This window comes from Setaria viridis, chromosome 5 (assembly GCF_005286985.2).
Source record: "Setaria viridis chromosome 5, Setaria_viridis_v4.0, whole genome shotgun sequence".
In the NCBI taxonomy this organism is placed as follows: Eukaryota; Viridiplantae; Streptophyta; class Magnoliopsida; order Poales; family Poaceae; genus Setaria; species Setaria viridis.
Window position 1 is genome coordinate 27,352,602 of NC_048267.2, and position 140,497 is coordinate 27,493,098.

Consider the following 140,497-nt stretch of genomic DNA (forward strand, 5'->3'; position numbering starts at 1 on the left):
CTAAGGAAAAATATGGCCCGGTACGAAAAGAAACGGAAAATATTTATTTGTTCATCGGAAGAACATGTGCAGTGGCTCCAGTGCAGCACGTGTCTGCAAAAATGGCCCAAAAAACGTCTGCAAAAATGTTGGTACCAAGTCATAGATGACATACTGAGCTTCTCCATATCAGTAACAGATTCCAGTTTAGAGCACGAGATTTAACCATCTGTTACGCACTGAATCTCACCGAGGAAAAATGTGTCGCTGTAGTAGTTATCACGCAGGATCTTATACAGATAGCAGCTTCCCACAACCTGTGTTAATAAATATAAAATGAAGGCAAAGTAAAAATATTTAGGTGGCTTAATGCGACGAAAATGAGCACCGCACCGAGGTAGGCTGCATTCCAAGATGAACCTGAGATAAAATTATGTACAAAGGTGATCACTGTAGTACTGCAGAGGATCTGTATCCGGCAACAAGAGGAAAAAAATGCTCATTTGCTAAAGAACGTAATAACTAAATAAGAGTAGAGCCATTTCCACCGATTTCAAAATGTACATACAACAAATTGACAGAAATAGTATATGATCTATTCTAGAGTTCCGCTTAAACACAACGACGATCCTGGCATTCGAGAGGAAAATAAGGAGCCCCAGATAAGGAGAAAAAAATGGTCAAACTGTAAGATAAAATTATCGAAAGCCTCAACCCCCACCCTGAAGTTACAGACCCATGCTCCAACATGAACATAAAGGTTGACCATCCCCTTATCACCGTCTACTACAGATGCCCAAATGTTGCTGAACTAGAATTTATCTTTAAATCTAAATGAACCTATGGGGGAAAGACAAGCCTTTCCCCACAAAAAAATTAATCAGAATCAAAGCTGCTTCCCGGGAATGATCGAGTCACTTCCTCTTGGACTCTGGACAGCTCTATATGGCACTGAAAAGAACTGCATCTGACTGGCACAAAATACACCACCTCCAACTCCTCCCTGCTTCAATCCACCAGGGACTAAACGCATCTTTCTCGCCGGGAGCAACCACCAAAAAACTGTCGCTCTGTTCACCTCGCTTGTTTATGCATAGTACATGTACAAGCTGTTGGCTGCAGCACATGCAATTAGATTTTCAGATGGGTGCCAAGCCAAATGGAGCAACTTTGTGCTCAGGTCATAGGAATTTCCATTGGCATCTATTCCGGTGCTTTCTCCACCTGCATAAGGTTTACACAATATTAGCAGCAGCAATGAAAATTCTTCTTATACAACCTGAAATGCTAAAGCATGAAGCAAACCTCGTCTAACAGCCCTTGTCAGAGTACTTAGGGATCTGGCAGCCCTTGTGGGATTCTGGAGCTGCCTCCTGTTCACAAGAAAAGGGAAATAACAACAGAGATATGATTAACATTTGAGTGAAAAGCTCATGTATATTACTCAAACGATTTTGGAGTATGAAAATCAATTTACATGCAGGAACAAAATAGTTTAGTTTCCAACATATTTGTTTAAAAGTACATTACCTTGTAGGGTTTCGAGTTGCTTCAAGTGTTGATGCCTCATTGCTACCAGTACCAACACCAAACACACGGAAAATGTTGCTGACAGATGACAAGTTAGCTAATAATTAGTTCCCATTAACAAGGCCAGGCTGCATTACAACTGAGACAAGCATGTGAGACTACCTGTAGGAACCAGTTGCTACTTGTAATCCATCACCACTTTGACAACATTCAAATTTGTCAAAAATTGAGTCATTTTCATACAAATCACATAACTGCAGTTTCAAGAAGCACACATGGATCAGGTTTGCTCCAGCGAAAATATGTTCATTGTCCTCAAAGAACCATCGATTATTTATCTTAACGTGCAAGAAATTACCTTAGGCCTTAGATACTCATGAACCTGGAATGTTGCAACTGGACCAGAATTCATCTTAACATCCCAAAGCTGTAATGATAGACAAAGATATAATATTGGAAAAGGCATACCAACAAATTTTTACAGTGATAATTTGTTTATATTTCTGGAGAAAGATAATAATAGTATAAGCGGCTTATGAAAACCATATCAAGTACAAGCAAGAACTTAAGAAGCAAGCAGAATGATAGTCATGAAGAAAAATAGTGATGCGTTAGTGATCTTGAGTATGATTCTGAGGTACACATGTCAGTATTTCTTGTTAAGTAGTCTATGCAATGCAAATATGTATAAATGTTCATCTCAAGCAGAACTAGAAGCTAAGTCTTAAAGTCAACGCTCAAGGAGTGAAAAGGTCTCCGCACTAAATATGTTAATCTGGTTATGTTGTCCACTGTCTAGTGGTACATAATTGAAATAACAGAAACCATGGGTAAAAACAAAAGGTCTCAGCATTTCACCAGGTTAGCTGCCAATCAAATATCTTTAAAGCATAAGAAGTTACAGGTACAGACCTTCAGAGTCATGTAGTCACGACTCAGAATATGCCTCCCATCCTTGGAAAACTTTATGTCTGAAATTGAGGCTATAATCTCAGTGAAAAATGATCTTGAACCTGGGGCCTCATGCTGCTCAAAGCTACAAGACAGGAACAATCATAAAAATATTAAAAAGAGACAACTAGGATAATTGATACACATCAGTATCCACCTGATGTTCTTCAAATACGGTATATTGGATAATAGGAAATAAAGAAGTATCAAGTGAAAGCTCACATTTGCGAATGAGTGTCACAAAGTGCTGACTGCCGCAGATCAACAAGTCGAATGGAGCCCTTTGAGCTACTATAAGCTAATGTATTGCAATGAGTAGGATGGAATTCAGCAGATGTTATCACCTCTGCATATCATAGAACCAAAGCATAACTATCAGCAGCTAACAACAAAAATACTACCAGTAGATACCCAACGAATGTGATGAAGAATAAAGAACAGTTAACTAGACCTGAAAGGTTGAAATCCCATATTCAAACTAAGTTGACTCATAATACAAACATTTCAACAAACAAACAATTATTTTAGTTCAACATGTGCAAGAAAATGGGGAATCTTTAGGGTAGGTAGATTGCACCAAGTCAGCTGGGTTCGTTTCCTAGCCTTCTCTAGGATGGAACCATGTGGACATCTCTCCCCGTGAACTTTTAGGTCTCTCTTTTTATATTTAAACAAGGAAATAATGTTGCCGTCATATGAAAGGAATGTATACACATGTACTTGTAAAATGTGGGCCAGATTATTGGCGAAGAACAAGTCTCATTGCTCATAAGATTGAAATACAGAAACTAATTTTCTTACTTGATGATCAAGGGTATCATTTCCCCACTATATGAGTTGAGGTTATATGCATGTTCTTATTTTCACACATATCACACATATAATCAGCACAAGTAGGAAAAGTTTGGAGATTTGGAATATACCAGTGAGATCCTCCATGTTTGTAGGCTTAACATCAATAATATTGAAACTCTGATTGCTGATTTCCAAATTCCAAAGATTTATCCGCAAATCATCAGCTGATATAAATGTTTCGCCGTCACTGTGGAAATAAAGATTACAGAGCAATATATTACTACCAAATGCATAAAAATGGCAGGGTACAGTTAAGATACACATATAAGATATGCAAATCAGCAACATAAAACTAGCTTAATATAATAATGTGGGAGATTACGCAATCAGTTACCTAATGTATACAAATATAGCCGCTTACATCCAGTTCAAACAAAAAAAAATCTAGATATAGGAATTTCAGAACACAAAAAGATATGTTGCACCTTATTGAAATATCATGAGGAGACCGACCTGACTTTCTTTGCCTAAAATGAATTTCAGGCAACTACACAATATGTTACCATACCATATTAGGCAGTAATTTAGGTTTTTCACTACCCAATTTCGACTATGATCTATGAGTAGCAGTTATGGGATTTAAGAACATCTACATGCCACTTTGCTAAAATGATCACCCTAAACCCAAAGAGTCCCTAAGGGAAGCTCAAAAAGTTTTTGGAATTGTGGACAAAAAAAAATCTACGGATACTGTGGGGTGGAGATTCAGCATATGTCATTATATGAAGTAGCTAAAAATTTAAGTGGCTTGATTTACAAAAGTACTGAATGCATCGTTGGCATGTGTGAAGAGAGCAAATAGGTTTCATCTCCAGGAAGCAATGATTTTAGAACTAAAATTGCCATGCCCAAATTCAATAGCTGAAAAGCTAAAACATAAGCTATGAAACATTCAAGTGCATATAAGTGACTGATGTGCAGGACCTGTTATTTGATATGGAGTTTATATGGTAGTCATGTGCATGAGCATATACTCTTCGGCAACTTGCAGCAAGACTTGTTTCTTGGCTTGTAACCTGTTTTGCAGTATAGATTGGGCAAATGTAACAAACCATGAAAAGGAAGGTGGTTAATATAAAGATCAGGAAGACTAAACGGACAGTTCAGAGAAAGGGTGCATAAATGAAACTGAGTTATGTACAACTACCACAGGCATGCGAAGCAAAGCAAATGGACCAGGTTTTAAAGCATTTCCATTTGAGAGAGATGGGCTCAGAGAGCCCACACCACCAGGACTACCATTTGAAGGAGCAGTTGAACGGTCCAAATTCATCTCAGATACCTTTTTTATCTTCTTTTCTTGGACCTACAGATCAAAGAATAATAATCAAACCAACAAAAGATTGATTTAAGTACAACAATATTGCACTTGCTGGTGCATCTTACATTCTGACTTATGTGAGGAACATATGTGTACAGAGCATAACTCGGTATTCCTTGGGAAGAAATGAGTACAATTTGAACATAAAATACTTAAAGAAACATCAATGAGTTGCAAATGCATATGCACTGAGCAGTCTCTGAAGAATACCAAAATATTCAAAGCTGATTGCAGTGGTCCTTAAGCTTAGTACATTGAATACAATCAAGAAATTTAAGGCATGATTCCGTAACATCATGATATATGGAACTTCTGTAACCATTTAGTGCTGACGCTTACCTTCCAAAACTTTATTGTTTTGTCATTTGTGGACAGCAGAAACAATGCGCCATTTGCTGCTTGGCACCACTTTATTTGGTTGATCTTCTCTTCTATTTCCAAGCTCTTAAGGTAATCAAACTAATTCCATAACAACATCACTTGGTCAAATTTCAAGTAATTCAGAAGACAAACAACGCTACTTAACAATGCTTGCAAGAATATACCTCTGGTTCATGGCTTTGAAACTCAGTTTTGTAGCGAAATTCAGGGTGCCTGCTGATAGAATAATCAGCTTTCTCAGCATCTTTTCTACAAGCGTGCTAAAGAAAAAAAAAACAAAATATCTTTAGCCATCAGAGTACAAATAAGAAATCCTTAAGTTTGTATCTTTCAGTGTACAGTTCAATATACATACATCTTTGACATCTGTCCTTTCAAACAATACAACTCGCCCACCTCTATCCCCAGTGGCAAGATGATGTCCTGATTTGTTGAACTCTATTGCTGAGATGATGTCAACTATAGAGCACAAGAGCAAGATAAGTTCAAGTTAGTATGTAGCAATAATAAATGGTAGCAGTCTATGATTGAACATACAAGAAACAGTGGGAAAAACAGGTACAATAGCAGGTAATCATCCATATATAATGCTTTACTGATATACACAAAACAAACCAGCACTAAGAGCCCAGAACAAAAATGGGTAAAAATGCTAGCACGATGTGCACTGTTTTAATCTGATAGTTCACAGTTGATGACCAGCTTAACCTGAAGAAGGGGGGAAATATAATGAAGATAATGTTCAACATAACTGACATTAAGTGAAGGTATTGGACTAAGTGGTTTAGATGTGTCTCTGAATACCGCCATAACTTAAAACTGGAGTTTCAAAAGTATGCAGAGCAAGAATTAGATTATTTGCATAGTTCAAAACTATGAGTAGTAAATGCAGATTATGGAGAACAAAGCACCAAATATAAGAACTGTGTATACATAGAATTGAAGGGGCTATGCTTCAGGTCCTATCAAAAGGAGATTTTAGAACAGGACTTTGGTAGGCTTGCCACCAACCATGCTTAGATAATATTTGGCATCATTAATAACAATGGATAAAGGTGATTTAACATCCATGCAGGTGACAATGCGCAGGATGCACTAATAGCTAGTATAGCTAGCAACCAACTGAAGCAAGGAGTATCCATTAGATGTGACTCATACCGACAGAAGTACTAATTATATGGTGTTGAGCACAGGAATCAATTAAATAAGTCAGATCAAACCATTGTAGAGATGTCAGTAATATTAATTTGTTATCCACAGTGGCTTCTTTAGTGCACTAATAGCTGGTATAGCTAGGGACCGACTCAAGCAAACAGCACGCAAGAAAACAGAGTATCCATTAGATGCGTGACACGTGCCAATAAACCTAACAATAACACAGTAACAAGCACAGGAATAAATGAAGTAAATCGAATTGGATAGAGTTATCGGCAGTTTGGCTTCTTGGGCACACAGCTTGTAATTCGAGTGCAGTAAGCCCAGTAGCCCACTAAATAAGGTAGCAGAACAGTAACCAGCTACTGAAATATATTAAAAGGATCCTTTTTCCAAATATATGTCCAAATCTGAACATTCCATAAGCTAAGACAGATGCACACTGGGTGTGTGCTCGACACATCATTAATGAAGTAGCAATATGCATCCAAAATCATATTGATGGTTGATGCATACAATTACAAGCGTGTGCATCACGGAATTTCCTTTTTCAGCAAAATTAACTAGTCAGTTCACATTGACAAGAAAAGTTGTCTGCTAGTGGCCACATCCCATGCAGCATTCGACAACCCTACACGTTACGCAAGCACTAGCACGTCTATTGTTGCCCAGTATCACCAAGTCAGAACTAGAAGAACACAGATCCTAGCATGAGCTTATTTAATACAGCAGATATTGTGTTGCTAGCCAACCTACTATGTAATTATAATAGCATGACAAAAAAATCCCATCTACAGCATTAAGCAAGACAAGAATCCTAGGAGTATGCATTCTACCCTTTTGTCAACTACGAAAGGGCCTCAGCTGCACCACCGAACGGCACAGAGCTATGCATCTGCCAGTCAAGACTACATCGCACTGATCTGGAAGAGGAAGCAATAAATTCCATATCCCAGCACCAAAGCATCAAGCTTTAGCGCATCCCGTCCGCAGCCACCCCTAATTCCCCGGTCGATCTGAGCAGGGCACCGCTAGCCAGCACACCACCAGCACCCATTCACGGCCCCTGGCCTCCTACCGAGCTCCGGAGCACAGAACCACTAAGATCCAGCAACTAGCAGCAGCGAGCGACCCAAAGAGCACGGCATAAGAGTAGGAGAAGGGATCGATCGGTACCATCCTGGACCTCCTCCCCGGCGCTGCGCTCGCCGAACACCTGGGAGAACCTCCAGTCGAGCGGTTGCGTCGGCGAGGGCGAGGGCGGCGCCTGCGCCTGGGCCGGGGGCGGGGGCGAGGCCGAGGGCGAGCGCTCCGGTGCCGCGGCGCCGTTCATCATCGTCGGTCGAGCTCCCGGCGGGATCGGCTGCGGGGCGGGCGGGATCGGGGGAGCCGCGAGGCGCTCGCGAGGTCGGGGGGTGGGGGCCGAGGCGGAGGGGGTCGGGCTACGCGTGCGCTGCTGCGGCGACGGCGATGCCGGCGAGGGTTTGGGGTTTCATGGGGAGAAATGGCCAATGAGGGAGAGATGAAGAGGAGGGAGGCCGCGAGATGGGGGAGGCCGCGAGGGGGGAGGAGGGGGACGTGGTGGGGGCGCCCGCGCTGATACGACAACGAAGACGGAAGAAAACAAAAGGATTTGTTTTCTCTTTTTCTTTTCCTTGTGCTCTTATGATGGTTTTCTAATCGTGCTCCGGTGTCATTTCCGAGGAGGTGTCTTCTGCAACGCAAAACCAAATCAGAAGTTGATGGTTCCATTTGTGTAGGAATGGAAGTCCTTATATTCTATTCTATGGGACAAGAAATTGACACATTCTTTGGCTGGTGTGCTTATGGCCGTTCCATGAAAACGCAACGGGAACCTTTGCATAAAATTATACACAGAACACGGCTGCTACACATCGCCACAAGTGTAGGATGCGTTAGCACGCATGACAAAGTCCATAGGCTTCTATCTAGCAACATAATTTGTGGAAAAACATTTTGGGCATTGATTTTCAATTCATACATATACCGTTAAAATCTAGTGGAATTTGGTAAACAGTACAGATTAGGTGATCCTAGATGAATAATTTTTTTCCCCATCGGTGATCCGGACACCAGAACGGACAACGATACCCATGACGTTGAGCTTCTTGTTGTTTTCCCGCGGGAAAAGGCATTTCGTCATGGCCTTTTTGATAAAGTATCTGGCCGTGTTAAAGCTAAGCATGGTTTACAAGCCCATTCCAGCTGTTTCCCAATCAAGGGTTACCGCATCGATGTCTGACTAAAGCGGATAGCAATGTGTAGCCTGGCAAGAAATTACTGACAGGATATGACATCAACCCCTTCTGTTAATTACTAGTTTACTGCACCCACTCCACTTTGAACGCCTCCTCTCTCATCTCCAGCTTCCATACTTATCCCACAAAGTCATTCAAGATTAATCCTAATCACGCAAGTGTACCTGGCAGTTTGGACTATACGCGGGCCATTTGAGCATGCATCGCCTTTCTTCCATTATGCACCGCCAGTGCAGGCTACACATAATTTGTTATCTGCTTCCGTCAGCGGCTCAGCGCAATGTGTAGTTCTGGGACGCTAGACCCGCGTGCCTTCGTATGCGCTGACGCTCAAGATCGTTCTGCCTCGACGATGGATCTCTTGATGATCTCGTTTTGTTTCCCACAAGATCGTCTTCGGAAGTTACATCTGAAATTTGAGATGGCATGATTAAGAAATTTCTGTTTCCGTTCCATTTTTCTGCCCATCCTCTGAACACTTCAGGGCCATGTTTGCAACGGAACTTTTCTTTTCCAATTTCTGATGTGCCAAGTGAATTGTTTTGGTAAAAATTCTCTTAAAAAGGATCACTCCAAATTAGTGGCGTCCCTTTTATTATTACGCTTTATAATTTGTACACTCCACAAACAAATCACTACCGAAAAACTCGCCATTCCTCCCGAGGCTTAGTACCGGTTGGTCTTTGAGCCAATACTAATATGAGCATTAGTACCGGATTTAACGGCTAGCTCGCCAGAACCCCCTTGTGACCCCTTTAGTACCGGTTGGAGACTCCAACCGGTGGTATTAACTTCCCTCCTATAAATCAGGCGTCTTCTTTTTCCTGCTCGAGCCATTTCCTCCAGCTCGGGCTTCATCCATTCATGGCGAAACAGGGGAGGTGCTGCCGAATTTTTGACCATTTCATGGGGATTTCACTCATTCAAGTGTTCTAAAGGTTAGAAACTTCATCCTCCCTTGATACATAGTTAGTATACTAAGTTTTATACTTTAGAACTAGAGTAATTTGTGATTCTTTAGAATAAGGTACAATGGAGAAATTTTTCATTTATATGCATGTGTTATTTAGAGCTTATATTTGTGATTTTTAGAATAAGCTACAATTTTTTGGATGCTATGTTTCGTATTAGTCAAAGAATTAGAGAAATAATTTCATAGTTTAGTCCTTTACAAATATAAGCTAAATAAATTATTGAGAAAAATATAATTTGTTCATATTTTAGTCATTTGCAAATATGAGTGAGATAAATTGTGGTACATAGAGATAATAAGATGAAATAGAGGTATGTAATTAGTCATTTTTAAAATAAACTATAATGGAGAAATTTTTTATTTATATGTTATGTTTGAGCTAAACAAATTGTGGGGAAAAAATATAATTTGTTCATAGTTTAGTCATTTGCAAATATGAGTTAAATAAATTATGGTACATAGAGATGGCTACTGCTGCTGGAGGTAGTGGTGATGGTGGGGCGATCGTCGTTCCGCTCGCGGCAAGGGGAAAACCATAATTGGTCCTTATGATAAGCCGAAGAAAATGAGTACGTGGGAGAGAGCAATGCTTCGTTATTTGGAAAGATGTCATGAAGATGCTGTTGCAGCGGGTCAGGAGCCTCCTTTTGGTGGTCGTTATGCTCAACTGCCAGTCCCGGTGGTTTCAGGTCCACTGAGTACTACCGTCGCAGGAGGCACAAATAAACTACGGAATGAGTCTGGGTCAGGAAACATTCGTCTTCGCCGCCCAAAGATGCTTAAAGTCCTCCTAAATAGTACTCAATGGATGGTTTGTCGTAGTGTATCATGTTATTTGGGTCTGAAATTTAAATTTGTGTATTTCTATCTAAACTTTCAGTAACATTTGAGTTTGTCGTAGTGTATCATATTATTTGGGTCTGAAATTTAAATTTGTGTATTTCTATCTAAACTTCAACAATATTTGAGTTTAATGAAATTTGTATCATATTTGTTATGTTTCATCTATAATTCTATGGATGATTAGAATATCTTTGATTCGGTAATACTATGTGGATGGATCGGCAGTGGATGTACAGCACAGACAAATGCTCCATGGAGTACATTAATGGCTTTCATGGTTTTCTCGATCTGGCAGAGTCCAACAAGCCACCGTGTGGTTTCATTTGTTCTCCATACCGAATTTGCAAAAATGAGAAGGATTAGTCATCCAGAAAGACTATTCACGCCCACACATACAGTTCGGGATTCATGCCTAACTATTTCGTTTGGACCAAGCATGAGAAAAGAGGAGTTATGATGGAAGATGATGATGATGATGAAGAAGAAGATGATAACTACATTCCTGACTGGGCTCAAGGAGGTGCCTTTGCAGATGCTGCAATGGGCAGGCAGAAGAAGAGATGGTTGCAGAAGAAGGTCCTACCGATGATCTAGGTCAGGTGTTCCAAGGTGCAAAGAAAAACTGCGAGAATGTGAAGGAGTCAAAAAAAAAGTTCGAGCGTATGTTAGATGATCATAAGAAATTGTTGTACCTAGATTACAAACAAGGGGCACATAAAGTTGGGTACCACACTGGAAATGCTGCAATAGAAGGCAAAAAATGGAGTTTCTGATAAGTGTTTTGACGAGTTAATGAAAAATTATAAACAACATGCTTCCCGAGGGGAACGCATCGCCGTCCTTAACGTACGAAGCGAAAAAGGTTATTTGCCCTCTGGGTTTGGAGATACAAAAGATACATGCATATCCTAATGACTGTATCCTCTATCATGGTGAGGAATACGAGAAATTGGAGGTTTGGCCTGTGTGCAACGCATTATAAACAAGTTAGAGGATCATATTATCATCACGGAACTTAATGAAGAGGGTGAACCAACTGCTCTAGACAATACTAAGACCAAATTGGTGGATCAAATTGGGTTTCTTGTTAGGGATAACATCCCAATAATCTTTCAGAATTGGAAAAGCCCTTAAATCAATGAGAGTGTGATCCCCACAAACACGGTCCCCATAAGCACGGTCCGCAAGCAAGAGAAGGAAATGATATGGGAGCAGATAAAATAAAACTTCACGATCAAAAGTGTAGATGAAGAAAAAGTGAAAGATTGGGGCTTTCAGACGGGTGCAATTGCTTTCCATACGTACAAGAAGAATCTGAACAGAGACTACCTAAAGAAGGGCTTTACACCAGATTTCACAAAGCACCCGAAGTTAAGAGATCACTGGAATTCATTTGTGCAGTTCAAGCAGTCGCAAAAGAGCACTAAGGCAACTAAAACCAACACTGACAATGCTCGTCAGAAGAAATACTTTCATCGTCTTGAGCCAGGAGGTTACAAGAAGGGGATCATCAAATGGCAAAGGATGGAAGATGACATGATTGCTAAGGAAATAGTACCGGCGACTCTCGAATGGCCGGAGCGAGCAAAGTATTGGTATTATGCTCATGATGGCACACTCAATCTTGAAGATGGATCATCTTTGTTCGGCCAAGAATTAAGAGAAACGACTACGAGGCTTGTTGAGTTAATAAAGGCTATGGCCAAAAGATCTTTCATGCATGATCGAGATAAGGACGAGTTGACTATGGCACTAGGTAATCCAAAACACCTTGGACGTTGTCGAGGCAAAGGAGTAATTCCATGGTAGTTTGTCTTTTGTGAGCATATTGACTACTACAAAAGTCGCTAAAGAAGTAAGGGCGAACACGCACGACAACTGCGAGAGTTGCAATAACACGTAGCTTTGACAGAGGCAAGAATGAAGGAAGCAATTGACCGGCATGTGGCTCTAGCTCTTAGCAAACAAGCCAGTGACAAGCAGCTGCATCATTAGAGGCTAAGGTCGACGTAAGCCCCTCTCAGCGTCAAAGCAGCGTCGCTTCCACGGAAGCCCCAGCTGCAGGATCTTCTGACATGGTTGAGTACAACCAACGCCACCCCGTGGACGACATCACTGGAGGGCCCCTTGTGAGCTTGTTAATCCTGTGAAAAACAAGCTCATCGTGGTGGCTTATGGTGTGGCTGAACAATCGACACAAGGCCAAACAATTCATGGCGTGGAGATTCCAGCTCGCGGTTACGCCAAAGTTGGATTGTCTTCCAACGAAGATGTACAAATTGCACCAATGGTACATGAAGGCTTCAGCCACCGACTTACTCATGCTATAAGTTTGGATTGGAGATCAGCATTATTTTCGTGGTGATGCTATTATAAATGTGCCGCTCGAGGAACTTTATTTTCTTTTACAATCAAGACGCACTTGGCAAATTACTCAACAGTTCCGGGGTTTTGTAAGTGTTGAATTTCCTCTAACTTCAAAATCCCCGCTCTAGTCATTGTGTGATCTCTTATCTCCTATTCTATTTTGTATCATGCAAGATGGATATTCAACCTTGCCGGAGGATAGGATTGTATGACGTCGGCTTCATGGACCCGGATGTTATAAACGAGATAAATGTAAAAGATAAACCAAATCGGACCTTGAAGAATATATTGTTGCAGCCAAAATTGGCAGCAAGTCGATCAAATTGGGACGCCCGATCAGACTGGTTTCTCTAGGCGGTCTGATCAGTGTGGCGCCTTGTAGCCGATCTGGCAACGTCAACCGATCTGTCGGTTTAGCTAGGCGGTCTGACCAGTCCAACCCTAGTTCAAGTATATTTGAGGAGTCCTTGTGGATTAAGAATTGTTAAAGGATTTCCTTGCGGGGCAAGACCTCCCCACCCTATAAATATAAAGGGTCGCGACCGATTGAGGCTAACACCCAATTGAACAAAATATTTATCTTTACTTTTATCTCCAAACCCTAATCTTTTCCAACCCCTTTGCTTTCCTCCTTCGTCTCGACGGCGGTTGAGAACATTCTGAGTGGCCTGTCAATCTTAGAGCAACCCTAGGCGCATCATCACTGACGGGGTGGTGAACGTAGGTTTTCACGTTGCCCCTGTGCAAACCAGTCTGACCAGCTTCCCTGACCGATCTGACCAGCCAGAGGCAAGAGCCTCGTGAGGTGAAGTTCCACCGCGTGCGATCTAGCGCAATTCGGTGTGTTGGTCAGAAAAAGCGTCAACATATATATAATTTTTTTGACAAGCAACATTACAAGAAGTACATACTTCTGTCGTACAACTTCAAGTGAGCGTGTTTCCCATCTCTTTTATTTTTTGAACTAGCATTTAAAAATAAGACTAAATAGCTTTTTGACTATGCATATATGTACAGCTTCCACTGGATACTCCTTGTTATCGTGGTTGATCGAAGCATGGTCTATATCTTGGACTCTCTTATGAGACCAAGAAATTAATACACCAACCTCATAGACATGCTTAACGGAGCATGGGTTCGCTTCCGTCAACATCACTTAGGTGAATTCAAGGAGCAACTCCATATTCACTCTGAATTCCTAGTATGTATTGAATTTGCACATCTTGTGTCACTTCCTTGAACACAACAAATATTTCCTAACTTCTTTTGCCATATATATAGTATTTGAGACAGAATCCGAGGAATAATTTATGTGGATACTATGTATGTGAGTTCATCCATGGCTTTGTAGGTCCCAAGCGTATAACTGACCATGAATTCAGAGTACGTATACAAATTTCTTAACAATAAATCAGTTCTAATTGTGCAGATCCATTGATCTAATATAATAACCTTTGCTAATGACATAGATTATGCACATGAAGCAAGGACTCCTCGAGACGGAAAAAAATCAGAGCAATTCAAGAACAACTCAGTGGATTTCTTCTGGATGAGGTAGTAAATCCAACAGGAGAGTTCCATAATGATGGATCAAATCTGCATTACCGTTAGGACTTGGGTTCAAAATACTTGATCCAAAATGTTCAACTTAGAGAGTTGATGCAATGTAATATTATTTATATATGTGTATGCACAATATGTCTATGCATAATATTATCTCAAATGTAATATTATAGATCAAATATAACTTTATATATATTACGTATTAGAACTAGTATACGTAAAGGAAACAAATACGAAATACTAGTATAGAATAAAGAAACAGAAAAGAAAATGATATGGGAGAAAGAAAAGAAAAAAGAATTTAGTACTGGTCTCCTCAACCGGTACTAAAGGACCCCCCTCAGTACCAACTTAGCAATACTGGTTGCACAACTGTACTAAAGGAGGGTTTGGACGCTTTTCCCAGTAGTGAATACATTCCATCACGCATATCGATGCTTTTGTGTGAGTGATGGTGAGTTTTTAGATTGGGTGCCCGTTGGAAAGAGATACTTGCATTACATGGTTAGGTTCTTAAATAGATGACCCATCACCAAGGTCGCGTGATTCGTTCCATATTCTATTTTGCAAATTAAATGTGCGAAGAAAACATATCAAGAGTAATTGCAATGACCATATGTAATAGATTTGGGCATTCTTTTGCTTTGAATTGGGTGACATGATACTAAGATGATACCGACATGGAGAAGTAGTGGCGATGAGCGCGAAGACCCTTTTTCTTCTTACTTATAATGAGTCAATGGTGAGGAGGGAATTGAAGTGATTTAAAACTTTGATCTCCATAAGCCTCAAAAGGTTTTCTATGAGTAGGCACTCCAATTTTGCCAGAGTTTTGCATATGCTTCACCACTTTGTCGAAGTAATTTGACACTTCGACCTCCATGAGTTTCTAAGAGCAAGCACTCCAAAGGAAAATTTCATGTCTCACTACCCTATCAAAAATCTTTTCAATCAAAACCATCACGTTACTTAGCAAATATCGATTTAAAAGATATTTATTTCCATACTCTATAATGGTACTCATACTCAAGGGTGGATGCAAGGGGGCTCAAACCCCCCCCCCCCCCCCACACACACACTTTTTGGACATAGATTGAGAAGCCATTTTTTGTCATAGATTGAGGAGATAAAGAAGACAAAGAGGAAGGAGAGCAAGAGGAAAAAGAAGGACGGGATAGATGAGCCTCCTAGTAGCTCACTAGCTCACCTGGGCCCGCCACCACTCATACTCACTCCGGCCACACTAGAGTGTTGTTTTTGGATTAGGTCAACCATCCCAGTCTTTGGTAGCATATTACTCCCTTTGTTTCTTTATAAAGGTGCATTTCATTTTGTGATGGCAAAGCTTTAATCAATAATTACTCTACTGATATCCATCTATGTGATACAAAGTTATAAGCATAAGTATTTTTTCAATACAAATACAACAATATCAATTTGTGGAAAAAAATGTATTAATAGAGTCATTGTTGGTTAAAGTCTTTGTCATAACGAAATAAAATAAACCTTGTAATTTCTAATGGGTCTGTACTTTTTATGTGTTGAGTTTGAAAATAATATGAGTTGTTTTTATCTTGAAATGTTGTTTCATAAAGTTTAATTCTGCTATGTTTATAAATATTTTGTCAAAAAGCTAAAAAACTGATTGTATTAGGGGCTCCTAGCAAATATGATCACTGACACTGAGGCTACAGATGTTTGGCATTATGTCTGGGGTAATGCAAATTTCACATGCAAAAAAGTTTACAATAGCCAGCAAGATACTCTACCAGCTTCTCCATTATTTAAATGAATGTGGAAATCAAAGGTGCAAAATAAACACAAGTTTTTCTTTCAGTTGCTCCTCAGAGACAGATTGAACACTAGAAATATATTAAGAAGGAAACATATGGCCATGGATTGTTATAATTGTGTGCAATGTGTTGAAAATTGTGAGGAAACGTTGTGGCACTTTTTCTTTGACTGCCACTTCAGTCTGTTGGATTTTCTTGGAATCACTTGGGACACTTCTCTGCAGCCACCAGAGATGATTCTCAGAGCTAGGGAGGATTTTCGTTCATGCATTTTCAGGGAAGTGTTGATCATAGCATGCTGATCCATTTGGTGTCACGGAAATAGCATCATTTTTTATAATGGCACTCTATCTTTTATGCGCCGGAGGAACTTCTTTGAGAGGGAGATGAATCCAGTAGCTCTTAGAGTGAAACCAGTGTTTAGTAATAAGATCACTAATTGACTAAGTAGCCTGCAATTCTTTTTCTACAATTTTTCCTTTTGGGCTTGAGGTCTTGTACATGTACATATCCCTTTTACCATGTATATATATATAAAAGATGGGCTCCCCTACTGATTTCCCTCAAAAATATTTTGTAAAAAATTGTACTAGTTAAAAACGTATTTCTAACTATGTTGATGTCCGCAATATCACTTACGCGCTGATGTAATGTCCTTAGAGTTCAAAATGGCTCCAACCTAGGAGTAACCTACACACTAGATAAACCATACACTCACACTAATATGTCTATGCTTTGGCCGTCATGTTGGAAAAAATGATTAACTAGCAGAACGGCTGAGCTTTTAATGTGTTAGCATGTACAGATGATGATCGTTTGCCTTGTCCAACTAGCGATATGCTTAATTTCCCCTCCCAAGTTTATGTCTGAACCGTCATTAAACTCTTGGATTGGTGAGATATATTTTGGTGACATTATTACAAGTTAATGTATGCTTAAGCACTGAGGAGCAGTAGGACATCCAAATTGGACTGTGATGACTAAAGAGCAGTAGAATAGCTTCAAGGTACTAGAATGTTACTAGCATCTCATGAATCATGATATGATGGTTTTAGGAAAATCAAGATGATATAAAAAATAGAAACCGAACGCACAACCATTCCCTTATCTCAATCGACAGCTGTGCTTTAACATTTGATCCTTCTGTGCGAATGTGGTACCTGTCATCACGGTGCTCGAACTCATATCTAATTTATATTATATCATGCAATTGCACTAATGCAACTAGAAAATTTCAAGAAAAAAGCTTGCAACAAGAATTTTGGACATTATAATCGTAGTTAGGTTAGATATATTTATACCTAGCTATAAAGAAGTCAACAACCAATATTATTTAATAAGGTTATGATTGTAATTCATCATACTGCGCCTTATATATCGGTGCTACTACTAAGGGCTAAAATTATCGAGTGCGAAATTAAAGATATCGAGCGCAAAATTAAAGAGCTAAAACATATAAAAAGGTTAAATTGGGTTAATTAATCAATACGTTCAAGTAATGTCGACTTGGCTTGTTTGGTCTGGCTCAAATGTTCAGCACTGCAGCCTGCTTGGAACCTCTACATCTGCAACACTGGAGAAACGAATCCCTAATCTCTGAACCCAAAACTACAATATGGAATGACCATATTACCCTCGACCTCTCGAGGCGTCGACCCACCCCGAGTCCCCCACCCACCCTCCGCCACCGTTTTCCCCTCCCCATCTCGCCCGCCGTCCTCCTCCTCCTCGATCTCCTCGCGCCCGCACCTCTCCCCGGCGCTTCACCAAGGTGAGCTTCCGGTTCCCCATCCTAAACCCTAACCTCCTCCCACCAGATCCGCAGCCTCTCCACCCCGCGCGCCCAGATCTGCTTCCTTTCGATCTGACTCGGTTTTCTCTCCTCGTGCGCGGTGCCGTAGGGTTTAGGACCGGCGGCGATGGCGGCGAGGCTGGCGCAGCTGCGCGCGCAGGCGGCGCGTGCGGCGGAGCTCGCCTCGAAGCACGGCGGCTCCTACTACAAGGAGCTCATGGAGAAGAACAAGCAGTACGTCGTGCAGCCCCCCACCGTCGAGAAGTGCCAGGAGCTCTCCAAGCAGCTCTTCTACACCCGCCTCGCAAGGTGAATTACGACTGCCTCCCCGTTGTGGTGTACCGTTCTGATTGGCCAATTGGGTTGTGTTGTTCGTAGTGTCACGTGATCTGTTCGTGCGCGTAGTAAATAGTAACGGGCTTTTTCAGACCGATTGTTCGATGCCTGTGATGCAGTGTGGTCAATATTCCCCCCTGTAATTAGCTATTGTCGCAATCACCTATCTGATGAAACCTGGTTGTGGCTCGTAGCAGCAATGGTGGTACCAAGTCTGTGTGTGGATTAAGATTGTTAGCGGAATAATGTGGCTATTCTGCATGGTCGAACTGAGCTTTTGTAGGTAGCATGTAGCATTTGTGTCCTTCAGTTTTCAGGCCATTGCTTGGCTTGTCCTCTTGGTTTCTTTGTGGCTTCACTGTTTAAGACTTCACACTTAATATGTCTTAATCATGCGACTTGTAGCATCTTGGGAATGTGATAATGCTCTCATTTCTATGCAATGTCTGTATTGTAGCATATATGCATGGTTGTAGACATTTATGCAATGGTTTTCCATGCTGTCCTTCAAGATTATTCCTGCCAATTCCGCTAATTCAAGTTTGTTCTAGTGAATTAACTACAACTTTGAAGCTTTATAGCAGAAGGGACCTACACTGTTACACAATAACACAACGATGCTTTTATGCTTGATTATCCATGTCTATAAGACTGTCACTACATTCCTTTTAATTTTTCTGCATTTCTCTTGGATCCATCTTGTACGGATATGTATGGATAGAGCATAACGAATGATTGCAAGGTGAAACCATGAAAGCTTTGATTATTCAGTGTCCTGGTAAAAAGTTTCATGTGGCGTTTATGTGTCATGGTGCAGTATGAAGAATTATTGTGTAATTCAAGGAATGGGTCTTTATAAATACTGCTGTGACCCAATGCATGTTTGAAGAGGTTTTTGGTTTAACTTTATAAAATGTTGCAGCAAAAACAAGTAGCAACTTGTTTGGTTTGGATGTGGGTTTTTACATGCAGAGGAAATCATGTATGCATGGGTATTTGTGTTTAAGTTTTTTGTTTGTTTGGTTTTGGCTGTTCACACAAGCTGCTTTGAGCAGAGTGTGTAAAGTTTGCTGGCTGAATCATGCAGGTGTATCCTTTTCCTGAATCTGCTATTTTGTTTACTCTGATATCTTGCTAATGTGCATCTTGATTGCAAGTCATGTATCAATTGATTGGCCATTCTGGGAATTACTATATCCTCGCATCTATTTGGTTTTGATATATTTGATAGCTAGTCAGCTGAGCACAAGCATTACACAAGCGAAGAGCATTTTAACAATATATTTTAGTTGCAAGAGTAGTGTTTGGAAACCTATCTTTATCTACAGCTTTTCAAGTCATGGTAGGATAGTCCTAGTATCATAAGAGTGGTAGTGTTTATTAACATAATGGTAATAATTTTTCTTTCCTGGCACTAAGAAACACCCTTGAAATGTTCTGAATTTTGAGATCAATGACCATAATAAATACAAATGGTTTGTTTAAACTTGAAAGCATAAGGAGCAGCAGTTAATTCACCGTTGTTTGCCCCTAGTTAGATGCAAATGTGTCTTTATTATGACTTGTACAAGTTAGGAGTTTGACTTCCATGGATCCTAACCATTGCTGTGTTTGTTCAGTCTACCAGGCCGCTATGAAGCATTCTGGAAGGAGCTTGATGGTGTCAAGCAGGTATGGAAGAACAGGAAGGATCTCAAGGTCGAGGACCTCGGGATTGCGACTTTATTTGGAGTTGAGCTTTATGCATGGTTCTGCGTAGGCGAGATTGTTGGCAGAGGGTTCACCATAACCGGCTATAAGGTCTAATGATTTCCCTGGTTAAGACCTGCTTTATGATCTATACTTCTAGCTGATGCTTGTCGAAACGACGATGATACCTGCCTTCTTTCACAATTTTGTTTCTTAAAAAGAGTTTCTCTAGTGCTGAATGTCAGCAAGGACGGGCACATCGTTGCAACATTGCCTCAATAATTTGCTCGCTCGATTGTCCATTTTGGTGCTCTTGTAATTCTTTGTCAATTGCATCTGCTGCAGTACCTTGCAAGCTGAGCCATTTGTGTCTTTCTTTCTGCCCTCAAATGAATTCCTTTTTCCTTGCACATGAATGTTAACTCGATTATTCATTGATTGCTGCGTGTCTTTTGGAAAGAAATAATAGTTGTGATTGATCGTCCACCAAGTTGCGATTTGTTTGTCTTCGTCATCATGCTCAATTGCATAAGAAATCATTGAAGCAAATATTGTTTCGTTTGTTTTGGGACCGGATTATTATTAAGGAACACGTATATTAGAGGTGGTTTTACAATGAACAAGGAACCTGTGTTCTGAGTTCCCGTTTTATTCCGAATAGTGAGTACATACACTACCCAGTGACCCATCTACTTGAGAGAATTAGCGGACTTAATGAGCTACTAGGACAAGATCAAGGCTGAAGGACGTAGCGCCCCGTGCTAGCAAGCAGAACTCCTAGGATGTTTTCAGTTGTAGAGCAGGACGATGAGGGTGGTGAAGCTGCAGCTGGCGAGCACGAGCATCCACGCCTTGCTGCTCCTCCCGCACACCCTCTCTGCCTCCGGCGCCTCCTCCTTGCCCTTGCCGGCGAAGAGGCAGAGCACGCGGTCGCACGCCAGCTTGAAGAGCGCCAGGCACGCGAAGAAGAGGCTGATGGACAGCACCGCCAGTTCCTTGTTCTGCAGCGTCTCCTGCACGCCCCGCATCTCCTCCAAGCTCCACCTGCACCCGCAGCAGATTCCAATCAGAATACCACACCGTGAAGACCAAATTTTGGAGACAGAAATGGCACTCGCCTCATGGCCTCGTTCTCCCTGATCAGATCGTCCAGCTTGCTGGAGACGCTGGATTTCCAGCTCTTGAGCTCGTCCAGGTCCTTGGCCTGAACAAATTTGCAAGCACAATTGCCCTGTCAGTCACGAGCAGTCATAGTATGAACGTGATTCAGGGCTTGTTCTTCTGCCGCAGGCATACCACGCCGTCCTTCCACTCGACGATGTCGTGCACGTCGGCCTTCATCTTCTCGAGCGTCGCCGCCGTCTGCGAGAGCCCGTTCTGCAGGTCCGGCAGCTTGGCGCCGTACCGCTGGTTCAGCTCCCTCGTATACTCCTCCAGCGTCGACAGGCCCAGCTCCAGCGACCGCATCTTCTGCATCAGGATCTTCAGCACGCCGTCGCCATGGGCCCTCCCCGCCGCCGCCGCCGCCGCCATCGCCACCTGCGGCGGTTTCGCCTCCTTGCCCTGCGGCGGCAGCTTCGCGTCACCGGCGGCGCCGGCCCTGGAGCCGTTGTTCTTGCCGTCGCCCGCGGCGCTGTCGTTCCGCCCGCCGCCGTCGCCGTCCAGCCTGGCGTGGGCCTGCTGGCGCGCCTGCTGGGCGGTGGAGTCGTTGTTGTGGCCGGCGTCCCGGCTGGCGGCGTCGATGGAGGAGACGCGGTGGTCCTTGGCGGCGTCGGCGTCGGGCCCGGCGCTGGCGATCAGGTCCTGGAGCATCCGCTCGACGGCGTCGACGCCGTAGACCTCGAGGTAGCTGAGGATGCAGTAGAACCCCGAGCCGTAGTGGCTGACGAGGCGGAGGCGGAGGTAGCGCGTCCACCGGGGCTCCGGCAGCACGAAGCGCTGCGCGTGCTTGGCGTTCTCGGCGGTGAACCGCCCCAGCAGCTCCCACGCCTCCCCCGGGTAGGTCATGCTGCCGTACACCTCGAAGTCCCTGAAGGTGGAGGAGTAGTGCTCCAGGTTCGCCAGCGCGACGGTGTCCACGAGCGTCTCCTCCGAGAGCTCGACGTCGACGAACTTGTCGTCGGCGGAGCAGGGGTTGCGCAGGTACTTGTCCTTGTCGCCGCCCAGGATGTTGGCGGCGCCCTTGGCCTCCTTGTTGTGCGCGAGCACCTTGGCGCCCTTGGACGCCGCGGCATAGTTATACTCGGCGCCGCTGGGCTCCAGGCGGTGCGCGCAACCGCCGCCGCCCGCGGGCCGGGGCCGACCTCCGGTGTCGTTGTGCTCGGCCTTGCCCTGCATGATCCGGCTCCGGAACTCGTTGAGGCCCACGAAGGGCGCCTCGGGCGGCGACGGCGGCGGCGGCGCGTTGCTGGCGTTGGACGGTGGCGGTGGCGACGGGGCCCCGGGAGGCGAGGCCTCTTGCGGCGGCGAGTAGGGGGTCTGGCACGTCGGGGGGGACGCGTCATGGTGCGGCAGGACGTAGGCCTCCAGCGGCCTCACCTTGCAGTAGCTGTCGCGCATGCCGTGCTCCTCGTAGAAATCTGCGTCCATCGTCAATTGGATCGAGCCGTGAGAAACGGATCGATCAGGAACAAGGATGTCGACGCTAGCAGCTGGAGATCGACGATGATGAAATAAGAACGAACCTGACGGGTCGTCGGTCTGGCTGTGGAGGAACTGTGACCGGAGGAGGAAGAGGAGGCACCAGATGGAGAAGACGACGGAGACCGACACCTCGCGGAGGCCGCCGTCCATGGACACGGCATGGGCCCTGGACCCCTTGCCGCCGCCGTGATGGTCCCCCGGGCCCGGGCCAGCAGCGCCGCCTCTTCCTCCGCCGCCTCCTTCTCTCCTCTTCCTGCTCATGCATGCACCGCCTGCCTATCTCCGGCGCGGTCGTGCCGAGCCAATCGCGTCGCGTCGGGAGAAGGACGCAGACCGCGCGCCCCAGACGCGCACGCCGGCGAGGTGTGTGATCGGTGGTCCTAGCAAATGCGCAAGCGCAAGGGGACGCCCCCCTGTGGTTGATCGAAGCGCAGCAGAGTCGCGCGCGCGAGCGCCGCGGTGGGGGACGTGAGGAAAAGTGGGGTCGGGCCGCGGCGAGGGAGGGGGGATCAAGTGACGGAGCGGCAAGTTCGGCGGGGGGCACGCCGGGATGCGCATGGGCGCCGAGCCGCGCGCGCGCCGCGCCATGCCACGCAACGGCCGCGCTGATGGTTCGGTGGAGTGGAGTGGAGCGAGTGGGAGGAGAGAGGAGGCGGGGCGACTCGAGAGCCGAGAGCGAGAGGCGCGCACGGGTGGGCCGCGCCTTGCGCACCGACCAGGACGTGTAGCAAGCTGATGCAGCAAGAAAGTGAGCTTTAACCCGGCCCCCTACCACTTGGGCCTAGAAACGAGCAGGTTGTTCCTTCCTTTCCCGGCGCGGGCGGGGGGCTGGCATATTGGGCTGATTAGGCCTAACACGCCGGTTCTTGGCCTGCTTTCGTTCTGCACGATTGCACGAAGGAAGAATTGTTGTCCCAAAAAAATAAAATAAAATACACGAGCGGTTGCTTAAACTTGTCATAGGGTGTCATGTAGATAACTAAACTCCCAAAATGCATTTTCAAATCCATATATGCAATCCAGGTCCCAGGTCCCCAACTTGTTTTAGGGTGTTATCCGAGACAAACTCTCAAAGTGTATTTTAACTCAAAGTGTATTTTAAGGTCCTAAATCAAGCGCCAAGCCACACATGCATGACCACTACCATAAGGTGGTTGTGAAGGCAACGAGCGAAGAGGAAGCATTGCCATCAGCGACAGGTGACAAGTTTTAAGATTTGAAAATGTATTTGAGAGTTTAGAGAGTGAGATGAAACCCGAGAACAAGTTTGGGTGACTAAATATGCATTTTGAGAGTTTAAGAGCAACTCCAAAAGGCTGCTAATCTTACCCCCAATATCCTTTTTAGGGAGAAAAAGAGAAAAAACGAACTCCAACAGTCCACCCAAACCTTCCCCAATTTTTTAGCGACGCTAAAAAACAGCCTTCCACCGCGTATATTTTAGCGTTGGCGTTCCTCCCCCAATCCTGATTCCCGCACGCCCGCGCGTCCCTTCTGATGGGCCCAATACGATGACGTGGCCTGTTTTGAAATATTGGGGGTAATTTATTAGCGATCTGCTGTGGATTGATATGTTTTTGGAGGAAATTTTTTTAGGAGAACCCCCAATACATAGTTTTGGGGAAGAATTTTTTGGCGTACTCTTGGAGTTGCTCTAAGGACCCAGATGACACGAAGATAAATTTGAGAACCTGAAAATGTATTTTAAGATTTAGGGACTCGGATGATACTTTAGGGACTGCATGTGTATTTTATAAAAAAGGACGAAGTGTGGCATGCTTTGACCTCGGAGTTTAATGGTGCGCGCACTACGCTGTTCATTTCTTCAATCTGAATGGAAGACCAGAGATTTAAACACTTGATGTACCAGAAATTAGGAAAAGGAAGCTTGGAAAGCAAAGGGCTCCAGCCGAAAGAAGAAAAGTGAAAAGAGAGTAGAGTGAAGATGCCTGCCTCGCAAATGAAGGGAAAGACGACGAACAAAGCCGGGGATTTGTGGACATGTTTGAATGGCCTTTGGCCGTTAAAGCTCGGTGGCGGTGAGCACGGACGTTCCTCAACTTTGTAGTGCACCTCTTCTCGTCCTACTGTATGACTCGTGGAGATGACTGAAGCTCCCTGCGTACGGCTCAATCTCGCGCTTAATAAGAGAAAAGGAAGCTAGTGCCACGGCTCATCTCAAAGGCCGAACGCAACTGGCCTCACCCTCACTGGGTAGTGGTCAGGCAGGTTAAGCGATGCAAGGTGGGACACACGGCCACATGGGCACATCTGCAAACTATCGGATTTGGCACGCAGTCTGAGTGGCCGCTGTTACACGGTTGGGGTAACATCCGAGAGACCGAGAGGGCCGAGAGCCCGAGACGACGGCACTGGCACCGAGCTTGTGCTTGTCAGCTTGTCCGCATAGGGTGGGATTACGTGACAAATCCCATCGCGCCGTCAATTCCTCATGCATGCCTACAAAGCGATGCCGCCCTGTCTTGTGAAACCTTTTTTTGTTTTCTATCCATTCCAGCAGCATTTTGGATGTCTCGCACCGGTGCGGTGCGCTCGAACCCCCGGCTATTTTTTTAAAACGAACGAGAGCTGCTGATGGTATTGAAAAGACGATAGCATGAGCAATACAATAAAATGGAAAAAACAACAACACAATATCAAGCATCTTAATAAACACATCACACCACTCAACACATCCTAAATATCAAGCTAATATTTTAAATATTGAGCACCACTCAGTCCTTGAAAACTCCACAACTCAATATCATTGTTGGCTGTCGCTGGACTGTCACATCCGTCACCAGATAGAGACTCACCTCAAACAGATTCATATACTATCGCATCTAGTACCATGCTGATTAGAGCATTGTCCATCGCCTTGATCTCGTCGTCGTTGAGGTTGAACATCTCATTCAAAGCAACATCCGCATCCATTAGTAGGAGCCTATTGAACATGGCAACAAACTCTTGCAGCGCAATCTGAATTGGGACAACCTCATCATTTAAAATACCAATGTGACAAAGGTTACGGGCGTGTGCGTGTTTGGCTTGTTTGCTAGCTGGCCTCGCCTGGTCTTGCCAGCGGCGGAGAGGTGATACGGCTCGCCCGAGTAAGCAAGGGAAAATCTTGCTTTCACGGACACCGATGCAGCTGGCAAGCGATCCAAACTCAGAGCTCAGTTGGCTCTCCTTGACCAGCCAGGCGAGGCAAGCCTCGTCAAGAAATCCAAACGCGCCCTACGTTGCGCTCGCTTGCGACGAGTAATGTTGCCTCGTGTTGTGTCTTCTTCGTAAATAGGATCGGGATGGGAAACAGCTAGTGCGGCGGAGGCATCCGGCACGTACGTCCGCGCGCGCGGGGCATGTGCGCCTTGCGTTGAGCAGCCAGTCACGGGCGAGCGGACAATTCGTGGCCCCGGGACAGGGCGATCGATCGATCCGTCCGGTACCAAGCGCGGCGCGGCCAAGCCTAGATTTCCAATAAGAACTGAGAGTCGCGGACGGCGTGCGCACCGGCGGATGCATTTGGTCGGCGAGGCGTTCCACGCAGCGGATGGCCGTACGCGTTGGACACCACATATGCAGAGCGCCAGGGACATCTGCTGTGCTGAGAGCCTGAGACTGCTGTGAATAATCCCCGTCGTGACACTGGCAGGAATAGCTGAGCTTCTCCAGTTCCCTGGCACGCGAGATATACAAGTACCCAACCCCCACATGCTCACGTTGGACGCGATGTCCTTGCCCTCCGTGCCGTCGCGGCGTTCACACGCGGCGTCGCCGCGAGATCACTCATGTCATGTGGCCTCTACGCCACCATGATTTGTTTAATCAACCGTCCATCATTTGGCCCCGTTCGATCGTTGACCCACCGCGCGACATCCGTCAATGCCGCCTGCCACGTGTACTACGGATGCTCTACCTGCACGGTGTGGATAATGATGGAACGGGAGAGATGTATAATCTGAGCGGCGGAGCACTCCATCGCCGCGCTAGTGCCTGCTCCGCGCCTACGCCGCGTCTATCTCTGTCATGTGGCTCATCATGTGCGTTCGCATGCGAGGAGATGCCATCGCGCGGCGCAGGGGCCTCTGCTCTTACTTTTATCACCGGCACCGTGCATTCACCACCCCAATCAATGCCGGCCGGTGCGGTGCCGCAGCCGATCGGTGCAGCGCCCAGCAGCGCAGACGTGCAGTGGCATGTGGTGGAGGAGCCAGCCCGCGGGCCTGTGCAGTGCGCAGGCGGTTGCGCTTGCGCCGGAGGAGGGAGGGGGCACCGCGTGACGTCCCGGGCGTTATGAATGGCGTGGCGGGTCACGCAGCGGGGCAGCCGGGCAGGCGCAAGCGCAACGCCGCGGGCAGACACGGACAGGGCGCGCGAAAGCGGGCGGGGTTCGCTGCCGGAACCGGGGAGCACGCCACCGTCACCCGGCACACCTCGCTGTCTGCTTTCGTAGCCACAGCCCACAGCGATGATCAGGCTAATCCTAATAGTTGTGATGTTTCCAAGACAGCCATATAAGTGTGATTTTATAGGATCAAAATAGTATTTAATTTCATGACTTATGAACAATTGGTATAGTTGGTATTCATGTGCAATTGATTTCATCCAGATAAAACTGGTTCCCTCTTTCTTCTTTAGGTCTGTTTGGTTTCAATTGCTTATTATAAGCAACTTAAAGTTGCTTATTGTAGTTGCTTATTTTTAGCTCTAGGTGTTTGGTTTGGGTTGCTTATCTGATTGCTATTGACATATTTGCCCCTGTCATCCCGTTTCTCTTTACCCCTAATAATTACCAAGCTCCTAGTCCTTGGCGCCAGAAGAAGCGGGCAGCGGCCGGCGGCGGCGGCGGGGCGCGAGCGGCGGGCGGGAGCAGCGGTGGGCGGCGCGGAGGCGGACGGCGAGCGGGCGGCGCGGAGGCGGACGGCGAGCGGGCGGCGGGCGGGCGGGAGCGGCGGTGGCCGGCGCAGCAGCGGCGGCGGCCGGCGCAGCAGCGGCGGCGGCCGGCGCAGCAGCGGCGGCAGGCGGAAGCGGCGCCAGAGTGGTGACGGGAGAGAGGAGAGAGAAAGGGGAGAGAGGAGAGAGAATGAGGGTAGGAGGTGTAAAGTGCCCCATAAGCAACCATAAGCAACCCAAGAGTTGCTTATTTGCTTATGCATAAGCAACTTATAAGCAAAGAGTGATTGGTTCATAAGCAACTTATTTACTTATTTTTAAGTTGCTTATGCATAAGCAACTCAAACCAAACAGGCCCTTAATTTCATGTCATGTCACAAAAAATCCTATATAGCATAATAATTAATGAGAATGAAACCTCATGAAACTCACCATTAGGAATAGCCTTAGGCTAGTCCAGTGGGAGTTTCATAGAGATTTCATATACATTAAATACGGGACACATCAGCATATATGATGACATGGTAAGATAATTATGAAGTGAGAGAGTGAAGTAGTTTTATCAAGATGAAACTACGTATGCACTGTTTCCAAAACTATGAACCTGTTAAAACTTGTATTGTTTCATTCATCAACTCAAATAACTTTCGATGACACGTTATTTTTTTAAACCGCGAGAGTAAAATTTCCAATAGGAATAGCCCTGCTCAACTGATGACGCCGGCCGTTCACAGCTGCTAGGATAGGGAAGCCTGGCGTCTCGTCGCTGCTCTTCAAATTGGCCGCTGCTCTTCAAATTGGGCTTACGGCCAGTGCCCAGTTTTGTGCGAGCACACCTGCGAATTACGCGTCGTGGTTACGCAGATGCCGGGCCTAGATGCGGCAAATCAAATGTACCAGGACAGGGAGAGCCTGCACGGTCGCGTGGCACCAGTTGATCTTTTACGGCAGTAGTACAAACTGCGTAAAGTGAAGGAATTGTGGGTAGGTGGCAGGCGGCGGGCTCTGCAGTCTGCACTACTACCGCCGGACAACGACAAGCGGAGCCTGAGCGGCACGGCCTCCGAGGATGCCGGGCCGTACGGTAAAGCGATGGCCAAAGCAGGGCACCGCGCCAACGTTCTTCCACTCCCTCCGGCGCCCACCAACGTCCCGCTCCTCCCTCGGGCCTCGCCGGGGTAAGCAAGCCGTCCGGTTTTCGAGCCGGAGACTCCCCGTCTCTCACGCAAGCCGGCCGTGACCACGACAAAGAACGGGAGACGGGTGTGGCCTGTGGGGGCAAGACAGGCGGCTGGGCCCCACATCCAGGGCTGCTGCGTGACCCCTCCCTCCACTGACAAAAGTATCATCTTCACCTCACTGGACCGTTAGAAAACTTCCAAGTGACGATACGAGACGAGCTGTGCCTGTTTATGCACTGCACTTGTTGTGCATCTGCACCCTCGCTCCTCGCTCCTGCACCCGCGTTGGTTTCTTTGCTCGACTTTTAACAGCAAACGCCAGCGCAAAGCCAACATTTTTAGGTTACTACTCAAAACACTTTTACAGCCGTTGCAACGACAAAGTACTCGCAAAGCAGTCTAGAGGGCCAGTCTCATAAGCACACTTTTCTTATCTTAACCCAAGCACTTTTACAGGGCCTTTTACAGCCTTCGTCGACCAACCCAACCGCCTTATCCTGATATCCTCTCGCGCACCAAAGCTACTACTCCAACACTGTCAAGAGAGACAAACCCCGCGCACTGCCCAGCGCTTGCTTTTTCTTTTCTTTTAACAGCATCCAAAGCTCACACTCACTGACATCCTCCGTTAATTATGACTAACAAGGCGGCTCGCTTCTTTTTACCCGCTAATCACCCACTAATTAACTAACCGCGCCGCTCCTGCTGCTCCTACGGCGCGGCGCGTTGCTCCTCGCCCTCAGCAAGCTCAGCAGCCCTTGGGCGCGAACCCGACGCGCTGGCCGTCGCCGTCGAACACCACGCGGAACCCCTGCTGCTGGATGTTGCCGATGATGGACACGCCGCCGTCGGTGCCCGCGAACGCGAAGCAGAAGGTGCCCTTGGAATCCACGGGGATCAGGTAGTTCTCGGGGGGCAGGGCCGCCTCTGCGCCGCCCGCGAAGTGCATCGACACCGTGGGGACCTTCACCACCTTGCGCCCGCCCAGGTCGTAGCACGTGTCGAAGAGCGAGAACCCGCTGGGGGAGAGGCGGAGCCCCGCCGCCGCGCCGCGGAACGCGTCGCGGAGCGCGGAGTAGGCGGGCCGGGCGAGGCGGGTCACGGAGGTGCCCGAGTCCACGATGACGCCGCCGCGGCCCGTGGAGGGGTCGAGGCGGAGGTCGGACTCGGCGACGCCCGGGACGCGCGCGCCGCCCACGCTGATGCCCACGAGCTGCACGTAGTAGAAGGTCTCCATGCGCGGGTTGCGGACCATCGGGGTGAAGGACGCCGACGCGGAGGGGCCAACGGCGCCCGGGCCGAAGGTGACGGTGGAGGAGCGGGAGCCTGCCTGGTTGCCGGACGACGCCGACGACGCCGAGGAGGTGCGGTCGACGAGGCAGTAGGAGAAGCTCCGGCCGTAGCGGCGGGAGATCTGGGTCGGGAACGACAGGCTGCCGCGGCCGAGGCCCAGGAGCCCTGCGGCGGCGACGAACAGGCCCTCGTTGTCGTGGCCGCACCCGAGCGCCACGCGCGCCACGCGGGCGCCCCCCGCGAAGGTGAGCGTCTCGGTGGCGAAGTCGCCCGCCGTCACGGACCCGTCGCCGTAGGCCACCTGGTACATGCACGCGCGGCGGCGCAGGTCGCAGCCGCCCGAGTCCAGCCTGCGGCACAGCGGCGCGGCGCAGTCGACGGCGCCGTACGAGCTGGAGCGCCGCGGGTCGAACACCGGGCCCGACTGGTCGTAGCACCGGCGGCACGGGGCGCACTGCAGCCACACCACGTCGCTGCCGGTGTCCAGTACCATCAGCGCCGGCGTGGCGGGGGTGCCCACGCCGATCTTGGTGAAGTACTCGCCGCTCCCCTCCGCGAGCCCGGACACCACCGGCGCCGCGACCCCGCCGCCGCGGCTTGTCCCGTTGGCTGCCGCGCCACCGGCGGCCTCCTTCGAGATCCGCGCCGCCCTCCGCTTGTCCCGCCGCAGCCGGTGCTTGAGCAGCTCGGCCGCGGTGGCGTTCACCGCGAACGCGTCGCGGTGGACCACGCGGAAGCGCACCGCGGCGGCATCCTCCGCTGCGGCGAGACTGCCGCCGAAGACGTCCTCGTCGTCTGCGCCGGTCACAGCCGGGGCGGTGTACGGGTGGGGCGAGAGCGGGGTGGCCACGAAGCTGTGGTACTCCACGGTCTTGGCGAGCGCGGCGGCATTGGAAGCGGCGAGCAGGAGGAGGAGCAGCGCCGCGTGAGGCGCCATGGCTTGCTTTAGTGGAGTCTGGAGTGTGGCCACAGGCCGCTGGCGGTGTATAAGAAGGGAGCGGGGGGAACACACAGGGTGGAGATTAGAAGATTAGCAGCAGGAGACGGCCCAGGGCTGTTGATTAATGGAGCACTAGTGATTAATGAGGCGCATCTCCTGGGGATGTCTCGGCGGGCAGGCCGTGACACGCTGCGCGCCTCGAGGCGGTACGGAATACGGAATAAATGTTTCGGCGCCGCGCAGGCGCAGCGGAGGGGGGCCAGGCGGGCGGATGCTGCTGGCTTTGGCCGTTTGGCGACGACGACCCGCTGGTGTGGACACGTTTGTCCAGCCATGTGTACTCGGGTGACTCGTGTCGGCGCACCGCCGCTTCAAACTCAGCACCGTCACCGTGCGATTCCGTTGGGATCAATCAGCTGCTGGAACCAATCTGGTGCTGGACGAGCGAATTCTACTGCTAGGGGTGTCCAGTGTCCTGAAATATAAACCATCGAAGTGGGGAAAAAAAGAGGCAAAAGTTGTATCTCATCCACGTGAAATATGACCATCTCTCACTAGATTTTTTTCTCACCGGAATTTGAGCTCCGGCGAGATTAGGAGGTTCGGGGGTTAGGGTTTTGAAGTTTTCGGGATTAGAGTTTCGGGGTTGGGAACTCACCGGTGGCCTTAGAGGGAGGGTCGGCCGCGGAGGTCGGCTCGGCGAAGGTGGCGGTCGCGGGGGCGGTGAGGTACAGCGGCGGGGGCACCGCTAGCCAGGCGGTGGTGGAAGGCGGTTGGGCGGTGTCGGGGCGGGGGTGATGTAGCCTACGGCGGCGGTGGCGGTGTCTCCGACGGCGCTAGTTGCCGGAGAGGGTAGCGGCGGACGGTGGGGGCGGAGGAGGGAGGGGTGCGGTGGGAGGGGGGCCGCTCCGGCGTTGGTGAGGCAGCGGGAAGGAGGCAGCAGGTGGTGTCGGGTGGAAGCGAGCGGATAAGGTGGGGTGACCGGTGGAGAAGATAAAGGAGGAGGCCGGTTCGATCTCGAATCGTACGGTAAAAGATCAAGTGAGGAAGAGTTATTTTCACTTGGGTAAAGGGATAGATTAATGGAAAAAAAAGGAAAATATAAAGAAAATTCTTACGACGTAGGTGGTCGGGTCACGAAACCCTCTAAGTATTTTCCCCGACAAGTAGGTCGCCACAAAATTGGCTGTCAATATATTTCGTGCCGTTGCTTTATGATGTCTTTTTTTCAGCTCTTCGTCGTACTACGAGCCTAGCAATGGAATTTAGAAATTCCCACTCCAGTTGGGATTTTCTACTAGTGCGTTTCCGCCTAGTACACTATTAGATTGGCTTCTCCCGAGTAGCAGTAAAACCACCTTTTGTTCCGTCCCTTCTTGGATGAATGGTCATGATGGCAAGGTACTCGTATTTCTTCTACCCAATCCGGAGATGAAATGCGCATACCCTGTCTACCTGATTTCTGTTTCATGCTCTCTTTTCCTCTTAGAGTTGCTTGTTAAGCTCATCAGGGCTGGCAGGTAAGATGAACTTGGTCATGCAGTAGAAATGTAGAATGATGTTTAGTTTGCAAAATGGAATGCACCAAGATTTCGAACTAGAACTAATAGCACTATTTTTATTAGGAGGAATAAAGCACATGAATGACTCCTTGGACCAGCTATTAGTTATGTTGAAGAAGCATATTTACTACCCCGAACAATCCGCTTTGTTTGCTTAGCCCGTTAATAAAACTTTTGCTTGATTTACTCCCCCAAAGTATTTCAATTAATCCAACCTATTCTTTAATGAGATTTACCTTTCTTATTTCCCCATGTACAAGCTGATGTTTTATCACTTAATAATATTTGCCTTTTTTTGTTTTTCTCCATGTACAGGTTGGATTTCAAGCTCAATTTTTGTAGGGTGGCATACGAAATCATGATTATGTTAGAAAAATGCATTTTAGTGTTTCATGATTATTTTAACGTTTATTTAATAAACTATATTTTATAATATAAGAGTCACATACTTTATCACTTCACAAATTTTGAAGTTGAAAAACAACTTGCATGCAAAGAAATAAAAACACAAATCTTATTAGGGGAGAAGATTGGACCAATTGGAATAGTATAGAGAAACGGGTGTTCCTAACTATCACTATAAAATTCGTTTTCTCCTATCAATCGATTTTTTGTTTTGGCTCCGCTGGACCACAGCGTTGGTGTTGTTTCGCGGTCCATTAGCAATGCTGACTTGCTGTTTTTTGCGTGTGGATCGGGCCGGGACTTGCAGGTTGGCCTGGTTCGCACAAAAGCGAGCTGGCAGGCCTGCTGGTGAAGTAGTTGTACTGAATCAAGATGGAGTTGGATCGGCTGCAAGTTGGGCCTCGTCCAGATGATAGTAAAAAGAGCCAGCTGGGCTTACTTCATGGCTTGGACCAAGGAAGTGGTCAAGATGTAATATATTTGTCTGTTCCATTTTTTGTATTTTGAAATATTGGTCTGAGTATTCTTTGTCAATATTCTATGTTAAGTGTAATATCTTTTTTTAATTTTTTGCATTTTTATGTAGGGTGTATTCTCTTTGGCTCAGATCAAATAAAATTGAAGAATTTGTATTATTTTGTAAGTCCAAGATATTTGTGAGGTGAAATGCAATGGGAACATCTTATTGTTCTTGTTTTGTTTGAATCATCCGTGGACTTTCCTAAAGTCGCTTTTTGTAGAGGTGAAATGTATGTTTCTTTTATTTTTCTTTTTTCCTATATGGTTGGTTTATAGGCTGATTGTTGTTATGTTTTGTCCTTTATTTTTTTTTGTTTCCGTCCATTTATGCACATATATGATTTTTTAGTTTTGCATCCGCCACGGACCGCCAAGTTTCCCATGGAGGCATGGCGCTTCTCTTGGTCAGCCAGGTTGCATCATCCTGAAACTCATCAAAACTCAGATGCACGGCTACCGCCAGAATTTGGGTTAGAATATTGTATCCTTATTTGGAACATCTTCCCTATTGCCTATATTCCTAGAACAATTTTTCTATTTGATCAAAAAATATTTAGGTGTCTTATTAGGATGCAGTTTGTAACCATGCCAAATTCATATCTCTTGTAGTTGTAAAAATAATACATTTCATATTTCTATTTTTTTACCTTGTTGTATTTTCTTTTTATGTTTGGGGTAATATCTTTGGCTCTAATGGAAGATTATGTATTGTTTTGTAAGCCCAAATGTGTGTATGTGAGTCAAATACATTATTGCTAATGATGAATTTTTGTATTGTGTTTTGATAGTAAAAAAGATCAAATTAAAGGGTATAATCTCTTTTTTACCTCAGATGAAATTAACATTATGTTCTTGTGATATTAATTTGTCTTTGTGGACCAAGCGTAGCTTAATTGATTAGATTCTTTATGTTAGAACATATCCACCTTGGTTTAGCATGGGTGGTCATATTTTTTCTGGATTTAATTTAGGAATAACGAAACTACACTTTCGGTGTGAGCAACAAGCATGTCGACATTGATGTGCCATGCTCATAGGGTAGGGCTTACGTGCATGTATCTATAAGGTGAGTACGCGTGCGGGGATTGAAAAATATAGATTTTTCTTTCTTGAACAAGAGATAATATTATTTTAACCTTTTCTGTTATAATGGCTCTATTTACTTTTTCTAGTTTGGTTGACGCGCTGGTCGACGAATGGCACTGGGACCTGCCCACCGGTCAGCCCAATGTTGAACTGGCTGCGGGAGATAAACAGGGAGATCATAGGGCAACTCTAAGAATCTCCTAAAAAATTCTTCCCTAAAACTATATATTTGGAGCTCTACTAAATTTTTTCCCCCAAATCATGTCATCCCGCAGTAGATCCCTAATAATAAACTCTCCAATATTTTAAAACTTATCGCATCAGCACACGTGGACTCAAAGTCAGCCAAATTTTATCTTCTTTCATTTTGTTCTCTCTCTTTTTTTATTCACAACCATTCTTTCTTTCTTATCCGCTCCCTTCCTTTATCTTTTTCGTATGCCACCGTTGCTATCCACGCGATATGGCATCTCTGCCACCGCTGGTGCCGTTGCTCCACCACCGCCACAGTGCGCCGCAATTGCTGCTCATCTGCCATTGCTCAGTTGCGCTGTGGCTTCTCCGCACAGGAGATGTTTCGACCTCACCTCCGCACACTCATCTCCGCTACTACGACTCCGCCACCGCACCGTCTATCTCCACACAGCTCCGATCCCACCGCCGTGCCGAATCGATCTCGCGGCTCCTTCGCTTTGGCTTGGGGTTGCTCAACCGCACGCCTCGCCGCTGATTGCCTCGCCGCCCGTCCTGCGCAGGCTCACATCCGACCCTGAACTCGCTCCGATAAGGTACGTGCCTAGACTGAGGGTAGCACCGGCCTTTAGCTTCTCCCCTCGCTAACAAAGGACAACACCTGGGGCATCTTCCCGCCGCCGTGTTGTACTTGCCTCCGCCGGACGGGATCAGTTGACCGTGGCAGCTGCATTTGCATCCCTCTCACCACCGCTACCACAGACCTTGCCGCCTCCCATGAACTGGCGCGAGCAGGCAAAATGAGACGAGTTCCTCCGTGGAAAAGGATGAATCGCGCGGGAAGGATTGCCTACGGGTGATTGGAGGAGAGACGCTGCCCGTAAAAATGCGTCACAAGGAAGTCAGAATTAGAGTCTTCGTATTTTTTCGACGAGGAAGGGGCTGTTGGAGCGGCAATTTTCCATTTTTCTCCCTAAACATATTTTCAGGACGTTTTGAGGGGTTTTTTGGAGTTGCTCTTAGTTCAGCAGTAGACCGGACGGTAGGTAAATCGGGCAACGGCTCTTTTCATTTCCCTATGATGCATGTAAATGAGGGGATCTGCTATTTTATTCGGGTGATTCTGTTACCTGTTTTCAGTCAATTTTTCCACGTCTGGTGATGTGTCGAATCCGATTGATTTTTTTGTTTCTTGTCACTCGATCTTTCTCTACTGCCCATTGCTACGTGGCTTCACCCTGTTGGTGTAAAAATGTACTGACAGCATCCTAGATTTTACTCGATTGTTACATAGTCATTCCATAGAGAAATAAGGAGTATGAGTCAATACTTCTTTACCAAACAACCTTTTCTTTCTATTCTGCAAATATCTAATTCTTAGTTTCTTGGTGCAAGAAGCTGGCCCAGGTTTTCTCCAGGGCCCGTCATGCCGCCACTCGTCGTCCTCTCCGCAACCGCAAGCGAGATCTGATCTGCTACCGTCTCAAAACCCCACCATTTCTCCAGGGCCAAAAACCCTCCACCCCGACCGCCGCTATGGAGGCCGCCGGCGACGAAGAAGGTCCGACGACGTACGGCCAGATCGAGCACTTCTTGAACTCGTTGGAGGGCCTGACTGCGCAGCAGCGCATCGATTGCATCGTCGCGTTCCTCATCTCCTTCCTCCCTCCGCCCTTAGTCCCCGCCCCCGAGGTCGTGGGCGACGACTCCGACGATGAGAGCTTCTCCCTCACCTCCTCCGACTCCGAGGCCTCCGATGCCGGCGCGGACCCGGCCGCGTTCCACCCGGTGGCGCTCGGCGACGGTGAGGACCACATCAGCCGCCTCCCGGACGCGCTCCTCTCCAACATCATCTCCCGCCTCGCCACCCAGGAGGCCGAGCGCACCGTCGTCCTCTCCCCGCGCTGGCGCGGCGTGTGGGCCACGACCCCGCTCCTCATCGACGACGCCCACCTCGTCGGTGCATACGGGCCCCACGACATCCCCATCGTGCGCGCCGTGTCGCGCTGCGTGGCCGCGCACCCCGGCCCCGTCCGCGGCGTGCGCCTCACCGGCCTCTCCTTCTCCCACGAGTACTCTCTCCGGCGCCTGGTTGCGGACCTCGCCAACAAGGACGTCCGGGACCTCATCCTCTTCAACCGCCCGTGGCCGCTCAACATGCCGCTCCCCGAAGACATCCTCCGCTGCGCCTCCCTTGAGCGCCTCTACCTTGGCGTGTGGCAATTCCCGAAGATCAACAGTGCACACCCGCCTGTTCGACAAACTCCGCGAGCTCGGCCTCTTCCACTGCATGGTCCGCGATGAAGAAGTTGATGCCATGCTCGCGCTCTGCCCGAAGCTGGAGATCCTCTCCATCGTCATGTCGTTCGGTTCGCCGTCACGCCTCCGCATTGTGTCCCGCAGCCTCCAAGTTGTGGCGGATTGGGAATCCACCTTGGACGAGGTCGTCGTCCACGACGCTCCCTGCCTCGAGCGGCTGATCTTCCAGACCATTGACACAAGGAGGTCCATCAAGATTGTTGGCGCGCCCAGGCTGCAGGTGCTGGGGTTCCTCGACCTCAACCTACATGAGCTTGAGATTGGAGGCATTGCAATCAAGGTAACTGTGTTGTGACTCCTGTATCCTGCACATGGCATTCATTCCATGATCTCTGACTGATTGTATATGCTGTGTTTACCTAAATGGCAGGCCGGAATGATTGTGAGGGCCAGGGCCATGGTTCCAAGCCTGAAGGTACTGGCAGTCATAGTTCGTTTCGCATGCAACCAGGAGGCCAAGATGCTGCCCACCCTACTCAAATGCTTCCCTTGCCTGGAGACGCTGCATATCCTGGTAATGGTTGAAGTCAAGTCACACCATAGCAGTTTGGGATTGATTAATAGATACGACTATACGAGCTTATTCTAGGATTAGCAGTACTTGCTTTGCAAGATTGAAATGCTGCTAACGTATCTTCTGTTCCATTTCAGCCTGTTCCATCTGACTCCGTTAACAGCACCCATAACCTTGAGTTCTGGGAATCCCTGGGTTCTTGTGAGTGCCTTGAGTTGCATCTGAAGACGCTCATGGTTCATGGGTGCCTGGTGCAGAACAACGAGATTGGGTTCCTGCAGTATGTTATCAGAGAGGGAAAGCCGCTCAAGGCCGTGTGCCTTGCTCCGTCACCTAATAACAAGGTGGCGATTGACATGGTCTCAGCTAAATTTGGTAAGAACAATGCAGCATCAGGTGGTGGAAGCAGTACTGACATTTCCCTTGCCAAGATCAATGGCTGGATCTTTCAAAATGCAATCGATATGTCAGTGGATACCCCTTCTCTGTGGACGACGTGGTACTTTCGTGTTTCTGATGCTCCTTGTTCGGATTTATCATCCCATATTCATAGATCTGCGGTGCTAATTGCTAAGGAATTTATAATTTTATTCTACCTATTAGGAGGTTGTGGTGGATTCAATGTTCATTAAAGAAAAGAATTGATCATGGAGAACACTTAGACATGGATGTCTGAATCTGAAAGCCAGTTTAATGCATATGATTCTGAGTTGTGGTCTTGGGGTTCTATTGAGAGACAAATTATTATTACCTTTTCTGTATGTTGGTTTGGGCATGTTTGCCTGCTAAGTAATTATATGCGCATAATCTGTTTGAAACTGTTATTTGCATGGATGCCATTTCCAGGTAGCTCTTTTGCTACTGATTTGACCAATTAGCTAGTTCCTGAAATGCATTATTACATTTTTTTTACATATTTCACAAATCTTCCATCATGAGGTTGAATGAAAGAATCCACTGAGAACATTTGTAGACAGTCACATAGAGAGTCATTATGTTTGAAGGGAAGAGGGTGCTTGGTGGGATATTTCTTAGTAATTTGTTTTATCTAATGTTTCTATTTGATATACTGCATTGCTCTGGTGCACTACTTTAATGCAGGGGAAAATATCACTTATACGTCTGGTCTTTAATCAAATTCTATTTCCATGTTACCCTGTCTGCTCTCGTATAATTAGGCACGCTCAAGTTTATTAGGGTGAGACCTGACATAGGATTGCTGGCACGGTGTAGCAGGGGCTGATATGGTCATGCCGTACAAATAGTAGCTTTGTTCCTAAGTTCTCTTTTAATTACTTCCTGATTAATTCGGTGGCGTGTGTTACTTTCTTTTATGCTTTGCCAATTAAATTGGCGTTTTTCTCTCTGACAGTGCCAAGGTCAGGTAACAATGAAAAATATAGGCTTCCAGCAATGAAGCGGTGGGTTCTGTAATGGAGTGTGGAGGGAGAAGAGCGGAACATGCTCACAGTATTCCCAAGTACAAGAATGTCTCCGTTCGTTCAAAGTACAAAAATGTCTGCACACATGATTGTTGCCATCTATGTTTCTTCAAAGTTTGAACAGTTATTCCTTCTGTTCTCAAATATATGGTTGAATTAATTTGATTGTCCTAGACATCATATATCTAAGGACGGAGGTAGTATTTGATATAGAAAGAACATAGATCTTAGTTTATCATGTTGCTTTGTCTTTAAAATTTCAGTGTTTGAGATCAACTGTTTATACTCAAAACACAATTGATGGTTGCGAGAATTTCAACTCCAAAGCTCCAGGTATAAATATATAATGCAAAACGTTTCTTTAGTTCCATGTACTGTTATTTCTATAATTCTTTTGTTTACTGTTCTGAAGTTGGAGTTTGTCAGGACTATGAATGGTGGTGCGACTGTAATAATTAATAGAATGATGAATCTAGCTATAAACATAATAGCCAATATAATTGTTACTTTGATGTTCAGTTCTGGACATCCTATGGAAGTTGAATTCTATTCCTTGCCTTTGCAAAGACATCCAATTCTATGCATTATATATGAATGATGGGCCCGAACCTAATGTCTCCGCCTTTCTTCCAAAATATTCTGTCGTGATATCAAGCGCACAAGCGGAAGCGATTCTGTTTTGAATCGATAGGACGGGGGGCCAGAGAGAGCACGGCCACACGAGAGACACGAGATTTGGTAACGGAGTTCGGCCGAGGCCTACATCTCCGAGGCATGCATACCCCCCCCCCCCCACCGTAGCGACACCGGCCAAGCCGGACGGCGCCCCCGCAAGCCTGTCTCTCTGTGCTTCTCTTTCTTGTGGTTGTGTTGGTTACAAGGGTGGCCCTGGCCCTCTCCTTTTATAGAGAGGCCAGGTACAAGTCTACCACCAACTCTACTCTCTACTACCAATTACAACATGAAGTCTATGTAACCCCTTTAGTATAAAATAAATATTCGACACATTTACAACATGTTCCCTTCCTGTGCTTTGCGTGTTGGATGGATGTTGACATGCTGTACTATGAAATGTGATGGGAAGTGACCTTGTTCTTGTTGAATTTGTCCTAGGCTAATTTTGAAACAAGTTTATTTTTCTCACACCACATTACATACTTGTCACCCTTTCTAAGTCAAACGTGGATCCGTCATTATCTTGTTGCATGATTGATGTAGAGATCAAAGTTAATTCAATCCATAAAATCTGGCAATATGTTGTGACATATATTAACATTTATAAAACAGAAGCTCAGTCTACATTTTGCAATGATTATGATGATTGATGTCGAATTGAATTTCTTCGGAAGATTAGTCTGATAGTACCGTATAAGTTTGTGCCTGAATGTCTAGGAGCTGTTGTATTTGCGCAGCATTTTCATTCTGGTCATTTGTTTATCTTCTGAACGTTATTTTACTTTTCCCCATTCAATTTTGTGGTCCGATGTGGATCCTACGCTGTGTTATGAGGGCATGTTTAGTCTGGTACCAATGTTGCCACCAAGTAGTCAGGACAAATTTTTGCCAACTTTGGCATAATTCAAGTTTTGGTATCCAACCAAAGTTTGGTCAAAAGTGCCAAATTTTGGCTAGGCTACCTTTGGCACATTGGGGTGACACACCAAAACACCCAAGCGCACCCTGAGTGAGTACTCACGCCTGCAAAAATACCGCATAACAATACCTCAATTTCCACTTTAAATCAGCTTATTCAAACGCAGACTCCCTGCTTTGTATGTTGTACAGAGAGTGCTTTGTTCAGATTGGTAAGAGAAGAAGTGTATGGACGCTTTGTTCAGGATTGCAGGCCTCAGGTACACGTGAGATGTTATTATGTTGTAATAATAATAATTCATCAAAGTTCCACGAGCCCTAAGCCGCTCTGTATTTAGCAGGACGATCAATCATCGCAATGCCCACCACTTCTCCTTGCGGACCTCCTCCTCCTCCTCCTTGGCTCACGGAGCTCCTCGATCGTGTCGCCCTGATCTGCTTCTGCTCCAAAGCCGCCGTCTTGCATTGCATCAGGTGTGCCCAGGTACCAGGCGGCCTGTCCATCCATGATCTCTAGCATTCCAGCAGCATTGTTACTGGCGGGCATAATTGCAGAAGCTGAAGTCGAGGGCGTCGGCATAAGTGCTTGCGGGAAAACGTCGGCATCCATGATCTTCTGCATCCATCTTGTTCGTCGGCTCCGGCGGGGCCATCGTGTCGTGGAGGTGGCTGAGCCTGGCTATCATTACGTGGAACCTATGAAGAATATAGTAGGCATGAGCTTAGTCGAGGTACAGCTGGAACTGTAATCCGAACTGCTGTTTGACTCGATAAGCTCGCATCGTCATTCTTCAAGCTGCTAGTTTTCCGTCAAGGAACGCTGCTGTCTCGCACTCTCGCTGCATTGGCAGCTTGGCATACATAATGGCGTGTCACGGCAGCAGAACTGGAACGGCAATGCTCGTGAATCTGCCACGCTGCTCCTTTCGGCCATTACGTCGTGGCCTCTGCAAGCGCGATCGGCCGGCTGCTGGCCTGAGGAAATTTGGAATGGTGAATTAGCTTTCGTTAAACGTAGCGTCTACTGCATGGGAAACTCAACGAGAAAAACATAGTATCATCTCACGCGCAGCAGCTGAGCACTGCAATCTGCTCAAAGTGTTTATATCTTTCTTATCTTTCAGGTTTGTACATTTTGTGGTTACTCTGTGTAAAAACATTCAGAGTGGCATGTGAATTAAGTATCAACGAAAATAACATGATACCTGATGCTGCTTCACAGATGTGTCATTCCAAGCTGCCGCAGCATGTCGTATAGGCGTGAGTACTCATAACAGAGTTGCAAGATCGACATACTCTGCGCTTACATAGAGGGGAAATTGAGAGGGGTAAAAGGTTAAAAGAATGATGCTGTGAAGATAAGCAAATCACCAAGTATTACTGTGCATTTCTCTAGCGTTCAAAACACTCTTTGCAGTGCTATGTTAGATCATCATGAGAATGTTAGCCGCAAAGACAATAGCTCCTTAGGCGGCATTCAGGTGCAAAAGGCAGATCTCACCCCATCAAACACATACATGCCTAACTGTACGAGAACAGGCAGGGTAACATATGGAAAATAGAAGTTGATGAAAGGGCAGATGCACAATTTATATCAATCTTTTCCCTGCATAAAAGTAGTGCAGCTGAGCAGTTCAGAATGTCTCAAATAAAAAAAAACCATGTAAAACAAATGCTAAGACATCCCACCGCACATCGTCTTTTTCTAACAAACACATACATGATACATGGTTTAGTCTCTTTGTACTGTCTACAAATGTTTATCAAGCAAACTTGCTGAATAAAGTGTACCGTGCGGTCCAACAGTCACTATTTTCCTTCTAAAGCATTGCTCAAGCTTAGAACCAACTGAAATTTGAAGATGAAATACAAAGAAACAAGTAAAATAATAACTTGATGCTCTGATCCTACTGCTTCTGGTTGTCAATAGTTCCACCAAAGTCTCCGAGCAATCTCAACAGGTGAGCTAATACAATAGTATAGAAATCGATCAAATGTAAAAATAAACATAAACTGCTACGGTACACCATGTCCACAAACACCAACAAGGCTGCAGTTAAAACTAGGGTGAGGGGACCATCCATTCTAGAAATGGTCATGTTATCATGACCTTCTAAAAACTAAATTTTTGTTGGACAGGTAAGAAATAAATGAATCAGTTTTCTACCCCAGTTCTTACCGAGTTATCAAGCAATAGAGCATCCAGTGAGCATCGAATCGACTACAATCAGTACACCGCATGCTCAATAATCATTACACCATATACCAAAAAAAAACTTGAGATGGAATCCTATAACATAAGCACGAAAATGTTCAAAATTTATACACAAAGTTGTAAAATGATGTTAATAGAGAAGATAACATTAGATGTCTAATTCCTTCAAAATTGCAAATCATGAACAAGGGGTATCATAGAATGGTTTGGTTGCAAAGAAAAGAAGATTCGAACCATATGATACGATTTTATCATTTCCCTGGCATGTGGCAACTACCCAACAGATCAACAGAATCCAGCAGAACCTGACTGGTGAAAACTTAACACATCAGAACAAAAAAGATTCTCCAATTTGGGCTAGTAAATGTACATTTCTCACACATAGCAGAATAACAGCACCTTCCATAGATTAAGGTTCAGAACGGATGTTTCAATTGATTCTTTCATGATTTCATCCAAACTGATGATAGAAGACTAGTAAAGTATATAAACAGATGTATCAATGACTTTCAGGAACTAGCTAATTGGTCAAACCAGTAGCAAAAGAACTTGCTGGAAATGGCATCCATACAAATAGGAGTTTCAGATAGATTACGCACATATAAGCCAAAACCAACATGCAGAAAAGGCACTTGCCTAACTCAGAATATTAATTTGTCTTTCAATAAAACCACCACATAATAGTATGCATTAAACTGGCTTTCAGACATGACATCCATGTCCAAGTTTCTCTCTGTGCTGAATTCACCACGACCTCCTGAATAACTCGAATAAAATTACAAAATACTTAGCAATTAGCACCACAGATCTCTTAAAGTGTGACATTAAAGCACCAGCAGCAGCATCAGAAACACGAAACTAGCACGTCATCCACACAGAAAGGGTTGTCCAATGTCATATCAATGGCATTTTGGAAGATGAAGCGCCCATCAACTCTGGCATGGAAAATGTCATCACTGCTTGCACCCTCACCAAAGGAAGCTAAGACCAAATCAATCGCAACCATGTTCTTAGGTGATGGATCAACACCAACAGCCTTGAGTGCCTTTCCCTCTCTGATAATGTACTGCAGGAACCCAATCTCGTTGTTATGCACCAGGCACCCATGAACCATGACTGTCTTCAGATGTGACTCAAGGCGCTCGCAAGAACCCAGGGATTCCCAGAACTCAAGGTCATGGTCACTGCTAACGGACTCAGATGGAATAGCCTGAAATGGAGCAGAACAGTGTCAGCAGTATTTCAATCCGAAAATTACAAATCAAGTACTGCTAAGATACAATACAAGATGCTTGTATTAGACGCGAATATTCAAAGAGAGAGAATGTTTTTACATCATTTAACACTCGTATGAAAGTTAATCCCTACAATCTAAACTGAGTGTTTAAATAGGCTCAACCACCTTATTAGCATACATTAACAAAACCGGCCCAAACTTAAGCATCTTATCCACCGTTTAAGCACAAGTGCAAATGACGTGGCAAAAAACGCGTTTTTTAGCTAAGCACCTCCTCTAAGCACCATGTACATGCTCTAACCCTAGAACGAGATGGTATATGTATATATATTAATTAATCCTGAATTGAGATGAGTTACTGTAATCAACAACTATAGGTGTAACTTGACTTCAGCCATTACCAGGACATGCAGCGCCTTTAAGCGAGGAAAGCATTTAAGCAAGGTGGGCAGCATCTTGGCCTCCTGGTTGCGTACGAAGTGAACTGTGACAGCCAGTATCTTCAAGCTTGGAACTGTGGCCCTGTCCTTCATGTTCATCCTGGCCTGCCATTTTTTGGTAACACAGTATTATACAATCTGGTTAGTGGTCACAAATCAGGTGATGAATGCCATGTGCAGAACACTGAGTCAAAAACTCACAATTGACACAGTTACCTTGATTGGAATGCCACCAATCTCAAGCTCATGTACGTTGAGGTCGAGGAACCCGAGAACCTCCAGCCTGGGCGCGCCAACTATCTTGATGGGCATCCTTGTCTCCATGGTCTGTAAGATCAGCCGCTCAAGGCAGGGAGCATCTTGGAGGACGACCTCGTGCAAAGTGGATTTCCAATCCACCGCGACCTGGAGGCTGCGGGACACGATGCAGAGGCGTGACGGCGAGCCGTACGACATCACGATGGAGAGTATCTCTAGCTTCGGGCAGTGTGCGAGCAGGGCGTTAATTCTTCATCGCGGACAATGCAGTGGAAGAGGCCGAGCTCGCGGAGCTTGTCGAACAAGGGTGGGTGTGCACTGGTTATCTTCGGGAACTGCCACACGCCAAGGTAGAGGCGCTCAAGGGAGGCGCAGCGGAGGATGTCTTTGGGGAGCGGCATGTTGAGCGGCCACGGGCGGTTGAAGAGGATGAGGTCCTGGATGTCCTTGTCGGCGAGGTCCGCAACCAGGCGCCGGAGCGAGTACTCGTGGGAGTAGAAGGAGACGCGGGTGACGCGGACGCCGCTGACGGGGCAGGGGTGCGCGGCCACGCAGCGCGACACGGCGCGCATGATGGGGATGTCGTTGAGTCCGTCGGCGCCGACGAGGTGGGCGTCGTCGATGAGGAGCGGGGTCGCGGCCCACACGCCGCGCCAGCGCGTGGAGAGGACGACGGTGCGCGCGGCCTCCTGGGTGGCGAGGCGGGAGATGATGTTGGAGAGGAGCGCGTCCGGGAGGCGGCTGATGTGGTCCTCACCGTCGCTGAGCGCCGCCGGGTGGAACGAGGCCAGGTCCGCGCCGGCATCGGAGGTCTCGGAGTCGGAGGAGGTGAGGGAGAAGCTCTCATCGTCGGAGTCGTCGCCGGCGACCTCGGGGGCGGGGACTAAGGGCGGAGGGAGGAAGGAGATGAGGAACGCGACGATGCAATCGATGCGCTGCTGCGCGGTCGGTCCCTCCATGGAATTGAAGTACTGCTCGATCTGGCCGTACGTCATGGGTCCTCCGCCTTCGCCGCCGGCGTCGATGGCGGCGCTCGGAGTAGGGTTTTGGCCTGGGACCCGGGGGAATGGGGACGGGGGTTTGGAAGACGGTAGCGACGCTTGCGAGATGGGGGGCGGCCGCTGTACTGGCCAGTGTGGTGGGCAGTGGCTTGATGGTCTGTTTGGTTATGGGCCCAGAAGGAAGTTGCCTGGGCCTTGAACTGATCTGGGCCCCTTATACCTCTAGCCAGCTCCATGCACCACTCAATTTAAATCCTAACAACCAAAAAGAAATTAAGCATTGAATATTTGAAAAATTGTAAAAGATGTACCCTCCAGTTTCAAATTATAGATTATTTTAAATTTTCTAGATGCATAACTTTTACTCTATCCGTTTTAAATTATAGATCATTTTGTTTTATTAGGTACATGATTTTTTTATGTACCTAAGTTATGTCAAGATGCATAGTAAAATTTATGTATATAGAAAGATCAAAACGACTTATAATTTTTGTAACTGGAGGGAGTACTAAGCATCTATATCTAGGTGCATAGTAAGATCTATGAACATCAAAAAGTTAAAATGATTTAAAATTTGGGACAGATGAAGTAGTTTGGTAAAAAATAGTAACCGGTGAAAGGAGATGCATATATGTGTTTTAGTTCACTCAAAGTTAGAAAGTTGCTAGTTGAAGTTGGGGTATCACCGAAGTATTTTAACCGTACTTATCCAGCGTATCAAGCTTTTGGTACACAAGAACCTTGTTGGTGGTCCTAATAATGCAATCGAAAATTCTAGTCAGCATCACGTTAAGTTCTTCAGCTTGCTGGCTGCGATTTGAGCTCAGCTTCCCCCGGCCAGAGCCCAGATCAATGCAGCAAACTTAACTGATAGAGCGTCGTCCGACCAAGACTCAGAAGTAGGACCGAAACAGCTGCGGACATCGCAAATTGCATTCACTTGAATGACCTTGAATGATTAACTTATTCTCGATGTTATTGTACATCTTTTTTCTTTGAATGACCTTTGAATCGAAACTGCTGCACTTGATCTACGAGGCTACAACTTCCTCGCCTAAGCATTCTCCAACATAAAAGCTGAAATAATAAAAAGATCAGCCAACAATGGACAAATTGCTGTGTGATTATACACTTATATACATGTCTAAACATTTGGTCAGTGATGCTGGAGTTGGATGCTACATTGCTCCTTTGCTTGTTGGTAATACAACAAAACTCGTTTCCTACTTCCACCATTTACACGTAGTCCACAATACTACGCACAACGGGTGTTTGAACGACGTGTTGCAAACCTTTTCTTGAGGAAAAAGCTTTCAGCATGCCCTTTCACTAATATTTAGATCAGGATGTACAGAGATGTGTTGCAAGCTTGCAGTTACATTTCAGGTTTGGCAGCCATGTCTGCCTCACTGATTTCTGAGTGAACCACAAAGCTTGGGAATACCATGGTGATGTCCCTGCAGATTATGACCATTGAAACAGTCAGTGAAAGAAAGGCATTCATAAAATCAGTCAAGGTGTACATGTTCATCCAAAAAATGAAAAAGAGAGGATACCAAGGCTGAGTCTGAAGGAAAAAAAACTTTATGTCCATTTACAGAATGTAACAGTCCATCAATCATGCGAATGAAACTCAGAGGGCACATATTAGATATAAAACAGGGAAAGGAACATTCTCCCACCAAAAAGAAGAAAGATGCATCTGACTAGAATTGGTTGCATTTATATTCTGCTTTAAACAAAGTCAAATAACAAAGAAACTCTAATGATTAAGGTGTACTGTTAATATATCATTGCTAAACATTACTAAAAGCTGTGCATACTTACTTAAGGTATGGAAGGGTCATATTCCTTAGAACATATGGATTATCTTTAGCAAATGCTGTCCATTCTTCTTGATCGATCCTCCCATCACCTTTTGTGTCAGCCTGGTCAAATGTCTATCAACCAACATCAAAAGATTCAGCACCATGCAAAAATGATATCTTTGCTTCTATGCTAGGGATTTAGGATACCTAAGGACTAAATGAATGGAATATTTTCATACCCTATCAACAATCATCTCGACAGCATCACTTGTAATATCCAATTCTGATTCGTCCAGCAGAGCACACACCATCTCCTTTAACTGCAACATAATTGAATTTAGTAATAAACATTCCTAATTTCCTGTTCAACAGTCTTATTTTCCGCAATACTGAATTAATGTGACATGTTCGCTACAGTAGACATGATTAACGGGCTAAATAGTCAAAAGACCATTCACACAAGCGCTTGACATAATTGACAACTTTCATGCATCTCATTCCTGATCTATCATATCTGAAACGAGTTCTAGATGCCTGCTTTATTAGTTTAGTGCCAACTAAACTAGTTTCAGATGGAACTATTTTCACATTTTTTTCAAAACTAATCAGTTGAAAGGAAAAAATCTATATATTTGGCAATCACTATCATGTATATGGCTAAGTTTCAAACACTGTTCATATATTTTAGTGTTGCATCACACCATTTTCTTGAAATTGTTCTCAACTACTGTATGCTTAACTCCAGATTTCAAGTGAACAAGAAAAGATAGATAAAACTTCTCTTAAGGACAGGGCAACCTAATATCAATATTCAGTAACAGGAATGCAGCACATAGTGCAACCAGATATAAGAATGTATAAAGGTATGTTCACTGAAAACCATGAAGTATCTAATGAAAAGAAAAACAATGCTTACCTCATTCCGTTCAATAAAGCCTGTCTGCCTTAAGTCATACAACTTAAATGCAACTGCAATAACAAATAAAAAAATTAGCTAACAAAAATCTAAATTTTTCTGAACATTCTGAGTTTCGGTAGAATAACTTCATCAAGAGACCTTACATGCAGCTTTTTGTTCTTCAGGTGCACCTGGATGAAACACACTAAGAGATCGAACAAATTCACCAAATTCAATTACACCATTTCCTTTTTGATCAAACAAGTCAAATAACTGCAATTTATTTTTGATTTTTGTTATTATAAATTTTATAAACACACAACTGATTTAAGAACACACAGCACTAACATATTTGAACTAATTCTTCAACTAAACACAAATCATCAGAATCAACAATATGCTTAGCCTTGTATATCCTACTTTGTCAATCTGAGATTTAAAACAGCACAGAAGCTACAACTATGACACTTAAGCAGAAAAGCTATTAGAGAGTCTAACAGATGAGTACTGATGGTTTCTGGTAAATGCAACCAGTCAATACAACGGCAAACAATCATCAGGTATTTGTTATGGGAAGAAACCTTAGAGAAGCTGTTCTTTTTACAGTAAATGAAGTCATGAGCAACATTTTGAAACTACAAGAACTTTGACACAACTGATACTCTTACCCTATCAACAAAAAGATTTTGCTTCTTCTTGTTCCTAAAGAGAGCGACATGGAATTCTTCCTGGTAAAGGGAAAAGAAAGGGCACATGCTAATTAGTTTATCGCAAGATAGTTACCCAATCAAAACTATGCATTGAGGACTACCTTGTGAATTAGATTATCTTTGACAACTGTATTACTTATTTTCCTGAAGAGGTCATGTAGTGCCTCAACTTCACTTACTGTAACTGCAACAATAGGTGAAGCTTAATAAACTTGTTCAAAAAACAACAAATACATGAATACCAGAGTTAGTTAATGTTACAGTGTTTTTTCTTAGTCTTGTTTGACCCAAAAACTATGGAAAAGTGAAAGAGCTGCTAGCCTGCACTACTGTTGCATGTAAAATGCACAATATTAACAGATTGAGCAGAAAAACACAACAGCATATCCGAAAGTAATCTATTGATTCCTCTTTCTTATGAAAGAAGGGGTTCAATTCTCACACGGTGTTCCAGAAGCAATATTAACAAAATCTGGAAGATTCACTTTCTCACAAGATGTTTCAGCAGCAAGGGCTACAGCTTCCCGTCTATCCAGTGAATCCGGCGACTGACCAGCATGCTTTGTTGGTATGCACCCCATCACTCACATCCAGTGGCTCCGGTGCAGAAAAATTAAGAAGAGTGCAAACCTCAAGCAAATCTGCAAAAGGAAAGTCGCAATTCAAACAAATATGGCCTTATCTGCTTCAGGGGAAACAACAGTGAACAGTGAACTAGTACAACTAGTTTTGATACTGCATCTTTTTCCTCAGGGGCGTATGACCGAAGCACAATGTCCAGCATCTAGTGATCCTACTTTGTAAATACTAGTGCGTCAGTTCTGTACTCGCTTCAACAGTGTAAAACACATACTGTGAAGTTTCAGCCCTTGCCAGTTCAACATTTCAACAGTACAAATCCATTCAGATGCAGGATTGTAACGTTGCAGGGACAGAACCCTGCCTGTAGGCCATAATAGCTCAGAAACTAAATGGGCATTCCAAACTGTTAGGGGGGGAAAAGAGGAATTTTCGTCTTTTCAAAAAAAAGAGAGGATTTTTCTGGGCCACGCGCGCTTATGGACCATACCATCGCGCAGGAATCTTCTTATTTTTGGCAAAATTTCAATCCCCAACATGAAATGGGTGAATCCCCCGAGAGAGATGAGATGAGGCTAATGCGTAGCAGCTCAAATTTCCTGGAAGAAATCAGGAAGCAGCAGCAGGGCCCAGAACACTCGGGATGAATCCCTCTCAGGTCAACGCGAGCCTCTGGAATCTATAGCGAAGGAAGAAAGGGAGGGGAGGGCGGGAGGAGGAAGAAGGACAGGCCGTACCCGGGGGAGAGGGAGATCGAGCGCACGATCCCTGGCCGCCGCTGTTCCAGCCCCTGTGGGCTGTGGCTCCTGCTGACCTTGCTCCTCGTGGTCAGTTCGCAGTCGTATATCATCCGCCGAATTGACTTTCGAACAAACACCAAACAGAAGATGCCGCGCCGGACACTATAAAAATTGTAAAATTATCGGGAAAGGTACAATGAACCCGTAAGCGTCTTGGCTTGTCAAGTTGCTGAGTTGCTCGTGCTCGCCTGTGCAAAAGCTCCGGTGGATGCGTGCTGGCTGGATGCCGTAAGCGTAGATGCTGCGCCGAGCTATTGTTCATTTTCTTGAACCGCGTTGGAGTCAATAATTGCGCTTTTCCATTTCTTTTCCGTTTGTGCGAGCAACCCGTGACAGATCGTCAACTAATATCGATTAGTAGTGCTTGGCACAGCAGGCAACCATTTTCTTATTGCGGGAGTGGAGTCAATGATGTGATATGCAACAAAGTAATTTTGAAAGGTTCTTTTTAAATATGTGACGTCATTAACTTTTTCACCCGTTTAACTATTCATCTTTCTATGAATATTTAATCAAATAGATAAATCTAAACTAACTTTATTAATTAGATATTATTGGTTAAAGTTGAAGAAAAACTCGATGATGTATATTTAAGAACGGAAGAAATACGCAGTGACATGTTGAGTACTTGAGTTATGATAAGGTCAGCTCCAATGCTAGTTCGAGTTGTGCATGCCATGCAAGTCGAACAATATATTGCAGTAAACACGGCACCGATTCCGATTCACTCTGACACTTTTTTATGAAAGATTCACTATGACACTTGGCCAGTTATCCAACTGGAGATTCTGTTTCTTTCTCCACCCAACCAAATTGTTCATTACATTTACTTAACAATGATATTGTTATACTCTCCCCAAATACAGTGTACCCATTATTACACATAAAGAAAAACACTACAACCTTTTTAACAACAGCATCCCCGTCCCACCCCTGTACTTATTATTTTATTACCTAACACTAAGCTCCCAGAATCGGCGGCCTCTCAAGGGTCTTTCCTCACTATTGTTTTTTTTAAAAATAACAAATTAGTAGCTTGCGGTTTTTTATTTTTTTTCTACTGTCTCTTTGGTACTATAAAACGGTACTTAAAGCCTACTAAGTTTAGGAAATAGCCTACGAAAATCTTGAAGAGAATCACCTGCAAAACAAAAAAGAGCAATCCTGTGACTGGGGAGAGAGTGGGATTCACCTTAAAGCCTGAATGCTAAGCTTGTATTTTTCTAGCCCATCCTGACTCCTGGCCTGTCTGTCTAGCCCACCCTACTACGATCCCAGCTCGGCCCATTTTCCCGTCTTCTTCGCCCGCTTTTCTTGACCCCGCTTTTCTCTCGGTCCCAACGCCGGGCTCGGTTCTCTCTGGGAAGCGCCTCGACCTCCACCGCCGTATCCTCGCGTTCGTCCGCGACAACGACCTCGACGAGACCGCGCTCCTCACGCGCCACTCCATCTACTCCAACTGCCGCCACACAGTCTTCACCTGCACCGCCGTTCCTCGAGGCGCCGCCCCGACGGCGCGCTCGAGCATTTCCGCCTCCCGCTCAAGGGCGACTCACCCGTGCTCCCATCCCCCGCCACCCCCGCATCCTGGCGCGCTCCCTCGCCCAGAACGGCAACCTGGGCCAGGCGCTCAAGCTCAGGGATGAAATGGTCGATCATGGCCTCGTCGCCCCTGATACCAATGTTTATGCCTTCATCGTGGCCTCGAGGTGACGACAAGGACGTTTCATTGTACAAGGAGCCTGAAATTTTTAAATTTTAGAATATGATTAGAAAGAATAATTAAATAATAATTTTCTCATAACTTTAAAATTTTTCGAACATTTATTTTTTAATAGGAAATTTAGTCAGAAAAACAGTTGGTTTTTTTCTAAATTAAATAAGGTTGTTCTATGTGCGTGCACTCATGCCGATGTATTTTTTTACTGATTAAATGAGGAAGTCTGAGTTGAAAAATGTTTAATGCGATGGAAAATAGAAAGAAGAAGTTTTGTTTGTCTCTCTTTCCTTTTCTTCCTTTTCAGCTTGCTCTTTTCATTCTTCTTTCCTGAGCTCGCCTGGAACCTAGCAAGCAACATGTCAGTCACAGCAGTCTGAAACTCATCTCCCCTTGTCGACAATGTCAAACACACTCCTGTCGTCGCCTTCTGCCCACCAACTTAGCTGCAATGGATGAGGACCATATAGCAGGCTCGACAGAGCTGCTGTCGTCCATGGCCATGAAGTTCTGCTGAAAGCTATCGTCCTCGGCCATGAACAGCACCATGCTGGAGTCTTGCACGTAAACTACTTCCACAATCTATGTTCTTTAATCTATATATGCCTTATCTTTTGCAAGTTCTACGGTATAGCCCCTGCATTCTTTAATCTTGATTCCCTGCATACTCTTTCTGCCTTGTTACTCTTTTATGCAAATCCCCGCAATCCATCATTGTTTATGATCTAGCCTATGGTTTAGTTAATATGTGCTTCAAATATGTCAGTGCAGACCCTTCTTGTTCCGTTCCATTGAAATTCCAATCAAAACTCCACATACGTGCATTATTTTATTTTCGTCAAATAATTAACATCTGAAAACTTAAAGTTACAATATTATTGTAATAGTTAACTCTACCCTTGTTACAATGGCATACGTTGTTTAATTTTCATATTAATCCTATGCCATTGTAGTGCAATATGAGCTCTGACTATTAAATTAATATGTTAATTTGTGAGTTGCTCGTGTTAATATTTCTTTTTGTTCTTGTTGCCCTGTTCTTGTGAAATACCCTAATCCTTTTGGGTCTGATCCTACCGGACGGGAGCCCTCGTGCCCTGCGCACCTGCAGCTCCGCCTCTCTCCCCTTGCACAGCGCAACGCCGCTAGGAGCCGAAGGAGCAGAGCATCGCCACCAGAGTTGTTCCCTGATTCGCCGGAGTTCGTTGACTACTGGAGTAAGCTGCCTTTGCCAGGAGCTCCGCAACTCCGAGATGAAGTCAGAGCATCACTCCGCGTCATCCATCCTGCACTGGAGCGCCGCCGGCCATATGAATCCTCTCCTGGTTTTCAAGTTTACTTACTTGTTCTCTGCGTATCATTCGGGCTGCTACGTCCACCGGCCTGCCGAGCCAAGGAAGCCAGCCACGCCGTGCCTGCTCCATCTCTGCCGCTCTGGCCATGCACCCTACCTCGCCGAGCTGCACAAATCGCTGGCCATCGCCGTCGAGCAAGCTGGGCACGTCGTTAAGCAGCTATGATATTTGCAAGCCGAGCAAAATAATCAATCGACCGATGCTGGCCTCCTATCACTAGTAGAGAATTGGCTTTCCATGCGCCCCCTTTTATCCCGGTTTAAAGTTGGCCCGGGATAAAAGGTTCACCAACCGAGACTAAAACTCGGTCACTGGTGGGGGGCTCACCAACCGGGACCTTTTATCCCGGTTGCAAAGGCTAGTGGGAAAAAAAAGACTCTGAGAGGCCTTTTATCCCGGTTTGAAACACCAACCGGGATAAAAGACCCCCCCTTTTATCCCGGTTGGTAACACCAACCGGGATAAAAGGGTCAAGAGCCTTTTATCCCGATTTGTAATACCAACCGGGATAAAAGGGGATCATTTATCCCGGTTGGTGTTTCAAATCGGGATAAAAGGGTCCCCAACGAGGTGACTGGAAGGTGGCTGGAAGAGGATTAAATTCTCGAACCCTTTTATCCCGGTTTGTAATACCAACCGGGATAAAAGGGGGTCTTTTATCCCGGTTGGTGTTTCCAACCGGGATAAAAGGGTACCCCACGAGTTAATACAAAAGGAGCATCCCCTACATACTCAGATGTGGTGTGTAGGTGGGATAGCAAGGAAGCTACGCGCGAGGTTGGAGGTTGTGGGTTCGAATCCCACGAACCGCGCACGCGCATATTTCGCGTGAAAAATCGCGTGACTTGTGACTTGTGGGTGTGGGGGGGGGGGCTCCTGGGAGGCTCGGGATTTTTTTTTTTGCAGCGCCGGCCGTGGTGACCCGTTTTATCCCGGTTGGTTTATCCCGGATGGATTTTCGGAATATTTGCACCCTACCAACCGGAACTAAAGCCCAATTCTCTGCTAGTGTATAATCCTATGTGCAGAAGCAAACAGGACACTCGGCATGCAAGTGATGATGTCATGGTGATGTCATGCCTACGCAGTAAGTAGGACCTTTTCTTCTAGAAAAATAACTAGGATGCTTGCTAACCGTATTTTCTTTCAGCTAATCTTTTGGCCTTGGCTATCTTAGAATAATCCTTTGTTTAACTATAAAATCTTGCTCAAGTCAGAACCAATTTATCATTCATTTAATTTCTTTCTTGATTATTGCTTCATGGTGACATCATCCTTACATCATTACATCATGTTCAAATAACTATTCTTTTAATATGGAAATCCATATCTTATTCAGTTCAATTTCGATTTCAGAATTTCTTTGCTTTCACACATCACTAGAATCGAGCTCTATCCTTTAGTACGCTCTTTTAAAGCTTTTCTTTGATTGGTGCAATGTTCTTAGTTATGTTTGTTTATTTGCTTGTATGCTTGTGTCCGATGATTGATGCGAGCAGAAGGAACATCGTTAGAGAGCTTTGAAGAACAGGAGCTAAAGATAATCTGAGCAGCTATTTTTTTTGAGAAAGGCAAGTGTGTTTTTGTGCTTTTATCCCAATAACTATATTTAATCACTTTTGCATTGCTCCGCATTTAATATTGATGGGTCCTATTAAGATTTCTTAGTTTTTATGATAATTCCTTATCAACCTAGGTTTTATCTTTCTGTTGGATAGCTATGCTTAGCTGCTATAATTGGGTTACGGTAGTTCTAATCAACTATAATGATGAAATTGTTGTTTTATTATGATATACCTTTCATTAATATAAGATCACCATGCTTAATTGGAACATGGAGCGACCACCCAGGAAAACAGTGCAACCACAAGAACTAATGGGCACCGGTCTTGGCTAATTAATTAGAGACTCTAGTTTGGAGTAATCTTACCGAAAGAGCAAGAGGGGAGGCGTTGATAGGGTATAATCCGGCCCTCAGTCTGATCTGCTCTATGATATCTTCGTAGTCTTGAGAGAGATTTATGCTCTGCTTCGACCTTAAATCTTACCGGGTTACCACTTATTAGGGAATCTTTGTAAAGGTCTCGTAGCGTCCCTATGCAGTCACACCTCGGTAGTGTGATGAGTGCCTGATCAGCACAATATGGTTGGGTCTAAAGTTCTCTTGAGCTTTTACGTGACTTGTGGGTAAAGATGTACAACCTCTGCAAAGTGTCTAAAATTGATCGATCAGCCGTGCTCACGGTCAAGAGCGGCCTGAACCCTCACATGATTAATCTATTGAAAGTTGAATTAAATTGCTATTATTTATTGCATAATTATGTGGGTTGGTATATACTTGTACTTTAGTATTCGTGCTAATAAAATTTGACAACTAAAAATGCTTAATGAAGTCAACTAGCCAGCCTTTTCTTGTTTAAGCCTTGCATTCATATGTTTCCTACACTTGCTGAGTACGACATGTGCTCACACTTGCTTTAACCAACGTTTCTCAGAAGAAGAAGCTGCTATGAAGTTGTTGTGAAGATGGTACGGAGTCCTAGGCGTTCGTAACCCCCGTCGATTGCCTGCGAAATTTGGTGCCTCCGTTTCTAGGATTAAGCATATATCTCTGATAGTCTCTCTGTAATTCTTTTCGTGATACTGTTGATGTTATTCACTTATGATGTTACTATATAAAACTAGATCCTGACATACATATAGGTAGTGCTTGATTTTGTTTTAAAATTAGGTGTGACAAAGAGAAGCCTGGTGGTGGGCCTATTCTCGATGGCGTGGTGTACGGGAACCTGATGAAAGGGTATTTTCCTTAAGGGCATGGAGAATGAGGCCATGGATTGCTATCAGGAGGTGCTTGGAGTCGGGTTCCAAGGTGACGTTTGGCACGGTGAGTTACGACATGGTGCTTGATGCATTTGGGAGGAATGGGAAGTTGGAAATGCACTCAAATTGTTTGATAGAATGTGCATGGAGCAAATTGCTCTCAACCTAGGGAGTTTTAGTGTGATGGTTGATGCATATTGCCGTGCTGAGGTTTCAGGATGCAATTGAGGTGTTTGGGAAAATGGTCGAGAAGAGGTGTGCTCCTGCTGCACTTCTTCAATAATTTGATTGGCTGGCTGGCAAGAATGATGTTAGGGAGGCACTGAGGAAGAGGGATGGTAAAAGGAGATGGCTGAGCGAGGTATAAACTCTAATGAGCACACCTATGTCTTGTTCATTGAGGAGTCCTGCTTTGTCTTACTCGCTTAGTTCTGCTTTAAGGTGAATAGGATGGAGCCTGCAGTTGGTTGCTTCAACAAGATGTGTGACGATGCTGGCTTGAGGCCCAACGCAAATGCATTTTACAAAGTCATGGGTGGCTGGGTAAAGGTTGATAGAATGAAGGGCTTCATGAGCACATGGATTCTTTAACATGATGCCTGAAAAGGAGGTGAAGCCAAACATTGGTATCTATGAGTTGCTGTTGAGGGCATATGTAGATGCTGCAACCTGCAAGGTTGGATGATGCAATAAAGATAGCCAAACGATGTATTCTCTTGGACGAGAGTGTTGTATTTAGTGATGAAATGAGAGCACTTCTGGAGGGGGCATTGGATAAAAGGGGGAGAGATGGGGACATGACAAAGTTATGCAAACATGTTGAGAGGGAGAAACCGGAGGCGGCTGCACATGCAGGTGAAAAAAGGCCAATACGGAGGCTCTTGCTAAAGAAGAAAAAAGGAAGAAGGCTAAGGAAGAAGGGGCTGACAGTGCTTGCTGAGCGGCTATTGAGCAGTTCTGGTTCACAAGAGGGAAGCGGAAAAAGAGGAATCAACTGATGGACCGAATGTTGAGGAGGCGGAGGTTGTTGAGCCTGACAGCAACACCATGATGCCCAGGAATGGATATGGATGTCTGGAAATCCGAATTATCTGAATTCCTATCCGCTAAAAATACCAATATAGATATTCGTATTCGTATTCGTTTTTAATATGGATGTCAAATGGATGTATCCAGATCCAATTTTTAGTATTTTCTCTATCCGGTTCCAGATCCGTATTCAACAAAAATGTGAAATATCCAACATTATCCATATCCTCAAAGGATAAAGTACCCAATGAATCCATCTAAACCTTATTTATATTACTAAATACTAATTACAAATGATATTAATTTTAATATTGCTAATAAATATTTATTTACACCATTTAAACTATTAAAAAATTATCTACATGACAAATGACTAATTATGTTAACATAATATTACTAGTGATATATAATGATAAAGTTTAATTAATTTTAATTTGCCTAATCACATTAATTTTAAATACGTTTTTATTATTTATTAAATGAATAAATTATATTCAAATGTATTACTGAACTTATTTTTATTATTAAATGATATATATTTATGAAAACACTTATTTTTATATTTATTTTGATATATTTACTTATTTATTAATAAATATGTTATTTTCAATAAGATATCTATTATGTACTATGCTCATAATTTACTCCTATCTATTACATGATTTTTGATCAACTATAAAACCATCGATAAAGCAAATTGATACTTGTTATGATGCTATGTTATAAGTCAAGTAATATCCAAATGCGAATCCGATCGAATTTGAACTATTCATTTTCGTTTTGTATTCTTATTTGAATTCGAATTAAAATATGGTAAATAGGACTATCCAAATTCCATGCGTATCCGATCCGAATTCATCCCTATCGATGCCTCTGGAGAACAGAATGAATGCTACGAGCAGAAAAAGCAAGAGTCTGTTGAAGCCCTTACAGGGGCCATAGCTTTTCCATCTTAGAGGTTCCATTCTATCACAGTAGCATATGCGATTAGGATAGGCTGTCTGAGGAGTTTAGCTCAATGCTTTTATTTGAATTCACATGGATTCAACTCGTACTGATTATGCATCGTTGCAATCCTGCGTGCCATAATATCTAGTTCTAGTGCTTTTGAGATAAATATAAGTTATTAATTTTATTTTATCACTGCCTTCCCTGAACTCACTATTTTATATTACTAGATAGATTATCATTTTCACTCTTCATTCTGCAAAAGAAATTATCTATTTATCTCCATTACTGAAGTGTGCCCATTTAAGGTTCAAGTGTCAAATTGGACCAATTATATTTCCAAAGCTTGTTTTGTTATGCTTCACTATTCGGCAGAAGTATGTTTTATGTTTTAAACGCTTCAGATGCTCTTAAAAAAACAGTGAAACTTGTGTTAAGCTAGTAAGTTTGTACATGGAATTTACTTCATGCTAAAATGAAACCATAACTTGTTTCAACACACAAGTCATATTTGTTGTATCAGTAGGACTTGTGTGTTGAAACCATAACCAGGAGTCAGCAGCAACAACATATCTGTGGCAAAGGCAGAGCAGACCTTCGCAGACTCGAGTCAAGGATGGCCAGGACTTGCTGCCAGTTAGAGCATGCAGCAGTGGCCGATGCCCGTACAAGCAGGAGGAGAGGAGAAACAGTATGGAATATTTGTTGTGCGCTAATAGTCTAGATGATTACTTTAGGAGTGATTATGTCAGATCACCAGTTGGGTCCAAGTTAAAAGGGTCCTTACAAAAGGATGGCCATGTACAAGAAAGAAAGAAAACATTTCTCCTCGTTATCATGTTAATCACATGGCATTTTAGCATTCATGACGTCAGATTTCAGATTTGTAGCAGTGTGGGAAAAGAATACCTGGGTGGGTGACTTAATGAAGGATTCACTCAAGGATATTTGAGGGTCAGTTAAAGTCTGAACTGAATCCTGAGGATTTGGATTTAGATGCCCCCATCAAACAGGCCTTGAAGGTTAAAGTTTACCCTGTGGCAAGTGTAGGAAATTGGTCTGAGTTGTGCGTGCTCTCTGCCATGAGAAACAAGATTTGAACAATGTACCTTTTTTTTTTTTCAAATGGACGCCAGGGCTTCAGGTGGAAGAGGCGTCTTTTTTATCGGAAGTAGCTTTTGCATGGATGGGCTCTTTGATGAGTAGGAGGATTTCTGAACTAATTCAGATCTATAATCCAGTTGATGTTATTCTTGGTGCCTTCAAATTTCGCTATAAGAAGACACTGTCAGATCATTTTGATCTGAATGGAACATGTACTGGACCAGGTATAAAGAAAGTACGAAACATATATTTCAACTGATTGGTTCCTATCACATGTAGTATTTTCTCCATTTCAATATGTGACGCGCTTCACAACCGAACTTGGATCCGGGACATCAACATACACCATAGTAGATTCTCTGTGCAACACTTCCGAGAATACGTTCTTCTATGGCAAGTCGTACAACAGGTAGCCCTACGCCTGGGTGTCCAAGATGAAATCACTTGGAAGCTTACTGCAGATGGTAACTACTCCGCAAAATCCGCTTACGACGCACAGTTCATTGGTTCGGAATCCACCAACTTTGACGGCTTGATTTAGAAAATATGGGCTCCTAGAAGCTGCAAAACCTTCTTCTGGCTCACAATCCAAAATCGCCTTTGGACTGCTGACAGACTTCAGAAAAGGGGATGGCCAAATCAAGCTACCTGACCACTATGTCAGAGATCATAGGAATTGGCGCTACACCTCTTCGCCGAATGCCGGGTTACAACAATAATCTGGGCCATGGTGGCGGACTAGTTGTCGGCACCAACAATCCACCCGAGGGCTTGGCAACATACCGATTCGCTGCACCATTGGTGGTTGATGAGAGCGGGAGCAAATTCCTGCTCTAAGAGAGGCATGCGAACTTTGATTATGCTAGTTACATGGACAATCTGGAGGGAAAGGAATATGACAATATTTAACAGCAAGGACTTCTGTCAACATGATTTTCGAGAGGATCAAAGACGAGGCCACCGTGTGGATTATGGCGGGAGCGAAACATCTCTCCGCTCTACTGGTGCGATGCTGATTGCGACTGAGTTCATAGTGTTGTTTTATTTTTCTGGCTCAATTTTGCCTCATTTCATTTTTGATCCATTGTATTTATCCAGTCTGAATTCCTTCTTTTTAATATAATCGGCAGCTCTCTTGCCAGGTTTGTTTTAAAAAAAATATCAGCTGGCCAGCTGGGAGTGCACGATCCTATCAGGCTGCAGCCAACCTATGTCCAGTCGATTCTGCATGAATTACCTCCAGCCATCACACTGCCAACGATGAGCTTGACAAGTGCGAACAGCGTGCAGCATTAGTTTGCTGATGATGTTGATGCAGCTCAGCAATGATTGGCTCAGTTCAATATTCATATCTGCATTAATTACTGTCACCAGCGTAAAACGCATGCACGGCTGGTCATACCAAATGCGAATCCATGGCCAACTAAGTCCAATGCATAAAGCAAGACAAAAAAAGCCGCATATGAACAAGTTAATCCTCAAAATCGCATTACAAATCTGTCAGTTCCTCAATGCAACAAACAAATCAAAGAATCATCGTGCAGTGCACCTGATTGCTACCAAAAACGTGCACCTAATCCGCTATGAAAACGTGCTCGCAATCTGGTGCAGGGAGGTGTACGTCCCCACGACGGCGACGCACACTCCAATCACCAGAATGCCGACGATCGCCGCGACCTCTGCGGGGCGAACCCTTCCTCTGGGCATGTAGATCCTGAGGTAGCTCAGGCACGGGAACAGGACGGCCACCGTGACGTTGAGCGAGGACCCGATGAATGACATGAGGTAGCCGAAGAAGGGCACCGTGCACGCCGCCACCACCGTGCTGGCGAGCACGGCGGTGCTGATGGCCGCCCTGGTGAGGGTGCCCTGGCCGGCGGCGAGCGACAGCTTCTCCTCTATCCCCGCCGTGATGGGCTGGATGACCACCGCGTACTTGGCGAGCGGCGTGATCAGGGTCGTCAGGATTGCCACCCTCGTGTACAGCTTCCCCGAGGGGAGGTTCAGTGTCACCAGCGACTTCACGTCGTCGCCGTAGATCAGGTACCCTAGAACAGCCGTCAGCGCGTAGTTCAGGCTGCAGAGCAGCGAGGAAGCCAGCAGGACCTGCAAACGAGAATCAATGGCGATCAACCGAGAATCTTTTAATACTGGATTTAAGCTAGAATCTAACTGTTTCGAGCAAATATTTAAAGTGGAATTTGTTTGTACTTTGGAGAAGTCTTTCTTGTTCCTCATCGAGGTGTACACGGTCGGGAAGACGCCGTGGCCGGAGAAGCAGACAAAGTACAGGCTGAGCGAGGTGGGCAGCCCGGCGAGGCTGAAGACGTTGCTGTCCCTGGCATGGAAGCCGTGGTCGGCCACGCCGGCCCAGACCAGGGACGCTGTCAGGGCGGCCGACGCGACGAGCCCGACCGCCGACACGTAGGCGAGCACGCTTAGGTCCCTGAGCCACGTCGTCGGGAGTATGACGACGGCGGCGACGAGCGTGTAGAGCTGCTTCCCTCGCAGGAGGTAGCCGCCGGGAAGGGCGACGCCCGTGCCGGGGAGCAGCTTGTCGAGGTTGTCGCCCTCGAGGATGAGGAAGCTGATGGCGACGAGGTAGAGCTCGGTGTACATGACGGCGCCGATGGCCTTCCTGCCGGGTCGGCCGAACGCGAGCTGCCCGATGTCCGGGTAGCTCCTGACGGCGGCGCCGCTGCCGCCGGCGCTCATGCAGCGGCCGACGAGCTCGCCGGTGTAGGAGCAGACGGCGCCGATGAGGGCGAAGAGCGTCAGGCTCAGCCAGCCGCCCTGCGCCAGGGCGTACGGCACGGACAGCATCCCGACGCCTGGAAGGAATCAAGTTGGGGAATAAAAGAATCAATCTGTTTGCGATTCATGCGCGAATCAATCAAGACGCCCGGAAGGAATCAAGTTGGGGAATAAAAAATCAACCTGTTTGCGATTCATGCGCGAATCAATCAAGAAGATTGATCGGTCTGGACGCATACCTGAGATCACGTTGCTGATGTTGAGGCAGCTCCTCGAGAAGGAGGCGCCCGTGCCTTGTTGGAGGAGGAGCTGCGAGCTCGCGACATCATCGTCGCCGTCGCCGCCGGGCTGCTCCTCGTCTTTGACCGGAGCGAGGAGAGGGTCGTCGAGAGGGCTCCGTTCCATAGGTTAGGGTAGATGCAACCTTTCTTTAAGAACACAACGGCAGATTAATTGAGTCCAGATTAATTGAGTCCGGTTCGCATGTTGCCACCTGTAGATATTATTGATATTATTAGAGGACTTCAAGAGATTCCTAAAAAATTCTGCCCGAAAATGATGTATTGGGGGCTATACTAAAATTTTTTTCCCAAAAAAATATATCAATTCACAGCAGAACGCTAAAAACTATTCCCCAATAATTCATAACATCCTCGTCTATCTTGCGGGACCCACGTGTCAGCCTCCCTTCCCGATCTTCTTCTTATCTGTTCTTTCCCGTTTCACCCATCTGTGGATCCAAATTGAGGCAATGCCAGCCTCGGGCCCTGTCAGAGGAGCACGCAGGGCCACCCAAGGAGCAAGCGTGGCCGCCCGCGGAGGCAGCTCGCGCGGCTGCTAGCCAGGCGTGTCCGCTCGCGGGAAGCTTGCGCCCCCGAAGGACCTCCCATGGCCACCTGATACTCACCGGCTAAATTCGTCAAGCATGATGAGTTCAAATTCGTCAAGCATGATGAGTTTCGTTTCAATCGCTCGCACTGCAAGCTTCCTTGATCCGTTGCGAATCGATTTTACTACCCATCCTTACAAATCCATTGAAGGAAAAGTTGGAATTTTAACTTTCCCATCTGCATGTTTCCACCTGCCTGGCTGCCTGAGACGAGCAACCCGCTGCCGCCAAGACCAAGTTCTCCAAGTCCCAATCCTCCTCCAAGAAGCTCTTGTCTTCCTCCAAGAGCGTCTGTCTGAGCGCCGCCTCCCCCGGAACGGCGACACAGCTCCTGTAAGGGTTGCATACCTTGCTAAGGCACTCGAAGTTGAAGTCCTCGTGCAGGTGCTGCGGTGGCACCACCGGCGGCATGGGCACTAGCTCCTAGAATGGCGACAGGTCCATGCCGCCGCTACTTGTCACGTCGGCGCCTTCGCCGCCGTAGAAGAGGAGGTTGCTCATCATCACGCCACCTCCGGGCTGGTAGCCCTGCCACGGCGCCGCCACCGACGCCTCCCGCCGCAGCGACATGAGCTCGTCCAAGAACGTCTCCCCATCGAGCTCCATGCCTGGCTGCTCCTCTTCCGCAGATGCTACGCCCGCGTGCCAGTATTTTCCTTGGTCTATCTAATACTAGGCAAGGGTGGAGGAGAGGCGCCTGCCCACGACCCTGAGCATGGTGGATGGACAGTTGGGCTGGCTTGGTTCGCTCGCCGCCGACTTCGGCCTCTGGGGGATCGGGTGCTCCAGTTTGGTGGGGGAGATTGATTCGAGGCAGGGGGAGAAGACGTGGAGGCCGCGTGTGGTGTTGCCGGGGAGGAGGAAAAGGAAGCGAGACACACGGAGATGTAGGGTGTAGGGATGTCGAGTTGTCGAGTCTGTTGGATCTGTACCTGTGCCGCGCAGGGAGCCGCCGCCGTGGAAGCCACGGTGGAGCGCTGGCCGCGGAAGACAGGGAGAGGAAGAAGAAAATGCGTATGGAAAAAAACGCGCACGGGCGGATTAGGGGATGACTTCGTCGCGAAAATATGTGGGAGGAAGGGTGTTTTTTTTCGCGTCACCAATCTTTTGGGAAGTTTTAGGTGGACTGTTGGAGTTCTTTTTTTCTCTTTTTTTCTAAAAAAGGTACTAGGTTGGAGTTGCTCTTAAGCGTAGGCGGATTAGCTGCTATTTTTTAAGATAAAGGATCTACGATGCAGAGCATATCCAACCATTATTAATAAAGGAAACACACATGTTCTGTGCAAAGCTAAAAAGGGTGGATAGATTGGAAGCAAATCCTAATACTAAAAGATTTCAATAGCTGTAGATTCCAACGCTCCTGAAATTGTTTCCCGGTCTTCCTACTTGTGAGGTAAGCCCAAAACCTGATCCAGTGTGTGGTCCTAAAAAGAATCTGTAGATAAATTTGTTTGGTCATTTTCTCAAAAGAAAAACATCATTTCTGCTGAGACAAATGGCCCAACAAATGGTGCTTACACCGGTTAGAATCAGATTCTTTTGCCTCCCCCTAACACCTTGTAACAAAGACCTTAACATATGTGACACGTCACTAGGTTTATAAAGATTAAAGGTGGTGTGGGTTATTTCCAAATTAACATAGCTATATGACAATCGAAGAAGAAATGTTTAATAGTTTTATTGTTATTGAAAAACAACATAACATACTTCCATGCCAATTTCACCTTAGCCAAATTATCTTTTGTAAGGATGATGCCACAATGCTCCTCGTCTTTGCCCGAAGCGAGGAGGGGCTCGTCAAGAGCGCTCCCTGCCATTGTTGCCGGCGTGCACCCCTTGCTTACGGCAAGATCAGGTTCCATAGGGTAGGGTACGTAGATACAATTTTTTTCTTTCGAATATAGAAGAACACAAGAACGGATTGAATTGGAGTTCGGCTTGCAGGTTATTGCCCCCTTAGATATTAAGTGCAGGCACGCCTTAACTTCTTATGCACATGTGTAAAATATAATCCCGTTTAATAAGTGGAGGTAGGTAGTTCTAATTTAACTTCATTTTTTACCCCTTTAATTTATCCCACACCATAGTTCGTCTATCACAATCGCACAACCTTGCTGCCGTGCCATCGTGTCAGTACTTAACATCAATTGTTTTCTTTTAGAACGTCTTGCTAGCACGAAAAGTTTTTCTTTTCGGTAAAGTTGAGACTCGGCCGTCCAGAGCCGCTAAAAATATCGGACGGACTCGAACCATCGAACGCTCCACCTGCCAAGCAAATAATAGCTAGCGGTTAGCGATCTTATCCTCTCCCATGTTCTCCTCCACCAGCACTCCCATCTCTCTCTCTCTCTCCCCACAGTCAAAACGTGACCTCTTGCCTGAGTGACTGAGCTACAGCCTATGGTGGTGTTGCCCCCCCTACTCATCCGAGCGAGGTTGTCGGGGGTGAGCTCTGCTCGAGGACAACGAAACCCCCACACGGGAGGACCAGTCTGCGGTGGTGCAGCCCCCCTATACTCATCCGAGCGAGGTTGTCGGGGGTGACCTCTGCTCCAGGACAACGAAATACCCACACGGGAGGACCTGTGGCTCGGTGACGACGGACGATGCGGTGGCGCGGAGGATCTGCATGCGGTGTGGGTAGATCCCATCGAAGGTGACAGCGATGACGCATCCGGTTGGAGCAAGGTCAGCCCCCGGCAATGGCAAGCGCACGTCAGCGTATCTGTGCTCTTGGCGGCTAAGGGCTCCTTCATGATGAGGTAGACCTACCTCCCTTTCTGTCCTGGTGGCTCGATCTGGCCATGCCTATTAATCCTCAAGCAACACTGCTAGAATCTCACCTTACTCTACATATTCAGGCATCATCTCCATCTACCAGCATCTCCTAGAGATAAGAGATTTCGGATGTTGACAGTAGATGAATTGATGTTTCAAATATAATTCTGTGATGTTGCAATTGTGATTATGTGATGTTGCAATCATATTTAGGATTTTTTATGTGAGATGTTGCACGTGATTTTTCTGGTGTTGCACTGATGATTTGGATTTTTTTTATCAAATATGAGATGATGCAACTGTGTTTTTGATGTGCAATGAGGATTTGGAAATTTTTGTACCAATATGAGATGTTGCAACTATGTCTTTATGATGTTGCAGCTCTGTTTTCGTGATGTTGCATACCGTGATTTGAGATTTTTTAAATCATCACGAGATGTTGCAAGAGGTTAGTAAGTTTGCTTCATTGTTGATCTGAGATTTTCTAAGTAAGAAAGAAATAAGGAAAAAAAAATTCTCACGAGATCATGGTGTTGCACCCAACATGTGTTAAATATTTCGGTAGAACTTCCGTAACTCCGTTTTCTTTTAAGAATTCTTGCTACCAAGATTTGTGAACTTGAAATAGAAAGTCGTAACAATAACAGTGGTGGAAGTTTTCCGGACACAATGCAAAATGACGTCCAATAGTGTTTATCAATCTCTAAAAAGGAAATTAAAATTTTGATGTGTCTAGATGTGAATTTCAATGTTTCCTAAACCTAGCCATCAAAATAAAAATAAGAACAAAATTTGCACAGCATAAATTGCTAGAGAAACGCATCTGGTTGTCTCTCTTCTTCCCGATTACCTTGTGTGCTCGATTGTTTGACTGGATGATCTAGAAAACGGCGACAAAGATGGCATCGGGTGTAACCTAGGGATGGAGGATGAAAGGGGCTGACTCACGGGAGGGGAGCGATGATCCTACCCTAAACAAACCTGCCACGTAGGGCCAGTGACGAGTCATCCTAATCAGCAAAACCAGCCTTCCAGCTCTCTACATCAGCATCTATGGTTTTAGGCGTGAAAGGTGTGATTCGAACCGGTTTGGAAAAAAATAAGGAGTTAAGTAAATATTTTCTTACTTTTTTTTACGAATCACGCATTACAGACGCAGACGCTCACATACACGTGCGCACACTTGCCCCTACGAACACACGCACACAACCTTACCTCTATGAGCACCTCCTAAAAACTGAGCCGGCAAATCCTCGAGATTGGCGAATTGAACCGGTTTCGAAGAGCCAGTTAAATCCTGGAATAAATTTAGGAAAATACGAGCACCAGTGCTAAGTCGAGGACTCGAACCTTGGTGGGTAGGTTCCACCACAAGGAACCTTACCAGCTGAGCGCACGCAATCTTTTCTTACTTTAAAGTAATAATATTTTCTTACTTTAAGGATTATTTGGACCTAATTATAGTTGGGGTAATAAATTGGACTTTTTCCATCTAGATACCATGTCTTGGACACTATTCCCTTCTTTAAGAAAAAAACAAGTCATTCTAGATTTGTCTTAAATCAAACTTCTTTCTTTTTTACCATATTTATAGAGAAAAATATCAATGTTTACGATAGCAAATATGTATATATGAAAATATATCTCATGATAAATATATTGGCACTTATTTCATACAATAAACTTTAGTAAGTTTTTGAGAAACCTTGATCAAACTTAAAAAATGTTTGACTTAGAACAATTCTAATTCCTTCGTGTTACTATGTTTTGGATCACTTGAATATATATATATATATATATATATATATATAGGCCTCCGCTATTTGGTACCCAGGGTACAGAATAGCCTATTCTGTACCCCAGCCCCCCACCGACCCAGCGCGCGCCTCGCTTCCGCCCGCCACCCGCGTCTCCCTCCGGTCGATTTTCTTTTACCAGTATTTTTTTCCCAGGTTTTTTGTTTCTCTCGCGTGCGACAACAACCGCGCGCGCTGAAACTCCGTCTACCTCAGGGCATCTGTTGGAACCGCCGCATCCGTGATCTTCGGAGAATACGTCGAACGCCGACCTCCGCGAGACGGGCGGGTGGCCCAGGACGCGCCGGAGCGCGGCGAGGTCCCGTTCCACGGACCGGCGCGCCGCCGCGGCGTCCTCGAGCGGGCACGGGGGGCGCGGATTCCGGACGGCCTTGACGGCGACGTGAACGCCAACCGGCGCGCCGCCGCGGCAACCTCGGGCGGGCACCGCGCGCGGGACGTCCGCACCGGTTCTCAGGAGCCTCACGAAGGTCCTGTAACCTGGGAAGATATCGGAGGTGGGCAGCGGACGGGGTCAACGATTCAGAAAAAATCACCTCCACACCATCGCATAGGTAAGTTTGTCAGAAAAAATCGAAGTGGTATAGGCCCCGAGCCAGGTTCCGTCACTCGGAGCAGCGCCGGCAAGGACTATTACCTGGGCAAGCATAGAAGCTAGGATCCCAAAATAGAGAGCACTAAGAGCCCAAATCGGAGGGGACATCGGCATAGATAGGACCGGTGTAGCATGGAGAGCAGCACGGGAGTGCCCGGTGGAAATTTCCGCCGTTGCTAGAGGTGGATTTGGAGGCGGCGGCACCAGCAGCTGTAGAACAGAGGGGTGAGGAATGAAGTAGAGGTAGGAGAGCTGTTGCCTGTGCTGTGCCCTGTGCGTGTGCAGGTCCAGGGAAGAGAGAGGCACCAGAGTTTATAACATTGAGGCTTTTCTTCATTTTAGCTTCTTTTGCTAAAGCAGTCACTGACAATTTTTTTTTGTTAAAATGGACCTAAAATCTTAAAAAGTTCTAGTAATACGATGCACAAGTAATAAATAGGACTTCATTGTTCAGATTGTGATGCTGAAGTAGTTCTGCTTCGTACAAGGAGATGAATGAGGACATATACATGTTCAAACTATCAGTCCAATAGCTGACAGTGCCTGGCTTCAAGTCATTAACTTCTGCCTTCTTCAAGCTACCTTGTGATATGCAATGTGTTATTACCTTTCAGACCACCTTGCCAGTGATGGGTTGTCGGAGGATATTGTTTGAAGAAGCAGGGCCGTCCGCGCCGAGTAGGGACTCTGCGGATAGCCCTTCACCGAAAAGGCTGGAGATTAACGACATGAGAGTCGCCGTCGACGTGAGAAGTATAGAAGTGCCGGAAAGGTCACCGCGACGATCTGAACCGCCCCAGCCGGGAGAACGAGACACTATTGACTCTTGCATCAAAGTTCCGGAGATGTTGGAGAGCTCCAGCACTAGATTTCGAACTCCACCCACACAGATAGGTTGCTAGCAAGGGAGTAATGAGGATCAAACCATTACAACGGGAAGACAGGGTGTTGTGTTCTTGCCTCCGGATACTTTGGACGCAAACCAGATGATTGCTAGTGAAGAAGAAATTCCACCACAAACACACGTAAGTGATGCATGATAAATCTTTGTTTGAATTGTTCAAAGCAGTTATATGCTCAGTTAAAAAGCACAAATGCATGAGAGTAGTCAGTGAACCAATATATTATGTCATATCTGTAAGGCTGTGATGATAATTGAATTTTCTACGCAAATATTGGTTCATATGGCGGTGCATTAGTATATGATGTTAATTGAAATTAATGTTATTTGAAGCAGAATGAAAGCATGGATCCAAATATGATACCCAGAGAAGGGATGTCATTCCACACGGAAGCTGAAGCAAAGGCGTTCTACATGAGATATGCACAACTGGCCGGGTTCGGCGTGAAAATGTGCAACAAGAAAAAATTCTCTAGAGTGATGAGGTGTAGCTGTGAAGGAAAAGGAGAATTTTATAAAGGTGATGAGGCTCTGCGAGTACGGAACAAGACAACAATGAAGACGAAGTGCAAAGCTCATCTGAAGTTTACGAGAGTGTATGACAGTGAAGGAAACGAAGTAGATATGATTATAGAAAATGCAAACCTATTTCACAACCACCTGTTGCATACGCCTTTGAAAACCAAGAAAATGAGGTCACACAAGAGCACGGAACCAGTACTTTATCAAATAATTGATGAATTGCAGGAAGCCGGTGTGAGTACGCAAAGTATAAAGAATGTATTGCAAAATATGCATGGGGGTGCAGAGCTTGTTCCGATAACATCGCGGGACATAGAAAACAGGTAAAAGAACGTCACACAGTTTGTTATTCTTGAATAGTAAGGTTCATGCCAAGCTAAAGTATATGATCATTGGTGTCGTTAATGAAATGTACTTAAAATTTAGAAGGATAAAATGTTGAGTTTTTGTAATCTGTTTTATAGGAAGGCCACTAATGTACGGGAAGAACACGCAGATGACATAAACAAGCTTATTGAATTCTTCAAGGATTGTGAGGCTCAAAACCCGCAGTTCCGATGGGAACCAAAGCTGGACTCTGAAGGTGTTATACACAGCTTATTCTGGAGTCATGCAAGCATGCAGGGCGATTATGCAGATTTTGGTGATGCAATGAGCTTTGACACAACTCATAAGACTAACATTTATGAGAAGCCACTAGCAATGTTTGTTGGATCAAACCACCATCTGCAGAATACATTGTTTGGATGTGCATTGGTAGGAGATGAAACAGCGGAAACTTTTGAATGGGTGTTCAAAGCATTCAAAAAGTGCATGGGACAAATAAGAACAAGGTGTATCCTCACAGGTAATATGTTCATCATTAATGTTTATGATAAAAATATTTGATACATGAGCATATACAACAATTTAGAGCAATAAAAGAACTAACAATGATGAATTTGCATCTTGTGATAGACCAAGACCAGGCAATGGGAGTGGCGATTGCCAAAGAGTTCCCAGGGGTTGTTCATAAGATTTGCAGATGGCATGTGGTTAACAAGCACATGCCACATCTAACCAACCTCTTTGGGATGTATGCGAAGAAAAATTTCAAGGACAAATTTTATTCTGTGCTAAACCACCCACTCACCCCTGTGGAGTTTGAGGCCGCTTGGCAGGAACTATTGGATGAGTTCGACCTACAAAAGGATGGCACTTTAGATAGCCTTTACTGCCAGCGACAACTGTATGTGCCGGTATATTTTAAAGACCAATATTGTGGCCGGATGGCATCGACACAGAGAAGCGAGAGCTCAAATTTTGTCATGAAGAAGTGTTTTGTTAACAAGCACACGGCTTTGCACAGGTTCGCCAAAAAAATGCTTGACTTCATGCATTCACGTAAGATGAAGGAGTCTGAAGAGTCGTACCATGGAATGGTAATGTAACCAGCGTATCAATTCATATTTATGGAGTTCGTGTATAAACACCATTTCCCTTAACTAACTGTTGCTCTTGTACTGTGACAGAGCAAAAGGCTCACAAGAAGCAAGTGGCCATTTGAAATACAGGTTTCAAGAATTTATACTAGAAATGTTTTCAAAGACTTTGAAAAGAAGATGATCGATTGCACGGCTTACGATATAGAAGACAATCCAATAGAGGGTGAAACATGCTATCTGGTAACTCACACAAATAGGTCTTCTAAAATATCTTGGGGGCAGCACCAGTTCAAAGTCCGTGCAAACAAAGAAAATGGTGAGTTTCATTGCGAGTGCAAGGAGTGGCAGCATACAGGTACATGATAAAACTGTTACAAAATTTATAGCGTACATCCCAATTTCTTATTAACAGTACATATACTCTCTTGGTTGTTTAGGTTTGTTCTGCGTGCACTTGTTGAGAGCCTTCATGAGAATCCAGCTAAATAGTATACCACAACATTACATTCTCCGTAGATACACAAAATATGCACAGCAGGAGTTGGGATTCGACAGGAATGACAAGCTCCTAGTTGGGGCTGATGGAGTCACACAGTTGTACAGAATCAAAGATCTAACGTCCCTAGCAATGGCTGCAGTCAGGTCTGGGAGCATGTCGCGCGCTGCGCACATTAGAACGAGAGAGGTGTTGGCAAAGCTTGACAAAGATAACAAAGAAATACCCCCTGACATCGGGCCAAGCACAACAAACATGCACCAAGAATCACCAGGAGAGGTAAAAATTCTAAAATGTTGCATGAAGTGTATGTTGCATGGCAAAGCACTTAACCGCATACATCTGGGTTTGATTTTGCAGGAGTTATCAGATTGTAGTGAAAGTGATGATGGCTATGGTGACAACACAAATGATGAACAATTGGCGAAAAGGGTTACCCAGGTAGGCTTGTATCATGATACAGGTGTATGCAAGTTAACACACTGGGAAAATAGATTTTCACAATAACAATGATGCAATGTGAAGCAGGAATTGGGACAAGCGAACGTGGATGGAAATGAAGCCAGAGAGAGTATAAAGGGGAAAATGGTTCTTGCAACAAATCTGGTATGATTTGTGATGGAAGTATTTTAAATACAGGAAAGACACACGTTAAATTGAATATCAGCAAGAAATATTAAAAGAGATGTGTTAATTGTATTACAGGATGCTTTTGGCGGAGAATTTGTGCGAAACGAGGTTGTGCTAACCAACCAAACAGACATGACAACTAAAGATGCAAGAGTGCATGAAGGATGTGCACCCCACAGTGGCGAGGTTAGAAAAATGAGTTTGGAAATAATTAATGCCATCACCAATGTTGCATTGAATTTAAAGTTTGTGCAATAATCTTTGCAGTATCATGCCAATGATGATAGACTGATCAGCCGAGTCCCACCTACGAGATCCAAGACTAAAGGGCGGAGCATACCACCATCTGAAAAGAAGGAAATTACGCTGGGAGCCAAAGGTGTGAAAAAGGGCACAAGGAAATGCAGTATTTGTGGGTACTACGCAACACATAACGCGAGAACATGTCCCAAACTCTAGCATAACAAAGAGCGCTTGGAAGTATTGAAGAACAGAATGAGAGGCAGGCCACGAGGAGCACAGCATAAGAGAAGTACCAGCCAGCATGATAGTGGAGGAGAAGAGCATAACATAGGGCGACAGCAGGACACAAAGAAGTGCCAAGAAAATAAATATATTGATTACGAGAGCAATGACGAGCAGTTTAGGGACACGGATATGGAAGGGTGAGGACCAGATACGCGTTGTAAATAAATTTAATTATTTTTTGTCAACAGTGTATTCCAGTCTTTGTTGTCTACACATTTAAATAATTCAATGTTATCCGTTAGGGCATCATGACAACTACTCAGCTAGGTAATGTTTGTTTGTTTGGTTCAGACAAGGTTTTGTTTTTATTTTTCGGTGTGTTAGTATGTGTGTGATGATTTATGAATGTAACCAGACTAAGGTAGAAAAAAGGAAGCTCCAACTGAATCCTTGAAAAAAAAATATCTGTGTGTCCTTCTCAACGCCCTCGCAACCACCAAGTGCGATTGAGTGTGTGAACGAGAAGAAGTCAAGTAAGGATGCAAGAGAAAAAAAACGGATCGACGATTTGAGGCCTCGGCCAAACTCTATGCAGCGCAGGTTAAATTGAACCTTCAAGAAACTTGCAAAAGGCTTGGTCTGTGATCACCAGTGGATATGCACCATGGAGTACGGAGACTATGGGAAGTTTTTTTCATGCACATGCAATGGAATGCAATCTCTGAAACCGTGCATGCATGGTGATTAAGGAAAGGCTGGAAATGGGTGGAACAAAAATCCTTGGTATGACTCCGTGCATGCATGCCTTAATAGAATAAGCTGTTAGTAGTGAACAAAAGATTGTGAGGCTAGCCGCATTCATTGCATGCCTAGCATGCCTTAAACCCCGCTTAAGTGTTGACCTAGATTAAATAGTTTTTGCGGGATTCGTCCGGTGCTCATTGTATATAAAAGGGCATTGGATGTCTCTGTAATATATAGGGAACATTGCCAGTAGTATTTCCTCTGAGCACGCCTCCGTGTGCAACGATGCCTAAACGCAGAGACATGTCCTTTGAAGATTACTGGGATCATTATCGGCAACGAGCGGTCTTGAAGGATGTTCCAGACATCTGTGAAAGTAGTGTAAAAACAAAAGAAGAAGGCGGCAAAGGAAAGGTAATCAATAAGAAAGAGAATAAGGTAAGGTGTATTTACTCGGAATAATATTTTTGTTCAGAAATTTTATTTACTAGATGTCACATATTTAATTATCAAATGTATCATTGAATAGGAAGTGGCAACGCCGATAGAAAAACAGACTTCGTTCCAAAAGGAACACGACAAATTTATGAGCGATATAGTATTTGAGGAGATGTGCCTTGTGGAAGGGGAGCTTCCGGACAAACTAGCGAGGAATGGGACAACAGAAGGCGAGATTAGCACGGTAAGTTTTGAGTATTTGAAAAGAATATGAAAGACAATAGAAAAAGATTATTATATTGAAGTATTATCATAGTGTGGTATAATACATTTGCAGAATGGGGAGAACACGGAGGCGGAGGTTTCCAGCAAGATTGGAGGGTGAAAAGCAACAACAAGTAAGCCAAGTAGCGATTAAATAATTTACTTAATAATCGAGTACAGAAACTGATTTTTGTAATAAGAGTAATATTTTAAAAAGGCATTACCGTTGTAACACACGCTAACAGGAGAAACTGAACATTGGGTAACACTCATATGCGATATCAGCTTCCTCTCAATGAATCAGTTTTGTTTCTCCGAATATCTGTGCTGCTTAGAGGCGTAGAGATGTTTCTGTCCGTCCCTACCTCCCTCAATGGGCTAATAGACAAAGTCAGTATTACCTATAATCGAGCTCTTGTTGTACTGTGGAAATCTTTGGCGTAATTTCCTATAGAGTAACAAAGCATCACACACATGGCAAGTAAAAGGCGTATATCGACAAATATGGCACTTCAGATAAACGACAAAAAGGATGAAACCTTGTGCTACATTGCTGGTGTCCCATCTCCATTGCCGTAGCAACATGAAACCAGTACTATGGTAACCAGTTCAAACAGGGTAACTGAAGATTCAAAAGGAACAACCATGCTTAAAAGGGTCAAAAGGAAACCTTAACCTTCCAGATCGTAAGATAAAGTGATTCCTAGTTTGCCAGATTAGACTGAAGGCCGCTTACTCCGTGGTTATCACAAACCCACGAAGTCAGAAAAGAGAACCGTGCTATTTACTACCGGGACCTTACTATGAGTGGATTAACAGAAATGCTTTTCGGTCTACTAAATGGACGTCGTAATTGGGATAAGCATTGACCCAATGGCAACAACACAAGGCACGGGTTTTGAGCAGGCATGACTTGGCGTTGAACCGAATGCAGGTGAACAGGGCTTCCCAACGATCTTCTGTTCTTCACAAGTCATCTCAGGAGCTCCTGATGCACTGTGCACCAATGTTCCAGGAGTGTAGTGTATCATCCCTCTGCTCTGGTATATTTGAAGAGTTCGAGCATAGTTGTTCCAGGAGTGTAGTGTATCTGCAAATGGAACACAGTGGCAGTGTCCAGGATGAGATCACGATAAACAAGTAGATCACGGTATACGATATTCAAAGTTGCAACAGCAAAAATGCTAAATAGACAAAACCTTTTGTTATGCCAACTTCGTCCAAAGAAGCAAAACTTGCTAGTACTATTGATTTACGTGCTCCATTTTGTGAAAACAATATGCAGGTTCTATACCATATACTAAAAAAAAACAGAGAACTGAGCATAGACAATTTTCTTTTAACCAAGCATAAACAGTGGAATGACAATCCTAGGAAATGAGATCAGACTGAAGAAAACTTTGTGAAGCATCAAATAGAGCTTGCCTCTTGTGTATCTCTGCTACTGGTCACAGGTTTATCTTCATTGTTCTGCAGCAAGATACTTCGGAAGGTGGAGTTATGTACGTTTTTTATGATGTGCCATTTTAAAGGAAAGCTGCCAATCCATTTATTCTTCCTGCACCAAAAGTCCATGTCGTTTTGGTAGTCAACAGGGCCAACCATCTCAGCAACTCCACAGAAATGTGAACTTCCGTTGACCTGTTAGACCATAATATTGGACACAGTAATTCAAGTTAAAGAATATGGAACCAAATGAAAGTGGTCAAACACCTTAAATTAATATCAACTCACCAAAAAGAACAGCAAAACTGGGCACAAGGTAGAACTACTTGCAGCTATCACTTGAGCATCTCTGAATGCAGTATCCAGATTCAGGTTTCCAACAGAGGATGTCGACCACACACCATACTTGACAGATTTGTGAATATCAGCCTCATTGTAGGACTTTATAACAAATAATTTTGCATTTGTGTACACCACTTGGAAATCATATCTGTTATACTGATCAGTCCTAATGATTATTCTACACTCTGGGTTGCCAATAAGGAGCCTTTATGTATAGGATTTTCCAATTATTTCTGAGGACAATGAACCTATTGGCATTTTTGCTTTACTTATGTTCTATATCGACAAATGAGGTATTCACATGTCAGTCACAAAACTAAGCATAGTTCATATATAAATCATGAGAATGTACAATATGCACAGCTAGAAAAGAATAAAAATTAAATAGTAAAGGGTTGTAATGAACAAAAAAAACTAATAGAAAAAAGGGTGATGATCATCTCGACGGTACTGAAGGATTTCATCGGGCAGCGCCACAACCTTGTTCTGCTTATGAAAAGTGAGGTAATACAAGGTCTCAGCACGCAACTCTTTAGATCGTTCCTGAAATTAAAGACATATAGCCATGAAAAGTAAGAAAATGCATGCGAAAGGGAAAAGTCTTGGGAAAAGACTTAGACTTACAGAAGCGATGCTAGTGTGTAGTGAGCCATGGCCATCACCATCATAGAACTCGAGAAACTTCATGGAAAAGAATGCACTGTCCGACGTGGCCTTCTGGACGGGAACCTTGACCGGGACATGTCTCCAGTTCTTGAATGATTTAAATTTGAGAGGTGCAGCAATGGAGAGAGCATCACTTAGTCGGTGCATGATTTTTTTCCCAAATTCCAAATGATAATTGTCCCAATTGTTGTCAGACTCAGGGGTGTACAAAAATGAGTCAAGCACATCAATCCGTGATTGGCCAAAGTTAACGCAATAAACAGACCAATGGTGCTGATGTAGAACTGGTAGAAGAATCTACACAGTGTGTAAAAAGAAGAATTGACTTATTTTAGCGAAAATATAATAACAATGACTTATCTACTTAACTAAATTCGCGAGTACAACATATGCAGAAGCTACTCAAACACAAACTCATGGCCAGATTGGAGGACCAGAAAAAAATGGACAAAAGCTAACCAAAAAAAAAAATAGTAGATGTACCATCTTTGTCTTCTTCAAGTCTGTGAAAGGAAGACAACGTTGGATGGCTGTCACTGCAGCAAACTGGCTATATTTGGGTTCGGAACTGTCCCTTTTGTGCCACTCAACATTGAGAATTGCCTTCAAGAAAAGAAATGCCATGGAATAAAAAAAAGTACGAAAGAATGGAAAAATTTTAATAAATCTAGTGTCAAAGAATGGCAAAATAAAAGCTTACTGAGAGGTCAGCATCAAAAAAAATTCTATAACCATGGCACTCGGGTCTGATCCAATAATCATCATAGCTAAGACATTTGACAAATCCTGTGATAAAAGTTGAGTCTGGGATTGCACCATCGGCAAATGATTGTGCAATCATGTCACAAGTTAAAGGGGTGCTACCAAACTGGATCACCGGCATGCTGTGGATATTACAATCAGCAAATGGAGAAATAGAAAGTGTGGCTGTTATAAGATTTAGAAATGGACAAAAGCTAACCTTTTCAATGTGGAGTCATCAGCGCACATGTGTCCAAAGAGACTCATTGCTGCGTCCACATTGGGTGCAGGACGGGATATAATTCCATACTTGAAGGGTGAAGAATATTTAGCAGGCTTCCGTGTCATGCGTTTCCCTGTTCTCTGTTCGGACACATGTAAAGTGCCTGACACCATGTTATTTTGATCCTTTGGAAAGGTCAAAATAACATGTAGTTGGAAAATAATTAGCTGTAAGGATTGCAACTCGAATCGAATGGAGTGGGTGGTAATCGTGTCCAGTTAAACATACAGTTTTGGCCTGGTCTTCAAATTGGGTAGTGCGTGGTGAAGGGAGAGTATGCATATGATTTGATTGCTCTTCACAATAGATGGCATCAATGAGATTGTTGATTCTATTCATATCATGGTTGCTGTCAGGCAAACTAGAAGAGGGGGGTATATGATCTGAAAAATTAATGACATGAATACAGCGTTAAGCAAGAACATAAATGACTCCTAAACAATTAAAGGCTGAGCATATGGGTAAAAATCCTGACAGCTGCGTATTGTAATGTAAGACTGGATACAACCTGGAAAAGAGATAAAGAGAAAATTCAGACTACATAGTGCTAACCTGAGCAAGTAGTAGTACGTGCAGGGTCATCCCTGCAAGCTTCTTGATGAGGTTTAGTGCAAGGTGTAGTGCCACCAGTTTTAGATGTGGCGGGATCTGTGACCAAGATTTCCAAAAAAACTGTTGTTAAGCTTTTATGGTAAAGGGTCATTACCGAGCATTTTGCTGGTTGTAGTATGCGATAGGCAGTACCTGTGGTGTATGAGTTTTGGCCGTTGCCATCTCTTAATACATCATCTCTGTAGCAAGAACTTGGGGTCCTGAAAACACCGCCGTTTCCATGCTCGAATAGTTGATCTACAGAAAGTAATGTACAGAAAAATAAGTTGAAACTTTCAAGAGCAATTTGATTAGGAATTGAAAAAAAGTACATAATCAGAATGGATTGTGGGGATCGATGTGTGCCACCGTTGTGAGGATCGACAAAGTCGTCTTCGGTGCCTGAGTTGTTCCTCCGTGAAGTCTCCCCAATATTGTTAGGGTCAAAAGCCGACCTCTGGGCAGCAATAAGCTCCTCTATTACCGGTCCACACTTTTCAGCTAGACGATAAGGAGCTCTAGCAATGTTGCATAGAGAAGCTTGGATGGCACAGGTGTTCTCAGATAAGGTTTGGTCAAACTGGTCGAACAATTCATTAAATGCTTGCAAGGGGTGACCAGTGAGACAACCCAATGGACGGGCTAAGAGATCACGCAAACGTGGAATACGAATCTTAGGGACGTTAGTCATGTCATCCAAACCAACATTGAAGTTCCTGGGTCTTGGTGGAGCCTGGCATGTGTACTGATTTTTAAAAATGAGTATATACAAGGAAAGAGGAAATGACACTAAAAGTAAACCATGTAAAAAATAAGGAAACTACATGGAACATATGTCATGTTTTAAAAGTGAGTAATGTACACAGAGCAACAAGAAGAATAATACAACACCAGGAATTACTGCATATATATGTGCATAGATATTGTGTGTGAATTTGTAACATGACAATTCAATTTAATATTTGGCACATACCTCTGTGCCATCCTGGGCAAGGAAATAATCGGTTAATCGCCTAGAATTATCAGCTGCACTATTCTTTTCCTTTGAAGAGCGGTGAGAGGACCGAAACTTCTTCCTACGGCGATCTACGACCCCGGTGCGATCATCAGCAGCATTTCTCATACGGCGAACAGATTTATTGCACCCCGGAGCATGGTCAACCGCAATAAAATCAGCGCCAGGATCATCAGGAACATAACTCTGTTGAGGAACATCTCGGTTGGGTACCTGTTGAAAAGACGATCCAGGGCCACCACCCACTGGATAAGATGATCGCAACTCGGGTCGAAGAAGTACCTCGAACCTGAAGTGAGAAAAATGAAAGTATAAAGTATAGACCATGAATCAATGAAAATGCAGTGGACTACAGGATAGGCGGTGAAATTATACACACGCGCATACCTCTCCTGTGTGCTCTCGAATACAGCTAGCTTCGGGTTGATAGGCATCCTATTCACCAACCGCTGACAAGTATCTGTCCTGTGAGACAAATCAAATTGAACATACTCTGTGTCAGTAATAATGAATACAATGAGTGGTTACGATCCAAATATGTTGTAGTTGTTTACATGGAATATTTACAAACTGAAAAGAATAAAAAGATGTAAACGTTATGACAGGCATGGGAAAGCGGAAGAGATGAGAACACAGACAAAAATGAGTCACATAAGACCTTCTAGTTGAGCATATCCGTGGAGAACCTTGCTGAACACCTTCTGACTGTAAGGGAACCGTATCTACACATGGAAGAAAATAATTAGAGATAACTACAAAAACTACTCTTTCTTTACTCGTTTTCTAAATATTTAGCAGATACCTGAAGACTCCATGAGTAGGTATGAAAAAGAAGGAAACCACAGCTCAGAGGGATGATGGCAGAGCTGCCTGGCATGGGGGAGGAAAAGAGTTGTTAATTATAGAGGTGCATTATACAGGGGTACGTGTTCTTTCACTGAATGAACTAGCATCTTTATTAATGGTATAAAAACTCTACTATGAGGGGTACGTATGGCAGATTAAATAACCTAATAGAATGTTCTGAGTCTAATACTCACACAACCCAACTTAATTCTTTGATCTCTATTCATTATCATAATATCCTGAAGAATACAAAAGGCACACATCCATGTGCAAGCATCAAAGGTGCTAGCCTGGTACTATCAGGTAAGAAATTAAATGAGTTCACAACATGAGTTATAGCCTCACTAAAATGAGTTTACATCTCACAGAAATTAAAAAAGTTCACAGCCCTATTGAAATTATTCACTTGTCACATAACTACAGAGATTCTTTATCCAATTTGAAGCTTCCTAATTGGAACCATCTTCTTTGCTGGAGATGTAATGTCCATAATTTGTGGAGTACTTGTTGTGGTTAGGGAAGAAGTCCCCTGATCCAACAATAAAGCAAGACGGCTGCACATATATGTTCTCAGATTTAGATTTTTTTTTTGTCATTTCTACATTGCGGATATATACGGGGTACCTAATTCAATGCAGATACTAGAGATCTAATCTTGACAATTGCTCTGCCACATAAATGACCTAACAGCAAGCAAACAAAAAGAAGCTCCAGTTCCAACAATAGTTGTTCAGATAAACAACGTCAGTTCAGATTTTCTCTAATAGCAAGAACAAAAAAACACCATCTTTTGCAAAGGCGGGGAAAAGAGTTTGGAATGATTGGGTTGTCTGTCTGCTAGTAACAGATGAAGATTGATAGGGGTTTTAGTCATTATGATTGTGAATACTTCTAGTGCTGGTCCATACCATTAATATCAACTTGAGGTTTGCTGGCTGGCTGGCTTGGGGTTAGCATGATGATTATTGCGTAAGCAAGCAACAAAAATTGGTCTAATCGATCCTGATGGACGACCCTCCACAGCAGCTCTTGGTTTTCCTGTCGCCATCAGCAGCTGCAGCAGTGCACTAGCATATATATCTGAAGGAATCCCAGCTTCAGAATTCTGTCACGTGGATGAGCAATGCCAGATGCATAAAGTTTTAAACAATTCGTTGGGTTCAAACCAATAAACAAATCAGCCAGCTGACCATACAATTAGCTTGGATACTATATAACCTTCCCGCACCAACTGTAATCTGCTCAAACACTTTTCCGAGCGAGCATATGTTGCCCAGCTTCACTGACAATTAATTCAACTACACTAGCAACAGAAAACAAACGTAGCAACAGAAAACAAGATCCAGTTCCAAGAATAATTGTTCAGTTCAGATTTTCTCTAATAGCAAGAACAAAATAAGCACCATCTTTTGCAAAGGGGCGCACAAGAACAACGAATAAAAGAGAAGAACAGGGGGGTGACGGAGTGCTCACCGATGAGGACCAAAAGGCGGCGGCGGTTGTCGAGCAGCGGCGGCGGCAGCGAATGGCGAGCAGCGGCGTCCGATGGTCGACGGCGGCTGCGGATGGCAATTGTAGGCGGCCGGTTCCGATGGGGAGAGGCGGCGACGGCTGCTGCGGATGGAGAGAGGCGGCGGTGGCTGCAGATGGGGAACGGCGGCGGCGGCAACGGATAGGGAAGGACGACGGCGGCTGGGGATGGGGAGCGGCGGCGTCCGATGGTCGGCGGCGGCGTCCGATGGCGATTGTAGGCGGCCGGTTCCGATGGGGAGAGGTGGCGGCGGCTGCGGATGGGGAGAGGCGGCGGTGGCTGAAGATGGGGAACGGCGGCGGCGGCAACGGATAGGGAGAGGCGACGGGGGCTGCGGATGGGGAGCGGCGGCGAGAACGGGGGGACCTGGAGGGGGAACCGCAATGGGAGGCGGCGGCGGCGGCGAGGAACGGCGGCGAGGGGGAACCGCAATGGCGAGCTGCGGCGTAGCGGGAACTGAACGGAGCACCCACGACCCACGACTGAAGACGGGAAAAAGCCGGAAAAAAAACCGGAACACGGGAGAGGAAAAACCGGCGGGGGATTAGGACCGGAGGTCCGATTGGGCGATTGGGACGCGCGGGTGAGCTCGGGTACGGAATAGATTATTCCGTACCCAGGGTATTGTATAGTATAATCCTATATATATATATATATATATATAGGATTATACTATACAATACCCTGGGTACGGAATAATCTATTCCGTACCTATATATAGGATTATACTATACAATACCCTGGGTACGGAATAATCTATTCCGTACCCGAGCTCACCCGCGCGTCCCAATCGCCCAATCGGACCTCCGGTCCTAATCCCCCGCCGGTTTTTCCTCTCCCGTGTTCCGGTTTTTTTTCCGGCTTTTTCCCGTCTTCAGTCGTGGGTCGTGGGTGCTCCGTTCAGTTCCCGCTACGCCGCAGCTCGCCATTGCGGTTCCCCCTCGCCGCCGTTCCTCGCCGCCGCCGCCGCCTCCCATTGCGGTTCCCCCTCCAGGTCCCCCCGTTCTCGCCGCCGCTCCCCATCCGCAGCCCCCGTCGCCTCTCCCTATCCGTTGCCGCCGCCGCCGTTCCCCATCTTCAGCCACCGCCGCCTCTCCCCATCCGCAGCCGCCGCCACCTCTCCCCATCGGAACCGGCCGCCTACAATCGCCATCGGACGCCGCCGCCGACCATCGGACGCCGCCGCTCCCCATCCCCAGCCGCCGTCGTCCTTCCCTATCCGTTGCCGCCGCCGCCGTTCCCCATCTGCAGCCACCGCCGCCTCTCTCCATCCGCAGCAGCCGTCGCCGCCTCTCCCCATCGGAACCGGCCGCCTACAATTGCCATCCGCAGCCGCCGTCGACCATCGGACGCCGCTGCTCGCCATTCGCTGCCGCCGCCGCTGCTCGACAACCGCCGCCGCCTTTTGGTCCTCATCGGTGAGCACTCCGTCACCCCCCTGTTCTTCTCTTTTATTCGTTGTTCTTGTGCGCCCCTTTGCAAAAGATGGTGCTTATTTTGTTCTTGCTATTAGAGAAAATCTGAACTGAACAATTATTCTTGGAACTGGATCTTGTTTTCTGTTGCTACGTTTGTTTTCTGTTGCTAGTGTAGTTGAATTAATTGTCAGTGAAGCTGGGCAACATATGCTCGCTCGGAAAAGTGTTTGAGCAGATTACAGTTGGTGCGGGAAGGTTATATAGTATCCAAGCTAATTGTATGGTCAGCTGGCTGATTTGTTTATTGGTTTGAACCCAACGAATTGTTTAAAACTTTATGCATCTGGCATTGCTCATCCACGTGACAGAATTCTGAAGCTGGGATTCCTTCAGATATATATGCTAGTGCACTGCTGCAGCTGCTGATGGCGACAGGAAAACCAAGAGCTGCTGTGGAGGGTCGTCCATCAGGATCGATTAGACCAATTTTTGTTGCTTGCTTACGCAATAATCATCATGCTAACCCCAAGCCAGCCAGCCAGCAAACCTCAAGTTGATATTAATGGTATGGACCAGCACTAGAAGTATTCACAATCATAATGACTAAAACCCCTATCAATCTTCATCTGTTACTAGCAGACAGACAACCCAATCATTCCAAACTCTTTTCCCCGCCTTTGCAAAAGATGGTGTTTTTTTGTTCTTGCTATTAGAGAAAATCTGAACTGACGTTGTTTATCTGAACAACTATTGTTGGAACTGGAGCTTCTTTTTGTTTGCTTGCTGTTAGGTCATTTATGTGGCAGAGCAATTGTCAAGATTAGATCTCTAGTATCTGCATTGAATTAGGTACCCCGTATATATCCGCAATGTAGAAATGACAAAAAAAAAATCTAAATCTGAGAACATATATGTGCAGCCGTCTTGCTTTATTGTTGGATCAGGGGACTTCTTCCCTAACCACAACAAGTACTCCACAAATTATGGACATTACATCTCCAGCAAAGAAGATGGTTCCAATTAGGAAGCTTCAAATTGGATAAAGAATCTCTGTAGTTATGTGACAAGTGAATAATTTCAATAGGGCTGTGAACTTTTTTAATTTCTGTGAGATGTAAACTCATTTTAGTGAGGCTATAACTCATGTTGTGAACTCATTTAATTTCTTACCTGATAGTACCAGGCTAGCACCTTTGATGCTTGCACATGGATGTGTGCCTTTTGTATTCTTCAGGATATTATGATAATGAATAGAGATCAAAGAATTAAGTTGGGTTGTGTGAGTATTAGACTCAGAACATTCTATTAGGTTATTTAATCTGCCATACGTACCCCTCATAGTAGAGTTTTTATACCATTAATAAAGATGCTAGTTCATTCAGTGAAAGAACACGTACCCCTGTATAATGCACCTCTATAATTAACAACTCTTTTCCTCCCCCATGCCAGGCAGCTCTGCCATCATCCCTCTGAGCTGTGGTTTCCTTCTTTTTCATACCTACTCATGGAGTCTTCAGGTATCTGCTAAATATTTAGAAAACGAGTAAAGAAAGAGTAGTTTTTGTAGTTATCTCTAATTATTTTCTTCCATGTGTAGATACGGTTCCCTTACAGTCAGAAGGTGTTCAGCAAGGTTCTCCACGGATATGCTCAACTAGAAGGTCTTATGTGACTCATTTTTGTCTGTGTTCTCATCTCTTCCGCTTTCCCATGCCTGTCATAACGTTTACATCTTTTTATTCTTTTCAGTTTGTAAATATTCCATGTAAACAACTACAACATATTTGGATCGTAACCACTCATTGTATTCATTATTACTGACACAGAGTATGTTCAATTTGATTTGTCTCACAGGACAGATACTTGTCAGCGGTTGGTGAATAGGATGCCTATCAACCCGAAGCTAGCTGTATTCGAGAGCACACAGGAGAGGTATGCGCGTGTGTATAATTTCACCGCCTATCCTGTAGTCCACTGCATTTTCATTGATTCATGGTCTATACTTTATACTTTCATTTTTCTCACTTCAGGTTCGAGGTACTTCTTCGACCCGAGTTGCGATCATCTTATCCAGTGGGTGGTGGCCCTGGATCGTCTTTTCAACAGGTACCCAACCGAGATGTTCCTCAACAGAGTTATGTTCCTGATGATCCTGGCGCTGATTTTATTGCGGTTGACCATGCTCCGGGGTGCAATAAATCTGTTCGCCGTATGAGAAATGCTGCTGATGATCGCACCGGGGTCGTAGATCGCCGTAGGAAGAAGTTTCGGTCCTCTCACCGCTCTTCAAAGGAAAAGAATAGTGCAGCTGATAATTCTAGGCGATTAACCGATTATTTCCTTGCCCAGGATGGCACAGAGGTATGTGCCAAATATTAAATTGAATTGTCATGTTACAAATTCACACACAATATCTATGCACATATATATGCAGTAATTCCTGGTGTTGTATTATTCTTCTTGTTGCTCTGTGTACATTACTCACTTTTAAAACATGACATATGTTCCATGTAGTTTCCTTATTTTTTACATGGTTTACTTTTAGTGTCATTTCCTCTTTCCTTGTATATACTCATTTTTAAAAATCAGTACACATGCCAGGCTCCACCAAGACCCAGGAACTTCAATGTTGGTTTGGATGACATGACTAACGTCCCTAAGATTCGTATTCCACGTTTGCGTGATCTCTTAGCCCGTCCATTGGGTTGTCTCACTGGTCACCCCTTGCAAGCATTTAATGAATTGTTCGACCAGTTTGACCAAACCTTATCTGAGAACACCTGTGCCATCCAAGCTTCTCTATGCAACATTGCTAGAGCTCCTTATCGTCTAGCTGAAAAGTGTGGACCGGTAATAGAGGAGCTTATTGCTGCCCAGAGGTCGGCTTTTGACCCTAACAATATTGGGGAGACTTCACGGAGGAACAACTCAGGCACCGAAGACGACTTTGTCGATCCTCACAACGGTGGCACACATCGATCCCCACAATCCATTCTGATTATGTACTTTTTTTCAATTCCTAATCAAATTGCTCTTGAAAGTTTCAACTTATTTTTCTGTACATTACTTTCTGTAGATCAACTATTCGAGCATGGAAACGGCGGTGTTTTCAGGACCCCAAGTTCTTGCTACAGAGATGATGTATTAAGAGATGGCAACGGCCAAAACTCATACACCACAGGTACTGCCTATCGCATACTACAACCAGCAAAATGCTCGGTAATGACCCTTTACCATAAAAGCTTAACAACAGTTTTTTTGGAAATCTTGGTCACAGATCCCGCCACATCTAAAACTGGTGGCACTACACCTTGCACTAAACCTCATCAAGAAGCTTGCAGGGATGACCCTGCACGTACTACTACTTGCTCAGGTTAGCACTATGTAGTCTGAATTTTCTCTTTATCTCTTTTCCAGGTTGTATCCAGTCTTACATTACAATACGCAGCTGTCAGGATTTTTACCCATATGCTCAGCCTTTAATTGTTTAGGAGTCATTTATGTTCTTGCTTAACGCTGTATTCATGTCATTAATTTTTCAGATCATATACCCCCCTCTTCTAGTTTGCCTGACAGCAACCATGATATGAATAGAATCAACAATCTCATTGATGCCATCTATTGTGAAGAGCAATCAAATCATATGCATACTCTCCCTTCACCACGCACTACCCAATTTGAAGACCAGGCCAAAACTGTATGTTTAACTGGACACGATTACCACCCACTCCATTCGATTCGAGTTGCAATCCTTACAGCTAATTATTTTCCAACTACATGTTATTTTGACCTTTCCAAAGGATCAAAATAACATGGTGTCAGGCACTTTACATGTGTCCGAACAGAGAACAGGGAAACGCATGACACGGAAGCCTGCTAAATATTCTTCACCCTTCAAGTATGGAATTATATCCCGTCCTGCACCCAATGTGGACGCAGCAATGAGTCTCTTTGGACACATGTGCGCTGATGACTCCACATTGAAAAGGTTAGCTTTTGTCCATTTCTAAATCTTATAACAGCCACACTTTCTATTTCTCCATTTGCTGATTGTAATATCCACAGCATGCCGGTGATCCAGTTTGGTAGCACCCCTTTAACTTGTGACATGATTGCACAATCATTTGCCGATGGTGCAATCCCAGACTCAACTTTTATCACAGGATTTGTCAAATGTCTTAGCTATGATGATTATTGGATCAGACCCGAGTGCCATGGTTATAGAATTTTTTTTGATGCTGACCTCTCAGTAAGCTTTTATTTTGCCATTCTTTGACACTAGATTTATTAAAATTTTTCCATTCTTTCGTACTTTTTTTTATTCCATGGCATTTCTTTTCTTGAAGGCAATTCTCAATGTTGAGTGGCACAAAAGGGACAGTTCCGAACCCAAATATAGCCAGTTTGCTGCAGTGACAGCCATCCAACGTTGTCTTCCTTTCACAGACTTGAAGAAGACAAAGATGGTACATCTACTATTTTTTTTTTTGGTTAGCTTTTGTCCATTTTTTTCTGGTCCTCCAATCTGGCCATGAGTTTGTGTTTGAGTAGCTTCTGCATATGTTGTACTCGCGAATTTAGTTAAGTAGATAAGTCATTGTTATTATATTTTCGCTAAAATAAGTCAATTCTTCTTTTTACACACTGTGTAGATTCTTCTACCAGTTCTACATCAGCACCATTGGTCTGTTTATTGCGTTAACTTTGGCCAATCACGGATTGATGTGCTTGACTCATTTTTGTACACCCCTGAGTCTGACAACAATTGGGACAATTATCATTTGGAATTTGGGAAAAAAATCATGCACCGACTAAGTGATGCTCTCTCCATTGCTGCACCTCTCAAATTTAAATCATTCAAGAACTGGAGACATGTCCCGGTCAAGGTTCCCGTCCAGAAGGCCACGTCGGACAGTGCATTCTTTTCCATGAAGTTTCTCGAGTTCTATGATGGTGATGGCCATGGCTCACTACACACTAGCATCGCTTCTGTAAGTCTAAGTCTTTTCCCAAGACTTTTCCCTTTCGCATGCATTTTCTTACTTTTCATGGCTATATGTCTTTAATTTCAGGAACGATCTAAAGAGTTGCGTGCTGAGACCTTGTATTACCTCACTTTTCATAAGCAGAACAAGGTTGTGGCGCTGCCCGATGAAATCCTTCAGTACCGTCGAGATGATCATCACCCTTTTTTCTATTAGTTTTTTTTTGTTCATTACAACCCTTTACTATTTAATTTTTATTCTTTTCTAGCTGTGCATATTGTACATTCTCATGATTTATATATGAACTATGCTTAGTTTTGTGACTGACATGTGAATACCTCATTTGTCGATATAGAACATAAGTAAAGCAAAAATGCCAATAGGTTCATTGTCCTCAGAAATAATTGGAAAATCCTATACATAAAGGCTCCTTATTGGCAACCCAGAGTGTAGAATAATCATTAGGACTGATCAGTATAACAGATATGATTTCCAAGTGGTGTACACAAATGCAAAATTATTTGTTATAAAGTCCTACAATGAGGCTGATATTCACAAATCTGTCAAGTATGGTGTGTGGTCGACATCCTCTGTTGGAAACCTGAATCTGGATACTGCATTCAGAGATGCTCAAGTGATAGCTGCAAGTAGTTCTACCTTGTGCCCAGTTTTGCTGTTCTTTTCGGTGAGTTGATATTAATTTAAGGTGTTTGACCACTTTCATTTGGTTCCATATTCTTTAACTTGAATTACTGTGTCCAATATTATGGTCTAACAGGTCAACGGAAGTTCACATTTCTGTGGAGTTGCTGAGATGGTTGGCCCTGTTGACTACCAAAACGACATGGACTTTTGGTGCAGGAAGAATAAATGGATTGGCAGCTTTCCTTTAAAATGGCACATCATAAAAAACGTACATAACTCCACCTTCCGAAGTATCTTGCTGCAGAACAATGAAGATAAACCTGTGACCAGTAGCAGAGATACACAAGAGGCAAGCTCTATTTGATGCTTCACAAAGTTTTCTTCAGTCTGATCTCATTTCCTAGGATTGTCATTCCACTGTTTATGCTTGGTTAAAAGAAAATTGTCTATGCTCAGTTCTCTGTTTTTTTTTAGTATATGGTATAGAACCTGCATATTGTTTTCACAAAATGGAGCACGTAAATCAATAGTACTAGCAAGTTTTGCTTCTTTGGACGAAGTTGGCATAACAAAAGGTTTTGTCTATTTAGCATTTTTGCTGTTGCAACTTTGAATATCGTATACCGTGATCTACTTGTTTATCGTGATCTCATCCTGGACACTGCCACTGTGTTCCATTTGCAGATACACTACACTCCTGGAACAACTATGCTCGAACTCTTCAAATATACCAGAGCAGAGGGATGATACACTACACTCCTGGAACATTGGTGCACAGTGCATCAGGAGCTCCTGAGATGACTTGTGAAGAACAGAAGATCATTGGGAAGCCCTGTTCACCTGCATTCGGTTCAACGCCAAGTCATGCCTGCTCAAAACCCGTGCCTTGTGTTGTTGCCATTGGGTCAATGCTTATCCCAATTACGACGTCCATTTAGTAGACCGAAAAGCATTTCTGTTAATCCACTCATAGTAAGGTCCCGGTAGTAAATAGCACGGTTCTCTTTTCTGACTTCGTGGGTTTGTGATAACCACGGAGTAAGCGGCCTTCAGTCTAATCTGGCAAACTAGGAATCACTTTATCTTACGATCTGGAAGGTTAAGGTTTCCTTTTGACCCTTTTAAGCATGGTTGTTCCTTTTGAATCTTCAGTTACCCTGTTTGAACTGGTTACCATAGTACTGGTTTCATGTTGCTACGGCAATGGAGATGGGACACCAGCAATGTAGCACAAGGTTTCATCCTTTTTGTCGTTTATCTGAAGTGCCATATTTGTCGATATACGCCTTTTACTTGCCATGTGTGTGATGCTTTGTTACTCTATAGGAAATTACGCCAAAGATTTCCACAGTACAACAAGAGCTCGATTATAGGTAATACTGACTTTGTCTATTAGCCCATTGAGGGAGGTAGGGACGGACAGAAACATCTCTACGCCTCTAAGCAGCACAGATATTCGGAGAAACAAAACTGATTCATTGAGAGGAAGCTGATATCGCATATGAGTGTTACCCAATGTTCAGTTTCTCCTGTTAGCGTGTGTTACAACGGTAATGCCTTTTTAAAATATTACTCTTATTACAAAAATCAGTTTCTGTACTCGATTATTAAGTAAATTATTTAATCGCTACTTGGCTTACTTGTTGTTGCTTTTCACCCTCCAATCTTGCTGGAAACCTCCGCCTCCGTGTTCTCCCCATTCTGCAAATGTATTATACCACACTATGATAATACTTCAATATAATAATCTTTTTCTATTGTCTTTCATATTCTTTTCAAATACTCAAAACTTACCGTGCTAATCTCGCCTTCTGTTGTCCCATTCCTCGCTAGTTTGTCCGGAAGCTCCCCTTCCACAAGGCACATCTCCTCAAATACTATATCGCTCATAAATTTGTCGTGTTCCTTTTGGAACGAAGTCTGTTTTTCTATCGGCGTTGCCACTTCCTATTCAATGATACATTTGATAATTAAATATGTGACATCTAGTAAATAAAATTTCTGAACAAAAATATTATTCCGAGTAAATACACCTTACCTTATTCTCTTTCTTATTGATTACCTTTCCTTTGCCGCCTTCTTCTTTTGTTTTTACACTACTTTCACAGATGTCTGGAACATCCTTCAAGACCGCTCGTTGCCGATAATGATCCCAGTAATCTTCAAAGGACATGTCTCTGCGTTTAGGCATCGTTGCACACGGAGGCGTGCTCAGAGGAAATACTACTGGCAATGTTCCCTATATATTACAGAGACATCCAATGCCCTTTTATATACAATGAGCACCGGACGAATCCCGCAAAAACTATTTAATCTAGGTCAACACTTAAGCGGGGTTTAAGGCATGCTAGGCATGCAATGAATGCGGCTAGCCTCACAATCTTTTGTTCACTACTAACAGCTTATTCTATTAAGGCATGCATGCACGGAGTCATACCAAGGATTTTTGTTCCACCCATTTCCAGCCTTTCCTTAATCACCATGCATGCACGGTTTCAGAGATTGCATTCCATTGCATGTGCATGAAAAAAACTTCCCATAGTCTCCGTACTCCATGGTGCATATCCACTGGTGATCACAGACCAAGCCTTTTGCAAGTTTCTTGAAGGTTCAATTTAACCTGCGCTGCATAGAGTTTGGCCGAGGCCTCAAATCGTCGATCCGTTTTTTTTCTCTTGCATCCTTACTTGACTTCTTCTCGTTCACACACTCAATCGCACTTGGTGGTTGCGAGGGCGTTGAGAAGGACACACAGATATTTTTTTTTCAAGGATTCAGTTGGAGCTTCCTTTTTTCTACCTTAGTCTGGTTACATTCATAAATCATCACACACATACTAACACACCGAAAAATAAAAACAAAACCTTGTCTGAACCAAACAAACAAACATTACCTAGCTGAGTAGTTGTCATGATGCCCTAACGGATAACATTGAATTATTTAAATGTGTAGACAACAAAGACTGGAATACACTGTTGACAAAAAATAATTAAATTTATTTACAACGCGTATCTGGTCCTCACCCTTCCATATCCGTGTCCCTAAACTGCTCGTCATTGCTCTCGTAATCAATATATTTATTTTCTTGGCACTTCTTTGTGTCCTGCTGTCGCCCTATGTTATGCTCTTCTCCTCCACTATCATGCTGGCTGGTACTTCTCTTATGCTGTGCTCCTCGTGGCCTGCCTCTCATTCTGTTCTTCAATACTTCCAAGCGCTCTTTGTTATGCTGGAGTTTGGGACATGTTCTCGCGTTATGTGTTGCGTAGTACCCACAAATACTGCATTTCCTTGTGCCCTTTTTCACACCTTTGGCTCCCAGCGTAATTTCCTTCTTTTCAGATGGTGGTATGCTCCGCCCTTTAGTCTTGGATCTCGTAGGTGGGACTCGGCTGATCAGTCTATCATCATTGGCATGATACTGCAAAGATTATTGCACAAACTTTAAATTCAATGCAACATTGGTGATGGCATTAATTATTTCCAAACTCATTTTTCTAACCTCGCCACTGTGGGGTGCACATCCTTCATGCACTCTTGCATCTTTAGTTGTCATGTCTGTTTGGTTGGTTAGCACAACCTCGTTTCGCACAAATTCTCCGCCAAAAGCATCCTGTAATACAATTAACACATCTCTTTTAATATTTCTTGCTGATATTCAATTTAACGTGTGTCTTTCCTGTATTTAAAATACTTCCATCACAAATCATACCAGATTTGTTGCAAGAACCATTTTCCCCTTTATACTCTCTCTGGCTTCATTTCCATCCACGTTCGCTTGTCCCAATTCCTGCTTCACATTGCATCATTGTTATTGTGAAAATCTATTTTCCCAGTGTGTTAACTTGCATACACCTGTATCATGATACAAGCCTACCTGGGTAACCCTTTTCGCCAATTGTTCATCATTTGTGTTGTCACCATAGCCATCATCACTTTCACTACAATCTGATAACTCCTGCAAAATCAAACCCAGATGTATGCGGTTAAGTGCTTTGCCATGCAACATACACTTCATGCAACATTTTAGAATTTTTACCTCTCCTGGTGATTCTTGGTGCATGTTTGTTGTGCTTGGCCCGATGTCAGGGGGTATTTCTTTGTTATCTTTGTCAAGCTTTGCCAACACCTCTCTCGTTCTAATGTGCGCAGCGCGCGACATGCTCCCAGACCTGACTGCAGCCATTGCTAGGGACGTTAGATCTTTGATTCTGTACAACTGTGTGACTCCATCAGCCCCAACTAGGAGCTTGTCATTCCTGTCGAATCCCAACTCCTGCTGTGCATATTTTGTGTATCTACGGAGAATGTAATGTTGTGGTATACTATTTAGCTGGATTCTCATGAAGGCTCTCAACAAGTGCACGCAGAACAAACCTAAACAACCAAGAGAGTATATGTACTGTTAATAAGAAATTGGGATGTACGCTATAAATTTTGTAACAGTTTTATCATGTACCTGTATGCTGCCACTCCTTGCACTCGCAATGAAACTCACCATTTTCTTTGTTTGCACGGACTTTGAACTGGTGCTGCCCCCAAGATATTTTAGAAGACCTATTTGTGTGAGTTACCAGATAGCATGTTTCACCCTCTATTGGATTGTCTTCTATATCGTAAGCCGTGCAATCGATCATCTTCTTTTCAAAGTCTTTGAAAACATTTCTAGTATAAATTCTTGAAACCTGTATTTCAAATGGCCACTTGCTTCTTGTGAGCCTTTTGCTCTGTCACAGTACAAGAGCAACAGTTAGTTAAGGGAAATGGTGTTTATACACGAACTCCATAAATATGAATTGATACGCTGGTTACATTACCATTCCATGGTACGACTCTTCAGACTCCTTCATCTTACGTGAATGCATGAAGTCAAGCATTTTTTTGGCGAACCTGTGCAAAGCCGTGTGCTTGTTAACAAAACACTTCTTCATGACAAAATTTGAGCTCTCGCTTCTCTGTGTCGATGCCATCCGGCCACAATATTGGTCTTTAAAATATACCGGCACATACAGTTGTCGCTGGCAGTAAAGGCTATCTAAAGTGCCATCCTTTTGTAGGTCGAACTCATCCAATAGTTCCTGCCAAGCGGCCTCAAACTCCACAGGGGTGAGTGGGTGGTTTAGCACAGAATAAAATTTGTCCTTGAAATTTTTCTTCGCATACATCCCAAAGAGGTTGGTTAGATGTGGCATGTGCTTGTTAACCACATGCCATCTGCAAATCTTATGAACAACCCCTGGGAACTCTTTGGCAATCGCCACTCCCATTGCCTGGTCTTGGTCTATCACAAGATGCAAATTCATCATTGTTAGTTCTTTTATTGCTCTAAATTGTTGTATATGCTCATGTATCAAATATTTTTATCATAAACATTAATGATGAACATATTACCTGTGAGGATACACCTTGTTCTTATTTGTCCCATGCACTTTTTGAATGCTTTGAACACCCATTCAAAAGTTTCCGCTGTTTCATCTCCTACCAATGCACATCCAAACAATGTATTCTGCAGATGGTGGTTTGATCCAACAAACATTGCTAGTGGCTTCTCATAAATGTTAGTCTTATGAGTTGTGTCAAAGCTCATTGCATCACCAAAATCTGCATAATCGCCCTGCATGCTTGCATGACTCCAGAATAAGCTGTGTATAACACCTTCAGAGTCCAGCTTTGGTTCCCATCGGAACTGCGGGTTTTGAGCCTCACAATCCTTGAAGAATTCAATAAGCTTGTTTATGTCATCTGCGTGTTCTTCCCGTACATTAGTGGCCTTCCTATAAAACAGATTACAAAAACTCAACATTTTATCCTTCTAAATTTTAAGTACATTTCATTAACGACACCAATGATCATATACTTTAGCTTGGCATGAACCTTACTATTCAAGAATAACAAACTGTGTGACGTTCTTTTACCTGTTTTCTATGTCCCGCGATGTTATCGGAACAAGCTCTGCACCCCCATGCATATTTTGCAATACATTCTTTATACTTTGCGTACTCACACCGGCTTCCTGCAATTCATCAATTATTTGATAAAGTACTGGTTCCGTGCTCTTGTGTGACCTCATTTTCTTGGTTTTCAAAGGCGTATGCAACAGGTGGTTGTGAAATAGGTTTGCATTTTCTATAATCATATCTACTTCGTTTCCTTCACTGTCATACACTCTCGTAAACTTCAGATGAGCTTTGCACTTCGTCTTCATTGTTGTCTTGTTCCGTACTCGCAGAGCCTCATCACCTTTATAAAATTCTCCTTTTCCTTCACAGCTACACCTCATCACTCTAGAGAATTTTTTCTTGTTGCACATTTTCACGCCGAACCCGGCCAGTTGTGCATATCTCATGTAGAACGCCTTTGCTTCAGCTTCCGTGTGGAATGACATCCCTTCTCTGGGTATCATATTTGGATCCATGCTTTCATTCTGCTTCAAATAACATTAATTTCAATTAACATCATATACTAATGCACCGCCATATGAACCAATATTTGCGTAGAAAATTCAATTATCATCACAGCCTTACAGATATGACATAATATATTGGTTCACTGACTACTCTCATGCATTTGTGCTTTTTAACTGAGCATATAACTGCTTTGAACAATTCAAACAAAGATTTATCATGCATCACTTACGTGTGTTTGTGGTGGAATTTCTTCTTCACTAGCAATCATCTGGTTTGCGTCCAAAGTATCCGGAGGCAAGAACACAACACCCTGTCTTCCCGTTGTAATGGTTTGATCCTCATTACTCCCTTGCTGGCAACCTATCTGTGTGGGTGGAGTTCGAAATCTAGTGCTGGAGCTCTCCAACATCTCCGGAACTTTGATGCAAGAGTCAATAGTGTCTCGTTCTCCCGGCTGGGGCGGTTCAGATCGTCGCGGTGACCTTTCCGGCACTTCTGTACTTCTCACGTCGACGGCGACTCTCATGTCGTTAATCTCCAGCCTTTTCGGTGAAGGGCTATCCGCAGAGTCCCTACTGGTAAAAAAAAATCGACCGGAGGGAGACGCGGGTGGCGGGCGGAAGCGAGGCGCGCGCTGGGTCGGTGGGGGGCTGGGGTACAGAATAGGCTATTCTGTACCCTGGGTACCAAATAGCGGAGGCCTATATATATATATATATATATATATATATATATATATGGTTTTGATGTTGCTATGATTTGGATTCTATACCTGGGGCTTACAGAATTTACAAGGCTACACTTGGTACACATATTAGTTTCAGTGACTATATTGCTACCCAATCACCAAAATCCACAATCTATAACATAAGATCATATTTCTTATACTGGTCCATACAACAATGTGCCCTGAAATATTTGTTACCCCACCCCTGTGAAATATTTGTTACCCCACCCCTGTGAAATATTTGTTACCCCACCCCTGTCGCTTGCAAACGTATCGTAAGACCTAGGTAAATGGACACGTCATGTAAATTCTCGCTACAGTATTTAGCTGAACGAGTAAAATCAGAATACATTCAGTGGTAGATCCAAGACTTGAAGGAAGGGGGATGGAGGCTCATGTTCTCTTTTTCTTCCTTTCCTCCTCCTCTCTCTCTCCTTCCTCTCTCTTCTTTTCTTCCTTCTTTTCATCCATATCTACAATTTTTTAGGAGGAGCTTAGGAGCTCATGGGCTGCGCTCCCCCCCCCTAAAGAAACCCCCCCAACCGCTGGATCCGCCCCTGAATATATTGATCAGGCTCACCAGCTACCAAAATACATCCAATGTGCGTGCGCACATGAACATCACCCAAGAAGCTAATTGATCTCTACGGATCGTGCATGCACGTGGGCTTTCTTGACAAGACATGCATACTTGCTTGTGTAGATACTTGTACAAATTCAAGTGGTCGAGCGCTGTGCGAGGAGTGGCTGCCGAACGACTCCGCCTGATGACGCTCTCCTGCAACTGATCGACGGGGGCGCTCGGCACCAGCGCCCTCTCTTTCCGTTCTCCCTAGCTCCTGCCTATAAAAGCAAACCTTACCCTCTCCCTGCGCCGGGAGAGACATTCACCCTTCACCACGCCGGCGCCCTGCTGCCATCAACATGTACATTCATCTTCAGCACGCCGGCATTCTGCTGCCATTCACTCATGACACATCAGCACAAAGGCACAAACTCTCTTCCCCACCGCACAGCACACCACCAGGCAGTCCATGAACCCATCACGCACCAGTTCGCCCGAGTGCGTAGTCTGGTAAATGGGGGGAGTTCCATGGGCAGCAGTCTCCCCGTGGCCATACCATCAGGCTGGCACCATGGCACCGCACTGATGGCAGCTGCACAATGGCTTGACGGAACAGCAGCTCGACGGCAGGCTCTCCAGTCTCCACCCATCTCATTCTCATCTGCCCGGCAAGAGTGATGCGCGTCCCGGTCAGCCGGTCCCATTCGTGCAGCGCCCAGCCGCCAACCAGGCAACCCACCACTCATCAACCGGGCCGCTGAGACTGTGTCGCCCCAGCAGGAACCCTAGCGCTGCCGCCGTCAGTTTCCCGGCCGCTGGGCACCTCGCTGTAGGCCACCGTACCCGGTTCACTCTCCCTAGTAGGTAGTATTCCAATACCCATAGTAGATAGTATTCCAATATCCGGTTCACTCTAGTATTCCTTATGCACATTAGTACCAGTTGGAGACTTGAACCGGTACTAATGTGCAACTTTTACTACTGGTTGAAGCCGTCACCTGGTACTAAAGGGGTCACGGGGTTCTAGGGAACTTACCGTTGCATTAGTACCGGATCAAAAATCAACCGGTACTAAGCCTCGGGATGAATGCCGAGTTGTCCAGTAGCGAACCTACACTAAAATTCACCATTTTTTTTAAAAATGTCCACATCAACCAAATCACCTGCACAACGAAGCTAATTTGCACGGGCATAGAAATATGAAGAATGATTTCTATTCGATTTTGGAGTGGAGGGAGCAAAATTGAACTTAGAAAAAGAGCGGAGGAACCAAAGTATGCTTTTTCCCGTTTCCTAAAATCCGGAGCAATTGAAGAAAGTGCCGGTGTGAATGAGAATTCGATCTCACGCTTAAAACCCGAGAACGGCTGAGAGTCAAATCACCTCCTTACAGTGTTCGGTCTGATGCTAATTTTACCTGTCCAAACGGTAATGGCCTGCACGCATGCTACTTTCTGACGAATGTCCATACAGGCAGCTGTTCATTCATTCTCCTATGTCCGGAACGAAAGGATGGTTACATTTACCTGCTTCCGTTGCTTACCCCATGCTCTGTAACTGATGCGTATATGGGCAAGTCAGGTACCTGTGGTTTTCACGGCGCGGTGGACGTTGATATGCACCGCTCCTGCCAATGGGCGGCACGTCAGCACGTCACTGTCACGACGTGAACGGCCAAAAAGAAAGATTAAACAAAATGCACCGCGGGGATATTAGCCCGTGCCTTATCGTCCCCGAGCGGTGAACATCAGGCGCCCTCCTGCATTTTGCACATTTTTTTGTTGGCAGACACGGCGACTAGGACCCGGCGATCGATGGGAACACGCACCGGCACGGCACACGCGGCTCGCTTGTGCTCCCGTCGCCGTCGCCAAGGCCGTCGCGAACTCGCGATAGCGCTTCTGCTTTTGTAGCATGATCCGATTCCATCAGCTACTGGGACAGTGTAAAGTGTGCCGTCCCGTCACACGTTATAGAGCAGGCGTTGGAACCTTTCGTTTCAGTCACTCGGCAAGGGCAGCAGCCAGGAGCCCAGGACGCGCTGAGCTCTATATATAGCTGACTACTCGGTGCTGGTTCCATAGAACTCGGCGAACCTTGTGTGATCCATCCACCATCATCTGAAGCTATACAGCCTCAAACTTCAGCTCCTGATCCATCCACCCGACCGCTTGTGCAAATCTAAGGTAGAATAATGGACGATCAGAAAACATGTCTGGGCGAGGCGCCGCTGCCGGTGAGCACGCTCAGCGAGCCTCTCCTTTCCGGGAACGGCGCCGACCTCCTCACCTCAGACGACCTCGAGGCGCAGCTGCCGTCCTACCGCCCCACCGGCGCGTCCTCTCCAGGACGTGCCTGAACCTCACCAACGCCGTCTCTGGGATCGGCGTGCTCTCGATGCCGTACGCGGTGGCGCAGGGCAGGTGGCTGAGCCTGGCTCTCTTCGCCCTCGTCGGCGCCATCTGCTACTACACGGGCACGCTCATCGAGCGCTGCATGCGCGCCGACCCCGACGCCATCAGGAGCTACCCCGACATCGGTGAGTTCGCCTTCGGCTCCGCCTGCCGGAGAGCTATTGCCTTCTTCATGTACGTCGAGCTCTACCTCGTTGCCATCAGCTTCCTCATCCTCGAGGGCGACAACCTCGACAAGCTCTTCCCCGGCGCGGCCTTGGACCTCCTCGGCTACCGCCTGCAGGGGAAGCAGCTGTTCATCGCGCGCTGGCCGCCGCCGCCGTGCTGCCGACCACGTGGCTCAAGAACCTCGGCGTGCTTGCCTACGTCTCCGCGGTCGGGCTCGTCGCGTCGGCGGTCCTGACGGCGTCGCTGGTTTGGGCCGGAGTCGCCGAGACCGGATTACACCGGAACAACACCAGCGTCCTCAACCTGAGCGGCCTGCCGATCTCGCTGGGCCTCTACTTCGTCTGCTTCACCGGCCACGCCGTGTTCCCGACGATCTACTCCTCCATGAAGAACAACAAGCAGTTCTCCAAGGTGCTTCTCATCTCCTCCGTGCTGTGCAGCGTCAACTATGGGCTGACGGCACTGCTGGCCTACATGATCTACGGCGACGACGTGCAGTCGCAGGTCACGCTGAACCTGCCCTCGGGAAAGCTCTACACCAGGGTCGCCATCCTGAGGACGCTGATCAACCCGCTGGCCAAATACGCGCTGCTCGCCGCTTCGGCGGCGATCGAGGAGAAGTTCTCGCTCCCGGCCGGCGGCAGGGTGGCGAGGGTGGCCATCAGCAGGGTTGTGGTTGTCAGCACGGCGGCGGTGGCCTCGACGGTGCCCTTCTTCGGCTACCTCATGTCGTTCATCGGGTCCTTCCTCAGCGTCATGGCGACAGTTATATTCCCCTGCCTCTGCTTCCTAAAGATTTACAAGGCGGAGGGGATTTGCCGCATCGAGATCGCGGCCATCACTGATTACTAAGATTGCTAATTTGGTGTGCTGACACATAGCACCAGTATAAGTGTAGCAGCTGGTGCTCTAACCCAGAGTCTACTGCCTTTAACTCCTCTCAGAAACAGAGCATGTCAATTTTTTACAACTTGTACTAACCTTGGATTTTGAGATTAAATTAGAAGAATCAATAATCCTACAATGGAATTAATGTGATTTTTTTGCCATGTTCAATGGACCCCATATCATGAATGATGCCCTAAACGAGATTTTGAGCCTCAACAATGATGAGGTCGATGCAATAAAGAACGCCCTAATCGGCATGGTTTCGGAGCGTAGATGACTTACAAGACGCAACGGGACAAGCAGCTGTTCGAGGCGAATTCTACCTACTGTTCGAGGCGAATTCTACCTATTTCAAGCAGCGGCCGGTCATAGGACTTGCGGTGGCTAAGTGGTGTGTAGTGTTGGAGTGTGGATTGGCATTGGCGGTGTGTTGAGTGCTGCATCGCGTGTTTGTTGAGTTGTTTGGTTTAGATGGTCATTGTTGTACTGTACAATCGGAGCTCTCAACTTTTTTAATATAATCGGTATCTCTTCTGCTTTTTCTAAAAGAACGAACTTTTTTCTCTCTTTTTGAAACCCGGAGCATCTGGCGAAGAAACGGCCAGTTTGACTACGAATTTGATCTCACGCTTAATAAAATCAAAACGGCTGAGTCAAAACGCCTCTAGTGTCCGTTGTGACTGTGATGCTATTTTTCTCTCCAAATGGAGAAACCCTGCAAGCATGCTACTCTCTGAAGCAGACCATGCGTACAGCCTGTGCTACTCTTTGTCCGCACTCCGGAGTCCGGAGTCCGGAACCAGAAGGATGGTTGCTCTTAGAAGATTCTGCAGCTCAGTTACATATGAGCACGCGTCGCGGTCACGACCTCAACGGGGAGAGGAAGATTTTTTTTAAAAAAAAACAATAAACACCGCGGAATTAACCTGTGGCGTATCGTCGCCGACCGGCAAAACATCAGACTAACACGCCGCATTTTGCACATTTTGCCTCTGCTTCCTAAAGATTTACAAGGCGGAGGGGATTTGCCGCATTGAGATCGCGGCCATCACTGGCATTATTTTCTAGAATAAAATTTAGAAAATTCGACACTCATGATTGAGTCTTGGAATTGAACCCTAATAGGTAGGTTATGTATAAGAAATCTAAAGACTGAGATCTCTCCTCTTTCCTCCTCTTTCTCTCCAGCCGCACGATCTCCAACTCGCAATTGTTCCTGGCAGCCTGATCCGTCCGCCTCGGGTCCGTACGCCATGTTGCTGCCCCTCTGCCATCCCTCCTCGCCCCGTCCATAGCACCCTGGCTTTGCCCTCCACGCTACTGGTGGCTGCCCCTTCCTCCACGCTACCACTGACCACTCCTTCACGCCCAACGCTGCCGGCTGCATGGCGCTCTGCCCCGCTGCTATGGGAGCGGCCGCTGACCTCGTGCTCCGCCTGACGCCGTGGGTAGGGGTGGTAACGGATTATGGCCCTCATGCCTCCTTCACAAACCAACTCAGCCTTATCTATTTTTAATTCAAAATTATATAATATTATGGTCCGACTCTTATTGAACCCGATCTTTAAATTTGCTAGATAAATTAGAGGGTCCTTTAACACCGCTAGTCGTGGGAGGTCCGCTGCCAAGGGCCACCACCGGCCTAGGCCCAGGCCGTGCCCATGCGCCGGCCAGCCATCCGCCACCCACCCTCACCTCTCTTGCCCACCTCGTGCATCCGCCCCCTCACGTGGGCGCTGCCAGCCCTACCCAGCCTCCGCGTGACGCTCCACCTGCATGTGCCGTGGCAGCCGCAGCCTTGCTGAGCACCGCCTATGGACGGAGCAAGACATGGTTGCCATGGCCACGAGCCAGAAGTGAGAGAGAAGAAACAGAGTAGGGAGAAAAAGAAGAAAAAAAATAGATTATTAGCTGCCATGGTTCCACATGTAAGGAAAATGGAAAGAGAAAAAAGAATAGGAATCTGCTGTAGCATTTATCCCCGATACATTAAAATTGTGAAAGAGGGTTCTCCTAAAAGGGAAAACAGAAGAAAGGGGAAAATCAATATCTTGATGTTGCTCCAAACCTTGAAGAACTCTCCGGTGAAGCATCTGGTGTACATAAGCGCAGTCCGAAATATCCAGCGAGTCTAATATTGACATCACTTACAGTTAAATCCTCTTTTGTCCTAAGACTCGATGGCTTCTCGTCCTTGATGATATTTCAGTCTCCATATATCTTCTGACGCTCTTGAACACATTTGTAGGTGCTTGCTTGAGCTAGGTAATCGCATTAATCTATTCCTTCCGTTTTAAATTATAGGTTGTTTTAATTTTCTAGATTTATAGGTGTTTGTATATATTTTGATTTTTCTAAATTTATATGTATTTATATGCATTTAGACATACATTATATACATACAAATACCTATAAATTAAAAAATCAAAACGACCTATAATTTGGAAAAAATTAGAAAAGACCGGATATTTATATACTATATGATTATGGCCATGTTTGTTTCGGGGGTTGGGGGCAGCGCTTATCGTGGCCGCGCTGTACCGCAAGGATTTCTCAGCGGCGCGTTTTGCGGCGCGCAATTCAATTTCTGCCGTCGGACTGAAGCGCGGCGCGGTAACGTACGGCCGCCGCGGCCCGTTAGGCGGGATTATGCCGGTTGGCTGCCGCACCGCAGAAACAAATGGGGCATATGCTAGCTTCATTGACCATGGGTCTGTTTGCTTCAGCTTATTCAGTCGGCTTATCAGCCACCAAACAGTGTTTTCCTCTCGCAACAAATGAGTCGTTTCAGCTTTTCAGCCGGCTTATAAGTTGAAGCGAACAGGCCCCATGTTTTCATTCGACAAACAAAATCACGTTAATTCCATTCTAGGATTATTGATTCTTCAAAATTTAATTTTAAAAATCCAAGGTTAGTACAAGTTGTCAAAATTGACATGCTCTGTTTCTGAGAGCAGTTAAAGTCAGTGAACTCTGGGTCGGACCACCAGCTACTACTCTTATACAGTGCTGTGTGTCAGCACTCAGCACACCAACTAGTATTCTTAGAAAGTGCCTATAATCTGCTGGAGAGAAGTGTAGGTGCCGGTGACGGCTACGAACACTCCGATCATCAGGATACCAATGATGGCCGCAATCTCAATTCGGCGAATCCCCTCGGCCTTGTAGATCTTGAGGAAGCAGAGGCAGGGGAATATGACGGTCGCCATGACGCTGAGGAAGGACCCGATGAACGACATGAGGTAGCCGAAGAATGGCACCGTCGAGGCCACCACCGCCGTAGTGACAACCACCACGGTGCTGATGGCCACCCTCGCCGTCCCGCCGCCGGCCGGGAGCGACAACTTCTCCTCGATCGCCGCCGTTATTGGCGCGGTGAGCAGCGCGTACTTGGCCAGCGGGTTGATCAACGTCATCAGGATGGCGACCTTGGTGTAGAGCTTTCCCGATGGCAGGTTCAGCGTGACCTGCGACTGCACGTCGTCGCCGTAGATCATGTAGCCCAGCACTGCCGTCAGCCCGTAGTTGACGCTGCAGAGCACGGAGGAGATGAGGAGCACCTTGGAGAAGTGCTTGTTGTTCTTCATGGAGGAGTAGATCGTCGGGAACACGGCATGGCCGGTGAAGCAGACGAAGAAGAGGCCCAGCGAGGTCGGCAGGCCGCACAGGTTGAGGACGCTGGTGTTGTTCCGGTGGAATCCGGTCTCGGCGACGCCGGCCCAAACCAGCGACGCCGTCAGGACCGCCGACGCGACGAGCCCGACCGCGGAGACGTAGGCGAGCACGCCGAGGTTCTTGAGCCACGTCGTCGGGAGCACGACGGCGGCGGCCAACGCGATGAAGAGCTGCTTCCCCTGCAGCCGGTAGCCGAGGAGGTCCGTGGCGGCTCCGGGGAAGAGCTTGTCGAGGTTGTCGCCCTCGAGGACGAGGAAGCTGATGGCGACGAGGTAGAGCTCGACGTACATGAAGAAGGCAATGGCCCTCCGGCAGGCGGAGCCGAAGGCGAACTCGCCGATGTCGGGGTAGCTCCTGATGGCGTCGGGGTCGGCGCGCATGCAGCGCTCGATGAGCGTGCCGGTGTAGTAGCAGAGGGCGCCGACGAGGGCGAAGAGCGCCAGGCTCAGCCACCCGCCCTGCGCCACCGCGTACGGCATCGAGAGCACGCCGATCCCTGAGACGGCGTTGGTGAGGTTCAGGCACGTCCTGGAGAAGGTCGCGCCGGTGGGGCGGTAGGACGGCAGCTGCCCCTCGAGGTCGTCGGCGGTGGCGAGGTCGGCGCCTTTCCCGGACAGGAGGGACTCGCTTAGCGTGCTCACCGGCAGCGGCGTCTCGACCTGACAAGTTTTCTGGTCCTCCATTACTCCTGATGATCAGCTTGCAAGCGATCGACTGGACGGAACAAATATTGCAGAGCAGAGTGGTATATTGATCAGGAGCTGTAGGCTGTTGCTTCAGATGGTCGGTCGATGGATCACACAAGGCTTGCTGACTTGCTGAGTTCGATGGAACCAACACCGAGTGGCCAGCTATATATAGAGCTCAGCCAGCGTCCCAGCCACTGGTCGGATGATCGGTGACCGAAACGAAGGTTCAAATAAAGCCTGCTCCTATTGGGCCCGGTGGTGGTCTATAACGTGTGACGGGACGGCACTCTGTACACGCTGATGGAGCCGGATCATCCTGCAAAAGCAAAAGCAGGAGCGCTATCGCGACGGCGACACCAAAATCGTTCCCATCGATCGCCGGGTCTGCTAACAAAAAAACGTGCAAAATGCGCGGCGACGATAGGCCACGGGCTTAATAATCCCCGGTGCATTTCTTTTTAATACTTTCTTTCGCCGTTCACGTCGTGACCGTGACGTGCTGACGTGCCCATTGGCAGGAGCGGTGCATATCAACGTCCACCGCGCCGTGAAAACTACAGTTACCTGACGTGCCCATATACGCATCAGTTACAGAGCATGGGGTAAGCAACGGAGGCAGGTAAATGTAACCATCCTTCCGGACATGGGAGAATGAACAGCTGCCTGCCTGTATCGACATTCGTCAGAAAGTAGCATGCGTGCAGGACATTCCCGTTTGGAGGTAAAATTAGTATCAGAACGAACACTATAGGGAGGTGATCAACTGATCTCAGAGCCGTTTTGGGGTTTTTAGCGTGAGATCGAATTCTCATTCACACTGTCACTTTCTTCAATTGCTCCAGATTTTAGAAACGGGGAAAAGCCTACTTTGGTTCCTGTCCTTCACTCTTTTTCTAGGTTCAATTTTGTTCCCTCCGCTCCAAAATCGAACAGAAATCATTCTTCATATTTCTACGCAAGTGCAAATTAGCCTCGTTGCGCAGGTGGTTTTGGTTTACGTGGCCGCCGTTTTTTATATTCTTTTTGAACGAACCGCACAAGATAGTGCGTGTTTCATTGATATAGCAGAAAAATATAAGACTACAACCCTGGAAGGTTATAGGCAGAAAAAAAACAAAACAAAATAAACTTGCCCGGTTGGATTGGGACATCAACGTGGGCAGGGACTCAACTTAAGACCGCCGCACCCGACCGGTTGCATTGGGACGTCAACGCGGTCTCACTACTCCACTCGCCACGGCGGCACTTATTAGCATCCACGCTCATGTATTCGCTGAAACCTCCAGGCGTGGTCCTGCATCGACAGAGAAACCGATAGAAGCAGACTGCACCGCACCGAGAACACCACCGCCATGCGGGACCCTCCGCTATAGTGCTGCTGTAACACCATACTCCACCTGACAGAGTGATACCACCGAATCTGGACCTCTCGCAGGCTGCCTCGCAGTCGCCACCACGATAGCACAATGCGCGGGGGCCTAGCCACATCCGCCATTGGACTCCACCTCGCTCTCGTCTCGAAGAAACACCACACGCGGGGCCCTCGCCACACCCGCCATAGTACTCCACGTTACAGATCCGTTTCTTTTGTTGCTGCCAGAGTAGTGAGCAATGTTGCCCCGCTCCACAAGATCTCCGTCGATCAGCTAAGCCGCCGCCGCAGGTCGGCTTCGCCTTGTTGCTTCACCTGCACAAAAGCATCCGCCGCCATGTCAGGAAGCCAGAGAAGTCGCTTAAGCTGTCTTTTAATGATGTACCACACCGGGTAGTCCAGCCAAGCTGAGCAACCTGCTGTGGTCCACTACAAGCCTAGTTATCCCACGATGCCATTGCCGCAAGCGCCATCCTCCGACGCAGTCCCACGCCGCACTGACCGTTGCCAAGCAACGCTAGCCACCACGGTCGGCTGCAAGCAGCCAAGACCGACAACTCTGGCCGCCACCATAACTGCGATAGTCTCCACGTAACCTCGGCAACACCCGTCCAGCTTGCCACGTGGCGGAATTCTCACCACCAACTGCGGCCACCCATGACCAATGGACTAGCAATGCCACAAACCGAGATGGGTCTCTAGAGACGACGCCTCCAAGGAGGGCACGACGCCGATGACGCCGCCGTCGCTCGTCCATGATCTGGACAGGATTTTCACCCAGGACCCCGTGCAGCAGGGTTGTAGCTTATACATGACGCCCGCAACAGGGAGAACAACGCCCTGAGGTGCCGCCATCATCTGCACCAGCTAACGCCGGCGAGGGCTTTCGTTCGGAGCATCCTAACCCCTCGTTGCGCGCTCACGGCTCGGCACTCCCGGACCATAGTCACGGCAGCCCATTCAAGGCAGCATCTGTTGGGATACCAGGTAGGCTACGCTAGCGGAAAACAAAAATTTTCTACCACGTAAACCAGGAAAACTGTCGTATATGGATACAGGATTACCACTTGACACACTGGTGCGGAAGATGTAGAATCGCGTCGGGGCAGCGAAGTCGATCAGCGTAGTCGAACACGTAGTCGATCACGTCAACGTCGAGCAGCTCCTCAGCAGCTCGTCCACGTACAACGAGGTCCTCCTTGTGCCGCGGCTCGTCGTTGCTCGTCGGCAGCTCGTCGTGGCTCGTCGGCGGCTCGTCCAAGTGCTGCAGGTGCAACACCTCCAAGGTATCCACACGTGCAGGGAGGAAGCATCGCAAGCCGGACTGCTAGGTCCGTGAGTTGCAATGAGGCGAGGGCGTGGGAGGCACGGCAGCTGTGTGAAGTGTCCCCACATAAGTAGAGACTAAATGTGATACAAATATTAGTCCCAGGAGGCTGATAACACATTTATTCGACAGATAATTCAGTTACCGTACAACTCCCGAGGGAGTGGGCGTGAGAGCCACGCAGCGATAAGAAGTAAATAAACAACAGCGGCTAACCAAGCTACTGCCAAAAGACAGCACTCGGGACTACACGGCAGCAGCAGCATCTTGGAAAGGCCAACACCACAGGCAGCGTTGGGTGCGGACACAACCTCTACTCAAGGTCTTCGGCGATGAAGTCAGGGTCTTCCTCTGTAGTAACGAAGCAAGGGTGAGTACGAACGTACTCAACAAGTCCAACCCCATCCACGGAGGGGGATACAAGCAAGTATATGCACAGGATACAACAAGGATAGGCTAGAGTTTATTTACAATAAAGCTAGATTTTTTCAACACATGCATAGGCTCGTTTCAAATAAATTTTTGTAAAGCTTTTCTTTAGTAACCAAGCAAGGAGTGGGGTTGATCCTACACAAAGGATCCAAGTTTTTATCGCTATCGGACTCCCCGTCCGTCATAGCGCACGGCTCGACTGCCGGACTCTTCCAAAATTCAACTCTCACACACACACACACACACACACACCATCCATGTCCAAGTGCTAGTTATGTGACCAAGCCGTAACTCGTCCAATGCCGTGGACATGGCTACCCGGATAGATTTTAACTCTGCAGAGGTTGTACACTTTTCCCACAAGTAGGGTACCACAGCACGATCACCTTAGTGCCGGTGCGGATCCTAACAAAGCCATTACCCACCTTAGCTAAGACTGGCTAGCCCTCACGGAAGCACTCAAGGGGTTCACGGCTCATCCACGAGACCGTAACCGGGACCTAAGTCACCAAGATCTTACTCCTTTTCCATGGGCTCCCGCTGCTCACCAGCACCCCTGAAGACCAACAGTTCAGCTAGTGGGATTTATGCTAAGCCGTTGCCCATACAACGGTCGAGTGGTTGCACGATGGTGGAATTAGGCAAGATGACACATCAACTCGGTCCTTAACCATAACAAGATGGATATCTCCCGACATTGCTCAACCACTAAGGTACGAGCACAACATCCTAGCATCCCACACAGGGAATACCCATCCATCCTGTCTACACATCCTTTCCCTTGAACCCAGAAAGTCATTTTCCTTATTTGCACACACACACACACACGTTTATTTTTCGAAAACATAATTGTAGTGGTGATTGTATTGGAGTAGTAATTTTCTAAGCATTCTAGCAGTGGCTATCGACCAAATAGAGCGAATCATATTTAGAGACAACCATGGGATAACAAGGAATGTTAATAACAATCAAGGGGTGGCTATCCAACCATGTCTTGCGATGAAATAATATGCATTTTGTAAAAACAGGCCAATGGGTTGTGTTTGAAAAACTAGGTATTAAATATGCATCAAAGGGTGAGATTGGACTTGTCGTCTTCAAAGCCTTCCGGGAGTTCCGGCTCGTGCTGCTGGTCCTCGGGCTCGGGCTCGCGGTCAAACTCCTCCTCGGGGTCCTCCTCGGGCAATCCGCGATCTACGGCACACACAAATGGACACACAAATAAATAAAAGAAAGATTGATTTTTAACCGTGAGCTCCGAACAGAAAACGTGAACGGAAAATAGGTAGAAAGATTATTTTTGGGAAATTTGGATATGGATCGGTGAAAGTATTCTGGAGGATGAAGTGGTGAAATTTGGGATTAATTGGAGGAAGTTTGGTGCATGAAATGACGGATTAAACATGAATTAGGGGCTTAAACGGAGGTTTAGGACTGATTTATAATAAACCAGGGACCTATTGGTAAATACTTTTGGAGGTGGAGGGGCTTATCCACGAATAGGTTTATGAGAGTGGTGGAAGGACCTGTTCATAATTTGGGAAAAAGTGGGGGTCAGATCGGAATTTTGGGGAATTTTCCCCTTCTTCTTTCAGGAAGAGAGAGAGGAAGTGAGGAGTGGGGGGGGGGGGGGTGCGGCGGCGGCCGAGGGCCGGGGGGTGGTGGAGGAAGGGGTGGAGAACCCATTTTGCCTCCCTTACCGTGGGTGGCGGCAATGGGAGAGGGACGACCGGTGGTTGTCGGGTGGCGGCGGCCTTCGGGCGGAAGAGCTCGGGCGGCGGCGGCGACCGAGAACAGGGGGGCGGTGGGTGGTGGTGTTGGTGAGTGGGGAGCGGGGAGCCGGCTGCTTTTATAGGCGGCGGGGAGAGCTCCGGTGGTGGGGGTCCGGGCGGCTGACGTGCGGCGGTGGCGTCAGGCGGGGCCGGAGCACGGCGTGGCGGGCACGCCGGCGGTATGGGACGGAGGCGGGGTCCGGTATGCGGCGGTGGGCTCGGGTATGCGTGCAGCTCGGGGTCGGCGGGCGTCAGTGGCCGGCACGACACCGGTGCCGTGACCGGGCTGGAGGCAGAGTAAGGGAGGTAGGGGGCCGGCGTCGGGGTCCCGGCGTGGGACCAGTTGACGGGCGGTGCGCCTCCCGAGGGTGCCGGCGCGGCAGGCGGGAGTTAAGGCCGGGGGGGGGGGGTTCGGTCGGTGGTGGAGGTGAAGCCGGCCGGGAGGAGTGGCGCCAGTAACCAGGAAGAAGAAAGAGAAAGGAAAGAGAAGGAGGAGGGAGGAAGAAGAAAGAAGGAAAAGAAAAAAAGAAAAGGGGAGGGAAAAGAGGAAGGAAAAAAAAAAGGAGAGGGACCGGCGGCGATTGCGGCACGCGGTCGGAGCACGCGCGCGGTGTCTGACAACGACACGTGGCAGAAAGTATGGGCACGGATAAAAAGGTAGGGGTCGGCATGGGTGCCGAGACGGCGAAATCGCCGGGGAGATTTTCGATTTCCGGGAGCTCAGCGGTAAAAAGATTTTTAAGATGATTTTTAACGGGTCATTTTAGGTGGTGATTTCTGCGGATGTTACACTGTGGTTCGGCCAAAAGGGGTGAACCCTAGGGCGCCCCCACCCCTCTATATATATGGGTCCATGACGGGCCTCTAGGTCCGAAGCCCATTAGTAGTCCTAAACCTAGTCCAATTTAGATCATATCCGAATTGGGCTTCCAGCCCTTTAAGTGTGTGACCCTTTAGGTTCATATACGTATAGACATGGTCCGAGTACTCCTACTCTACCAATAGTTAGTAGCGGCCTCTAGCAAGACATACCAACCCCTATACGCATACGAAGATCATATCAGACGAACCATCACAACATCACGTACATGCTATTCCCTTTGCCTCACGATATTTGGTCTAGCTCCAAGCCGACCACTCTTTCTCGATGTTGTGATTCAGAATCCCTTTCTAGGTTAACTGTTAACCTCACCTAGCATGGCCATGCATTTCCGGATTCGATCACTCGAGGGGCCCAGAGATATCTCTCTCAAATAGAGAGAGGCAAATTCCATCTTGACTGACCATGCCTCATAGCATGCTTCTTGACAAACCTGAAAGCTACCTTTATGACTACCCAGTTACGGTGTAGCGTTTGATAGCTCCTAAGTAAGTCGATCCACATCTTGAGTACATGCGATAGACTCAGGTCTAAGGACAAAGCGTACACGTTGTGTAAAGAGAGAACCACTTCTCGTGTTGGGTCGGTCCTAGCACATGTCTCCACATATGCCTACATTATTAGTTTGATATCTCCATGTCCATGACTTGTGAAACATAGTCATCAACTAATACATATACTAGTCTAATATTCATGTGTGTCCTCACATGAGCTCCGACTAGGGATAATTTTAGAATAACCATACAAGTAAAGAGTTTCACATACAATTCACATAATTGCAAATCAATTCAAGTAGCCTTTAATAGATATTCAAGGAACACAATATAAATCATGGATACAAATGGAATATCATCATCTCTATGATTGCCTCTAGGGCATACCTCCAACAGCGTCGCCACCATGCCTCCTCGCACCACGCCACCGTGCCTCCACCTCCACTCGCTCGTCGGCAGTCATCCTCACCCTGCGCCACCCCGCGCGCAACCTGCGAGCCACGCCTCCTCCGCACCGGTGCCTCCTCCGTGCTGGCGCCACCTCCATGGGCGCCACGGCTGCCACCAGCTGCCGCGCCTCCTCCTCCACCGTGCCGGTGCGTCTCGATGCCTCCTTCGCGCCTGTCGCGGGCGACCCCGTGGGCCCGGACCACGCTCGCTGCCATGGCCAAAACCAGGGCCCGTACGCGTCGCCGCAGTCGCCCGTCGCCAGTCATCGCCCCCTGCGCCTGGGAGTCTCCTGTCAGCGGATCCAGCCTCGGGGGCACCTCATCGCCCCTCCGCCGCCGACTGTCGTGCCGAGCCGGAGCCTCATCCACGTGGCGAGCCGAACACCACGTGCTACGTGGGACCACCACCGCACGACACTTTGCCAGCCCAGATCGGGCCGAACCCAGCCACTCCGTCACCGCGGCCACCGTCGTGCCCGCTGACCGGCCTACTCGCGCCGCCCAGTAAACCTGCGCCGCACCGACGCGTCGCCGGTCCTAGATCCAGCAGGGTCCCTCCATCTTGCCAGCCCGCCCCAACTCCCGGCCTCCAACGCGCTCGCCACCTGCTAGGCTGCCTGCGTGCGCGAGCTCCAACTCTCCCCGCGGCGGCTCTATCATGGCCGCCGCACGTCGTCCGCTGCCCAGGATCGGCGCCTATGGCCAAAACTGGGGGCAAGAACCTGCCGCCGCCATCCTAGGAGCCGCTCAGACTTCCGGCAGCACCCTCCGGCGGTGGCAAGGGGACGGGAGGAAGGAAGTAGGCGGCGGCGGCGGCTAGGGTTTTCCATAGCCGCTCGAGTCACCAAGCCCCTAGCTTCCCTCGCCGTTTTTTATATTCCACCCAAAGGTGATGCGCGGCCCGGCCATCATCGTCTCTCTTGGTTTAAAACCTGAACCGATGCGTATGGGGTTTAAAACCGCTTGCCGAGTGACTGAAACGAAGCTTCCAACGCCTGCAAGACATGGGGAGTAGCATGCGTGCAGGGCTTCTCCATTTGGAGAGAAAAATAGCATCGGAAATTCAATGAACACATTAGAGGTGTTGACTCGGAGACGTTTTGATTTTTTAAGCGTGAGACCAAATTCGCATTCATACTGGTCGTTTCTTTGGGTTTTAAAAGGGGGGAAGGTCCACTTTGCTTCCTCAACTCTTTTTCTTGCTCTAATTTTGATTATCCACTCCAAAATGAATATAAATAATCCATTATATTTTTTTAATCTAGTGCAAAACTGTAAATACAAATTATGCCGATAGTCTTGTTGAGTTGGTGGTTTGGGTGGATGTGGCCCGTTTATCTTCTCCCTCGAGGCCGTGTAGACTGTAGTCCATCGACGCCATGCTCATTCAGCTATTTTTTTTAAAGAAACTGGAGTTATTCCCCTACTGATATATTGATGAAGAAGAGAAAACTATTTTACATGAAAAACTCAGGAGACAAAACATGGAATACTCAAACAAAGAACGAAACCAAAGAAAATAAAAGAAGCTAGAGGTTTGTAGCCATAGCATCATTTGGGATTTAAAAGGCTCCTTTGCTCCAAGTTTAACCAGAGAAAATTCTTTCTTGAAATGAATTCCGTAGGAGGCCTGTTGGTTAAACACCCATAAGAACAATTATGTCCATGAAGAAAGGAACTCCTAGCTGATTTCTGAACTGCTCCAGTACTATGAACGAGTCAGTGGTTTGGCTCTAAAGATTAAGGGTCCGCCAACATTCTCTTGAGGAAAAGGACAACTAAGGAATACATGCTTTATGTAAACACAACAGTAGGATTGGAGCTCCATGTATTTTCTTCTAAGAATGTTCCGTGTGCTTAGCATGTCTTTTAGTATGTTAGTCAGAAAAAGACTTTATGCTATAGTGAGTACTGACTCTATGCTCATTCAGCAAGTCACGCAGTGCTTCTGTGACATGGCGTGCAGACTATCATAATGGATATCTTTAATTCACCAGCATGTCTAAGTTTTGGCAGCATAATTTCTGGTTTATTATATCTTCTTTTGTCAACCATTCGCCCACCAAGCTAAGATGCAGAGGCATCCCATTACTCCATCAAAAAAATAACACCAAAACAAATACCATGAATATGAAGAGAAATTGTTGTAATAGTCGCATGCTAGAATTGCGGTGCTGCAGTGCTCAGGTGTGCTGCTGCCTGTGCGTTGGCGAGTGATGAGTGACAGACGATCAAACGAAGCTTCCAACGCCTGACGGCTGATGGAGACCTGGAATCGGATTGGTCCGGTGACCGGAGGTCGCTAGAGCTGAAACGAATCATTAAAACTATTCGCACTGTTCCAGGTATGTGGGCGGCACTCTGGAGAGACATGCGTTGTGGCCCCCAGCAACGAGCAACCGATGGAGGGAGTCACCGTCGGAAACGACGCGATCGACGGGGACGGCGACGCGTGAACTGCCGGCCCGGGACACTTCGAAGAGGCAAAAAGGAAAAGAAAAGAAAAGAAAGGTCGTTACACATGTGAGCCGCGTGCTCGTGTTCCTATGTATCGCCGGGTCCCAAATCGGGTATGACATCGTTTACAAAAATGTGCGAAATAATCCGGCAGCAGCCGAGAGCGCGCGATATGATGTTGCTTTTGCTTGTGACTGTGGCGTGCTGACGTGGCGTCACCACCGCACGTAACATGTGTACGCGCTCACAAGGCCCGCGTGAATGAATGAAAACCGTGCGTTTTACTGTGTGCCCGATCGACGAGGACGCACGGGCACTAGTCCACCACACACAGAGTCCTAGTCGTAGACCATACGCATCAGGCGCAAGCGACAAGCAACTCAAGTAAGGTCTTATTTATCTACTCCCAAATTCCCAACTTTAGCAATATGCAAAAAGAAGATTCCCCATCACATCAAACTTGCGGTACATGCATGGAGTACTAAATGTAGACGAAATCAAAAACTAATTGCACAGTTTACTTTGCGAGACGAATCTTTTGAGCCTAATTAGTCAATATTTGAACAATAATTCACAAATACAAACGAAATGCTACAGTTGCGCATTTATGACAAAATGCAAATTTTACCCCTCCCAAATTTCCAACTAAACAGGCCCTAAAAGATCCTTCGAAACCCCGGGGGCAACAAGCAAGCTACTCAAAGGTAATATCCGTGCAGACTTTCTGAAAAGAGAACAACAGGTTAGAGCGAGCGAGCAAACTGCGAGTAGCTGCTCAAGAGCAGCGGGCAGGAGGACAAAAGGCACTCAGGGCGCGCGCTGGTTGGAGCGAGCTTTTTTTTTTTTTTAACGAACCCGCTGGAGCACGGCACGTTGTACTAACAGAAGGAGAGACTAGAAAGGCAACAAGTACAAACTCAACAATAAAGATGGGCGATCACTGAAAAATTAGACCAGATATAAGAGAAATTAGAATGTGCTTTTTCTGATATAAAAACTACTCCCTCTCTTCCAAATTTCTATTCGCTTTAGCTTTCTAGATACACACATACATGCGCGCGCATGTCTAGAGGGAGCACCCATCCCCGTCCAAGCCTTTGGACACCACCTGAGCCGCACAAAACTGCCGGCGGAGCTCGATGGGAGATGCCTCGACTGCTTTCTTACCGCCACTGTGTCGCAACGCGCAAGCTCCCCCACCAGATGCCTCTGTTGCCATGGCTTTCGCCACCTCACGAGGAAGTGCAAGCGGCCGCACTCCCCTCCTAGTGGCAGCATCGCTACCCGGGTTATCCCCTCCTTGCGGCGCTTCGTGCGTGTGCATTGGCATTTCTGCAGCACCGCATGGGTCCATCGCTCCTGCCATGACTCCATCCCCTCCTACAAGTTGGGAAAACATTGCTCCTGTGACTCAATGCCATGTTCATCAAGTGAAGGGAGGTTGCCTCACACAGTATATAAACCATAGCATTTTCGCAATATACCTCACATTAAAATAATTATTTAGGAGAGACATGATATGTCAAAATATCATATAGGACCCTGTTGATATGTCAAAAGATCATATAGGGCTGCAAAAGTGACAAAAGATCATATAGGAAAGACATGATATGTCAACCCGTGATCACGCTTGCTTGCCTTTCTTTAGCTATGATTTAGGAGGGCCTCATATACCTCACACTACAAGGGACTCGCCGATACGCTCCTGTTGGCTGTGGCAAAGACTTAACCTAGAGGCATCGGTGCGTAGATCTACAATGGGCGGCAGGAATGGCGCATCTTATCAATGAAGGAAGGAGTAGGAGCTATGGTCAGGTCAGTCCCCTATTTTGTACCGCTACTTTCTCCTTTCGTTAGAGGGAAGGGGATTTTCTGGAATTGGGGATTTGGGTTGAAGACAGTAGATCCCGATTTTATCCTACACTTAGATTTGTATCCAATTGTTACTAGAAGTTGATAGGCTATAGTTCATGAAGTGCAAAACTAAACTTTGATTTTAAGTTACAGTGACTTTTTTGAAGATTTCGAGTATTCCATCATCTTCTTCCGTTGGTAGCTACTACTCAGAGACATCTCCCTGGGCTCGTCTGAGCCGCCAAGATCTTCGACCATGCGGTAGCCTAATGCACCTGTTGGCGCTAGAAACCGGCTGATCGAATTCCTAGCGTCGGACACACGACCCGGGAGAATCTGCTTAACTCCTGTTCGGGTGATCGCCCTGGTGCGGTTCGCGCGGCGTGCCAGCCAATCTGACCTGCTGATTGGCAAGGAAAGAAACGTGTCAGATCCCAGAGGTTGCGATCGGCTAAGGTTCCGATCTCGAGATAGCTTATCAGTGAATCGGTCGATTTGCCGTAATAAGGAAATCGGCTATAATGCAGCCGATTACCGGGTAGCGTTTAATAAAGAAGACTGCTGGAGTAATCTAAACAACGCTACAGTAACAACACTAGGAATAGATCTAAATCGGCTATGCGTAAATTAATAGACTGAATAACAAAGCACAAGAAGGCCGAAAGCTCCAATTCCTAGCTGGATAACCGGTGATAAAACTAGAACAACAGGTAAAACCTAGAATTCTAGTGAATATCGATAACTGGTGAATAAATCTAAACGAAATGACAGCGATGCGCCCGAAGTTAAAGCTTAGATATTACTCGGTAAACGGAACTTACAGAATCAGCCGGAGGTCAAGTCGATGCAGCCCAGCCAACTCGTACGAACTCGTGGAAAAGAAGAAAAGTATTGGCGAAGTCGCCTGCTTGAAAGTAAGTACGAGGAAATAGTAGTTTGTTGTATTGATTTGATGATGATTACAGATCTACGAAGGTGGCTATTTATAGCCTGTTACAAACGACTCCTTAACCGACTAGAACTCTATCTCTAATTTTAAACGAAAACGAATATTTACAAGTACGATTCGTACTGGAGTTGATCATCATGCTCTCATGGGCTGACTCCTTTTTTATCTTCATAATCCACTTTAAGCCCATACCGGCCCAATTGCTCCAGCCTCCTAATCGACCGATTTTTACCCACTCCATCGGTAAGGGACAGCCGATTACGGCCCACATGTCGGGGGGCTCTGACTACGTCGACCCTAGAACCTAAGATCGGGCGAGGCGGAGATCCTCCCTCGGAGGGTTGGGCGCATCCGACCCCAGGACTCAGGGGTCGGGCGAGGCGGAGTTGAACCCTTAAAGGGCAATCGGGCGATCCTTGACTGTAGCACCAATCGTCCGATTTCCAACCGTGACCTCTGTGTCTTGCCGCATCTCCTGATTTCTTCCTTTCCTAACGCCGATTTCATATGTGTCAAAATCTAGCGTCAACAGCACCCTTTCCACCTTAGCCAGGAAAGCGGTCTCCTCCGCCTCCCGCTTCATTCCGTCAACCCTACCGGTGGCCTCCCCCGCCATTTCAGAACAAGCTGGAGATGGCGATCTATGGATCTCGAGGAGGTAGGTGCGGAGGACGGAGTCGGTGGTAGGTGCTTTGTAGGCTTTGGGCTCGCCGGTGGGGGAGAACGTGACGGCGGCAATGTGGGCGCCGATCTTGTAGGAGAGGTCTTTTTCCATGGAGAAGAGTGTGTTGGTGCACTGTGAGAAACTTGTCTGGCTCTGAGCCATGCTGGTGGATTTGGGCATTGAGGACGAGCAGCTCGTCGGGCGGCGGTGGAGATTTGAAAAATGCGGGGAAGAGAGTAGAGGCAGCGAACAACATGGGATTTCTTTTGTGCCTTAAATTGGGAGCAGAGTATAGAGGACTATCAGCTGATATAAGAAGATACACAATGTAAGTTCCTCTATTTTGAAATAATAATGAACAAACCATGACCGTTCTTATTAGATTACATTCTTAAGTACACATACATGATACATCCCCACAGATCCATACTCGTACAGTGGCACAGGCGCGCGCACACACAACAATGAAACCATAAAAAAATTAAATACTAAATTGGTGCACTGTCACCAGGCACCGACAGTCTAAAACCACTGATCTAGACAATACAAATAAAGTCATCTTTGTCATACGAAAGTGTCACAACACGTAGATGCAATGCATTAGACACGGACATGGCAACGAAGAGACAACGTACACGGTCATGGAGATGCATATAGCATAATCTTATTCCGGCATACCTGCGGCAACATGAAATGCAGCAAAACGAGCATCGCTGCAGAGATAGTCCTCCAATGCATGATGCCTAGCCCTCAAGTCCATGGTAACATGACCCAAGCGACCAATGCCAGATGCATGCTGCATGATGTTGAATACCCCAACCTCGGTGACCAAGATAGCAAAAAGGGTAGACAAAGCGACCATGGCTACGCACACGAGTGTGACTATGGTCCTGCAGCCAAGCGAACACAGATTTCTTCACCTCCTCTATTTCATCTTCGTCCGCATCTTCCATGTCGTATGGATCATATGGATCAATGATGTATGGCTGCTGCGGAGGTGGCACAACATCGAAGTTGCTTGGTCTGTTCGCTTCACCAGTCATCCTCCTACATATACTTACCAATAGAACTAAAAATGATAAGCAATGACCACAAGCAATGATGATAACCTATAAAGAAGATGTGGAAGCTATGAGCTCACCTCTCATAGGGCGTAGAACCAAGTAGGTTGCCTAGCAAAACCACTAACAATGCGTGTAAGATGAAGAGCCGATGAGCAAAGGCCTCGGGGGCACACCTATTTATTGAAACACCATGACCAATCAACAACGTAGTGCACCTTCCCGTAGCTCATGCCTCACAGGATTACAGTAGCCATGAAAATACATGGGATGCTCGAAAGACGCAGGCCTACACTGATCAGGAATCCTACCACAAGTATACGACAGAATATGCAGGCTTTCGTTCACAGGTAGGCATGCGAAAATATTCGACGGGTACACGAGTGCGCTTTGATGAGGATAAAAAGAAGGAAAATCTTAACATCCACATGAGTTAAAAAAAACTGACGCATAGGCATTATAGTTGGAGAAAGCAGTTATTCTCCTTTGTGGTCAGCGACTGGAAACGCATCCAGGTTCACTGAAGCGTGGGCCTCTTCCATCTATTCGTCTCCCGCCTATGTTGTATGCAAGATGAAACGCACCTAGCTTCACTGACAAATGGGTCTGATAAGAGCACACAATCTTGTTAGTGACCCTACAGCAAGTGCAGCTTACCAAATTTTCATTTTGTGCCCAAGAACTTGAAAGCGGGATCTTCAAATTCTGTATTCCCTCGCCTCCCCCCAAATTATAAAAACACGGCTATTTTAGTGCTCCTCCAAACTCCCACCTTATATTTCCAAAATCAACACTCTCCTCTCTGCTGGCTATAAAGTCCAACTAGATCTGCGGTGGCGACTGACCTCAGCGGCCGCAGGGTACCTCAGTGGCGGCGGCAAGCTCCACGGGCGGCGGGCATCAAGGTGCGGCATGGTCAGCGGCACCCTTGGATCTCAGCGTCCTTGCAGCAGCTGCGCCCATGCTGGAGCAACTGAGCAGTTGAGCAAGGATGTCGCGCAAGCACCGGCTGCCCCATCCAACCATGCGCCATTGCATCTTCGAGATCCACAACTGAGAATCTCATTTCTTTTCTCTATAGTCCCCTCCAATTTTCTAAATCTACATCTGCTTCACCGAAGAGTACTATGCTCAATTTTATTTCTATCTGGAGCGAAGCCTAGTTATGCCTAGATGTGGCCACGGCCCCATGCCGTTGGAGTATTTTTTTAGTGAACAGTAAATTTTATGGTGTATTGTGTTAGATTTGAGATCATTCTCTTACCTTGGCCGCTCTAGATCTATCTGCACAGCTGGCATCTGCATTTCCATGGTCATGGTACATTATGTTCCTTATATCTAAGACAACTGACCAAATACTTATTGTGCAGAGCCTAGTACCACACTCCTACATTACTGAAATTTTCAATCACATATCGTGGTATGTAACTAAACAAGTGATTATCCTGCTCCTATATTTTTTACTTTATTCCGTTGCTTTGTTTAAGATTGAAGTTTGACTTTTGCTCCTTTCATTTTTAGGCTAAAATATTGAAAACAATCCTTGGGGTTGCAGTAGCAAATTCTGGTCCTCATGATTTGCAGTCAAGTACCTTCCTTGATTATGTGGTCGTGTAGTCAGTCTCAGCTGCAAGCTCAAGATTTGTAGTTTCTTTTGGAGGGCTACAAGAAGCTGCAGAACTGAACAGGAGCAAATGTTGAGCGACTTGAAGATGAAGGCACAAGCTTCAGATGCAGCAATGAAAATGCAGTCTGAAGAGATTGAGAGTTTGAAGAAAGTAGTAAGAGAAACTGAGTACCTCCTTCGTCAACTGCTAAACTTCAAAGGTAAGGTCAATGTGTTTCTTAGGCTTCTGCTCATGTTCTCCTAGCTGCTTGTGCTGGTTTGAGAGTATTGTGGTTTGTGCTTAACGTGTTTCTAGCCAGCTTTGTTCTTGGTCAGATAGATATCATGTGTAGTGGTTTGTAATCTCTTATGGATAATATGCTTGTGCTTGTTCTTTGGTCATCAATAATAATGTGTGAAGTGTGACGGAAACATTTATTTGTATGTGCGGTATGTACAGATTAATTGTGATGTCAATTACAAAATTGATTTGTATGTAATATTAAATTAGATTATATTTTAATTAAGCGCTACTTGGGCTACACCCGAAAATAACTGGGCCCAAAATTTCATGGGCCTAAACAAAGTTATGAAGCTAGCAAATGTTCGGCTAAATTCATTAAGAATTGGGTCTAAATGAAGTTATGATGTCAGCATCTGTTGCGCTTGATCCAACAAGAATTGGGCCTAAACCAAGTTATGACGTCAGCAATTATTGGGTTCGGTCCAAGAAGAATTGGGCCTAAATCAATGTATGACGACATCAATTATTGGGCTCGGCACAACAAGAATTGTTCCTAAATCAATCTATGACAATAATAATTATTGGGCTCGGTCCAACAAAAACTGGGCCTAATTCAATCTATGACGAAACAGCTGTCATGCCACATACGACTGTGGTCCGATGTGGCATGCTATGCAGGAGCCAGTGATACCAGTTTATCACGACATGTGGGACATATTTTCATTCATCATTATCTTAGTGACACATCGAAATAAAGAACGTCACTAGTCGTGGTTTATGATGCTTGACTAATGATGAAGGGTTTTCGTCACTCCTGATCATAAATCACGGTTTATGACGCAAAAAACACGTTTATGACACTTTTGGGTTCGTCATAGACCGGAAGATTTCTTGTCACTAGTAGAGAACTGACCTCTCGTCCAACCCTCTTTAGTCCCGGATAAAATCGGACCCGTGACTTAAGAGGCTTTAGTCCCGGGTCAAATACCAATCAGGACTAAAGCCCCTCCTTTAGTCCCGGGTCAAAAATCAACCACCCGTGGGAGATCCTTTAATCCCGGGTGAAAAAATCAGTTAGTCCCGGCTGGTGTTACCAACTGGGGTGACTGGAAAAGACTAAAGCCCTCGGACACTTTAGTCTCGGTTTGTGTTACTAACCGGGACTAAAGGGGGTCTTTAGTCCCAGTTGGTAACACAAACCGAGACTAAAGGGTTCCCCACGAGTTAATACAAAAGGATTGCATCCCTGTATAGTCAGATATTGTGTGTAGGTAGGATGGTAAGGAAGCTACGTGTGTGTGTTGGGGGGGGGGGGGGTTCAGGGCCTCCTGGGGATTTTTTTTCTCGCAAAACCATTTAGTCCCGGTTGAGCGACGGACTAAAGACCCCCTTTCATCTCGATTACTTTATCCCAGATGGATTTTCGGGAGATTGCCCCCTGCCAACTGGGACTAAAGGCAAGTTTTGTACCAGTGTGTAGTGAGAATAAAGACCTCACCCTGCTTGTTCATTTTTGCCTTAATTTCAGAATAAAGACCTCACCCTGCTTGTTCATTTTTGCCTTAATTTCCAAAATGGATCCATGCTACAGTACCCTAGATTATGCAAAACTTATGAAGTCTAAGCCAGTACAAACCTCCAATGGGGCCATTATTTTATGTGCTGTCTACTGAAACATGGCCCAAATATAAAAAACCCCTAGTTTTGTATCCTATATAAAGGGATATACACTGTGATACGTCTCTCTCTCTCTCTCTCTGTGTACGTGTGTGTGTTCTAATTAAAAAGTGCAGTGTGCACATTTTGTAGCCGTTTGATAGAACATAAACTTGAGGGAAATAAAACACTGCCCTACCTTCAGTTACCAGGTACTCTCTCTCACCCTCCCTCCCTTTCTACCTAGTACTCTCTTATTCGTTCTAGTTTGTACTCTCTCTCTCCCATCTCTCTCTACAGGGTCATATCTAGAAAAAATGTTGTGTGCACATTTTGTAACCGGTTAGCAGTACACTATTAGAATAGTTGGTCTTCCATGTACACGGTATAACATGTCATATGATTATGTTTGTTAATGTTATGTGCTTGCTTGCGTAATGGACTAGGAACTCAGTTAGGATATCAACAATCTAGGCTTAGAGATAGAGTAGTTAACCGAGTTTCTTGTGTCTCAAGATGTAAATCAAACTCTTGTATATCTATTCTACCAACGGCCATAGTACCTACTCCTTCCGTTCCAAATTGTAAGTCATTCCAAGAATCTTGGAGAGTCAAAACCTCTCAAGTTTGACCAAAATTATAGAGAAAAATATAAAGATTTATGACATCAAATAGATATACTATGAAAATATAATTGATAAAGAATCTAATGATACTTAGTTGACATCATAAATATTATTATATTATGATATAAATTTGGTCAAACTTGAGATACTTTGACTCTCCAAGATTCTTGAAATGACTTACAATTTGGAACGGAGGGAGTATATAAATATGTACCCTGACAAGTTAAGATAGGCAGTCACGTTTAACCTATTGGTGCATATTATTTCATTCACAAATTTATTTTTCAATAGAACATAAACTTGAGGAAAATAAAACACAGATTATTAGATCAGAGGGTCGATCATTTACTAGGGGAAGCGTGGAAGCAGGAACGCATCACATGTTTACAACGATTTGGCGGTAGCATTACTGCATCCTCATCCTAAAGCCGCGTGCGTCGCTGTGCTACTGCCGCTGGTGTCCAGCTGGGGGAAGAGAATTAGAGAAGAATGAGCAAGCGGGCCAGCAGGGCTGCAGGGGGAGTATCAAGCACAACGATGTTGTCGGGCCATCTGGCTGTTGGAGGCAGCCATAACCACATGTATTCAGGAGGTGTTTGGATATTAGGTGCTAAACTTTAGCAGTGTCACATCGAATGTTCGGATGCTAATTAGGAGGACTAAATATGAGCTAATTATAAAACTAATTGCAGAACCCCTGGGCTAATTCGCGAGACAAATCTATTAAGCCTAATTAACCCATCATTAGCAAATGGTTATTGTAGCACCACATTGTAAAATCATGGACTAATTAGGCTTAATAGATTCGTCTTACGAATTAGACTCCATCTACGCAATTAGTTTTGTAATTAGCCTATGTTTAATACTCCTAATTAGCATCCAAACATCCAATGTGACAGATGCTAAACTTTAGCGGGTGGTATCCAAACACCCCCTTAGTACGGTTTGGCTTTGGTGGTATGATTATATCATGTGTTGCAGGCAAGCAGGTTGGCAGCCAGCAGAAATTTTTCTCTCTCTTTTTTTTTTTGCCTTTTTGGACTGCATGCTTTTATGTATATCGTAATACTCCCTCCATTCTAAATTATAAGTCATTCCAAGAATCTTGGAGAGTCAAAGCATCTCACGTTTGACCAAAATTATAGAAAAAATTATAAAGATTTATGACATCAAATAGGTATACTATAAAAATATAATTGATGAAGAATCTAATGATACTTAGTTGACATCATAAATATTATTATATTATCATATAAATTTGGTTAAACTTGAGATATTCTGACTCTCCAAGATTCTTGGAATGACTTACAATTTGGGATGGAGGGAGTAGTAAATTATAAGCAAAGACTTAGTAATTTTTTAAGGTCACAACATGACAAAGTTATATTCTGGACCGTCTACTGAAATAGGGCCCAACTATCATGAAACCATAGTTCTTATATTATGTACAAAGACAAACACATAGTGCTACCAATCAATATTGCTGACCTTTTCTTTGGTAGATCTTGAACAAGAGCTTGATCTAGAGAGAGAGAGAGAGAATCTCACCTAGACAGCAGTGACTGGTGCAGAGTACACTAGGGTTTCCTATATATTTTGGCATCATAATTGAGTGGTCATCATTTAGGGCAATGGAGGTGCCACAAGAATCATAAACTTTAATTTAATGATTTCTTTAGTACAAACATTTTACATACTATGGTTCTTTTATAGCTATGGGTGATTGTGAGTTCCAAATTACCATGCACCGGCAGCAGGACATGACGCATCTCACCATGATAGCAGTGCAGTGACCAGGGTTCCCATATATTTTGGCATCATAACTGAATGATCATCGTTTACAGCAATGAAGTTTCCACAAGAATCATATAAACTTTAATGATTTCTTCAATACAAAAATTTTACCTAGCTACTATGCTTTTTTATAGCTATCGGTGATCGTTAGTTCCAAATTACCATGCACCGGCAACAAAGACATGACGAAGGCAGGTTATCATCCAATAGATAGGTAGGCTTCTGAATATGTCTTGTAGATCGTTAGTTTCAAATTACCATGCACCGGTAACAAAGACATGATGAAGGCGGGTTATCATCCAATATATAGGTAGGCTTCTGGAGATGTCTTGTAGTATGTCACTGGGAAGTTTGTTGATGAGTTCACCCCTGGCATTGTCGTACTCATATTAGGATCTGTAATTGGGCGTCCGATGGCCCAATCAAAAATCATATGCTCCATGCCAATGATGGATGTTGTGGTGGGGACTTTTTACGTGCGTTTCTGATGCAATAGGCATGTAATGATGTTGCAGTGAAAATTTTTTACATGTATTTTGTTATGATAGGCATGCAATAATGTTGCAGCCAGGAGTTCATCTAGATTGAGTTGCGGTGACAAATATCATGTGTTGCAATATCACATATTGAATTTTGCAATCTTATATATTGAGTGTTTTCAGTACTTGCTACCAAGAAATGTATATTTTGTTTAAATTTTTAATATGCTTTAGGATGTTGCAAGTGTAGTTTTAAAATGTTGCGATTATAATAGGCATGCTTTGATGTTGCAAACCTTGTTTATTTCTACATTTTTCCGCTTGTAGTGGATGTTGCATGAAACATGGTGTCATGTTATGATGGGAATTTTTCTTTCCTAAAATCGGATGGCAATCATTCATATGCATGCTTTGTAATATTGCAACAGATGATTTCTAATCTTGCAGCAGTTAACTTTCAATGTTGCGATGGAGTGTCTAATCGAAAAATTCCCATCGAACATCCAAGCGCTAGTAGCTCTCCATATTAGAATTGTCCAACAAGTAGTGCATGTCCCAGACTCCCAGCAATGGCACCAAAGGGGAGGGAATACTTACCACATCTTCCCCATTGTTCCTGGCATTTTTCATGGTAGATCTTGGATGGGAGCTTCAGAGCGAGTGACTTCTCACGATGTCGTTCGTAATTTCGTCGGGAAGGTTGTTGACGAGATCATATCTTGTGGCGTGGTAAAGTGTCCTAACGAGTGCGAATATGTTGTGTTGGTAGTGGCGATGAGGGGGAGGGGTGCCTACATAATCTTACACATTGTTCGTACATTTCCTTGGAAGATCTCTGATGGGAGCTCCGAAGCTGCTACCTTCTCAAGAGGGGAGAAACCGGATGGAGAGGTGTGGGTTTGTGTCTATGCGCGAACTCATGTGTTTATGTGTTCGCATGTGCATGACAGACCCTACAGCCTACTGTCATATGGAGTCCTTCAGCGTCAGCCGATAGCAACCATGCATATATAGGACTGGAGATGGGCTTTACGGTCTCCTGCTCGATAGGAAAGATATGAAGGAAATGGGAAAGACCTGATCCACCAATCACGCAATGCAGTAGGAAATTAGCAAGTAGAGCCACTAGGCCCAAGCAATGATGCTTCATGGGCGTTGCCTATGATGCACTGATGCCTCTGCTATGGAACAAAAGAATAGACACAAGAAATCTTACAATATAAATATGGAATGACTTGTTCCCTTGAAAAGTAATAATATGTACAGTAAATTGAGACCACATTTACTTTTCAGAGGCTAGAAATATGCATACTGATTGCAAATGTCAAGAAGGAACGAATGCATGTATGCATGTTATCAGTACATCAAATTAAGAATCGATTATATATCAAATCCCGAACATCTGGTGAAACAAATAAAAATTATAAATTGCGACAGTGGATTGCTGAGCTTTCAATAATGAGAACCTATTACCTGATCGAGTGCATGGAGCTCGTCAGCCATCACCTAATGGCTTGCTAGAATACGTGCAACAATGCTTTTGTTAACTTATCTCATTAAACAGTCATACACGCATCACCAATACCGTTCAAAATCTATTATGTACGTACGCTTCTGCGGTTCTACTTGTCGTTGCCGCTGCTGTTAATTCAGCATTGAAACTTTGGAATCAGGATGTTCAGTGCGGTGCGATCGTATTGGATTTGGGGTTCCTAAGTATCCGGCAAATAAGAATGAATTTTTCGACATAAATTCATGCCTTGAACATGTTAATATAGTATAACCTGCAATTGATAGTCAGGAAGCATAAATTGATGATCGGTCATTGTTTATAATACCAAGCTTCTCGATTACTAAGAGGAACTCCCACCATCCACAAATATAAGGGATTCTAGAGATCAATTTTTGTCTACAAATATAAGGTATTCTGACTATGTTAGGAGACCACACATTGCTCAACATATCAAATATAATTACTCAACCTTGTCAAATCTTATTAATTAATCACACGAGGAACCTACTATCTAGGAAATCGGCCATATTTACTCAGATCACTTGCACCACTTAAGCCTATCTACTGCGACCGCAACTGCTCGTGGTGACGGCTTCCGTGATGGTGGAGAGGCCATTTAGTGATGGTGACTGTTTCTGTCTACGAGCGAGCTTGGGATGGCTCATGGATGTTTCTGCTTCTCGGGCTTGGAGAGGCCATCTACTAGATCTTGACAATGGGTGATGGAGTGGCTTTATTACTTGTAGGTGGCGTTTCCGTACTATAGTTTCTTGTCGTTCTTTGTGCAGAATGGTTGGTTGTGCTGGGGAATGAATCTATGGTGAAAGCTACACTAGATTTGGTCCGGCATGATGATGGCGACGCCCTTCAGTGCCATTACCCTTCTTGGAGGCGCCGTCACATGGTCTGGTCTCGTCATCATGGCATCATTCTCCAAGTTGAAAACCTCGTCCCATCGGATGGAGGTGTCGGCACCTAGCCTCGTGTCCTTCTTGGAGCTGGCGTCATTGTGGAAGAAATTATTACGTGCATGAAGGTTCATGTTGTGGGGATACTACGTACTTGGAGTTCCATGGTGTGTGATGGTCATCCTGCTCTCCCTTTGACATCTCCAGCAACCTTCGTTATTTGTTTGGATCCTTAGAACCCTTGTTTTGTAAGGATTTTTGAGTGGCGGTTTTGATATGGTGGTCACAACTTCAATCAGCCGATGGAGGTTTTCTTCACTAGCATTGGATTTGGTTTAAAGTTCCCGTGCCGCTCTCACCCTTCTGGTGCACGAAGACTAATAGAGAATGATTTGGTTGGAGTCGACAACACAAAACAAGTTGTATATGACGAGCACTAGAATTACTTGGAGATGATGTATTTCTTTTCCTTTTCCTCTTTTGTTTCCTTTGGGCGTATCAATCTTGCTTTTGTTCACTTTGGTGTTTTTGCTACATGTTCTGTAGAAAATGTGCGCCCCTCTGTAATAATTTGGTATGTATCCTCTTTAGAGGATGACTAATCCTTCCATTCTCTAAAAAAACTTTAGTGAGGAACTGTCCTGAAAAGTACCCTTATATATTTGTGCATATATAACACAAACTGTCTTAAAAATCTAAGAATCCCTTATATTTGTGGACAGAGATAGTATCTTATCAAGATCAAGGATTAAAGAATAAAACACACACGTCTTCAACTGAGGTGGCAGCAGTTAAGTTCTTAAAAAGGAATACAATTGAGATAACGATATGCACTAAACTTCCGAATGCATGTATGCTAAATTGCATTTTTCTTGGAAAAGGATATTATATTATTGAAGAAAATTTGAATTTTTTATAGCAAAATTATCATTGTCAAAATACTTATTAAGAGCTATTGCAGAAACAGATTAGGCCATTCTCAGTGGAGAGTTTCACTACGCTGTTTTCAACAGTGGCACATCATTTCTAAAGATTTAATTTGATGAATGAAACAACCCCTCACAATGCACAATTTCATTTCGCGGTTTCATAGGCTAGTCATAACATTTAACTGTTGCATGATGTTGAGATCAAATGTGCCATATGAATATGCAAGCACTTGTAATTATACTTAAATTAAGTACTAGTACACTAGTCATGCATGGCCACATGGGATGGATAAAATTTATGGAGATGAAACAAATTGCTCTCAGTGAAGGTTTTATCCTAATTTCATAGTCTAGGTAATTGTGTATATAAGGTTTCGTCCCCATGAAACCCAAACCCAACTCCTTTGGTGTTAATTAGCACTATGCTGTAAAGAGCGGGGACCAAAATAAACATGCGGATTTATTGGTTCTCTATTCTACCATTTTATTTCATGTTTGGGAAACAAACACTTATATTTAATAGCACATAAGATGCAGAGGAAATGATGAATAGTCATATTGAACTAAAAATCTAAAAGAAAAGAAACAACTTCGTTTGTTGTCTTCATTCGTGATGTAGATCTAAAGAAATTACTCGTCTTAGTAACTTTGTTTCTTTTTCAGGCTGCCAAAGAAAAATAATATTTTATTTTAAAAGTTCCTTGAATCAAAAATATGTTAGGTAATCTGATAATGCCTGTACATTAATGTATTTAAGGTAATAAAAATACCCTATAAAATCCTAATTTTGATTCAGTAAATAAATTAAGATTGTGGTGTTCTTTTTGACAAAAAATGGAGACCTAATAAGATGAAATGCGATTGAACATTCAATTCGCTAGACAGCAATATTTCCTGAGTACAAGTCATACTGAATGCAGATTCAGATTACAACATTATAAGTTAACATCTTCGATGTTTTACCATCTATCTAGTACGATTGCTGATAACATTAATTCTTCTAATGCTACTACTGGATCAGAATAAAGATAAACGCAATGACCGCTAGCTCCATCGGGGGCTGCATAAAATGTGCAAAGACAATAATGGTAGATGTATTTTCAACTCTGGCAATCAAATGGGTCATTGCGAGAAACATCAGAAGCCATTTCATACGACCAGATGCCATCTTGACCTGCCAAGATCATCAGGGCAATAACGCCCTTCTTCTTCAGTGAGGCCAGTAAGCTCAGTGTACCATTTATTGCACCCTCTGAAACAGTAACATTTTTATCTTGTAAAATGTAGATTTTCTGAAGCACGTTTCCTCCTTCCAGAATAGATTTGAGGAATTCGATCTCACAATTCTCCCACCGGAACCCATGAATTACTACTTTATTGATACTTTCCTTGATGCACTTAACTGAATCAATTTCATTCCAAAAGTCAGAATTCCCATTCTTGCTAGTGGCTCCACGATCTGGAATAGACTGTCAAAGCAGGACACAAAGTGGATCAAATAGTGAATTACATAGCGGTGACGAGAACTGAAATGGAGCATAGTAAAGGCAGGTGCTATATATATGCCAATGAATAATTGAAAATTTCACTAGATGCGCTGTGTCTGTTGGATGGGCATATGATGATGCTAGGTTTTCTACTTCCTGTAACACCAATACACCATGCATGCTCCCTACTCCATATTTCTCTTAATTAATGCCACCCCGGCGCCCATTCTCTCTATGTTCAACCCTACCCGGCCCCCTTCAGCCACCAGAGCTCTGACAGTGTCGTTGCCGCCACCGCCATACCCCACTACTGACATGCCATGCCTCATCAATCATCCGTTCATTCTAAGCTTAACCCCCATCAGACCCCGAACCATAATTTTGCCAGTATCTTGGAAGAACTGTACCATGATTTTGCCAGTATCTTGACTGTCGACAGTGAGTGTAAGCCCCAATGTTCCAAACCTATCAACAACAACCATGGGTAGAAAACTGAGCATTAGTCCTGGTTGGTAAAGGTCATAGCTCCCCAATGTCCAACGGGATAAATTTATCGAGACAAAAGGGGATCCTTTAGTCCCGGGTCATTCACATGGGACTAAAGACACCAACCGGGACTAAAAAGTTTTGGAAAAAATAAAAAAAGCCCCACGCCTGCCGGCCACCCGCGCCGCCCGCCCACCCGCCCGCCACCCGCGCATGCTGCCCTCCACTTCCGCCTCTGCCCGCGCCTGCGCCGGCCTCCACCTCTGCCCGCGCCTGTGCCAGCCTCCACCCGCCTCCGCCCGCGCCCGCGCCCACGCCCACCCGCCTCCGCTCCGTTGGCGCCGCTCCACTCCGCGCCGCTCCCCCGCGCGCCGCCGCTCGCCCTCGCGCCGCTACCGCTCCTCACTGCTAGTGAGGGAGGAGCAGAGGGGGAAGAGGAGGGGCAGCAGGGGGAGAGGGCGGCAGCGGCGGGAGGTGAGGGGGTGGCGGCGGCTTAGAGAGGGGGAGGAGGGGAGCGCCGGTGGAGAAGAGGAGAGGGAGGAGGGGATGAGGAGAGGAAACACTTGTGGGGAGAAGAGGAGAGGGAGGAGGGGATGAGGAGAGGAAACACTTGTGGGGAGAAGAGGAGAGGGAGGGTGAAGAAGACAAGTGTGGAGAGGAGAGCGCTGCCTTGAGGGCCGCGTGTCTCCCCTTTTGTTCCGGTTGGAAATTCCAACCAGGACAAAAGACAAAGGGGGCCCGGGGGGGAGGGGTCGGTGCTAGATCTTTACAACCCGGACTAAAGCTCCTCCCGTCGGTGTCCTTTCGGTGCCTTATTTTTGACCGGGACTAAAGGCACTTTAGTCCCGGGTCCAAAGTTAATCGGGACAAAAAGGGTTGGATGGAAGGTCAGTTCTCTACTAGTGAACATAGCCCTTCAATCCCAAGTAAGTTGGGTAGGCTAGAGTTGAAATCCAACGAGCTAGAGCCACAGATCAGGGTTCGAGCACATGAATAGCTATTTTTCAAGCACTCCTATCCAGGGCTAAATCTTTAGGTGTATTCCATCCCTTCAAATCTCCTTTTATTGCCTTTTCCCATATTAATTTTGATCTTCCTCTGCCTCTCTTCACATTACTGTCACGTCTTAGGGTTCCACTACGCACCGGTGTCTCCGGAGGTTTTCGTTGGACATGTCCAAACCATCTCAAAAGAGTCATCTAATTGCAAGGCACCATTGAACAATTTGTCAAAATACTCTTGACATCTATGTTTGATCTCATCCTCCTTTACCAAGCTATTCTCCGTTTCATCCTTACTGCACTTAACTTGTTGAAGTTCCTCGTCATTCTCTCACGAACGTTAGCTATCCTATAGATGTCCTTCTCTCCTTCCTTCGTACCTAATCGTTGGTAAAGATCTTGAATATGACAATTTATTCAATTACCTGAATATGCATAGTTTCAATGTTTGGGAAACATTGAAGGAAGCAGGACATCATCCTTGCTTTATTGGGAACTCCAAATTGAACAGACAGTGCTAATATCTTGACGCTTGGAACCACAGCATCGGGCACAACCTTCATCCCAACCTACATTGCCCCAAATATTGATAGATTTAGACAATTGATACTTAAATTAGTGACAGGGAAATAGTAGAAGACGATCGGAACCTTAACGACTGTGTCTCCAATCTGCAGCTCGTGATAGTTGGGATTCAGGTACCCCAATGCCTGGAGCACGGACGCACTACTGATCTTGATCCTCATGCAACTGCCGTCCTTTCCATTGATGCCACATGGTGATGATGACGTTCGGAGGATGATCCGCTCCAGCAGCGGCGCGGCAACGACAGCGAGCTCCTCCACCACGGACTGCCAGAACACAACGCACCAGAGGCTCCGGCTGCTGAGGCGCACCTGCGCGGGCGCGCCACGACTGAGCACGAAGACGAGGTTCTTAAGCTTTGGGCTACTCGCCAGCACGCGATCGAGGTCCTGCTCCTGGATGATGCTCCGTCTGAGGACGAGCTCCCGCAGGCGGGGCAGCGCCGCCACTCCCTGCCGGAGGACGGCGGCGGCGCCGGACGTGTCGGGGAACCGCCACTCCGAGATCCGGAGGCGCTGCAACGAGCGGCACTCGAGGATCGCGCAGGGGAGCAGGTCGAGCCCCGCCCATGGGATGTTGTTCAGGACGAGCTCCGTGACGCCCTTGGCGGCGAGCACGCGGATCCAGTGGTGGAGGGTGCTCTCGTCGGCGTCGCTGAAGTAGCACGTCAGCTTCACGGAGCGGAAGGGACCCGGATGGGCGGTGATGGCGTGGGAGACGGTGGAGGTTACCGCGCCGACGTGGCTGGGGTTGTTGAGGAGGAGGTCGATGTCGTCGAGGACGAGCGGGTTGGAAGCCCAGAGATCGCGCCACCGGGAGGAGAGCGCCGCCGTGCGCGCTGCGTCCTTGATCGGGAGGAGGGAGACGATGCTGGACAGCACATCGTCGGGCAGGCCGCTGATGATGTCCTCGCCGTCGGGATCGGAGACGGTGGCGCCCGTGACGCTGCTGGATCTCGCAGGGAAGCAGGAGAGGAACCGCTTCAAGCCTGACGGGATGCTCATGGTGGCCGGACCGCGCGCCGGAGTAACGCAGGCTGAGAGGGAGACTGGCTGCGCAAACTGTGTGCTGCTGCCCGTGTGTGCTCGATTAGGAGTGAATTTATCAGGGTTCACGGATTTTCAGGGCGGAGACGACCGGCAATGATTAGATGTGTGGGCCAGGGGAGGATCAAGCAGGGGAAAGTGTTATTGCAGACCTCATTGTTTATGGGTATCATGAAAGTTGATAAAAAAAAAAGCCCCTTTGGGCTTTAATTTGGCTTCTGCCTTTCTAGATGTATAACGCTTGGAGGATATCGTGAAGCTTTATAAAGCAGTTTTTCAGAGCAATTGATCATTAGTTCCATGAGGTATTCCAGAGAAGTGAAAAAAAAATAAGTACCTGAAATATAAGTTCCATGAGGTTTCTCAATTTTTTTCTTCTTATTGAGTGCATGCATGTATTGGTCTATTAGCTTATTGTAAAGCCTACCGTGTAAAATTATCACAGCCGACTAATACTATTGCCAAATTAAAGCACCGCCACTGATCCGGTTTTTGCAATGACACGAATTGTTTAAGAGGAGCTACATTAAAATATAATAAAAAAGTTCTATACATATTGTTGGCAACTGAAGCTAGAATTCTGTAATAAGTTAGACAAAAGCTATTGTATTCAGCAGAATAAAGTTGAGCCGCGCCTGTGATGAAGAATATGCATGGATGCCAAACCAAATGGTACTAGTAGCATCTCGTAACGTGACAAATAAGCTAATAACCACAAGAGTAGATAGACAGTGCACATGTATCATCAAGCTAATAACGCGTGCTTGTCACGTGTTAGAGATTTGCCGAGTGCGTTCTGTTTGCCGAGCGTCTTTGGCGTTGTTTGCCGAGTGTTTCATTCGTGACACTCGGCAAACGTCTTGTTTGCCGAGTGTATTGTTAATGCCGAGTGTATATGTGGATATACTCGGCAAACGTGTCTTTTTGTCGAGTGTCCGATATATTGCACTCGGCAAATATAAAAACACTCAGCATTATCTCGGTTTCCGGTAGTGTACTACGCGCAGAGGATCATCTCATAAGGCTTACAAAAACATATACGGGTTTCAAGTGCTTAGAATAGTAATAAAGCAAGAGATGACATCTATTAACAAAGACTGGAAGAGCATTATATTAATTGGTTCGTAGCTGATCATGAGGCTGTCAGAAATATTGGATTCCAAAGTAGTAGTAAAAGAAGATGCACGAAATGGGACACACAAAAAACCTGCGTCGATTACAAACAAATGCTAACAACGCCCTGTTTGAGATTATAATCTACTCAGATCATATAAGTTGGATTATGGGTCAAGGGCACTATACTAAAAGATCACATTGGGACCACAAATAATCTGAAATAAGCTTATTTTAGATTATTTGTGGTCCCATGATGGTCTTTTACCCTACTACTCTTGGATCATAATCTAGCTTATATAATCTAGAAGGGAAACAAACATGTCCTAACTCCGAGCCATTTGGGATTATTTTCGACCAATTTTATTCCATGTTCTAGAATATAGTCTAAAACAGCATTGTGGAGCCTTTTGCGATAGTATCTGGGTGTCTATGGACTAGAACATTATATATAGGCTTATCTTAGATTTAGTTAGCCTGCATTCAGTTAAATTTTGGAGCCCTTTGTGCCCTTTGTGATATCTTTGATGGTTCCAGGCTTGAACATGTCACAAAATGGCTTATCTTGGAAAGATTGAGTTAGCTTGCAATCAGTTTAAGATCGAGCTCTACACTGAAGCTGTCTAAAATAGGATATCCTAGATGCAAATAGGCCAGCTAAATTAAGTTTAGACCCTGGTCATGGGTTACCTGACTCAGCAAACTCGACCTAACCTACTTACCTACGACCCAAAGATAAGGCCAGCCTTACCCGATCAGTGCATCGGGTGGGCTTAGGCTCAGATTTCGGCTTGTTGCCAGGCAAGGCTCAGGCTCCATAATTTTGAAAACCCGATGAAAGTTGAAAATACTAAAAAAATACTATAGGCCAACCGATCGTCAGGCAGGCCTAGCCTGAATTTTCAGCCCGCCATCGGGCTCGGACCTAAAAGAACACTACTAGGTTTTCTTTTTGGCCTTTATAGAACACATGGTAGTTTGTCGTATGATCACGACAAATTAATTTATCTTCGATAGATCCAAAGGAGCCTTCGAATATGCATATTTTTGCAGGCCTGATTGAGCTTGCAATAATTATTTCAAATAAGTTTTTTAATTCGTACTTAAATACAAATTATTTCAATTGTTATTCTGAAATGTTTTAACAAAAACCAACTTGATTTTATGAGTGCGTCGCTGATAATTGCTATTTATTTTATGAGTCAACAAAATGTAGCTACCAAATGATCGTTGTTTAATACATCACTTAACTTTTCTATTGTTACTACGGTTACTTTGGATGATAACGGTACCTCTGCAAGATGTGCAGCGTCTGGACATATTGGAGGTCATACTTTTCCAATAAAATGCAGATGAGCAATATAGAACGTGAAGTAACAAGTAATCTATCTTTATGCTGGCAACTTTTTATTAGTCACAAATAACCTGCATGTATGCCTCTTGAGAGCATCCAGTCAACCAAGTGCCAAAACAAAAACTCTGGAAACAGTGAACTGCTATTAGTTCTTGCATATTGTATAATCTATTCACTCATTATAGGGTTGTACATCCAAATGTAAATTTAAAACAAAAGAGCAAAAGTAACAGAACTGGGGAAAAACAACAATGATAGAGTAACGTGCCTGCAACATATATAGTTGTATCCTTGTTTTTGAAAAATGTTCCTATCCCTGCAAATTAGATCATAAAGTTGAGAACCTTACATTCCTACAGCTAGCTATCGACATTTACATAGCTTTGATATCTTGCTGGTAGTGTTGAGCAGAGCAAGCTAGGTCATCACCGTTTGTTTCAAAAGATGAGCTGCCTAATCAATTTCCTAGTTAATCTTCACTAAAACAAATAACAGAAGTCCAGTATCGAGCTTATATTTACACGCAAAGGGAAACACACAATTTAATTCATTGGTAGAGAAGACCGGTTCCAGTGGATTCGTTTGCAGCCATCCATGCTCCCCCATCCATTGCAAGCACCTTGTCGAAGCTGAGCAGCCGTCCGAAATCCGAGTTCAATTGAATTCCTTGTAGTCGCAATCATCCTCGTTGACACCAAGTTGCCTACACTAGAGATCAGGACCTGCCACGCCATAAAAAATTTAATCATTACCAATTGGAGTTACTACCAAGAACTATTTGAATCCCCATCTCATTCCACCGAAATAAACATCTTATCATGGAATTGCCATCGTTTTCGAAATGCGTGCATGAATTGTAGGTGGTCGAGCTGGGCATGGTGCTGGCAAGGGGAAGCCATGTTCCGCCCACATGACGACATGAGTTGTGGCCGCTGCACTGCGCCTGCTAATGTGATGGAGGAAGTAAGGATCTACAACCTCCCCCGTCTGCTGCGCCTGCCTCCACCTCATTAGCTTTCCCTACTTGCCACTCCGTCTCAGCATGATGACTCTACCGCCACTCCGACACCCACTCGGAGGTTTGGTATCGGGAAGCCGCCTTCTCTTGTCACACCTCTATTGCCACGGACAATGTGACACTAATGGTGGCAGGAGAAGCCGAGGTGGCTGGTTACCGCAGTCGGAGCCGCATCCTCTGCCCTCATGGGTCTGGGACGAGATGAAGAGCTAGCGCCCACTGGTACACATCTCCTCTTTATCGGTCCGTGCATTGCTGCCACAAACGGAGCCATGCTAGCTCTCCTTCACCATTGATGCCTTGCACCGCCGGATGTTGTCATCCTCCGTGTGGAATTCCACATGGCGCGGCACTGATCATCCCGTGAATGGCGCTAGAGAGCGTAGATGATGGTGGAGCAGTCGATGCAAGCAATCACAACTGTACGTACGGAGCAGCTAAAGCCTGGATCCGGTTATGCAGTATGCGCGCTACCTTTCCTCGGGCCACCACACCCGCTTCACCACTCACTAACGTTACCACACCTCTACCCATGTTCGCCGGCTCCACACCTCCGGTTGATCTCGTTTTGCCCTACGCGAGCCATAGCATGCTAGTCTTCTCGCCAGTGCTCCCCATGGAAAGACGGTGCCTCACCCATGATTGAGGCGATTGGGTGATTGGTCAAGTACAGAAATTTTTAGTGGGAAAGCCACGCGGCATATGCGTTGGTCTTACGGGTATGACAGTTTGACACGGTGTAAAAAATTAGGTGAGTTTAGCAATTTTTTTTGATGGGTGATGAAAAAGCTGGACGAAATCAATCCCCCCTCCCCTCGTCAATCCTCTTGGCCTGATAGGTGGGCCTTCCGTCTGAACGTGAATTGACCTTAATTCCTATTATCTTTATAGTATAGATAGTTGTAGGTGAAGTGAGTTTTTTAGGGCTGCAATAAATGTTGCTTATACTGTGTGTTAAAAGCGTCGATCAGTTAAATGCCTGATCTCAATTTTTTGATATTATATCTTCCTTTGTGTACCATACTACCATATCTAGTGTTTAGTTAACCTACCTATAATTGCTAAGGCATTAGACATGGAGGCCTCATGAGCATGCAAACTCTGCATAAATAATATACTCATAAGGTGCACACGCATTTTAAGATTCAAACTTTTCAATCTTTGACTAATAATTTAGATAATATTTTTATTTTTAAAATGTAAACTTGATACGGTTAGATTTGTAATTAAATATACTCTCCAAAGATCATAATTTTATAACCATAATAAATAATATAATATAAGATAAATGAATGGTCAAAGTTAAGATTATAATTTTATAATCATAAATAATATAATATAAGATAAATGAATGATTAAAGTCTAATTTGGAAGACCGTGCCATGTCATATCACGTCGTATAAACAGGAATGAAGGGAGTAGAAGAATACTATATTGCACGGATTGATGACTAGTAGTTGCTTAATTCTCCTTGATCAATCTGCTGTCCTCAATATTCGCATCATTCAGTCCTAGAATTACTCAAAACACGCACTTTTAATTCGATCCAAGTACCAATTACCAGTTCATATATAATACCACAGTAATAATAACGCCCACAGCAGCGAGGAGCAGTGCGTGGATTCGCCTCCTTTAATTTCCTCAGGCTGCAGGTCCTGGTAGACGGACGTTAATGTGCTTGGTGTCGTCGCTGCGAGCCAGGGAGAAGGTGCCCTCGGAAGTGAGGTTCTGGTAGGTGACGGAGAGCTTGTACTCGCCCAGGAACGCGCTGAAGTTGAAGGAGCCGCGGTCATTGGTGGCGCCCAGCACCTCCCTGGTCTGCCACTCCTCGAGGAGCCTGTCGACAACGTCTCCGGCGGGAAGGTTGGTGAAGTTGGCGTCCGTCAGGCACATCTGGTAGCAGCTGGCGTTCCTGCCCATCGCCGTCCAGAGCATGATGCCGTCCACCGACGGGTGCGCGAACCCTTCGCGGAGCACCTCCTCCAGGTATGCGGCCTGCGTTTTCTGATCGAACGAGCTGCTGATGTCGATCTCGGTGAGCCAGATGGGAAGCCGCAGCGTCCCCAGCTTGTCCAGCACAGCGCGCACGTAGGGTATGTTGGGCTTGCCGAAGTGGCCCTCCAGGCCGATGCCCTCGAAGGTGACGCCGCCATCGGCGAGCTGCCGGAGCCGGGAGACGTAGGAGTCGGCGCTGGAGCTGAGGTCGTCGCAGACCTCCACGACGTTGAAGTCGTTGAGGAAGAGCGTGGCCAGCGGGTCCGCGCGCTTGGCCGTGCTGAAGAACTCGGCGGTGGCGTTGCCGCCGAGGCGGTTCTCGTAGAAGTCGAAGTGCAGCATCTCGTTGCTGACGTCCCAGTGCACGAAGTCGCCCTTGTACCGGGACAGCAGGCTCTCGATCCGGCCGGCCACCGCGGCGCGGAGCTCCGAGCCGGTCAGGTTCTTCACCCACGCCGGCGTGTACTTGGGGTCCTCCCAGAAGATGTTGTGCCCGCGCGCCATCACGTCGTTGGACTGCACGAACTGCAGCAGCTGGTCCGCCACCGTGTAGTCCTCCTTCCCCGGGGACGGCTCCGTGGCGTACCACTTGAGCTCGTTCTCGAACACCGCCGCGTTAAACCGCTTGTTGAACCAGTCCTGCATATATATGGCAAGTACAGAAACACAGGTAAGAACTCAGCTCATGTCTCAGTTTCAGAAGAAGGGTTAATTAGCAACCTGATACGGCTTGTTCCCAAGGATACTCTTGCTGATGGCAGAGCCAAAGGGGAAATCTCGGGCGATCTGATGCACGGAAACATTCGCCCCAACGACACGGCTGCCGTTGGCGTTGGAGACATGGACGTTGACGAAACGCTTCCGAATCTGGCATGGAAGGCAAATGCCATCCCGTCAGGAGTCACTCAGCTCCATGGTTCAGGACGACAAGCTGAAATATATTGTACTCCTATCTGATATGAACGTTATTTGGTAGGAGCATCTGATAGCAATGTAGTACCAGCTGAATACGGTCCTCCCTGTGCTGATTCCATTGATCAGGTGAGAATGGTTGCAAGGAGGCGCTTCTGATTGAGATCGTCGAAGCGTTTGGGCTTGCTGTCTGAAGCAGAGGAAACATGTATATGCATGAGAACATGCTGAATTTGACTTCCTTTGAACATGTGCTTCATAGACAAAATTGTCACACTAGTACCTTATACTCAAATAATTCTCACCCTAAAAAGCTTCAAATATATTAACAAGTGGCTAAAAAACGGAATGGCGCGCGTCGTTCAAAGAACAGTATTTATATATTTACATAGATATTTATAGATACTAGAATTATATATTTATTAGGATTTTTATGTATTGTTCAACATCAGAACTCACCTGGAAATAGAGGACCGAGGTTTGAGACGAGGAGTTGAGAGCAAAACCACCTTTGAGGAAAGACCAGCAGTCATTTCGCACGAGAGCTGTGCCAATGCATTTTGATGCTGCGTTTTCTAGGGTCAGTATCTTTGCCTTCACGTGTGCAGTTGCTGGTCCTTCGATTTTCACCCAACCTGGAGATAACAGTGAAGCATTCACCATGTTGTAAACAAAGCAATGAACCTGAATCGCTATCAGGTTTATGTCTGGATCACTGAAAAATTCACTACTATTTTTTAAAGGATGTAAAGAGTCAAGCGGCGAAAAGACCTCTAGCCTAGTGGTTAGAGCTCCCGAGTAGCACCCAGCAGGCTCGGGTTCGGGGGTTTTCTCGATCCGTAGTCGAGGTTGTCTTCTAACTTAATCACAATGCCTTCGGGGAGGTCTTCATCGACGGGTTGGGTTTCTTTTAAGATTCAAGCGCAATTTCATAATATCGGATGGATGAAAAATAATTTGGTTGTACTCTAAAATCAGTTATATTCAACTATTAAGGATGCCCTTATGTTAGGCTAAGCAAATGTAAGACTAGACAAAAAAGAAATATATTGCCCTTGCGACTTGCGAGTATGTACGCACGTCACTATGTCAGCCTCATTTCAAAGAACAAAAATCAGTATGCAAGTGTTCCGTGCAGATGAAAAAAATGTGTACATTGGCTAGTGCAGTTGGACATGATTGATAAATCTGATAGTGACATAAAAGGAAATACTTCAATTCCAATATTTTCTAATTTCTTTCAAGTGTGAGCCACTGTCCAAACACAAAACAGTTTGACAATCCCGTATGTTGTCTTTGTACAAGAGTTGCAAGGTCAAAATGGCCAAAATGTGCAAGGATTATCGGATTGCAGTCACCACTACACACATAATGTGGCCTAAGACAGACAAGTAGTGAAACATGGCAAGCTACCTTAATCAAAGGGAAGGTCTTCCCCTGATGGGTCGACTTTTAAAAAAGAGTCAAGCGCAATTTCATAATGTCGACTGGATGAATATATAATTTGGTTGTACTCTAAAATCAGTTATATTCAACTATTAAGGATGTCCTTATGTTAGGCTATGCAAATGTAAGACTAGACAAAAAAAGAAACATATTGCCCTTGCGACTTGCGAGTATGTACGCACATCACTATATCAGCCTTATTTCAAAGAACAAAAATCAGTATGCAAGTGTTCCGTGCAGATGAAAAAAAACGTGTACATTGGCTAGTGCAGTTGGACATGATTGATAAATCTGATACGTGACCTAAAAGGGAAATACTACAATTCCAATACTTTCTTAATTTTTTTCAAGTGTGAGCCACTGTCCAAACACAAAACAATTTGACAATCCCGTATGTTGTCTTTGTACAAGAGTTGCAAGGTCAAAATGGCCAAAATGTGCAAGGATTATCGGGTTGCAGTCACCACTACACACATATTGTGGCCTAAGACAGACAAGTCGTGAAACATGGC

At 45.6% G+C, this 140,497-nt stretch overlaps 11 protein-coding genes, 2 long non-coding RNA genes, 1 other non-coding gene and 3 pseudogenes across 19 annotated transcripts in view; 6 read left to right on the plus strand and 11 right to left on the minus strand.

The window, feature by feature from the left end:
* Positions 1 to 495: 495 nt before the first annotated feature.
* On the minus strand, positions 496 to 7,654 carry LOC117857792 (serine/threonine protein phosphatase 2A 55 kDa regulatory subunit B beta isoform). 2 transcript variants are annotated; one of them, XM_034740651.2, is made up of 14 exons: positions 7,349 to 7,654; positions 5,373 to 5,476; positions 5,182 to 5,277; positions 4,976 to 5,095; positions 4,463 to 4,621; positions 4,240 to 4,331; positions 3,384 to 3,502; positions 2,683 to 2,806; positions 2,422 to 2,545; positions 1,868 to 1,936; positions 1,672 to 1,763; positions 1,510 to 1,587; positions 1,285 to 1,352; positions 496 to 1,203 (listed from the first exon to the last, which is right to left on the minus strand). In XM_034740651.2, the coding sequence occupies exons 1-14, from the start codon at positions 7,506 to 7,508 to the stop codon at positions 1,067 to 1,069; spliced, it is 1,542 nt and encodes a 513-aa protein (XP_034596542.1). In that variant the 5' UTR covers positions 7,509 to 7,654; the 3' UTR covers positions 496 to 1,066. The 2 variants fall into 2 exon arrangements, with proteins under 2 accessions (XP_034596542.1, XP_034596541.1); XM_034740650.2 differs by having other exon boundaries at positions 4,460 to 4,621; positions 7,349 to 7,650.
* A 9,950-nt stretch (positions 7,655 to 17,604) lies between these two features.
* LOC117859202 (uncharacterized) lies at positions 17,605 to 20,167 on the plus strand. Its single transcript, XM_034742401.2, has 3 exons — positions 17,605 to 17,761; positions 17,892 to 18,091; positions 19,738 to 20,167. The coding sequence occupies exons 2-3, from the start codon at positions 17,910 to 17,912 to the stop codon at positions 19,922 to 19,924; spliced, it is 369 nt and encodes a 122-aa protein (XP_034598292.1). The 5' UTR covers positions 17,605 to 17,761; positions 17,892 to 17,909; the 3' UTR covers positions 19,925 to 20,167.
* A 269-nt stretch (positions 20,168 to 20,436) lies between these two features.
* On the minus strand, positions 20,437 to 23,286 carry LOC117859201 (SUN domain-containing protein 5). The gene is made up of 4 exons (XM_034742399.2): positions 22,492 to 23,286; positions 21,104 to 22,386; positions 20,926 to 21,011; positions 20,437 to 20,851 (listed from the first exon to the last, which is right to left on the minus strand). The coding sequence occupies exons 1-4, from the start codon at positions 22,709 to 22,711 to the stop codon at positions 20,596 to 20,598; spliced, it is 1,845 nt and encodes a 614-aa protein (XP_034598290.1). The 5' UTR covers positions 22,712 to 23,286; the 3' UTR covers positions 20,437 to 20,595.
* A 5,641-nt stretch (positions 23,287 to 28,927) lies between these two features.
* LOC117854523 (aspartyl protease family protein 2) lies at positions 28,928 to 30,886 on the minus strand. The gene has a single exon (XM_034736743.2). The coding sequence runs from the start codon at positions 30,755 to 30,757 to the stop codon at positions 29,276 to 29,278; it is 1,482 nt and encodes a 493-aa protein (XP_034592634.1). The 5' UTR covers positions 30,758 to 30,886; the 3' UTR covers positions 28,928 to 29,275.
* Positions 30,887 to 36,060: 5,174 nt separating this feature from the next.
* On the plus strand, positions 36,061 to 38,207 carry LOC117856378 (F-box/LRR-repeat protein At5g02910). The gene is made up of 4 exons (XR_011898271.1): positions 36,061 to 37,123; positions 37,214 to 37,357; positions 37,495 to 37,823; positions 38,204 to 38,207. It is a non-coding gene; the product is annotated as an F-box/LRR-repeat protein At5g02910 (transcript).
* Positions 38,208 to 43,451: 5,244 nt separating this feature from the next.
* LOC117856379 (F-box/FBD/LRR-repeat protein At1g13570-like) lies at positions 43,452 to 45,542 on the minus strand (annotated as a pseudogene).
* A 924-nt stretch (positions 45,543 to 46,466) lies between these two features.
* Positions 46,467 to 50,674, minus strand: LOC117858287 (calcineurin B-like protein 5). Of its 3 annotated transcripts, XM_072293598.1 has the most exons (10): positions 50,527 to 50,674; positions 50,276 to 50,440; positions 49,402 to 49,600; positions 49,061 to 49,143; positions 48,918 to 48,977; positions 48,414 to 48,522; positions 48,268 to 48,320; positions 47,591 to 47,671; positions 47,371 to 47,483; positions 46,467 to 47,000 (listed from the first exon to the last, which is right to left on the minus strand). In XM_072293598.1, the coding sequence occupies exons 3-10, from the start codon at positions 49,538 to 49,540 to the stop codon at positions 46,919 to 46,921; spliced, it is 720 nt and encodes a 239-aa protein (XP_072149699.1). In that variant the 5' UTR covers positions 49,541 to 49,600; positions 50,276 to 50,440; positions 50,527 to 50,674; the 3' UTR covers positions 46,467 to 46,918. The 3 variants fall into 3 exon arrangements, with proteins under 3 accessions (XP_072149699.1, XP_034597220.1, XP_034597221.1); XM_034741329.1 differs by having other exon boundaries at positions 50,276 to 50,574; XM_034741330.1 differs by having other exon boundaries at positions 49,453 to 49,600; positions 50,276 to 50,572.
* LOC117856380 (pentatricopeptide repeat-containing protein At3g49240, mitochondrial-like) lies at positions 50,081 to 58,218 on the plus strand (annotated as a pseudogene).
* A 2,580-nt stretch (positions 58,219 to 60,798) lies between these two features.
* Positions 60,799 to 62,661, minus strand: LOC117858954 (amino acid transporter AVT1I). Its single transcript, XM_072294222.1, has 2 exons — positions 61,526 to 62,661; positions 60,799 to 61,420 (listed from the first exon to the last, which is right to left on the minus strand). The coding sequence occupies exons 1-2, from the start codon at positions 62,135 to 62,137 to the stop codon at positions 60,896 to 60,898; spliced, it is 1,137 nt and encodes a 378-aa protein (XP_072150323.1). The 5' UTR covers positions 62,138 to 62,661; the 3' UTR covers positions 60,799 to 60,895.
* A 2,573-nt stretch (positions 62,662 to 65,234) lies between these two features.
* LOC117858303 (uncharacterized) lies at positions 65,235 to 66,067 on the plus strand. The gene is made up of 2 exons (XR_004640945.2): positions 65,235 to 65,719; positions 65,819 to 66,067. It is a non-coding gene; the product is annotated as an uncharacterized lncRNA (long non-coding RNA).
* A 1,299-nt stretch (positions 66,068 to 67,366) lies between these two features.
* On the minus strand, positions 67,367 to 68,444 carry LOC117855507 (uncharacterized). The gene is made up of 2 exons (XR_004640512.2): positions 68,190 to 68,444; positions 67,367 to 68,032 (listed from the first exon to the last, which is right to left on the minus strand). It is a non-coding gene; the product is annotated as an uncharacterized lncRNA (long non-coding RNA).
* Positions 68,445 to 69,979: 1,535 nt separating this feature from the next.
* Positions 69,980 to 74,347, plus strand: LOC117855506 (protein FAR1-RELATED SEQUENCE 5). 2 transcript variants are annotated; one of them, XR_011898160.1, is made up of 9 exons: positions 69,980 to 70,417; positions 70,528 to 70,991; positions 71,082 to 71,349; positions 71,432 to 71,769; positions 71,851 to 71,931; positions 72,019 to 72,096; positions 72,196 to 72,306; positions 72,388 to 74,014; positions 74,108 to 74,347. XR_011898160.1 is itself a non-coding variant. In XM_034737883.2 (8 exons), the coding sequence occupies exons 1-8, from the start codon at positions 70,006 to 70,008 to the stop codon at positions 72,577 to 72,579; spliced, it is 1,944 nt and encodes a 647-aa protein (XP_034593774.2). In that variant the 5' UTR covers positions 69,980 to 70,005; the 3' UTR covers positions 72,580 to 74,347. The 2 variants fall into 2 exon arrangements, 1 of the variants encoding a protein (XP_034593774.2); XM_034737883.2 differs by having other exon boundaries at positions 72,388 to 74,347.
* A 15,657-nt stretch (positions 74,348 to 90,004) lies between these two features.
* On the minus strand, positions 90,005 to 96,903 carry LOC117855659 (protein FAR1-RELATED SEQUENCE 5). The gene is made up of 10 exons (XM_072293990.1): positions 96,799 to 96,903; positions 94,852 to 94,967; positions 93,935 to 94,317; positions 93,361 to 93,824; positions 93,003 to 93,270; positions 92,583 to 92,920; positions 92,421 to 92,501; positions 92,256 to 92,333; positions 92,046 to 92,156; positions 90,005 to 91,964 (listed from the first exon to the last, which is right to left on the minus strand). Exons 1-10 carry the CDS (start codon positions 96,901 to 96,903, stop codon positions 91,563 to 91,565), a joined length of 2,346 nt encoding a protein of 781 aa, XP_072150091.1. The 3' UTR covers positions 90,005 to 91,562.
* Positions 96,904 to 98,255: 1,352 nt separating this feature from the next.
* Positions 98,256 to 99,873, plus strand: LOC117855598 (amino acid transporter AVT1J-like; annotated as a pseudogene).
* A 2,691-nt stretch (positions 99,874 to 102,564) lies between these two features.
* LOC117855401 (amino acid transporter AVT1J) lies at positions 102,565 to 104,262 on the minus strand. The gene has a single exon (XM_034737742.2). The coding sequence runs from the start codon at positions 104,068 to 104,070 to the stop codon at positions 102,757 to 102,759; it is 1,314 nt and encodes a 437-aa protein (XP_034593633.1). The 5' UTR covers positions 104,071 to 104,262; the 3' UTR covers positions 102,565 to 102,756.
* A 24,380-nt stretch (positions 104,263 to 128,642) lies between these two features.
* LOC117856383 (putative F-box/FBD/LRR-repeat protein At1g78760) lies at positions 128,643 to 132,105 on the minus strand. Its single transcript, XM_034738761.1, has 3 exons — positions 131,167 to 132,105; positions 130,942 to 131,085; positions 128,643 to 129,011 (listed from the first exon to the last, which is right to left on the minus strand). The coding sequence occupies exons 1-3, from the start codon at positions 132,103 to 132,105 to the stop codon at positions 128,643 to 128,645; spliced, it is 1,452 nt and encodes a 483-aa protein (XP_034594652.1).
* A 4,970-nt stretch (positions 132,106 to 137,075) lies between these two features.
* LOC117855041 (endo-1,4-beta-xylanase 4) overlaps positions 137,076 to 140,497 on the minus strand; it is a 5,960-nt gene continuing 2,538 nt past the window's right edge. For both annotated transcript variants that reach the window (XM_034737317.2, XM_034737316.2), the window contains exons 4-7: positions 138,999 to 139,174; positions 138,628 to 138,729; positions 138,348 to 138,494; positions 137,076 to 138,266 (exon numbers count right to left, since the gene is read on the minus strand). In XM_034737317.2, coding sequence (XP_034593208.1) covers positions 137,274 to 138,266; positions 138,348 to 138,494; positions 138,628 to 138,729; positions 138,999 to 139,174 — 1,418 coding nt within the window. In that variant the 3' untranslated portion in view covers positions 137,076 to 137,273. The remainder of the gene's footprint in view (positions 138,267 to 138,347; positions 138,495 to 138,627; positions 138,730 to 138,998; positions 139,175 to 140,497) is intronic.

Coding starts and splice junctions, on each gene's coding strand:
- LOC117857792 (XM_034740650.2), bottom strand. CDS start 7,508: ATGATGAACGGCGCCGCGGCACCGGAGCGCTCGCCCTCGGCCTCGCCC. Junction 5,477..7,348: donor CGGGGAGGAGGTCCAGGATG/GTACCGATCGAT, acceptor TGTGCTCTATAG/TTGACATCATCTCAGCAATA. Junction 1,764..1,867: donor ATGAGTATCTAAGGCCTAAG/GTAATTTCTTGC, acceptor TTGAAACTGCAG/TTATGTGATTTGTATGAAAA.
- LOC117859202 (XM_034742401.2), top strand. CDS start 17,910: ATGGCGGCGAGGCTGGCGCAGCTGCGCGCGCAGGCGGCGCGTGCGGCG. Junction 18,092..19,737: donor TTCTACACCCGCCTCGCAAG/GTGAATTACGAC, acceptor GTGTTTGTTCAG/TCTACCAGGCCGCTATGAAG.
- LOC117859201 (XM_034742399.2), bottom strand. CDS start 22,711: ATGAGCAGGAAGAGGAGAGAAGGAGGCGGCGGAGGAAGAGGCGGCGCT. Junction 22,387..22,491: donor CCAGACCGACGACCCGTCAG/GTTCGTTCTTAT, acceptor CGATGGACGCAG/ATTTCTACGAGGAGCACGGC. Junction 20,852..20,925: donor AGGGAGAACGAGGCCATGAG/GCGAGTGCCATT, acceptor CTGCGGGTGCAG/GTGGAGCTTGGAGGAGATGC.
- LOC117854523 (XM_034736743.2), bottom strand. CDS start 30,757: ATGGCGCCTCACGCGGCGCTGCTCCTCCTCCTGCTCGCCGCTTCCAAT.
- LOC117858287 (XM_072293598.1), bottom strand. CDS start 49,540: ATGGGGTGCATACCAACAAAGCATGCTGGTCAGTCGCCGGATTCACTG. Junction 49,144..49,401: donor TATTGCTTCTGGAACACCGT/GTGAGAATTGAA, acceptor CTATTGTTGCAG/TTACAGTAAGTGAAGTTGAG. Junction 48,321..48,413: donor TGAAGAACAAAAAGCTGCAT/GTAAGGTCTCTT, acceptor TTGTTATTGCAG/TTGCATTTAAGTTGTATGAC.
- LOC117858954 (XM_072294222.1), bottom strand. CDS start 62,137: ATGCTGTCCGTGCCGTACGCCCTGGCGCAGGGCGGCTGGCTGAGCCTG. Junction 61,421..61,525: donor ACAAGAAAGACTTCTCCAAA/GTACAAACAAAT, acceptor TCTCGTTTGCAG/GTCCTGCTGGCTTCCTCGCT.
- LOC117855506 (XM_034737883.2), top strand. CDS start 70,006: ATGTTGAGTTTTTGTAATCTGTTTTATAGGAAGGCCACTAATGTACGG. Junction 70,418..70,527: donor AACAAGGTGTATCCTCACAG/GTAATATGTTCA, acceptor ATCTTGTGATAG/ACCAAGACCAGGCAATGGGA. Junction 72,097..72,195: donor TGGTTCTTGCAACAAATCTG/GTATGATTTGTG, acceptor ATTGTATTACAG/GATGCTTTTGGCGGAGAATT.
- LOC117855659 (XM_072293990.1), bottom strand. CDS start 96,903: ATGAGAATGAGATGGGTGGAGACTGGAGAGCCTGCCGTCGAGCTGCTG. Junction 92,334..92,420: donor TGGCGAAAAGGGTTACCCAG/GTAGGCTTGTAT, acceptor AATGTGAAGCAG/GAATTGGGACAAGCGAACGT. Junction 91,965..92,045: donor GTGCACCCCACAGTGGCGAG/GTTAGAAAAATG, acceptor TAATCTTTGCAG/TATCATGCCAATGATGATAG.
- LOC117855401 (XM_034737742.2), bottom strand. CDS start 104,070: ATGGAGGACCAGAAAACTTGTCAGGTCGAGACGCCGCTGCCGGTGAGC.
- LOC117856383 (XM_034738761.1), bottom strand. CDS start 132,105: ATGAGCATCCCGTCAGGCTTGAAGCGGTTCCTCTCCTGCTTCCCTGCG. Junction 131,086..131,166: donor TTGGAGACACAGTCGTTAAG/GTTCCGATCGTC, acceptor GGGGCAATGTAG/GTTGGGATGAAGGTTGTGCC. Junction 129,012..130,941: donor TTGAAACTATGCATATTCAG/GTAATTGAATAA, acceptor CTGCTTTGACAG/TCTATTCCAGATCGTGGAGC.